The sequence below is a fragment of the Necator americanus genome, chromosome X (assembly GCF_031761385.1).
Source record: "Necator americanus strain Aroian chromosome X, whole genome shotgun sequence".
Classification (NCBI taxonomy): Eukaryota; Metazoa; Nematoda; class Chromadorea; order Rhabditida; family Ancylostomatidae; genus Necator; species Necator americanus.
In genome coordinates, this window is record NC_087376.1 from 772,162 (window position 1) to 914,632 (window position 142,471).

General features: G+C 39.0%; 15 protein-coding genes across 30 annotated transcripts; 4 read left to right on the forward strand and 11 right to left on the reverse strand.

Moving 5' to 3' along the window:
- Window positions 1-371: 371 nt before the first annotated feature.
- On the reverse strand, window positions 372-22,355 carry RB195_021114 (uncharacterized protein; the record flags this gene model as incomplete). 2 transcript variants are annotated; one of them, XM_064207691.1, is made up of 22 exons in its annotated part: window positions 372-531; window positions 989-1,141; window positions 1,197-1,314; window positions 1,373-1,506; window positions 1,565-1,667; window positions 1,845-1,923; window positions 1,994-2,077; window positions 2,146-2,262; window positions 2,364-2,462; window positions 2,528-2,662; window positions 3,331-3,453; window positions 3,510-3,631; window positions 3,691-3,804; window positions 3,862-3,926; window positions 4,002-4,291; window positions 4,508-4,603; window positions 5,116-5,211; window positions 5,322-5,413; window positions 6,941-7,045; window positions 10,557-10,638; window positions 11,567-11,787; window positions 22,289-22,355. In XM_064207691.1, 22 exons carry the CDS (start codon window positions 22,353-22,355, stop codon window positions 372-374), a joined length of 2,655 nt encoding a protein of 884 aa, XP_064063572.1. The 2 variants fall into 2 exon arrangements, with proteins under 2 accessions (XP_064063572.1, XP_064063573.1); XM_064207692.1 differs by lacking the exons at window positions 10,557-10,638; window positions 11,567-11,787; window positions 22,289-22,355 and adding an exon at window positions 8,680-8,689.
- A 2,444-nt stretch (window positions 22,356-24,799) lies between these two features.
- On the forward strand, window positions 24,800-29,469 carry RB195_021115 (uncharacterized protein; the record flags this gene model as incomplete). Its single annotated transcript, XM_064207693.1, has 6 exons — window positions 24,800-24,855; window positions 25,349-25,445; window positions 28,360-28,471; window positions 28,542-28,618; window positions 29,112-29,235; window positions 29,291-29,469. The coding sequence occupies 6 exons, from the start codon at window positions 24,800-24,802 to the stop codon at window positions 29,467-29,469; spliced, it is 645 nt and encodes a 214-aa protein (XP_064063574.1).
- Window positions 29,470-30,989: 1,520 nt separating this feature from the next.
- RB195_021116 (uncharacterized protein) lies at window positions 30,990-36,359 on the reverse strand (the record flags this gene model as incomplete). Of its 2 annotated transcripts, XM_064207694.1 has the most annotated exons (11): window positions 30,990-31,127; window positions 31,406-31,477; window positions 31,536-31,598; window positions 32,013-32,168; window positions 32,251-32,490; window positions 32,706-32,857; window positions 33,321-33,396; window positions 33,975-34,098; window positions 35,806-35,883; window positions 36,050-36,229; window positions 36,286-36,359. In XM_064207694.1, 11 exons carry the CDS (start codon window positions 36,357-36,359, stop codon window positions 30,990-30,992), a joined length of 1,353 nt encoding a protein of 450 aa, XP_064063576.1. The 2 variants fall into 2 exon arrangements, with proteins under 2 accessions (XP_064063576.1, XP_064063575.1); XM_064207695.1 differs by lacking the exons at window positions 33,975-34,098; window positions 35,806-35,883 and adding an exon at window positions 33,825-33,867.
- A 4,184-nt stretch (window positions 36,360-40,543) lies between these two features.
- RB195_021117 (uncharacterized protein) lies at window positions 40,544-43,303 on the forward strand (the record flags this gene model as incomplete). Of its 2 annotated transcripts, none has more annotated exons than XM_064207696.1 (10): window positions 40,544-40,759; window positions 40,864-40,947; window positions 41,059-41,190; window positions 41,246-41,408; window positions 41,474-41,612; window positions 42,167-42,304; window positions 42,369-42,465; window positions 42,545-42,645; window positions 42,702-42,864; window positions 43,211-43,303. In XM_064207696.1, 10 exons carry the CDS (start codon window positions 40,544-40,546, stop codon window positions 43,301-43,303), a joined length of 1,326 nt encoding a protein of 441 aa, XP_064063577.1. The 2 variants fall into 2 exon arrangements, with proteins under 2 accessions (XP_064063577.1, XP_013304892.2); XM_013449438.2 differs by having other exon boundaries at window positions 40,598-40,759.
- An 808-nt stretch (window positions 43,304-44,111) lies between these two features.
- On the reverse strand, window positions 44,112-46,547 carry RB195_021118 (uncharacterized protein; the record flags this gene model as incomplete). Of its 2 annotated transcripts, none has more annotated exons than XM_064207697.1 (2): window positions 44,112-44,933; window positions 46,503-46,547. In XM_064207697.1, the coding sequence occupies 2 exons, from the start codon at window positions 46,545-46,547 to the stop codon at window positions 44,112-44,114; spliced, it is 867 nt and encodes a 288-aa protein (XP_064063578.1). The 2 variants fall into 2 exon arrangements, with proteins under 2 accessions (XP_064063578.1, XP_013304893.2); XM_013449439.2 differs by lacking the exon at window positions 46,503-46,547 and adding an exon at window positions 45,023-45,163.
- A 1,526-nt stretch (window positions 46,548-48,073) lies between these two features.
- Window positions 48,074-58,476, reverse strand: RB195_021119 (uncharacterized protein; the record flags this gene model as incomplete). 3 transcript variants are annotated; one of them, XM_064207699.1, is made up of 12 exons in its annotated part: window positions 48,074-48,141; window positions 48,888-48,964; window positions 49,028-49,149; window positions 49,872-50,061; window positions 50,520-50,608; window positions 51,294-51,392; window positions 51,449-51,568; window positions 51,797-51,868; window positions 53,080-53,118; window positions 55,865-55,905; window positions 57,432-57,435; window positions 58,336-58,476. In XM_064207699.1, 12 exons carry the CDS (start codon window positions 58,474-58,476, stop codon window positions 48,074-48,076), a joined length of 1,062 nt encoding a protein of 353 aa, XP_064063579.1. The 3 variants fall into 3 exon arrangements, with proteins under 3 accessions (XP_064063579.1, XP_064063580.1, XP_013304894.2); XM_064207698.1 differs by lacking the exons at window positions 53,080-53,118; window positions 55,865-55,905; window positions 57,432-57,435; window positions 58,336-58,476 and adding an exon at window positions 52,374-52,403; XM_013449440.2 differs by lacking the exons at window positions 53,080-53,118; window positions 55,865-55,905; window positions 57,432-57,435; window positions 58,336-58,476 and having other exon boundaries at window positions 51,797-51,865.
- A 3,387-nt stretch (window positions 58,477-61,863) lies between these two features.
- RB195_021120 (uncharacterized protein) lies at window positions 61,864-72,791 on the reverse strand (the record flags this gene model as incomplete). Of its 4 annotated transcripts, XM_064207702.1 has the most annotated exons (11): window positions 61,864-61,892; window positions 63,127-63,259; window positions 63,410-63,658; window positions 63,879-63,998; window positions 64,177-64,353; window positions 66,520-66,648; window positions 68,218-68,380; window positions 72,290-72,389; window positions 72,444-72,495; window positions 72,531-72,593; window positions 72,663-72,791. In XM_064207702.1, the coding sequence occupies 11 exons, from the start codon at window positions 72,789-72,791 to the stop codon at window positions 61,864-61,866; spliced, it is 1,344 nt and encodes a 447-aa protein (XP_064063582.1). The 4 variants fall into 4 exon arrangements, with proteins under 4 accessions (XP_064063582.1, XP_064063581.1, XP_064063583.1 ...); XM_064207703.1 differs by lacking the exon at window positions 63,410-63,658; XM_064207700.1 differs by lacking the exons at window positions 72,290-72,389; window positions 72,444-72,495; window positions 72,531-72,593; window positions 72,663-72,791 and having other exon boundaries at window positions 68,218-68,373.
- Window positions 72,792-88,166: 15,375 nt separating this feature from the next.
- On the reverse strand, window positions 88,167-91,191 carry RB195_021121 (uncharacterized protein; the record flags this gene model as incomplete). Of its 2 annotated transcripts, none has more annotated exons than XM_064207704.1 (7): window positions 88,167-88,490; window positions 88,653-88,835; window positions 89,362-89,433; window positions 90,233-90,337; window positions 90,394-90,516; window positions 90,730-90,825; window positions 91,147-91,191. In XM_064207704.1, 7 exons carry the CDS (start codon window positions 91,189-91,191, stop codon window positions 88,167-88,169), a joined length of 948 nt encoding a protein of 315 aa, XP_064063585.1. The 2 variants fall into 2 exon arrangements, with proteins under 2 accessions (XP_064063585.1, XP_064063586.1); XM_064207705.1 differs by lacking the exon at window positions 91,147-91,191 and adding an exon at window positions 90,886-90,945.
- A 2,190-nt stretch (window positions 91,192-93,381) lies between these two features.
- On the reverse strand, window positions 93,382-101,607 carry RB195_021122 (uncharacterized protein; the record flags this gene model as incomplete). Of its 2 annotated transcripts, XM_064207706.1 has the most annotated exons (13): window positions 93,382-93,497; window positions 93,876-93,968; window positions 94,132-94,194; window positions 94,248-94,324; window positions 94,384-94,744; window positions 95,525-95,657; window positions 95,727-95,876; window positions 95,942-96,034; window positions 96,152-96,244; window positions 96,636-96,710; window positions 97,814-97,968; window positions 98,379-98,497; window positions 101,528-101,607. In XM_064207706.1, the coding sequence occupies 13 exons, from the start codon at window positions 101,605-101,607 to the stop codon at window positions 93,382-93,384; spliced, it is 1,608 nt and encodes a 535-aa protein (XP_064063587.1). The 2 variants fall into 2 exon arrangements, with proteins under 2 accessions (XP_064063587.1, XP_064063588.1); XM_064207707.1 differs by lacking the exons at window positions 94,132-94,194; window positions 98,379-98,497; window positions 101,528-101,607 and having other exon boundaries at window positions 97,814-97,954.
- A 3,347-nt stretch (window positions 101,608-104,954) lies between these two features.
- On the reverse strand, window positions 104,955-108,209 carry RB195_021123 (uncharacterized protein; the record flags this gene model as incomplete). The annotated part of the gene is made up of 3 exons (XM_064207708.1): window positions 104,955-105,042; window positions 105,788-105,899; window positions 108,143-108,209. 3 exons carry the CDS (start codon window positions 108,207-108,209, stop codon window positions 104,955-104,957), a joined length of 267 nt encoding a protein of 88 aa, XP_064063589.1.
- Window positions 108,210-111,012: 2,803 nt separating this feature from the next.
- Window positions 111,013-116,636, forward strand: RB195_021124 (uncharacterized protein; the record flags this gene model as incomplete). 3 transcript variants are annotated; one of them, XM_064207711.1, is made up of 11 exons in its annotated part: window positions 111,013-111,111; window positions 111,168-111,264; window positions 111,329-111,442; window positions 112,071-112,168; window positions 112,228-113,134; window positions 113,248-113,340; window positions 113,400-113,546; window positions 116,026-116,074; window positions 116,217-116,307; window positions 116,367-116,425; window positions 116,480-116,636. In XM_064207711.1, 11 exons carry the CDS (start codon window positions 111,013-111,015, stop codon window positions 116,634-116,636), a joined length of 1,911 nt encoding a protein of 636 aa, XP_064063590.1. The 3 variants fall into 3 exon arrangements, with proteins under 3 accessions (XP_064063590.1, XP_064063591.1, XP_064063592.1); XM_064207709.1 differs by lacking the exons at window positions 116,026-116,074; window positions 116,217-116,307; window positions 116,367-116,425; window positions 116,480-116,636 and adding an exon at window positions 113,824-113,948 and having other exon boundaries at window positions 111,320-111,442; XM_064207710.1 differs by lacking the exons at window positions 111,013-111,111; window positions 111,168-111,264; window positions 111,329-111,442; ... (3 more) ...; window positions 113,400-113,546; window positions 116,026-116,074 and adding an exon at window positions 115,107-115,138.
- A 1,194-nt stretch (window positions 116,637-117,830) lies between these two features.
- RB195_021125 (uncharacterized protein) lies at window positions 117,831-124,792 on the reverse strand (the record flags this gene model as incomplete). Its single annotated transcript, XM_064207712.1, has 26 exons — window positions 117,831-117,935; window positions 117,992-118,099; window positions 118,161-118,338; window positions 118,399-118,785; window positions 119,307-119,429; window positions 119,484-119,569; window positions 119,638-119,746; window positions 119,809-119,948; window positions 120,352-120,499; window positions 120,553-120,629; window positions 121,091-121,194; window positions 121,263-121,434; window positions 121,704-121,785; window positions 121,851-121,997; window positions 122,057-122,142; window positions 122,206-122,329; window positions 122,392-122,468; window positions 122,549-122,642; window positions 122,706-122,761; window positions 123,153-123,249; window positions 123,402-123,497; window positions 123,553-123,657; window positions 123,856-123,961; window positions 124,052-124,163; window positions 124,232-124,326; window positions 124,741-124,792. The coding sequence occupies 26 exons, from the start codon at window positions 124,790-124,792 to the stop codon at window positions 117,831-117,833; spliced, it is 3,066 nt and encodes a 1,021-aa protein (XP_064063593.1).
- Window positions 124,793-125,251: 459 nt separating this feature from the next.
- Window positions 125,252-129,527, reverse strand: RB195_021126 (uncharacterized protein; the record flags this gene model as incomplete). 2 transcript variants are annotated; one of them, XM_064207713.1, is made up of 8 exons in its annotated part: window positions 125,252-125,425; window positions 125,658-125,708; window positions 125,780-125,875; window positions 125,930-126,105; window positions 126,702-126,835; window positions 126,916-127,125; window positions 127,196-127,224; window positions 129,369-129,527. In XM_064207713.1, the coding sequence occupies 8 exons, from the start codon at window positions 129,525-129,527 to the stop codon at window positions 125,252-125,254; spliced, it is 1,029 nt and encodes a 342-aa protein (XP_064063594.1). The 2 variants fall into 2 exon arrangements, with proteins under 2 accessions (XP_064063594.1, XP_013304900.2); XM_013449446.2 differs by lacking the exons at window positions 127,196-127,224; window positions 129,369-129,527 and having other exon boundaries at window positions 126,916-127,124.
- A 1,236-nt stretch (window positions 129,528-130,763) lies between these two features.
- On the forward strand, window positions 130,764-132,539 carry RB195_021127 (uncharacterized protein; the record flags this gene model as incomplete). Its single annotated transcript, XM_064207714.1, has 5 exons — window positions 130,764-130,826; window positions 131,415-131,525; window positions 131,934-132,125; window positions 132,189-132,257; window positions 132,393-132,539. The coding sequence occupies 5 exons, from the start codon at window positions 130,764-130,766 to the stop codon at window positions 132,537-132,539; spliced, it is 582 nt and encodes a 193-aa protein (XP_064063595.1).
- Window positions 132,540-132,806: 267 nt separating this feature from the next.
- On the reverse strand, window positions 132,807-137,306 carry RB195_021128 (uncharacterized protein; the record flags this gene model as incomplete). Of its 2 annotated transcripts, XM_064207715.1 has the most annotated exons (8): window positions 132,807-132,984; window positions 133,046-133,188; window positions 133,490-133,625; window positions 133,737-133,834; window positions 134,963-135,040; window positions 135,110-135,212; window positions 135,271-135,419; window positions 137,217-137,306. In XM_064207715.1, 8 exons carry the CDS (start codon window positions 137,304-137,306, stop codon window positions 132,807-132,809), a joined length of 975 nt encoding a protein of 324 aa, XP_064063596.1. The 2 variants fall into 2 exon arrangements, with proteins under 2 accessions (XP_064063596.1, XP_064063597.1); XM_064207716.1 differs by lacking the exon at window positions 137,217-137,306 and having other exon boundaries at window positions 135,271-135,359.
- Window positions 137,307-142,471: the final 5,165 nt, after the last annotated feature.

The window sequence follows — 142,471 nt, forward strand, 5'->3', positions numbered from 1 at the left end:
TAGAAGCTACGGGTCATCTGAGAGCTTTCTTTGACACCACAATAATGAGCATATTTAAGGGGATTTAAGCAGAAAACAATTACGACATGATACAAACCCCGTAATTATTGAGAATGTAAAAGTCATTGAGTATAATTCTCGAACATTTTACACATTTCTAGCAATAAGTACGCTATGTACAATAGAAAATGAGGCATCTTTTTGCATATAGGCATTGAGAAAAGTGCACAGTAAAGTACAGGACATAGTAACAAAAAAAAGGTCATGACAAGTGAGGATTGCGAGAGGAAGTAGATCGAATATATCCGATAGTAAAGTAGCGGAAGATCATGGAACAGGTTTCTACACAACTTCAAAGATCATTCACCGACCTATTCATGCAAAAGTCGCTCGACATCTGTTGTGTCCAGTTCGCGGGTTATTGTCAGCGCTTGGCACGCCACATCGCCGACCGCACCCAACCGTTCCATCAAATGTCGGTAGTCAGCCGCGGAAAGTACACCATCATTACCATCCAAAGAGTATAAGAACCTGCAACTGATGAAGTATGACGGACGATTAGACCCATTCTCATCTTTCATTCCAGATAGATGAGCGCGCGGAGATAATTTGAAAATAAATAGAAGCTAATGAATGGATCTGGTAAAATGCCTATATATCACACATGATTTTCCACGTATAGGGTTCAATCAAGTTAAGAACTGCAACCAACTCCGTAGGTAAACTCGTCTTTCTGTACGGCACCTTTATCTGTTTGTTGAGTTGATCTTGTGTTAGAAAGTCTGTTTCGGGGTCAGCGTACTTTTCCACGAGCTGTTGAGAAAAGGGAGAGTTTTGATGAGAAAAATAAGTTGTATTTTTGAAAGATTTCAAAAAAAAAAAAAGATGTTCATCCTGAGAGTTAAATGGAAAACAACATCCCCTTAAAAATACCTCCAACTTGCCGTAATTTTGGATGGGAGCTTGAAACAATAAAGAGAAATCTTACCGTTGAAGTAAAGAGCTATAGAAGGAAAACTGTCGCGATACGCCTTCTTTGTTTTGTATTCCAACTGATTCTGCGTCAAAGACTGTCAACAATCCAAGAATTAAGATGACACTTTCGTTGCTGCGTAGCTCATCCTTGAACGACGAATAGTACCTTAAAAAAACATAAGTGTTTCATCTGATATAGGAGTAGTGAGGTATTTCACTACCTTATACAGTGAGGTAAAACCTCAGACAATCGAGGATCAAGAGGTTGACCAATCAGACGTGGATCATTTGGAATGTACGAGATTGCACCATGAATGACCATGAATGGTACACATGATCCTGAACACATTAGTTTTGATACTTATAGTAATATCTGTAAAGACAGGATACAAGTCACTTCTTATTAAAATGCACTGATCCTGGATGCAGAATAGGCTGAAACATGGTAATCTCCGGAGCATACGTACGAAACGTCTAATACTACCCTCAGCAAAGTTCACAAGATGAGGATTGAATTCATCAGGTCGAGACCTAAAAATGTGTAGACCGTAAATGGAAGACGAAGAATCTTCTATGTCGTGAAACTCACGGATCGATACATCCCTCGTAGGATTTGTACACAAGATTGGCTGCTAACACATCATTTACAGTCACATGGTCGGATGGAGTGAGTGCATTTAAATTTGTTGGCGCTGGAAATACCAGATATACAGAGGTTAAAAAATGGGCACAATAGTAATCCTTCTGAAAATTTGAATGGAACTTGACAATGAAATGTTGATAATCGCAATTAGAGATAAAAACCTTTCTTTAAACGTCTTCTTAAGATAATAACATAGCAGCTTCAAATTCTGTGAGGGGCCAAATACCTGGAACAGGGTTAATCCTTGTATCAACCGTTCCCGAGTTGAGGTAGAACGAGTCCCTTCGACCACTGGGTCGTTCATCCTGAACACCAAGAAAACACAAATTTTTATGAAAATGTCGGAATAAACACGGAAGACCACAACTACTCTACCACGACAGCGCGAAGATCCACCGTAGGTGCACAAGCATTAAGCCATTGAACACTGGATTCATCTGATGGTAGCAATCCGTTCATCTGAAGCAATCTACTCATTAGTAAGATCGTCACAACCGCCCGTAAATGAAAGCTCTCAAAGAACCGACATGGAAATCCTCGGCGCTTTCCAGCTTTGCTTCATCCTTATTCTCTGTATTAACAGTAGTAGCGGCAGTACTAGTTGAAGCAGTATTGTTCCCCGCGGCTAAGAGGTCTTTCGTTACCTGAAAAATCTATTGGTGAACGGAGGATGCTAATATATCAATAACTCGTTCATAATTTTGGAATAAAAAAAAAGAAAAAGGAGCAGCACATTGACGCTTACCTCATCGACTATCACGCATCCGGGAGGATACCGACCACAGGTACACTGACAAGTGCAATTAACTCTTGGAGGATTGTTCTCGATGAGTTTCACGAGGACCTACACCAAATACAGTAAGTAAAGAGGATACACAAAAGGAAATCATAAAAACGAATAAAAATAACCTCTCTAGGAATTGTAACCATATCCGTCATTGGTGTGATGGGATTTGCTATAGGATTGGTGATCGAGCTCGCCATTGGATTGAGTGATGGAGTCAAAAGCAGCGATGTAGCTGGAGCAGGAGTAAGGATAGGTGGCTGAAAATACCTTATTTTTAGGTGGCAATCTTCATACACGCTTAAGTTCGTGAATATATCCTCAACAGTACGTAGATCTGTATTTAAAAACAACACTGAGTTCGTAAATATTTAATCTTTTTATTCACATAATTATTACTATTAGGATATGCTGCGTAATTTTTTTTACCGTCCTTTGTAATGACCTTCCTTTAGTTCTGCTCTTTCATCTATCCTCTCTCTTAGTTTTCTCAATGGAAACTGTGATCTTTGCACAGAGAAAAAAGGAAGGGAATAAAATTATAATGAATGACCAGCCCCACTGAAAATGGCCTTCTATGTATTTAACCCCATAAACGGACTACCACGAGTATTAGGGTAATGATGTTAATATTCGTGGTCTACACCCGAGCCTTATTTTTCTAGAGAAATTCCAAGATCGTCAATGTCGTGGTATGTTGTCTTCAAAATTCAACGAGCGGACCCTTCACACACATTTGACACGAAGATGATATGCTACTACAACCTTGTTTAAGTCATTTAAAGATGATTCCTTGTTCTAATACGAGAAAGAACGGAGAACTCTGTGAATATTTTGATGGAATAATATAAAGATGTGAATAGAAGTAAGTGAAAGCAAAGTAAAAGAATAAAATAAACTTGTTCACTGGTAACTTCAAAACATCTACTTGATTCAATGCTGGGGCAATTGGAGTAGGAATCGGAGCAGGAATAGGTGCAGGCACGGGTGCCGCAACAGGAGCAGCATTTACGATGTGAGCAGCCACTTGTTGAGCAACAGCAGCAGCTATCTCAAGCAAATTGATTATAAATGAAAGCACATATTAAGAGAAGAGGATAGAATTACTTGGTGCTGGTTGATAGCTGCTTGGACCTGAACTTGAGCAGCGGCGGCAGCTAATTGAGCTTGAGCCATTAGAGTCGGATCAACGGAATTCACTGCGTTACTTTGTGGCATAACAAGTAAACCTAGAAATACCAGAAATTCTCCTATGCAAAAGGAGGAGGAAATAGCGCCTGAGATCTACTTGGCTCTACAGCTGGTGGAATAAAACCACTGCTGCTCATTGTAGTAGCCGGATCAACATCCATGGTAGGAGCTGCGGTAGTGGTTGAACTCACGTCAGCCAACGACTGGGCAACTAAGGATGCAGATTACGGCATAATCGGATCAAACGGAGTACGAGTCCTTAATCTACCTGCAGTCGATCCAGCTTCCAACAATGGAGGAACCACTATCGGTACATTTGCGTGTTCTTGGGTCCTGAACAAAAGAAAAATGAATGATGGTTCACCGATATAAAGAAATTTGAGAAATAAAAATACAGTCTGAACTTACATATGAATGTTATACATATCCTCTGAGGGTCTTACCACTGATGCGGGGATCTCGTCAGATTTCATGTCAGCTTTCATGGTCTCAGATTGAAGCTGGATGTCTTGCATGTGATTTGGCACGCGTTGTCTCATTCGTTCCGCAACATCTGCATCATTCTGGGTGTCTTCATCATCAACTACATCGTTACGGGCCATAGCATCAGCCAAACGGCGTTCGCGATTTTCTTCAACACGCTGCTTTTTTTCTAATCGAGCCTCGTCTGACATGATCCATTCTTTCTTCATTCCAACCTAAAAGAAACACTTTGGCTGATTCCTCCTAGCAAACGCTACTTTGCGGTATATGCTACAATGATTAGTTAATGCATAAAACTAGCACTGCGGTTTCCATGTCTATCAAAAGCAGCAACACATAATTAAAAAGCGAAAAAATTGGGTTCAACTTCAAAGGAGAAGTTTGGTTAGGTAGACGATGCAGCAGTGAAAGGATAGTCAGCGAAAACTCACATCAAAACACTTCGCCAATCGACATCGCTGGCAAAAACGACGAGATACCACGTTGATTTCGCATTGTTCATTAAAAGGACATCGAATTTCTCTTTCCTAAACGATCAGCAATCGCAAGAAGTTGCGAGTTGAAGGCCTGAGACGTTATAAACAGATGTTGTGCTCAACTAAGACAGGTGAGGACAGGTTCTCTCATTTGTTACATTTCAAGGAATCGAGATTTGTTTACATGGTTCGAAGAGCGCACAGCCGCTACAACACCTTGCTGATTTTATTTACTTATCCATTCACTATGGAGTATGAAACAGCTGGTAACAGAAGCAATAAACTGCACTAAAGCTACAAAGGCTTCTTTAGAGAATAAGAGAGAGAATACCGAAAAATTAAGGCAGATGAGCTCAAATGAGAGGCGATAGAAGAAAAGATAGAAAAAGTACCATACGCAAACATATGCTATGTATGAAAATATGAATTTCCTTAATTTTAATGTAGAGTCGACCCTTGTAGCTTCACTAAAGCATGTTGAAAAAACGGCTGTGTTAAGTTAAGATCAGACTTTATCTTGATTTCCATTATCAATGCAAATGTTCAAAAAAGCAACTGTATACCTTATTAGCGTTTCGACGAAAAAAGGCTTTGCAAGATTCGCAAGTGATTACATTAAAGTTGTAACTGAAGGCTTTATCCCCGCAAACGCGACAAATCTGGAATAGTGTAGTAAAGCTCATACATTACTTAAGCAAATGAAAAAGAAAAGTTGAGAAGAAAAGAAGAATGCAACGCACAAAGTAAACGAGAACACATCTAATTTTACCTTATTTGCAGTTCTCTTTTCGCCACCGCCACCACTCGACGCAGTGTTTGTACGCTTCCGATTCACTGGCTTCTCTGAGTTCGAGTCAAATCCTGAAGCTCAGGATATAGGATTCAAAAAAGAAATTTTTCACAAAAACTTTTAAAGCTGGGGATGGGCAAAATTATCGGATCTGGAGCTTCTAGACCAGTCCGTAGCGGGTGGTCCGCAACTTGCAAGCACCATAATGAAAACGTGTAGCTTAACTTGCTCTTATATCCGGAAATTTAACACATAAGAGCACATTCAGTCATCAGTTCGCAGAATGTTTGCGAGAACACATCCGAGAGAATGGCTACCACGCTCTAACAAAAGGAAGAAGGCTTCCGCTAACACTACATTTAAACAATTTATCAATAGGTTAATACAAAATTCAATTGCACTAGCATGATACATATTCCCACCTTGTGAGGGCACTGCTGGGCCTCAAAGGAGACTGGACACTTCTACCACGATATTTGTGAGTTTCACCCCGTACTCGATCTGTTGTTGGAAGATCCTAATTCAAGTAAATCTACTCGACCACTGCCTTTAAAATAAAATCAAAGACAAAAAGGCGGAAAGTATGCACAAAATAGTATGCATATATGCTACGAAAGAGGAACGAGATGCCAAGCGCACGCTCTTCTACTGTCGTACTGGTATCAGCCAGAAAAGTAGAGAGAGAGAGTTAATTATCCCTCATTCGGACCACGAAACGTCTAACGATACAATGTAATTTGTATTAGATTAATTTGTAATCTCCTCCCTTACGGTATACCATTATAATCGGGGCAGCATCTCAGGAAAAAAAAAACTATAGATTGATACAGACAACGTATATCAAAAACGGCGATGTCAGTCATTAATAAGCGCTTACGTCGCTATCGAAAGTCATTTAAATGGACAAGCGGCCCATTACTGAAAACCTGCTACCCTGCTTAAAAAAGAATTAACGAGATTAGTCTTTCATAGAATTGCTACGCATTAACTATTGCTAAGCTAACGAGTGCACCGTTGATGGTTAAAAATCGTCCTAGCCACTCAAATCTTGCATCTGCCGGTATCGATAAATTGGTACCAGACTTATCTAAGGGGAAAAAGACACTGACCTGATATAGTGCTTGGCAACCACAAGTCACTGTATGACCCACTCACACATTCTTAAACCCGATTCTGAACTGAAGTCGAATGCGTTGACGCACCCCAAGCGGGACGACGGCGGATATTCTATCGTTTTATACACCAGCTATCGCAAACACAGCGTCCCTTCACAGAGATCCATCGGAATCGATGTTGATCGCGCTGATAACTTACTGCTTGCTATCAAATCAATCAACACGGCACAAATGAAGGAAAGACGGAGAACTAGGCGATCTTTAAAGAGTTGATGATTAGGGACAAGACCGGTTCGTCACAATCGGCGCAGCAGCAATACACATTTGCGGTCGACGGCGACGGCGGCCGTGTTGACGGATAGGTTTCCATTTTGTGGGGAATACAAAGAGTCCTCCTATTCGCTTAACGCGACAAGTGTTTTGCAGTATTAAAGCAGTTTTGCGCCGCATGCTTCTAATTGTTATGAAGAAAGTCTACCTTACCTGGAGAATTCGACCGACCAGGAGGAGAAATCCCTAGACCAACAGAAGGCGGAGAATGTGGATTTGTGTCGCTTCCGTTCAGGTACCGTAGCCCCTCCGAGATTCCTGAACAATGCAATAAGACTAAAAAAACTGTTAGATTTGTGGTTTTTTGCTGTTTCCTGTCCACTTGTTTTCCTTTCTTATTTCTTTTAGTAAACGACATATAGAAATCCCACATTCTCGATCACAGTTTCGAAGTCAAAAGAAAAAATAAAATGGTGAAAACGTAGATATAATGGAAGTGAGAGATGAAATTTCAAGCCGAAGGTTACGGGCGTTTACAGCTTCCAGGGTGACGGCTGGTGAAAATTGGGAAATGTTGGTTGCGGAGGGAAGAAAGAGGGAGAAAGAGAGAGGTAAACAGGACAATCACACCATTCCCTGAAATTAAAAAAAAAATCCGTCCCAGGGTCTCAAATGTTCTCAGGTTTTATCTGCGAACTGAGATCTGATTTATAGAAGCACCACTTTTTAACATAAGCGGGTGGATGCAAGCAGACAGATGTAAGTACAGAATTAACAGAAGTACACATACACACAGATAAAATTAAAAATCAAGAACAGTAAATAAATCAAGAAAAAAACAAGGAGGAAAAATATGCTCCTCTGTTAAAGGCAGCTCTCAAAATTTAGCACCAACTGTTGCAGTTAACTTAGCGTTAGCTATACTGAATATCAACAAAAATGTTTCCTAGGAGAAATAATAAGCTCCTCAAAATGAAAAGACTCATCAGCTGAGCCTGAATCTTGTATTCTTAAGCAAAAGAAAGTGAAATGAAAGTAAAAAAAGATTGTTTGACTTTCAGAGTTAACCATGCGTAGGAATCTTCCCGGAAAGCTCATCTGATATCGCAGAGAATACACGTCGGTGCTCACATTCAGCTTTTCTTTTAAACGAGTGGCAGGACAGTGACCAAAGTCAAACGCCAAGGGGCACCAATTTTCAACCAAGCTAAGAACGCAAACCTACAAACGAGAGCAAGAAAGATAATTGAGGGAGGAAGAGCTGCGCACCAAATTTCATAGTCTTCACTAAATGCAGACTACGGTTATAGCAAGATCCAAAAATTCGCCGCTACACGTTCGAATTCTTCCGGGAATGGTGGCACAATAAGGAAGCCCTAGTTATCGACAAATATAAACATGAAACCTTTCAAATTGACACGAAAAATTTGAATAGACATAAATGAGATAAAAAAACAAACCTAAAATATTTCTCAGCACATTAAGAAATTGCGAGGATGTAACAATAAAATAAAATTTAGCAATAAACAACTAAGAAGGGAACTCTTAATCTTATTATGCTTGAATTATACAAAGCAAATGGCTCTAATCAAAATGTTCAAGATGGATATAAATCTAAGCATTAAAATTAACATCTGTTTTGCCTACATAGAAGAGTGTTTGTGCCGTAGTGGGAAACTTATTTAGCAAACTGGATTCATTCTCTACATTTTGATCCAGAATTTCCTGACATATGCTCACAATCCAAAAATAAAAATCTCCATCGGTGACACTAATGAAAGGTTGGTTTGACCTAACAGTACCAGAACGCTCTGCACAAAAATCAATGGTTCAACGGAATACTTTGTGCCATTTCATAGCCAAGCTGCACTTTTAATGGTGCGTTTTAACCAGAAAACAATAGCATTGTTGACAGCAACAAGATTCGAAAACACTAAAACTGTGAAACAAACCGAAGCTCATCTTCTACGTGAGTTCTTCGGAATATGTGATCTCTTTGGGCGTTGGTATCCGTTCTGAGTCGGCCAGCTTGGACGACGACCTCGCTACGTTCACAGACGTGCAAACTCCGGAAACGGTGGTCAGTTGACGTGTAACACGTGACACAGCGTACAAAGCCGTCTTAGCTGAAACAGTGCTTATCAGTATCGGAAAAGAACATCGTACGCACCGAAAACTCATTCAACCGAAACTGAGAGCGCTGACTTCTATCAAACTTTTGATGGAAATTGTTGACCACATCGTGAAAAAAAAAACAGAAGAAAACAGAAAACAAGAAAAAAAAGCAAAAAAGGTGATGAATGTCGAGAGCTAATAACTAGTCGAAAGGGACGTGTTTAAAACGATTGAAAGACAGCAATCTTCATATCAGAATTCGCGTAAGAGAAAAAAAAAACAGATCTCTGTGTAAGAACGAAGAATAAAAAATAACTAATATCGGACAAAGAGCTTTAAAAACTTGGCATACTTACTCTTACTAACAATTTTTGCTGAAGCTGATCCACTTCTAAGTTGGTTTACCGATTTAGAGCCAGTTGGAAATTGTAGTGGTAACGCCTGGTGCAATATTTTCCCCTTTTTAGAACAAGTTTTTCACTGAAGGACATCAAATAAAGATACCAACAAAGTTGATTTCTTAGTAGCTTATCGCTACCTCAAAGACCTTACCGTAGGCATCTAAACCGTTCGTCGCTACCCAGTCAGCATTATTTTACTGAAAACCTGTAGTGAAAGGGTGGTATTCGGCCGGAATCTAGAACTTCTAATTGTTTCTAGGTGAAAACCACTACTCAAAGAAAGTTCCTAAAGAAAAACGCAGAAAACCCAAGAATGAGGATTACGCGTTAACTCCTCTCCTCATTTTTGATCGTGTGAACGAAGAAATAAATCCACTTTAGGAGTACGATGTAGGTACGTGTAATGTCAAACGAATAGGTTGAGACGTATTTGCGTCCTGAAAACTTCCAGCGTGATGTGACACGTTCTCAGTTCCCCGTATGAATAGTGTTTTCATATATGTAAACGGTCAAATGTTTTATAATAATGTTTTGCTAAGAGATTTGTTAAATTCTTAATATTAGGATCATGGTAGCAAAAATCTTCCTCTACAAAGTTCTCCAAAAGGAATTCGTTTGAAATGATCTGTGAGAGTAAGTAATAGGCAGTTGACTGGAATTTTGAAATGATCAAGGAGTTTCTGATCAAATCTACGCTGCGTACGGACGGAAAACGGAGACAAAGGACGCTCCGTGCGTATGTGAGTGTATGTGTGTGTACGTGTGTGTGTTGTTGCACCCATACACCCGTACACCCGTACGACCAATGAGGTCATCACGGGGTCGCTCACATCCATAAGGTTACAATTCGAGCGCAATTCCCAGCATGATTCTTTTTTCTGGAGATATGAAGCTGTCTATTCACGAGTGCAGCTCTAAGTGTCACTCATTCTTAGCCAAAGTAACAATAAGTATATTAGATATAACGGATTAACAGTATAAACTTGAAATGAAGAAACTTTACAGAAAACTTTACAAAGACTAAGGAATAGAAGTAATCCACATCGTTTGAAAGAATGTGAATGCGTGTGAGCACAAAAAAAAAAACAATAAAAGAAATAGTCTGTGCCATAAGTTCACACATTTTACAGTTTTACCGTGAAGACCACATATAACAAGGAATAAAATCGAAAATCTGCTCAATGGAAAAAAAATAATGTTCTCTCAAGAAAACTGGAGTTGAATGAACAGAAATAAAAGCGATAAGCAGAAGTGCTATCCAGAGAAACCACTGGTGAATTTCATTCCAAAATCTCGACTATAATGTGAAATACCTAGAACTGTTCTATACTTCAAGAACGAGTCATCTTCCAAAATGATATTACATGATATAATCGCAATTCGCAAATAAGAAGTCTAAAAACAAGACGAAATCAGGAACCCCCATTCCAATGGCGGTCGTGTTGCCGGGGAGGCGAACCGCGACGCGACCGCATCGCTATCCCAAACAGTCCGATCGGGTTATCACTTGCTTAGGGACAGCGACCTATTCGTGTTGCGTTAACAAGAACGAGAGATCACATGATTTTGCGATGGTGACTCCTAGAGGAGTCAGAGCGTTATTGTACATGTTCCTCCTAGTTTTTCTTGATCATTTGTGTGAACGGTGTTGAGTTTCAGGATGGAGTCCCCATGGAACCCGGTTGCGTTGTGCAGAAAAGGTTGAGTCGACAGCAAATTATATGTGATCGGGGAGTGGGAATAATCCTAGAAATACTGCGCATGTTCGATTGTCCTTGAATATTGGCATGTTGAATACGTAGCTTTTTATTGATTTGCTTGAGCTGTGGCCAGAATCGGTATTGATTGATGGTATAGATATTGATGGTGTAGATTGGTATCCTCAAGATTCTTTGCGTGGTGAGGAGCTGAAATGAGTGCGAAATGTAAATGAATAATAATTAACCGCGTTTGTTTATGGAGATAAATACTCGCTATTTACAGAGATTTGAAGCTCGGAATAAAGATTTTAGCTTAGTGTACATGCAAAATCCAGTAAAGATTCTGTAACCTTGCTAAACAAAAAAAAAAAACGCCTTGCTTTTCAGGTGGTTTGATTTTCAAATACATCTTTTTATTCGATTTTAGAATGAGTACGAGACTTCTAGAATGGTCAAATTTTTAGAGAGATTGGATTTGAAGAATAGTTCTTCTTCTTGAAGAATAGAAGTTCTTCGAATACGTTTTAAGTTCGTATGCATGGGGAATACACGGAAGCCGTGATGTTCGCGTTGCATTCCGTAAATTTACTGGAGTATTCATGAGGATTTTAACGAGTGCTTACGAAATATCCAGGTTTCCCATGCGTAAGATGTGATGCTCCTAGAATCATCCTTTCATCAATTGACCGTTCTATGACCCTGTCCACATTTTCCTCCTGCTTCCGAAGTATCCAGATTTCCGAAGCGTAGGTGAAAACAGGAAGAACGGTGGTGTTGAAAAAGTGAGCACGGAGCCGGATGTTCTTAGTCCTCTTCACTACATCCTTGATCTTCTTGTTCGCCCCTAAAAGCCACTTGTTTACTTCTGCCCAGCTAGGAGGTCAGGTCGTTCATCAAGTTAATTCCCCTTCCTAAATATAGAAACATATTATCCTGAGCCCTGTGTTTTATATGAATAATAGTTATATTCAGTTAATTTTGACATTCTCTCTATTTACTGCTCCATCCATGATATTCCGACTACATTTTGCGTTGTATTGTATATCCTGGATTGTACTAATATTCGGCAGTTCCACAATTGTACATTCACTATTTAGTTTGTTAAACGAGAAGTACGGTTTTTTTTTAAAGAAATGAATTCCTTAAAGATAAGTTTAGTCTGATGAGAATTACGAGAGCTTCACTGAAACAATCGAGAGTAAAAGAGGAACCCAAAAATGTGAACACGATTTTCTGGAAGTTTCCTGAGTGTAAATTCGACTAATTCAGTTCATTTAGTTCTCAGAGCGGTCTTAAGAAATCGCTAAATTATAATTAAACATTATGTGAGCCATTCACTTCAGTAAACGATACCTGAGAATTGTTTAGTTTTTTCAAATTCCAAAATATCTGTTTCATTCTTCAACTGTTCCCTGAACCCGTACGCATGTGCTTTACGGGCGAATATGATACTGCGAGATTCTTTTTTATATCGTTTCTGCTTTTAAATCCGAAGTTTCTGCACATCTAAATAGGATTTTGCTAGACATCCTCTATTTGAAGAGCATCTAACCGCCTTATTGGATTTTTTTTCTCGTATAGGGACGTTAAGAGAAATTTCATGGAATCTCTAAAACAAATGAGATTTTCCATGAATTTCCACGTTGCAGCTTAACCGAAATATCAGTCGAGCTATAAGAACAAAAACCTATTTCTTCTTTTTCCAAAATAACATACGATTTTCAGAGAGTGTTGATGTTTGGTGAACTAGGAAGAAATGTAACATAGACTCCTCTGATAAGTCAACTTTTGAACACATTTTTTCGTTTAGACGTTATTTTCATAGATAATAAATGTAAATTAATTTACTTAGAATTTACTATAATAACTTTCAGCAGCTCGATCCTTTTTTCAATGTATTGTTTTTGTTATCTTCGACATTCCTATGTTTATGCTTAAACATACGCGTATTCCAGTAATTTTACTAATAATGTTTTAATTTTTTTAAGTTTTATTCTTTTTATTTTACAAATTGTTGTCCTTCCTTTGTTTCTCTACTGTTCATCTATACTAAGATTAGATGGGTTTTTCTCGGCTAAATATTCCTGAGATTTCAGGAGAAAAAAAAATCGGTTCACTCGTATATTTTTTGAAGATATGCTAAGCCGGTTTAAGTCGGATCTCTTCCCGTCTTAGTCATTCCCTGTCAACGTCTGCGTTTCCCAACGCATAAATAAGTTCGTTTCTAAATTCAGCGTTGACTTTCCTTGAAAATAAAATGTTAGGTCTAGGAAGTATGCTACCCATTTTTACACGGACAAAACTGGTTCTCTTTGAAAAATTTCGGACTTGATTTATCGCTATTTTTCGAACACAAACCATTACATTAAATCTGATAGTATGAAAATTTTAATTGAAGCTTTAAAGGCTTTTGCCTGCTTGAGTTTAATTTTTGAAAATACAATGAGGATGTTTAATTAACTTTTTAAAATAAATCTTATCTAAAATTATGTGACTTTGATAATTCTGATGATAAAAAAAGAAAAGAATAAGACGTTATCGTCAGACTAGTGGTTCTGGAAGTGAAGCAAGGAAATCAAAAGCTGGGTAGGAGAAAATGAGAGCATATTGAGTGTAGTCTAGGTCGAATTCGGGCTGACACTTCAAAAAAAAAAGAAAAAAAAGGAAGAGAAAACTATATGTCTAATATTATGTTGAACGATATTCCTTTCTATGTTCTAGGCAGTTTTTGTAACTCTCCGCTACCTAACGGTTGCATTCCCTTCAATTATTTTCCTTTTTTTTTGGAAATTTTCCTGTCATTGTTCTTCCTGTCCTTCCATTTTGAATATCTCCATTTCTACGCATTGCCGTATCATACGATTGCAATAGCTCCATGTTACTCTCACTGTTTGTTCCGCTCCATTGTTTTTGTTCGTTTTCACTGAAAGCAAAATTTTTTATGGATGAATTGGCTCGGCAAATGCTTGTTCAATCGAGTATTTCTAGTTTAATGCTGTTTTTTGTTTTGTCAAAAGGAAAAGTAGCAAGATGTGTCAGCTCTATTGCTTCGATCTTCCAATCTTCACATTAATATATATATATATATATATATATATATATATATATATCCATTTGCATACGACATATGTATGTATATAATTTTACATTTATGTATATACATTAGAATATATATATATATATATATATTAAAAAAACAGGTGTATATAGGAAATACTGGGATTGAGATTTGCCGCCCGAAGACTTTATTGTTTTCAGAGCATTAAATAGTTTAACAAAGGAACCATTGGAGCTGAGGTAAATCCACGTTATTAGATTATAAATTGAGTTCATGAACCATTCCACCTCACCAGATCCTCTCAGAATATACCCTTGTAGTGTAGTGGAACTGTGTAGCTTTGCTCATTAAAAGGAATCAGGGTGTACCTCGAATCTCTTTGATTCTTCCATAAATGTGTGAAAACACCTTTCTTCCCGAATTTATCATGCTATGACTGGAGAATGGTTCCCGGACTCATACTACCGTTCGATTTATTCGAAGCGTCACTATTCGTGAAGTGTTGAAGAGTAATTCGTTCCAAATGTAGTTAGTAGGAAATTAATTATTCTCGATTCTGTGTACAAATTTCAGACTACATTTTCTTGTGCTTCCGTTTAAAATTAGCTTTGAATTTGTTCTATTTTTCAAAATTTCCTTTTCGTTGCATTTTTAATATGCTTTCAATAAAAATAATTCAATGAAGGTGGATTTCTTCATAGCTTTGAATCAACATTCAGCAGCGTTTGCTTGAGAAAACGACAATAATTTTTTTTAAATCCAGAATTATGAGGGTTACTCTGAAGTGCAGGAGGAGAACATGAGTTATGTGGAGAGGAAAGAACACCTTGAGGGATAGAGGTGTAGGGTAGCGATGAGTCGTTAACCGAGAGCAATACATAAATGCAAATAAAAGGTTCGTAGAATTTTATTGACTCTGCAATCCATCCTAAAAGTCTTCCAGATATATTTTATATTTAAATATTTTGTACAACCATGTTTGAATCCTTTCAAAAAACAATAGGAATCGAATATTACTAATTAGTTCGAGCAGTACAGGAAAGTTTTCGTTCGAATAGCAGCTTTATACGTTCACATCCCCCGTCATTGTATTTTTCACCGCACTATTTTTCTAAATCGAATGCATTCAGAATCGGCAAACATTTCGCCGACTACAAAACGTTCGGATGTTCGTCATTGCGTTTGTGGATATTTGAATATTTTGTCGCCAGTAAAATGTTTCTTTTTTTTCCTTTTATGAAGCTTTCGTAGCTATCCGATTAGCGTTTTGTGTGAATGCAAAGGTTTTTTTGCTCTTTGGAGCATTCAAGAACGTTGCAATCCTTTTCTTTCCGTTAATTGCATTTTCAAGTAGGTAAATAAATAATTTAAGTGATAGAATAATGAGAGTTCAAAGAAAAAAAAATTGAATTCAGTGCTATAAATTCATTCGTCTGTTCAGCCTAGATTATCATACGTATTTCTTCGAATAAATTGGTAATATGGCGGCAATAGTAATACAAGTATTCCAAGCATTTCTCCCCATACTCCTATTATTTCTTCTTCCAAGGATGTAACTACATCAGGTGCACTTCCGCTGTGATAAGTCGTGGATATCAAATTACTGTCATTCCTGATTGATATCGCGGGGGTGGGCTCTACTTCTGGAGATTGCAGATTTTTAAAGTGTTTTCTTCTAGAAGTTTCTCTTTATTTCTCTTTAAAAATAATCTGCTCAACTCAGATGAATCCATGCTTCCGCCGTCTTCCCCTATTTCAATATCGTCGGAATATCTCTTCTATGTTGTTCGTGTTTTCTTTTTCGCTAGCTTCTAAAACACTTCAAAGCAAAGCACTGCTCTTAGTAGCTTCATAAGAGATCCTAGAAGCTGTGGAAATCGAATAACTTTGCATCTTGCAGAATACGTAAGTGCATTTTACTTTCTTTTATTCCCTACATTCTCTCTTTACTCAAATATGCATTGGAATCAAAAGAATCGTTTCTACTGAGAGAATTAATAAATCACTTTTCTTCAGTTTTTTCCTGCCATTGAATGAATATTTGTCTTCGTTGCATTGTGTTGTTCTTGACCACGTGAAAGTTGCACGTTCATTAGAAGCTGGTATTCAACAATTCTTCGACATCACCTAGAATTTCTCCATATTTCATGGATCAGAACAGCTCGGAGAGGATTACACATTGTGTAGCATATGTGAAAGGGCTAAGTAGCTTGTTTCATATCCGGTTGATGAAAATCGTACATTACTATAAAAGTTAGGCTTTTGTTTCTGTCCCCCGATCGCTTTAAATCGTTTACCCTGAAGAATCATTGAGGTAGCAATAGAGGCAGAAAAATACTGCAGTCGGTTCCTTCTGTATTTTTTTTTCTGAAGAAACAAAATAAACAAATCGTTCATAATTCAAATTTCTTCATTCTGTCCTAAATCTCCCGGTATCACCTTGATATATTAGAAATCTGCGTTGTTTTTTTCTCAAATGAACTTCATTATTATTTTTACATAGAAATTCATTTTAACTGATGAGAATAATTTTTAGAGACTAGAACTCTCGGTAAAATAGAAACCTCCTTGGAAATGTGCTCACAAAGTTTTGTGGTGATCGTTCGGAGAATCCAGGAACCTTTTGTTTGTGTTAAATCATGAAAAATGGAGGGAAAATTTTGAGACTCACGTGTTAATCCTGAAGAATCTGATACGTGAACAGTTGTTACGCTTCTGCAGTATATGTTCCAAGGATCGCAATAGTAATACGAATGGTTTGACTTCCGAATAAGTGCACTCAATAGAGAATGCATTGAATGGGACCCATTAGAGCATGAAAATACGCTGGCTGTAAATCATCGTGTGTACACCAGCATTTTGATTGGTGTTTTTTCGTCGGTCGGTTGGCAATCAGAAACCAGATAACTTATGAACTCAATGTTTTTTGTTGTTTGCTTACATAGGCAGCAGCGCGACATCCAGGACATCTCGCATGGAGCAGGATGATGAAGCGATGTTGAGAGGGGCAGAACGTGGTTGATGATGTCTGACAACAATAACGGTTCATGGCTTCCACATGTCGTTTCATTCAGACTCACAAAAAAAAAGCGAACCCCGTAAGCCCCCAGCACACACGTCGAAAAACAACATAATTGAATTGAGTCCCAGCTGCTTATCCTGTCATTTATCGGATTTGCATCGACACTACTACCAATATATCCCTACCTCTCCATCTCCGGAGTCCAGAAAAACAAGCATCCACCCTTATCACCTGTCTACTCATTTTTCTTATTATTGCCGACGGTAGTTTCTAATTATTAGTGAGGTACTGTGATACATGCAGGATCACCTGCATCCTAAGACAGGAAGTCCGACAAATTTCTGCTCCCGTAATTTGCTTGCAGTTCCATAAACCTGTTTGCACAGCTTATCATCATAAAATATAAAATTCCTCGATTCAGCATTTCATGTACTTTTATTTTATTGTTAGCTGCACTTCTTCTTCTCGTAGACGTTCCTTCATGTCCGAGTAAAACTTTTACGGAAATGTTTTTTTCCTGTGAATCCTCTGGTTCTGAGTAAGGTAGAAATTTCCAGCATCTAAATTGAACTAATCAGTGGCAATGAATTCCTATCAGTTTGTGAAAATGTTCATCATTCCAAAAATTGATTTTCGTAATAAGCCTGTTTTCTTTCCTTAATTATCTCATTTTGTCTCTCTGTTTTCAAAAAAAAAAAATTCTCAAGCGAAAAATAGATCTGAGAATCCGTTGAAAAGAAACATCACAATCTCCTCTATAATTTCCTACCGTTAGAAAATAACAATAAGATTCTTATAAAACTATTAAGCTTTATTTCCACAGTTACTCACACATATTTAGCTTAGTTTCGCATGTTTTTTTTAATCAGGTTTCCTCACACTGTTTATGTAATATTCCCATACTGTTTTAGCTCTAACTCATCACGGTTTTCCGATAAATACAAATTTTTCTCTCCTCAAATTCGTGATACGTAAGAAATTCGTAGCTTTTCGAAAATCCTGCATCAATTATTCTAAATGTAAATTTTTCCCACTTTTGTGATTGGCAGTGTGAATTCATTTTATGTACATTTAGGTTCTTTTTTGTTGCAGCCGATTTTGTTTGAATCAACTCAAACCTTAACAAATAACGTGTATTTCTCGTTCCTTATTCAAAATTCGTCTCTTTTCTCCAAAATTCGCATTTTGGAGCTAAATATTTTGATTTCCTTCTATTGTGTTTAAAACGAGTGTATTTCAATACTTCAGTGAATTATGTAAGCTAAAAAAATACTTTTCTTTAGAGAATCTCTTATTCTGGTACCAGTTTAGTGAACATAATTAGGCCATGATCCTTTACTGCTTCACTGATCCATGCAGCATGACTCAGAGCTGAGATAAATGAGATTTCGGAATGAAATGACTAACAAAAAAAACTTTTGGGTTTTTTTTTGTTAGTCATTTCATTAACATTAACAAAACGATGTTCTGAATGGATTATCTTATTGTTATAATAATAATAATAATTATTATTATTATTAAAAGGTCCAAATCTACTCAAACGTTTTGAGTATTTTGAAAGTGTTGTTACAAGGCACGCAGGTGAAAATCAGTTCTTGCATCACTTTCCGTTCAATTTAGAAAAAAATTTGTTTCATTTAATTGATGGTAAGTAAGTAGTAACGGAGTCAGGTAATAGCTGAAAAATCGTGGTGGGATGTGGTCAGAGTTTGTGACTCAAATCTCCGGACATTTTTTTTTATGCAAAGGGACTTTTTTCCCTCCTTATTCTATTCTCATCCCTTCTTTTTTTAGTTTACTTCATTCTCTCATCTTACCAGCTACATACCTACATTTTTCGCCTGGGTTTTAATGATAACATCTACCAAGGAGCACTTATTTTGAAATATAGGAGATCAGTTCTAAAGGTACAGTAAAATTCTGCGTAAAAAATTAATATTCCAACACTTTTGGGTTTATAACTATTGAACAAAGAAAATTGATGTTAAATTCTTTAGTTTCATAAATACAGACACGTAAGGACAATGTATCTGTTGTTCAGGAATCACTTACGGTAATTCTTAGTTTCTTTACAGAAGTTCTCTAAAGAATCAGATTGATTTTTTCTTCGGGACTATTTTTGTATCCTGGTTGTGAAAGAGATGACGAGGAGGTCTATGGGTGAGTGAATGAGTGGGAGGGAAGTAAGTGAGACTGAATATCCACTCTCCAACTCCGTCTTTTTCAGGTGAAGTTCTAATTCATTCAGAATTTGCGATGTCGGTGAAAAAAAATATGGGAAACTATGATTAGCTGTGAAAACGCTTAATGTTCGTGTTGTCCTGAATGCTCATCCACAACTTCTGCACATTCCAGAAACAGATAAATCGTCGAACGTCCAACTTCCTCGAATCTTTTCTATTCTAACATAGTTATGAAATGGAGTCCTAAAACTTCATACAAGATTTTATGCGGGTTACTGTTATTATTCTGAAGCATGTTCTTATTTTCTGAATAGTTTTTCCAAGCTAATCAGAAAATCCATCGTGAGGATTTTGGTAGACTTTTCAAAGGTTATAGTGGTTATAGACAGTTTTCCTTCTACTTTGAATAGAGTTCAATTTGTAGTAAAAATTCAAAAATTTACTTAATGAAGACCATAAGCGACAATAAGAAATAATTCATTCGTTTAAAATATTATAAAGGTTACTTTTTTGTTTTGATTTTAACAGGTCAAAAATTATTTTAATCCCAATAATAATATGATAATAATAATAATAATAATAATTAATAAGCACATCACGTAAAATAGCTGCATGCCAGTGCGATGTGAACTCTTTTCGAGGACTCTTTTGGCGGAAATTCGTGTTAAATAAATCGAGCGAAATAATCAGTACCTTTGTTTCCTAAGAAAAAAAAATTAAGAGCGAGGAATGAGGACGGACGAAAAAAGGATGAGTTGCAAGAAATCAAATATGTGTAACTAGATGAGTCTAGGAAGGAAATTAGAAAACTTGTGTGGCCATTGATGCGTTATATCTAAGATTTTAATTTAAGATCTTTACATGGATCTTAAACAAATCTTTTCTACGCAATGAATTTGGCCAAGACTTTAACTTGTAATAAATCTAATGGGGAAATTTCCACTTCAGATTTTAATGCTCGTGTTTTGCTCTCTTTTATTGCCGTTGTAGACACTGTTTATCCATCTTTGAGCAGTTTCTGCTCTGAGGGGCGAAACCCAAATGAAGTGTCCTGCAGTTATTTGAAATTTGATTACGGTATCCCATTCTACAGTTCGGCAAAACAACTTTCCCGGAGGGCCCCAACTTGCTTATTTCATTAAGTATTTGTCTGGATGTTGGGTCGGAATGAATCAGTTATCGGTCCTTGACGTAGGTGGTTTCGCACTCACGCGACTGAGTCGACGCAGTCCATAGACTGCCAGCCGGACGGTTATAACAACTGACAATCATCGCTGTGACGAGGCACAGACTGAATTGAGGTATCACCGAAGGAAGAATACATATTTAAGGATACATAAGCCTATTTCAGCACAGTGAGATACTCCGTAGTGGCAACGATGTCCTGCAGACGGAAGACAGCGAATTTCATTGTCCCAGGTGCTCTCAGAAGCGCTTGAAATTTCCGACAATTAAGGAAGATGTAATTCGCCAAGAGATCGGATCAGTTCCATGCAGCAAAAATTATCGCAAAGCGATATAGGGTATCATTTCTCCAACCGCATACGTTTCATTAAACGTTCAACATCGGAATCACAGGTCGCACTTCCCTGTATAATCCATGTTCTTGAATTGATATTGAACTAGCTTTCCACAACGAAATATGAAATCGTTCTCCTATTTTGTTGTTTGTTTAGTGTTTCAAGTATTGAATTTCACTGACAAGTAGTTATTCGCAACCGAGTTTCTCAAAGTGCACATATCCAGAAAATCACGGACGCATTACACATGGTATGCGCTTAGACGTGCCCTTATGACAGCCAAAACTTCTTGTCCTCTACGTTTGCAGCTGCCTCCTCCTTTCGCATTTCGTCAGTCCATAGCCCTCTTTTTTTTTGAGCTGAGCCACTTTTCTCCCAAATCTTAGGATGTCTTCAAATATTGCCAGGAAAGACCGTGCGAGCAAATGTCGCCGCAAATACGTTACTTGCACGTTCAGGATGTCATCATCGAATTCTTTATTCGTAATGTGCGTGATTTACTTTCACTGAGTGAAGAAAATATTCACAGTGTTCATTCCGATGCTCAAAGTCCCATTAATGCTCTCCTTTTTTTGAAATTAAATCAACAGCATATCATTCAAAGCATAAAGGATAGTCATATTTAGTGGAAAATGGAAAAGCGTATCTATATCTTAATTTTTTTGTCTGGAATTGTTTTTTCTATGTAAAGCCGTTCTGTTCAATTGGCCAAATTGAGCAGAAGACATGTATTTCCATCCGCCTTAACACATCGTCATACTATTCGAACTTGTTTTTCTAGGTAAATCCGTACATAATTAATTGTATATTTCCCACCATAAGCTCGTTGTGATGGTGTAGCGATACGTAATAGAATTTATATGCAGCATTGTCATGTGAAAACGATGTATACAGGCTAACTCGCTGCACTTTTTTTGTTGTGATTTTATAAAACATCTCGTTGATGGCAGCTGTTGGAGATGCTACTTCTAATTAAGGTGACAGAGTTCAAGTCAACAAGCTGTACTTTAGCGTCAAAACAACTAGTATTGGCATGTGAGGTTGGAGGGTTTCCGAACACGGTCCGCGGCAAAGACCTAACATCTCTTCACTATGCTTTTTCTTTCAGCACTCGCCTATCTGGACCAGAATTAAAGTGCGGAAGCTCCTACAAATTACTGTTACATATTATAGACAGCTCGTGTAATGATAGGATAGTGCTGCTCACTCGGCCTCCTACATAACAATTGAGTCCAAGGAAAATTACCTAGGCTACATGCCAACTCACGGTTGCTACTTCACTTATTACACACGTTTTTACCGTCACTTCCTGCAAATGGGCGGAGTTTTGCCTGGCCATGTCCAACACAATGCCCAACTATGCAAATCTTTGCACTTCTCGCTAACGTCGCTCCGGTGTGAGCTGTTCTGGAGAGCGCATCTTCAGGATGAGAAGTAAACGATTTCAAGCTAAGCACCAGACGTTCCCCATTTCTTTTCTCCCAAGATTCAGCTATGTTGATTCCAAAACAACGCTCTCGAACAACTTAATTTGAATGCTGTTCTGCTGTTTTATGGCTTACTGGCTCCGTTACTCGATTTTCCTTCCAAATATCCACAGCAATTCCATAGAAGAATAACATTTGTCATGGTTACCTGGTAATATTGTGAATCATGTGGCGAACCTATCAGACTCCACGCTCTTCTACATCTTTTGAAGATTTCTGTTCTCTTTTTTTTTACGACTCACATATCATTGTTGTTCTTTCAATGAGAAAGCTCTTTTCAAATAAGCTCTTTTTACTTGTATCAAAAACATTTTGGAATTTGGTTCTCGAATTGTTTTAAAACCTCTCAATGCACTTTCTTTCCAAAACTTCAATATAAATCTCTTATTCGACTTCCTTTGCGTTTCCAAAATTCTGGTCTTCATTAGTAAAACAAAAATCCTGTACGAATAGTTGGGAAATCGATATCCTAGAAGGTGCAGTATGTTTATTCAAAAAAAAATTATGGAACACCACGGTTGAACGTTGGTTGAGCTGTTTTTGGAAGCTAAACGTATGGTTGCAGCAATGTCTTATGCTAGCCATTTGTCTTCAGAGAGGTTCTGAATTGTTTACCAATTCTACGAAGGACGTCTACTGAAAAAAAAAAACTATCAAGCTCATATTACTTCAAGATAAATATTGCAAATATATCATGCAGTGCGCAAGCACGTAATGTTAATTTCTTTATTTCTTACTTATTTTATTTTGATTATATATTCTGGAGAATATTAGTACGAATGCACTCTCACTATGCTGAAACCACGTCACTACATAAGTGATCTTCTTCTGAGTTTTAATAAATGATCCCCACTGAATGAGGGCTCGAAAATAACACTGTCCTCGTTCGTAATCGTTTCCGTGAGGTCATTTCCGAACAAGGAAATCCTTCAAATGCACACTTTAATAGTTCATTTTTCGAGAAGTAGTCCACATTTCTGAGTAGCGCTCCTTGAAAAACGAAAAATTGAGTAGCGCGATTTTCTCTTGGCGTTTTTGCATCGAACAAAAAAATGTAATGCCAGGTGCAAATAACCGTGAAAGAATACGTTCATCTCACGTGACAGTATACGTGTATGAGAGACAGAAATAGTCCGTGTTTTTATTGGAGATCAACAAAAAATCACTAATTGATATATATTACTGAAGTCTCGCCGTCTGAACCCGATTCCATAGTAACAAGGAGAAAACCTCCCCAGAATTCCTTGTATGAAAATTTATTTTTCGTTTTATCGACTCAAATCTGTTCCTTTTTAAATGTTATGTCAATTGCGCAAATAAATTTCGCACATCCACATCGCATATTCCAGCTACAGTATACGTAATAATGTAAGAGATTTATATGAGAATGAAAAGTGTTCACGGGAGAAACAAACAAAATTGCATCTCAGGTTGTCATATAAAGGTTAATTAAGTACAATAAACTAACAAAACATAATAATTGTTGCAACTACTTCTAGGATACTCTTCCTTTTTTTTTCTGGAATTGAGTCGATGTGCTTTGTGAAGTAAACGGTCATTCATCATCGGGGCTCTGCAAAGATTAGCCAGCATCATTCGTATTCACGGAATCCCAAAGAGATTAGGCTGGGAAAAATTCAAGGAAGTAGCACAAGTATTCTAATGTATGGATGAATTCTTCAGACGAGATTACTGCGAGATAAAAACTAAATTTTCCCATAGCACTCGTAAAGATAGGTATAGGTAAAAGATTTGTACTGTTCAGTGATAACTGCGTGATATACATTAGAATCACTTATCAAAATGTTTTTTTTAGTCAGTCACAGAAGATAAAATAAAAAAACATGAGGAATCAGATTATCCAGATGTAGTGCAGATACAAATTATGCAATAATTTGACATTATGCATGGGTTTAACTACAAATTTCCTTTTTAAATTTATATACCTCTATCTGTTTAGTTCTGTCAAAAAAAATGTTCGAAGAGAATTTTCAAATTTTTCCTATTGCTCTCAAAACCAAGAATTAAACCATTATGCGTAATTTTCGCAATAAAATCTCAGATTCTTATAAAATCTTTATTTGCCAGTTGTATTTAAATTTTTTGTCCTGTTGGTTTTTCAAACTCGACTCCGCAAATGTGTTGGAGAACAGACAGTGGTTTGAAATCAAATTCTGATTTTGCTGGCTGTATCCGGAGATGTGGAACAAATTTATTCCTTCACGGTAGATGGTGTTGTCACAGAAAGGAAGCAGCATGACAAATAGAGAACAAAAGCACACAATTTTCTTTTTTTTTCATCGAATTCATGCCAAAAATCAATCCGTCCCAGTTGTCGAAGTGGGCGGACCCATGGTGTATCTTTAACCGCCGGCATCTTTTTGAGTTCTTTCCATTTTCCTACGAACCTCTACAGAACTCTTTCTTCAATCTTCAGCTATTTTACGTTTTACTCAAATATTTTCAGAGATTTTCATTCTAAAGCGAAAAATGTTTCCGTTCTTGTGCATATATTCTTAACACTGCAAATTTAATCGGATTCTGTTCATCAGGTTTTAATCCACGTGCTATCGATGCCAAAAACTAATGTCTAATACGTCAGCGCAATGCACATTATTACGCCAGTCCGAATCGAGCGATATGTGAGAGTTCAAATTATTTTCAAATTTTAATAATTAATTTCGAATCAGTAAAAGACAAATTTTAACAAATGTGCTAATTCTAGCTGTTTTCAGTAAGTGTGCTTATGCTGAGAAATGTTCGAATGATACAATCTTTGAAAAGAAAAGAAAAGAAAGGAAAAGATAGAAAAGAAAGAAAAGGGTTGGAATGATTGTCAGAACTGAAGAACATATAGAATATTCTAAGATCGTAGAAAATACGACAATGTTATGTGTGACAAACCGTGGATGATCATTGTCGGATTTATCCAAAGACTTCTTTTTCTTCTTAATTCTTGTCCATTACTATGTAAAATTTTTCTAGAGGAGATTAATTTTAGCGCAAAAAAAGAAGCAAAAATCTGCATTACGTTTGTGTTATAGATTTCAAGGTGATAAATACTAAGTCATATAGAGTTTAACATATTTGTAGAGATACATGTAGTATTTAAATTTGATTATATGATTATTTCAGAGAAGCGGTGCCAATTGCTCGTGAATATCTTACCCTACTTTCACAGAACTATGAAAATGGTAGTTACGCATTTTGTGGCGGAAGGATTCATGTTGCGGTTAGTGCCTTGGCTAATTTAATAGGATCTTCTGTTTGAAGTCAACTTTTACATGGTTTCTTCGACAAATTCTGAACTCTACGTATTAGAAAAAATTATTTTAAATTGTACAGTAAAACTAACCGTAGAAATGAAGCTAATCAACATAAAATTGAATAATGAAGTGATAACGCAACCCTACGTTTTGCAATTTTTTTGCATGCGCGCATAATTCTATACGAGAAATGCCAAAAGTCGTAATTTTGTGAACGAAATTGTTCTGGTAATTTAATACAACTTTAATATTTTATATTACATCATTCTAATTATATTTGCCATTTAAGTGCCTGAGAACTTAGCATTTACTACTGGTAGCTGACAAAGACTCGTTTGCACGCGCTTCTTTTTGAAAACGGTGTCCTTGTGAGTTATCTATTGCTTACTTTTCTTGGCTGAGGGAAATGTTTTGGATTTCGCTACCTGAAAAAGCAAACCTTTTCCATGAGATGATTGATTTCCTTGCCATGTACCCCACAGTAAACGTTTTAATTACAACCTCTCTTTCACAGTAGTACAACCTTCTAGCCATATTTTATAATAACATACAGCCAAAGCTATTTCTCATATGCCTATTGTTTTCCCAAGAATGTATGGGAACAAGTTGACAAAAAATTACAAGCAAATCCTCACACTAATTCATATCGTTTATGAAATAATCTCATCAATAATATGATACTGACTATTGAAGGTTAAATAATAGGAAGAAAATGGACAGGGGCAAAAAAATGTGGTTGTAAGGGAATTCAGAGGAAACTTCACAAGGAATACCTAAAATTAGCTAACGTACAAGAGACTTTCCTCGCCCTACTTTATTCCGCTTTCTTCTACTTTTCCCTCTTACATTATCCAGAAAAATAAACTGACTGAAAAGCTGATCAAATTAGCGTTCTAAATGTAACGAATTTTATGTGACTTCTGGAACACTGGAGTTTTTTTTTTTGGGGGGGGGGGGCTTCTCCAAAAAAAAAGTGCGAGAAAATGTGGAAATCCAAGGGAACAAAGAGCTGAGTGAGTAGAGCGATGGTGAGAACTATGCGCCAAGGCGTAAAGGCTGAAATATCCACCCCAGACGAAACGTCCAACTCAGAAAGGAGCAATGTTGAAAAGGAATGAAAAAGCAATTATTAGTGACGACTTATTCGGACGTAAACCTCAGAACTTGTCAAGAACATTCTTTTATTATAAGAACATTACGCTATTTTTAAGCTGTTTCAGATACCTTAGATTATGATTAGATCCTTATCTTTCCATCTTTCCATTCTCAAACTTTCGCCTACAATTTTGTTATGGTTATTTTCATCATTTTTCTATACACGTATCAATAAATATAATAGAAATAAAAAAATAATAAATATATTTCTATATTTATCAATAAATAAACAGCAGTATTTCTAGTAGAACGTAAGGTGATTGTGTTCAATGCTCGAAAAGATTGCACTTCTTGCAGAATTTTGCAAATTCATCCCAGGACAATGGAATGTCACATGAAGTCCTTTCCACTGCGACTTTGCACGAAAAGAATATGAACAAAAGAAAACCGTGAAAATAATGCACTTACGCATTTGAAAGATTTCAAAACAACCCTCTCCGTAAATTTATTCAAAAATTGACCTTTTGCTATGTATGAGTGTAGTACGTTTCCAAGAACTCAATACCAGTTCTAGGGCACATATCTCCTCGAATATTATGTTACTTAGCGAACTCATAATGGAATTGGGTTACTGCAACTAGATTATCCGCATGATTTTGGGGAACTTTCACATCCGAAACAAACAAATGACCATCTACAACTACTTGCTAAATTGACTTGTGAGAAATGTATGACTTTTTTCTCCCATTCAAGAATTCAGTTTTTGGATGAAAGTGACTCAATTGTCATACTAGTTTCTGGAGCTAGATATACCTATTCATAAACTCCCTTTTCAGACAAAATATGATACCATTTTTCTGCCAAAGTAAACGGTGGAATTTTCTCTGAGAATTAGTGTTTCTGGCACACAGACGTCAGGATACGTTTCAGAATTAGCATTAAGCCAGAGGAAGCACCACGAATTCGACAACTAAACGAGATGTTTGCTGACATAAAAAGTCTCCGCGCTTTTTTTCTTCCTGGAATTCAGAAAGCGAGGGTGAAAGTCGCTGATACACGACGAAATTAATCGTAATTGCATCGGAATCGACATTCTTAATGGACAGGAACTTGCACGGCCACAATGTTCGTAATTACACAAAAGTCACCAGAATTAACTTCTCTTGAGGGACAAAATTTTTAGGATGTTTTCACAAGTGAAAGATGAAATGAAACGATAAATAAACATAAATTAAATTATTCATAATTTTCTAATTTCTTGATAAACTACACGTTTTTGAGAACTGGGGAAAATGAAGCAAGTGAGATAATCCACGTGGATTGATTCGTTTGAAGACAAATAGGGATTTTTTTTTGAATTTTAACACGGATTGGCTTGGAAATCCCGTACTTACTTTGTTTTGAAAATGATTCACTCAACTTCTCAGCATTTTTGCTTCATAGCACCATCTGTCAAGTTGGTTGTTCGACCTCGCGCTAGCGAAAGGTTGGAGGGATGGATGAATTGCTTCGATTAAGAGATTTCGAACAAAGAATAGTTCATCGTAACACAAAACATTCAAGGATCAGTACTCAGAAAAGCGCTAATAAAAATAGGACTGCAAATCCAAGTCAATCGCATTTTTCATCTTAGTTAACTTTTTTTATAGGATTTTTTCAACCTTTTTAGAGAGTTAATCTGCCACTGAAGAATATAAAAATTAATGGGTATAAAAGATTGCATAATGTTGTAAATACATCTAGGAAAATACATATTCTAGTGAATTTAACACTCCCCTATTTCAGCTTCTCACCAAGATTATTAGTATTGGTGTAATTCCATTTTATGCATTGATTCTAATGTTTATGATACATTTTGGTAACGCTACTGCAATTATGTTCGCCATCATAATACTAGGTAAGGCAAACTTTTTCTTTTAAATTTCAAATTCACTGATCGCTTCAGTGAACATCGAATTTTCGTTTAGGTTCGGTTGCTGTTACGACCATCTATGGAGCTTTTCGAGGGAGCAAATTGTGTCTGGTGCCTTTCATCTTTTTGCAGGCATGGATTATGAGAATATTTATGAATTAGGCGGAAAATATCATGAGATAAAATTGCTCAAACTGAAATTTTCTACGATGATAATGCCTAAGCTAAATTGTCCCGTGGTTGGTTCTCCATATTGGTTTCCCAATCAGAGACTCATGAATTCAGATATTAGGCTGTTTAAATACCTCACCCAATGAATCTGAGGTGGTACGGATTTCAGGTGGAGTGTCCTAAAAACGGCCTGGAAGATGCGGCGCGTGCACACGGCTGGCGCGCTCCAATTGAACTCGTTGTAGAAAATAGCGCGCCGGAACGCTCGAAGTCGTATCTTCCTTCCCGTTTTTTACCCCCATTAGCAATAAATGCACAAAATCACCTCCCTCTCCATAATCTACGATCCCGTATACGAATACTTGACCTGAAATCCATACCATCCCAGATTCGTGGGGTGACGCCTTTAAGATGGAGATTTTGACACGATTACGATTCTTTTATCTTCGTTTAGGTGGTATTTTTTATTTACGACCTCGTTCTTCTCGGTCTTTTTGCAATTGCGCTATTTCGATCTGAGAAGAGTGCATCACTGGTATACGCTATTTATGTAACAGAGTCAATATCACCTCAAATAGGTATGTTTAAACGTTTCATATACAACTCAACCTCATTTATACATGTATGTTTCAGTTTTACTCGTTACGTCAATAGTTCTGCTATGCGCTATTCCACCAATTTTATGTGTAGCATACGTGGTTTATCTCGATATTCTTTTCATAGCGGAACTTGATCGTAGCTTGGAATTTATGCGTGAGCTCAATGAAAACGCCTCTAATGACGACGCAACACAGAAGTTTACCAATTTCTAGCCATATATTGGTTTCTCTGTGCGAATCTCAGGAATATGTATAATAAATTATTCGTATGCTTGTGCAAGTACAAAAGGTGTGCATTTATATGCTTGTGTATGCGCGGGTGATACAAAAAAGCAAAAGTCCAGTGTAATCAGAAAAAGAAATGAAAGTTTCAGTAAAGTACGGCATAAAACTAGAACAAAAAAAAAACAATAATATATTAAAAAGCCTGGTAGTAACTAGATTCGCGTTATGCGCGACTTCGGGAAGAAAAACCTCATCAGCTCATTTAAAGAACTAGACCTTATCTGTGCCCGATTCAGGACTACCCTCAGCATTACGAGCATTCATGGATAGTAAGGCGAGTACTATGAACATGAAACAAGATTCAGAAAATGAGTATATTCACAAATGACTGAAAATATACGGTAAAATGAGCTAAAAGGAAGATAATATGCCCCGAAAATGAACGTTTGGGAGAATTATCGGAAGAATAAGCTCGAACCATCAGGATGAAGTTCTCAATGTAGATCGCACCTATTTGTACAAGCCAAAAGTTTCACGGCTACGAAAAAAAAAGAAAAGAATATGGTGAGTAAAATAGAAAAACCAAAAAAGTACGGAATTATCAATAAAATTCCGTTGTAAAGGCGCAAACACGCTGTCAGAAAATGCTAGAACGGCAATCACTGCAGCAATCGATTTGTAGAGCAAAATTGAATCCAATATGACCACCGCGCCATGAAACGGTGTACACGTGATCGAATTTCATTCTGAGACTTTATATCGTTCCGAGATTCCTGAAAAGTTTAACACCTTCCCCATCCGTCCAATACCTTGTCTCTCAACAATGCCTATTCCAACACTTGCTATCCATTCCCATCTTAGTTCACCTCCATCAGCTACTCATTTACGTTCTGACGTGTCTACTACCTCACAATTTATGGCGATTTCCTTTTTTTTTATATTTCGAAATTGAAATCAAAACCTTCGTCGAAGTGTTCGAAAATTTTGCCACAAAATCGCCATCTGCAAAGAAGAGTCTCTGGTTGAGTTGAGCGCGGTTAAATCATATTCCTTCACATGAATCCTCGCGAAATGGTCATCGGAGCATCATATGTAGAACAACCGTAATTAAATGTACAGCACCGAATAGATGGTCACAACCACTCAAATTCGAATTTTTTCTGTTGGATTTTCGAAGGTGTCCCCCATACCATGCTTTCAGAATTTATATTCGTTGTGAAGATGTCAGAGATGGATACATTCGAGAGCAAAGTACGATCAAAATGTAGGATCACTTTGTTTAAGCTATATCGACTCGTTTTACTAGAAATCGTATTTATTTACTCGCGAATGAGATCAACTTCAAAGATAAACATTATCTTATCTAATAGAAATGTCCAGAGGAAATGAAAAACAATAAAATAGCGACTTCTAACAACAAACGGAACACGGTAATGATGTCATTACAAAAACAATAAAAACAGCAAAGGTAAAAAATGGAGACGAACATAAATGGCTGTATCTACTAACTAGAGGTAGTTTTTCGATCCGAACCGAGCACTTAGTTCACCAGCCCGTTTTTTCAATTCCTCAGCAGAAGCAGCAGGTTTTCCGCAGTAGCCCATGTCCTGATCCCTATTGAACGGCACTCTTTCTCCAGAATTTGTCTAAATAGATACAACAGTGATATTTCCGCCCATTCAGTTGATTTAATCTCTTAATGAAAACCCATACAAGAGATCTTGTGCATTTGTATAAAAATGTCAAGAGAATAAATGAATGGAAAACGTTGGAAATGTCCTGCGGAGAATAGGGCGACAGAAATAAATACATAAGTATACAGACAAAAATTAGCCATTTTCGGAAGACCTGGAGTCATTTTACATTCTATCAGCAGCCCTTAAAATATACAGCTCGTACTCTACTGATATCAAACTTAACGTACTGTCAGCTTCGTTCCACTGGCCTTTTCACGTTTCTTCATGTGCATTTCAACGAGAGACTCGTGGGGGCTGCTCTGCAAAAGTGAATTAAAATATATTTATATATTTTGAGATTCCCCGATAACATTTCACCTCATGTTCCTGATCGGTGACAGCCTTCTTTTGTTCTTGGTAGCCGCTATGGGGCTCCTTTCCCTGCAAGTAGTCAGCTCTAAGTGAAGGAAGTTCTATCCTTCGAAAGAAATTGTGAATAAGAATAAGAGAATCAGATGGCCATGGGGAGCTTACTTGTATGATGCTATTATACTACTCAAAAACTTGAAAACACACCACCAGAATGATCAAGAGGAAGAAAGAAAATCAAAATATTCGGAGATATTCCGGAGAATTCTGCAATAAACGAAAAAAAGGACTTTGTTATGATAGAACTTCTTATCAACTAAGTGTACACGCAAAACAGTTGGGAGCAGCTGACCAGCCGTATAGCCCACAGAACACTCGTTCTATAATTTCTAGTGTAGACTAAGTGTAATAAGACTTTTACAGAAAGATTGTAATGTATTCAAAATTAATTTCTTAAAGGGATAAGACCTGCTCTAAATATCGAACCTGAGTCATGACACGTTTCGTCTTGGGAGTGTCTTCCCAAGATTCGTCGAGTTCGGAGGTATCCTTTGTTCTCTTGAATGTGCGAGCAGTGAGACCAGCAATGGGACCTTGTTTAGGCATTTTGGTGATCCATTCTTCTCGTACTAGCTTATGTTCCTGAAAGCAAAAAAGAGAGGTCTTTTAAATCATGTGCACAACATCGCCAAGACATTACAACAATGGCAACAGTTGGAATCACCTCAGCGTTCTTTGACTCCAGTTCTAAACGTCTTTTAACGTACTCTAACGCTTGTTCTTCTTTATCCACGTTAGCAACAGGCATGGGACCGATATCGTCGTATTCAGATTGAATTGGGGTAGGCCCAAAGTTTTGATCGTTCCCCAAATCCAGATCAGGTGGCAGCGACGGGCCGATCCAACGTTTGGAGTCATTGCTCTCTGCTGCAGGTGGCAACGCAGGCCCATAACAATCGTCCTCCTGAGGATAAGAACTGTCTAGCACCATTGCTCCACGACTAGAGGACATAAATACACAAGAATGTTGAAAAATGAAGCATATTCCAAAACAGTTGAGGAGGTTATTAATGTCACCGATTGTGAGTCGATAAACTTGAAGGCGAGAAAAAAAGAAAAACGTTGAAAACCAGCTGTACTTCATTTGTATCGAACTGTTTCTTCATCAAATGTTCTTACTTCGGTGTCATCAGTAACAAATCCAGGAGGTAACTCGGGACCAATCGTTCTTCCGGCATCCTTGGGAAGCTCAGGGCCAATAATTCCCTTACCTTCCGTTAAACTTTTATCGCCCAAAGACACGGGTAAAACGGGACCATAAACAGCACAATCTGAAAACGTAATTCGTAACTTGAATGTGTGGCCGCAATAACGGCAAAATGCTCTTTAGAAACATCATTACATTAAACAAAAGTCTCGCAGTTTCTGTCGCCATACTGATTTCAACTGTTAGACATTATCAGGAAAAGATCAGGTATTTCGAAACAAAACAATTTTTCATATGCATAGATGATTTCCAGTGTTACTTTTTCTCATCAATCTTCCTTCCACCGCATGAGAGTCAGATTCTTATTCTTTGAAAAAAAAAAGAAAAAAAAAAGAAGTTGGCCGTTAGATAACCCAGCGTTGGTTGTTCTTTGACTTGGACTCCAATACGTTTAAAATGTTAGAAAAATAAAACATTAAAATAAAAAAATCAAATTGTTTTGCTTTTGCAAACAATGACAGCATACGAAGCAACGGTAAACCAACACTTCCACACTATCTCTACTAGAGTATAAATGTGAAACATACCTACATGATTTCCGTCCTCCGATCCACTCATTAACGGTGTTGTTTCATTATTGGTTGCCATTTCCTCGATGGGTACCTTTAAATAAATTACACTTCAAAATATGGCTCCGTTAGAAATCCCTATCCTATAAGATCAAGTTAATTTTCTTAAACTGAACACACACATACATACAGGAACCAAACGATATGAAACCAGTTTGGAGAAATACTTATAAAATCAATTTAAAGAAATGCTCAGCGAACAGAAAAAACTGAGTTTTTGAAACTTAAAGGCAGCCAAGATTTTTTACACCCACTAAATTTCTTTGATGTTGTAGTTTGCAACAATCGATGCTGCACGGATCTGAACGGGATACGATGTGTGCGTGTTTCGTCCAAGTATGGTCGAATGTATGGGATAAACCAAAAATGCCCATTTTTAAGCACTGACTTTGCTTTCATCCCAAATCTTTCATTCATGAAAGATATGGATGTATTAGCTTAACTGATAAAACAATAACACACCTTAGCAAAAATACGACCAACGGAAGTTCGTTGGACCAGATCCCTTACACATACGTTTTCATATCGTTACCACATTCCTGGTCTGAACTTTGTCGACTCACAAAACTATAATTTAGAATTTACATAATACCAAACGTGTAATCGACTAACTGACAAGAAAAGTTGGTCATCAATATGGAAGGAGATCAGTAAAACCATAATTTCTGATAATGTTGTGTTATCTGCCATGAAAGGACTGCGCCAGACTCTACTGACAATAAGTTTGCCGATTTTTCTTAAATGTTCTGGATTGGACAAGTGTGTTTCGCTTTTTTTTCTTTTTGGTGCACCATTGTGAATAAATAAATAAATGAATGTCCTTCGAGTTTAGAATCATAGCACAGCCAGAAGAGACTTTTCGGTTAAATATCCAAAAAAAAAAGAAATAAAGAAATGGAATAGAATGAAAATGAACACGAAGGATGAGTGCATTGAGATCACAATCGAACAAGCTCCATATCGCGATCTTTCCGGAATTTGATGTACAGGGCGGGCCACTAGGATCCCCCATAAAAATCCGTGTGACTCTGAATTGTGGTACGAAGTGGTGTGCTACGTTATCATTCCCGTCGTCTAAGGTAAGTAATAATCGATATGTTATACATAAAAACCGCTTGAATGTTTTCTATAGGATGATCAGGTGTTGCAGAAGATAAATCACTGATGGCATTGATTTTTTCCCGGCTCATACGAAGAAGACGCCAAAACGATTGCTGGCAACAAAGATCAATGCCAATCTTAGCTACAGCTCATGCAAATCAATCAAAACTACGTATTCAACATGGCATAAGGACTGTAGAACATGGGTACATCTGGAGATGTTTCCATATACTTACTAATCTTATTACAGAAAACTTTTTTCTTTTCAAAATTTGCCTCCGCTGTTTCCGTTACTCGCAATGATTCGGTTTTTCTGCGTAGTTTCATGTACTTTCAGGAGACTTGGTAAGAAAAAGAAACGCAAAATGAAAAACTGGGTCAGGGCGCAGAACGGGACAGTCAGGTTTACGTGGTTAACTGAACTAGAGTGCTAGCAACCCATCGACAGAAGTGGCAGAGGTTAAGCTTGAAAAAAGGAAGACTTAATGGCATCACCCCACGAATCTGAGGTGGTGCAGATTTCAGGTGGAGTATTCGTATACGGGATTGGAGACTATGGAGAGGAAGGTGATTCCGTCCATTTCTTGCTAATTGCCGTAAAAAACTTCCCGGAAGATGCGGCGCCGCACAAGACTGGCGCGCTCCAATCGAACCTCTTGTACAAAATGGTGCGCCAAAACGAATGAAGCCGTATCTTCCGGGCCGTTTTTTACGGCAATTAGCAAGAAATGGACGGAATCACCTTCCTCTCCGTAGTCTCCCATCCCGTATACGAATACTCCACCTGAAATCTGCACCACCTCAGATTCGTGGGGTGATGCCTTCAAGTAGAAGTCGAAACGAACCATAGAAGTTACCTAGGAAGAGAATATTACCAAGGATCAAGAGTAAGAGATCGGGAACAGATAACTTTTGCTTTCCAGGAAAGATAAAAAACAAGGAAGATAGTCCAACATCAACTCCACAATGAAAAATCACTGCAGGAAGGAGAACGATAGTCACACCCCACCAAAGTTCCAAGGATTAGGCGTCAAACGTGCTGTGTTTGTGCAGACTCTACGCATTGCGCAGGCACTTACGACATACAAAATAATATTTTCGGATTTCAACTCCTACTTGTTTTCAGTCTTCCAGTACCGGCCAGGTCAGTTTTCTTTTTTTTTAATTTCTTTCGCTTATGTGTTCACGTTGACTGTATTTTGTATGTTTATGCTGTTCGATTATGTATTCAGTCTTACTGTGTTTTTCCCCGATGTACACTATGTCCTTTAATGCATGCCACTACGTTGAGATATTCTATTCTCAATGTTTTTCTCGTTACCTTTGGCATCGTATGCTGTACCTTCTGTCATCCTTTGTTGTCGCATGTACATAATCATGCGAACCATTGGATGCTCTGGAAGAGACGCCAGCACGAGTGCTATACAAAGTTTATACATTATATGAATACGAATATTTAAATTTCATAGTTCTAAGTCACACCACGAACAATTTTCTTCGCCAAATTTTGATATTTGTACCGTTGGATTACATTTTCATGTACATTCCCATTATAAGTAAGCATACAAATTCTTATGATTCTAAACCTAGAAATAAATTCTAAACCACATGCATCACTTCTGCCCAATTCTGTTCTATCATGAGGACATACGTTGTTGCTGATACATTCGGTATGCATCCAATCCTCGCATGTTGGACACTGAATCCAATAAATCTGATTGTTTGTGCTATTGCTTCGCTGCATCCGATACTTTGCAGCGATATTCCTGAAAATCCCTTTCACCAATCTCTTCAAATTCTACGGTTATGCAGAGTGATTTACCCTATATCTTGTGTTGTAATGAAGTATAGGCGAGTGCGAGGGCCTCCTCTTACTTGTACTCTTATTTTCTTCATATACTCGTCGGACGGTGAGACCACCTCTTAACAGCGAGACTACATACTTTTCAGTAGTCTCAGCGGGGATGGACGTGTTTCATTTCCGAGATGGGTGAGACGGAATTCGACGACTAACCACACTATTACTCCTTTCCGTTACCTAGAATTCGTCTGCTTTTACTAAGATCAATTTGAAGAGCCACTCATTGTTGATGTTATAAAATGTAGTACACATATAGTTAGGTCTAAACGACATGAAGCACGGACAGTTGCGTAAGCGGCTGCGCTCGAAGCGGCGCGGTGTAGCGTAGCGGTTGGGATCGTGTAAGGATTCTCGCTACCGCTACCCATTCATATTACGCCAACCTGATAATATTGCAGATTTTGGAAACAGATTGTTTCTATCACGAACTCGTCTGCGTCCTCGGCATGCTGTTGCGGAGCACACTCAGCGAGCTCACAGTGACTCTACACATGCAGGTTCAGCAGCATCAGAAAGATTCAATGAAAACGAAAATATTTTTAAAAAAGCAAATAAAAAGTTAATAAAAATGTAAACCACAACTATTACTCGGACAAAAGCATCGTGAAAACTACAGACTATCAATGCGACTCATGTTAACGTTTTCTCTGCAGATGGCGTACAAAACAATAGATGGTGGTGAATGTTCGCCACCGTCTTTCGTTCCTGTATCGGCTCAGCCTATTCGTACTGTTGAATGCCGCATCACAGTACTCACAGTTGTAAACCGACTTTCCCGAAGCTGCAACTTCCTGTTCTTTTTCTGTGCCTTGAATTCGGCTATTTGCTCTTGCGAATATTCATGGACATCGACGAGATTTTGTTTTTTGGATTTTTCTTTACCATTTCTTCTTTATATTGCTCTGATTGTACTGTCGTCATACATTCATGACGACACCAGAATCAGAGCAATATATAGTCGGGTCAAAACGACATGAAACACGGACATTTGCGCAAGCGGCTGCGCTCAAAGCGGAGCGATGGAGCGTAGCGGTTGGAATCGTGTAAGGATCCATGCTTCCGCCACACACCTCTGCTGTTCGCCATGGTCCCACCTCGATTCCAACCGCTGTCTCTACCGCACCGCTTCCGAGCGCGGCCGCTTGCGCAACGGTCTGTGTTTCATGTCGTTTTGACCCAACTATAACTTGTATATGAAAGAAAAGCGAAATAGTACTAAAAAAACTGGCTTGGCATTCCTGATGTAGATTGAAGATAAGTTGTTAACTGCTGCTTTAATTTTGCTTTTTTGGTTTCATTAACTGCTAGAGTTCGACTGACTCGGTTAGGAACAACCTCAGATAATGAATCTCTTGTACACTTTCATGGCCCGATGTTGACTTCAGATGACGGGCTGGAAAGGCCTTCGTTCAACACGAGAAGGCATGAGCTGAATCCTGTTTTATTGAAAAATGTCTTAGATCGACAAGAGTCGAGATTTAGAAAAAAAAAACTGACGCGGCTGGTACTGGAAGACTGAAAACACGTAGTACTCGAAATCAGAAAATATTATTTTGTATGTAGTAGGTGTCTGCGAATGTGTGTAATTTGCGCATTCAACATTATACTTGACGCCTAATCTTGGCGGAACTCTGGTGGGGGTGTGACTTTTATACACTTGCCGGAATTTTGGAGGATGCAACGCAGGATTTGGACGCTTTTTCTAATGTATTGCCTGGGACATTTTATTTGGCTTCAGCACATTTATTTGTGTTAGCAAGGGCGATATTTTATTGCTTTTTTTGGTTATAGCAGGATGTATCTTCTTTCTTTTGATGACTTCGATCTGGAAGAGTTATATTTGTTCGGATTCAGTGAACTCAAGTTTGATGTTCGATAGCGCACATCCGTTGGTCAGTTTTGCACATTAAACATGACCGTGGAGGTATGACCCCTCTTTAATCGCTTATTTCCTTAAGAACTCGCTGTCCGAATTGATGTTTTCAAAACCAGAGAAGAAATATAATGGTTGGATAAAATTAAAGTTCGCTTCCTACTTCATCGTCTGGATGGATAGTTTGGGATGACGTTGTGGGTTGATTCTGGTGAAGAGGAGTCTAAGGAGGAGTCTAAAGTTCTGCATCAGATGCAGTTTGTTTGGGGGAATCTGTTCCTTGTACAATGCAATTTTTATGTTTTGTTATCTTTTAAATGACTTTTTCAACTGCACAATAGAATCTCGTTCTATGATCCAATGGAACATTCTTCGTTCCTGTCGTATTTATTCATGAAGGAGGGTACAGACATCGGAGTGATCGATAACGGTGGTCTGTGTAACTGACCTTTTATCTCTCCCTCTTTCTTTCTCTCTGTCTTGAATTCGTACTTGCTGTATTTTGTTGAGGCTGTGCTTTGTTTATTTATTTATCTATTTGTTTGCTTACTTATTTATTGTGTACAGTTGTAGTCACTTCCTTCTCTTCCACTTCGGCAATGAACAGGAATAGTATATAAACAATTCTTTCCTCCTGGAGATTGGAAGCGGATGGCATAGTCAGATCAAAACGACCTGAAGTTCAGCGCAGTTGCGTAAGCGGCTTTGCTCGAAGCGCTGCGAAGGAGCGTAGCGGTTAGGATCTAGTTGAGACCATCACGAACTGTAGTGCTTGGTGCTAGCAGAATTGTCCTCAAACGTTGCAGTCCGAGTGAAGCCAGCGGTGATCGCCTCACGATCCTAACCACCGGTTCGATCGCGCCGTTTACGCAACTACAGCTGTCCTTTTTTACCGGGTTATATTTATTTTTCCAAGTCCATTCACGAATTGTCGTTTAAATTTTTTTCTCGACTCTGTTTCGCCCACAAAGCATGTAGTGAGTTCTCTGAAATGTGCAAATTATTTTGTTCCTACAACATCACCGTTTTATTTTATATTTGCCCGTGTCAGCCTTCGGTACGTTCAGCAGCGATTACATGTCCTCCTACCAGAGGACATGTAATCGCTGCTGCACGTACCGAATCGGCCTGATACATCATATCCTTGGCGATGATTGATGGTGTGCCTCTTTGCATTCCGCTTATCGATGAAACGATCTTCGTTGATTCATCAGGAAAATCAAAATGTTAGAGGAGGCACGTTAAGAACTATGAAACAATCCTCTCCAAAAAAGGGCGAATAACTGTCGTAGCAAGAGAGCTCCAAGGTGTTTGCCTGCCCGCCTTGCAGTGCTGCAACGCCCGTCTCCACCGTGTAAGAAGGCGGGTTGAACGCTAGCGGCAGCGATCAATTAAGACGAATTGTCGCGCAGACGTTTATGCGAAGTGACATAAATGTTTACTTGCAAAGTTAATTGGTTTTCAATCGTGCTTTTCGTGACCGTAAGTGATTTTCCACACAACCACACTAATTTGGAACGATTTTATCAATACGTATCATTGTAGCTGACGAGTGACTGTTAAGGGAGTGCCCTGTAGCGCATCTGTTTTATATCATGAAATTGACGTGATACAGGAACGCCAGAGAACCCGGGGTTCGGGCTGCAGATTACAGAACCCATCGTGGTTTCTCCCATCTTCCCTTGACCGTCGTAAAAAACAACATAGGAACGGGGTTTGTTCCTGTGAGGTACGTTTGAACACATCCCCTTGTACACGCTCCGGTAGTCTCCCTTTCCTGGTAGACGCGGCGCGTGTGTAGGGGTCATGGGTTCCAATTTACGTCTAAAAAAAAAACGTCGCCTTTCACGCCGTTTTTTTTACGATTAGAGGAGGTTGAGAGGAGCCAAACCAGGTTCTGGGCAAAAAGTTGGTTGGGGGAGGGAGGGGCAGGGGAGGGGCACATATTCGCGCTCTTATTCCTGGAAGCTTTAGCTTCCTTTCTTCTCTTAGTAACTTAGCTTATATATCAAAAATCTTCTAGGAGTGATGGTTAGGTCCTAAGGCTCCGTCTGATTTGGTTATTTACTTCCAGAAATAAGAGCGCGACTGAGTGCCCCCTCCCCCTGACTACATTCTACCCAGGTTCTGTAATCTACAATCCGAACTCTACGGGTTTGCGTATTTGCGTAGTACGTCGATTTCGTGATACGCTGCCTTCAAGTTGTCTGCATAACAGGGCTTCTACTCCGCAGCCAACACAAACGTGAGAGTGCTGCCCCAGCCGTGCGTGTTGGCTCTCTGCATCCGTAGTGTCTATTCCTCAACGCAACTTCCAGCACCTGTCATTGTCTTGTCATTGTTAGCATGTCACTGCTGCGATTCGTGTCTTTCCGAAATATCTTCTACTATGTGCAGATTATGGCAGATTACTCGATTGGGGAGAAGATATTAGAAGAACGCCTGTATGACAGCGAAAACAATCGTACTCCAGAGCCTGAGCATGTTATTAATTTGAAGCATGGTGTCGTTCGCGAAGCCTACGAATTATTTTTGACTCATTTTGGTGCTAGTCCAATAAATGTAAGTTCTACAATTTTATGCTTAAATGGTCAAGAATTGTCGAATGTATTTAGTTTCATTTACGATTGCTTGAATTCGAATTTTTCTGCTATTATCAATTACAGGAGTTAAAGGCTGCGGCTGCTCCAGGACGGGTGAATCTTATTGGAGATCATGTTGATTACTGTGATGGAGTTGTTCTACCCATGGTAGGTGAGCGAGCATATTATCTGTTTGGAAATACTGTTGAATCAACTTTGACATACTTTTTATACTTTAGTGTAACTAAGTGCTATGTGTAATATCTATTTATTTTCCAGGCTATTCCCCTGTACACTGTTGTGCTGGGCCGCAAAACGGATGATCAAAGGAGAGGATTCACAAATATCTTCTCATCCCATTTCTCGGATCCTGTTGTCATTCGGCGGCCGTATGATACTATCATCGAAAAGGTTTACAGTTGTCTTTGTATTCCTATGTTTCTTTTGCCCTTTTATCTTTGTTTAGAATGTGAATTGGGGACGGTATATCCAAGGTGTTTTCGCGTTAACGGCATGTGACCTGTGTTTTGATGTTGTTGTTCACTCCAGTATTCCTATCGGATCTGGACTTAGCAGCTCTGCTGCACTCGAGTTAGCTTCATATCACTTCGTTTCCCAATTCTTCCTAGGTAAATAATTGTTTCAGTGTATTTTTGAATAGTGAACATATTAGTCCCGTATTGAATCAGTTTAGAGCCTCTACCCACAGGGGTAAGTAGTGCAGAGCTATGTCGTCGAGTTGAACACGAGTATGCGGGAATGCCTTGTGGAATTATGGATCAGTTTGTTATTGCCTTAGCCGAACATGCTCACGCTCTTCGTATTGATTGCAGGTGGATTCGCTTCTCGTATTGATTATAGATCACTTTTTAAAGTGGTTTTTACTGTATTTCAGTTTAAGACGAGAAGAACAGCGCCAGTTGTTTGCGTTTAGTGTCTTGAATTCAGTAACATTAAAAGAAAGAAGAAAAGTCAGAGAAAGATGAAGTGTTTTGAGCAGTTTCTCTTTGATCTGTAGGCTTTCATCATGCGACTATGCTAGTTAACGCACTCTGCAGCAAGTGTTCCGCGTTGCTCTTTTTGTCGTCCCGGAAGGAATACAGACTTCTGTTTCCTTTACGAAATTCAATACCTTCCGTGTTTTTTTTTACAAGGCTCTACCATTTCAATCCTTACCTTTCTAGATGTTCTAAGTTTTCCCGCCTTTCTCATAATATGATTTTATTGATTAAATTCAATATAGAATTTGAGCATTCTTCTGTCGCATTTCGTCAAGTAATCTGATAGAAGTCATTTGTTAACGGCGCTTTTGAGGTTTTTGACGATGGTGCATGACATTTTCTTTGTTATCAATGTTATCCATGGTAATCGCTAATGTTTATCACAGATCGCTTTCCTACGATTTGATTCCCATGAGCATATCCCACGACGCCCTCTTTCTCATCATTAATAGCGGAGTACATCACATGCACGCCGGTGGTGAGTACAAGAAAAGAAGAGAAGTGGTTGAAGAAGTGCTTCGGATGTGTGTGTTTATTCGAATTCCCATTCGTTCAAGCCATGAATAAGTGACGAATAATGGACTTCAGCCTAAACCTACCTTCGTGGCGTGATGTTACCCACGACCTCCTGCACGAGAAGTCGTCGCTTTTTAATTCTGGTGCGCTTGATTGTGCCCTTCATGTCGTAAGTAAACGTGACTTCCTGACAGTACTCTTTTTTTCGCACGAAAATAGTGAAAGGATTCTGGTAGGGGTCTTTGCAGGTTGATGAGATCGAACGAACGTTTAAGGCTAGCGAGGCACTGCTAGATAATGATATCACTCATTTTGGACGATATATGTGCGAGAGTCACAACTCTCTCAAGTAAGTGTTTCATTTGATAGAAATTTATAGGGACAGGTTTTTTTCTTTCATTCCAGGGACAAATACCGTGTTTCTTGCCCTGAGATTGATGAATTAGTATCACTTACGTTGTCATGCGAAGGTGTATTCGGTTCACGAATGACTGGCGGTGGTTTCGGTGGTTGCACAGTTTCACTTGTGAGGAAGGATAATCTTGACGATGTGAAGAATTACATTAAGGTGAACAGAGATAAAATGAAGAAATATTGTCATTGAAATGGTCTTAGATGTACAAAATATCGGGGTGCTCTGGTACCCCAGTAAAACCGTGTCGAAGTCGGAGATTTCTCAAAACTTTGGGAACCCTTTTCTCTCCTGGGGAACAGAAGAACCGAAAAAAAGTGGTGGAAACGTTCGGCCTTTCCAACATATCTCCGATGAGCGAAAATCCCAAAATGGACGGTTTTATCTCTATCATTTCTTTCTTTCGTCCTTTCTTTGTTTCTTTCCCCCTTTTCTTCCCTAAAAAAAGGAAAAAGAGAATCGCTAATTTTGATGAAAACCAGAGATTCAAAGTATATTTTAGGAGAACTACAGGGGTGGAACGCCGACTTTTTATGAATGTGAGGCAGTGTCCCACGCTTCTGCAGTCGAGCTCGAATTTCTTGCCAAAGTTTAGCAGTCATATCAAGAAGATTCTAATGTTACTGCCGGTTTTGCTCCAAGATAACATACCAGCAAGAAAATAACTGGATTTACTCGAATTTTATTCAGTCTTTTCTACAGGTTCGCAGTGTATTTAAGGAGTACTTAGGTGATGATATGTTATTTGTGAGATACGGTTTAATTTGTAGATTCTCTTTCGAATTGTTGCAATTGTATAGGTAACATTACATTTGTACTAATCGTTAACAACAGTATCGGTATCATAAATTTTATGAATGGGTCACGTGTAAAAGAACTATGAAATAAAACATGTTTACGGTATTTGTGGAAACACCTGTGATCATTTGGAGAATAGGGACAACAATAGTCGCAAGGTCTTTCGTTGTTGTTTCGTGCGATGGGACCTGATTAGCGATAACAGCGTCAACAAAAAGCAATCTTTCGATTCACAGTCCAGTGACAGTTGAAATACTATATCGTAGGTTGTGTACCCTGTGAAAAGATTGGCTTTCCTGTATTATGGAGAAATATTCGATTTTTAAGCTACCGTTCGAATGTCTTCCTCTACGAGAAGTATTGAATGGACCGTTTTTGAAATGAAAGTCAAGTTCAGTACAACATAAACATAATTTCTATGACGTTAGGAACGAAAACCTCTACTGTGAGATTCTGATGTGTGATTGTGGAATATTTGAGGACCAACACTGGTAGCGTTACATTGTTTTCACAATTTCATTTCCATTATTTTGACAATTGACAGATTGTGAGAAGTTAAGTTGATGATTTCAATCGTAAAAGTATGGAATCGATATTTTTAATATTTACAGAGTTTGAAGCCGCTGATAACCATTCCGGGCAGTAGATTCGAAATCAGAAGGGCGGTCAGGACACGGGCAGTATTCTGCATCTTTCCCGGGTCTTCCTTCGAGACCCTCATCGCCAATTGTTCCATCAGGGCCTTGAGGTCCTGGCACACCAGTTGCTCCCGGAGGTCCAATCGGTCCGGATCTTCCATGAGATCCATTAAGTCCATTGGGACCAGGCGGTCCTGGGAGTCCTGCATCACCACTAGGACCTTTCGGCCCGGGCCTACCAACTGGATGCTCTGCATCAAGGCCTTTTACTCCTGGAAGTCCAGGCTCTCCGAGCTTTCCAATAGATCCAGCTGGTCCTTGCTCTCCAGGGCTTCCTGGTGTTCCATCTCGTCCCGGGTTTCCATCAATCCCCTTTGGTCCTGGCAGTCCCCGAGGCCCAGGACGACCCAGCGCCCCGGGTGGCCCAGGCGGTCCACTAGGGCAGTAGAAGCAGCCAATTGTATTTCGTCGAGGTACAATGTCATCGGAGTTAAAACCTGGTTTTCCGTCTAGGCCTGATTGTCCTTCAGGACCTGGTGCACCTGGAACTCCCTTTGGTCCTGGAGGACCGGGTGGGCATTTGCTGTCAACGTTGCAGTTACATCGTGTATCTCCGTTAGCTCCTGGTTGCTGGGCAAAGACAGGAGGTGTGGAAGGAGGGCTACCAGGAGGGACTGAAGGTGGTCCATCGCTGGGAGATTTGCTGGTTGATGCATTTTCATACTGACGGCGGACCCTTCTTGCCGATCCAATACTCATAATGTCTTTCCAAAGGTAATCGGTTGTGACCTGGAACAAGTTTTTTTTTTCTATGAATGGCGAGTAATTCTGCTTATATAGCTTGTGATACATATAATAGTTAATAAAACAAATCCAACCCTGAAATTGCTAAGTTCTCTTTCGAGCTCAATCCAGAAGCCAGCTACGTCAGAATAGATGGAGAACATTGCCACGAGGCACGCACCGAGTGTAACGGCAGACACAGAAGATGCAATTAGGGTAGCTGTTTGGACCTTCATCCTTTTCAGTGCAGTAATAGCAAATTTTCTGGACCAAACTCGAGGGAAAAGAATAAATCAGGAACGCTACGAGGCAAACAACAGTCCTCCTTTATAATGAACAAGTGGGTCAGTCTCGGACTCTAAAGATTCGGTTTTTAGCTATCAGAAATGATGGGTGAGGACAGTGCGCAGAAAGTGAACTCGATTAGTTTGCGATCGAACTGGACAGTCGAAACCGTATCTAGTAGGGGAAGGTGATGAAGACAACGCCTAATGCATCATTTTGATTAGTTACGTGTAGAATCTGTCGTAAAAAAAGTGTGTTCGGAGGAGAAACTTTCAAGGAGGTGCACGTCACTGAAAAGATCCGAAACTCTGTGGTAAAACATGGATTTTATAGCGATACCTCTACAATCAAAGACAACAGAAAATGTTTATGTCCTTTCATCATAAATTTCCTATAGTCGAATAATAGAAAAAGAAGTCCAGAAAGAAGTGAGAAGTCATTTAAATAAGTTTTAAAATAGTAAAAAAAAAATGAATCAAGTAAAGTTCCTCTGAAAGCGAGAAATACACATAAACAAAATATATTTCTGGAAAACACGTAGGAATTGCTGGTTAGAAAGTGGGTAAGAGATAGGAAGGGGCAGGCCCACGTGTAGTTTTTTTTTTGTGAATGCGATTACTGCAAGATATAAATTAAATAATTATTGCAGTGAGAAATTCTTGACTTTCCGCCCAGAACTACACCAACGTCACCCCGAAACAACACAGGAATATACTATCAGGTTCAAATTTTTGATAGACACGCTTACCACACTTCTAAAACACTAAATCCGACTGTTTAAGTGTAATTTGGCGCAATGTGGATGTCTATTCTAGATTTCATAAAAAATACGAAATACCACCACTTATTATTCGATCTGTTGCTGAATGATGGTCAAGCATACTCAGAGCAGTCTCTGATCTAAAAATTCTTAAAATATTAAATTAAAATAATCCATTATCACTCCGAACGGTTAGAGAAATCGATAAAGATCACTTTGTTAGGAATATTCGACTTTCTATGCATTATGAAACCACCATTAACAGATGTTGGCTGATTTTTGATGAGCTGTACACGAGTTTCTTAATCGATTTTATTGACTGGCATTTCGGCGAATCGCTTCATTCAGAGCTTCAAATAGGAGATTCAATCCACAATTCAAGTGATCAAACCTCTTCACAACTACCTTGACAATACCCTAATCCTATTAGTTCGAATGTTCTCTTGTCTTGAAACCTCGGCATATTCTGTCTACGTTTGTAAATGAAGGCAATGTATGAGATTGAGTGCTTGATGTGCAGTGCAACTTACACTATGGAGACCGGTAGGAATGTTGGAGTGAGGATTAATGAACATATGGCAGGAAAACGACGAAAAAGTCTGATAACACCACCAGGAAAGCATAGACATGAGGCCAACAACGGAAAAGATTATGATGTGAAATGCGTTATACTGGCTCACGAAAAAGAAATATCGACAAGGAAGACGTTGAAGGCGTTTTGGATTCTTAAAAGAAACCCTTTAATGAATGATAGGAATAAATGCTGGTCGATAACGAATGAGTTCTTGCCACTTGTACCGCTCTGTGACCTATAACCGCCCGATATTCTGTGTGTAGATCAAATAATCCATATCGCCGCTGGTGATCCACACGCAGCAATACTCATTCGCTGGTACAGTGAGCGACAAGGGTGTGCTACCAGCCGCACCACAGTCATCCGGTGGAACGTTGGACTATTTTCAATGTAGATGGGTTCTGCTTCCACTACTTGAACGATTATCGAAACACTGACCCAGGGTAGTGTGGCACTTGACGGGATGAACGTAGCATTGCTCCAGTCATCCTCTATTTAGACCTCTTTGCCCTATCTGCGAAAAAGCCGAAACGTCAGGCAAATAAAAGGTTCCATCTAAAAACCTCGCAGGCAAACTATTACAAAACATCTAATCCTATTTTTGTTCGTGCGTTCTCCTACGTCTCCTCGATCGTGCCTGAGGTACAACTAAAACATCTTTCACCACCAATGAAATGAAAAACTGTAATGGAAAAAAAAGCTGATGCAACTCTCTTCACATTAATCGTATAATCTTTATGTAACTAGTTCCAAGTTTCCAAAACGTATCGACTTATGATTTAATAGGCGCAACCACTCTTCGGCTTATATTATCAAGCAGTTTTTCATCTACTTCTTCGTAAACAGATAATCGTTCACGCAACAACATATTCTCCCTCTGTAAAATGGAGCTTGAATGTATCAAATGTAAGTGAAAAGTTGAAGTGCACATATGGTCGAATGCAGAATTCCCTAATGCAAACCCGTACTTCAATCGATATTCGCATTCCGTTTTTTTTTGTGCTAAATCCCAATGTTTTTTCATGAACCTAAACCATGAGCGGGGTTTGTTCGTCTCTGAACACTTCCCGGCTATTGATGCAAACTCCAGCTTTTGACCTTTCATTTTTCACCACACGTGTTTTACAACATATCTTGGCCTGAAGTTTGAAAATAAGGCAGTTACGATGAGATCAATTCCATCAATTTTAGCAGAAGAGCACATTGAAGAAGACACATTTAGGACATAGTTTTCCTCTAAGTTTCCTTTAAGAAAAACAAAACTAAAAACCTCAAATAGTGAAAAACAGTAAGTATATGGCGAAATAAAGATTTATCTTCCTTCATTAACAAAAACACTTCTTGACGTAGAATCAAGCATTGAATAGACCCAAATGCAGCAAAAAAGAAATAAATTAGAAAAGAAAGCAAGCACTCAAATATTCACTAAAAACAACCACAGGAATTATAATGATAGAATTATAATCAATAGACCGATTGCATGCCTCTTCGCCAACTACATGACAATGCATGTGTCGACGTTCTTTTTCACCATCGCTTCTTGTAGTCATCAACAGAAACACCGCCGGGGCCATAGGCGATAACTAGTAGTAAACCTGTAAATGAAATAATGTTAGAGGAGGAGAAAACAAACGTTACAGTAATGCAATAGGATACAGGGCTTGCGAACGATTTGTGAAGGTGTGCTGAAACTCGCAATAGGTGGGAATTGAATTGATACCAGAAAATTTTAGCACAAGAACAATAGCGTCAGAGTTTCAGCAACGACTCATTGTTTTAAAGAACATCCACAGGAATTGTATGGAAGTAATTTCATGGTTCAACATGGATGCACACATACACATGGACAAGGTTTTTTGAGCTTTGCATGATTTAGTGGCGATTCGTCTGCTTCTAGTAAGCTGATCGAAGCGGACGTAGACGTGACAGAAGTCGATTACCTCCGCGAGACACAACAAACATGCAGGTATGCGAAGATGATGTATTCAACTTTCACACCTTAATAGGATTTGCCAGGACCACGCATAAAACAGGAACCCCGCTACCAATGTAGGAGTGTAAAAAGAATGTCATGGGAAAGGATCAAGCACGCTGTACATTGTTCAAAATTCCTATGAGGCGACACTATGAACCAGCACTGAATGGTCCTACGAAATAATACAATTACTCTTTTACGATTGTGCACGGAAATAATGGATGGAGAGAGAGAGTAGAAGTCAAAAATACAAGGTTGAAGGTTCCAGGTTTTGGCATGATTAGGTTACGTTCGGATCTGACGCTACTAGAGTCCAAGAATGTTGAATTGCATAATAAAATTACGACAGAGTAAGATTCAGTGTACCTCCGATCACAGACATTGTTTGGAAGAAGTCATACTTCATGAAATCACGATAAAAACGATCAGATGGGACGGTCCACCTGCAAATAAAGAGAGGCAATAGGTACAAAATATCCAGTAGAGAAGTTACGGAGAACACTGACCAGGCGTTCAACCAGAGATTTAGCCCGAACAGCCAGACAACGAGGAACATCGCAGATAACTTTGTCTTGTATCCAACACAAACCAGCATAATCAGAGCGAATCCGACAACAATTTCGACCACCTGGAAAACGAATAGGTAATCCTGAGTGATATATTCTAAAGATTCAGCGCTTCTTTCGCAGGAGACCGCGAGCTACAAAATGTTCCTAATTAGCAACTATAAGTAAAAGAGGTGCAGGCTAGGCAGCCAAGGTAAACGTAGTTGCAATTCGGTTAAAACGACCTGACTTCTGGAACAATTGGGTACTGGGCTGCGACCGCAAAGGAATCCTCGCTAGACCCAATCGGGCTGCCGAGGTCACCGAAAGTACACTTCGAGGACAAACGCTTACGCAGATGCATTCGAAGTCAGACCGTTTGACAGAACTGCATTGCAACCACTGTGAACAACGCTACGACCTTTTTAATTCTAAAAAAAAATACAAAAGGTGAAATGTTGGAGATGAATTACTGCTAGACAAGGTAGAGTGCCAATTTTTACTTAAAACGGTGTACTCTAAAATCATTAACTGAAATTGGATTAACATGGATGTATTGACTTTCTACACCGACCACAGTGATTTCTACGACAACCATATGGGGATCAAATTCATCATCGTTATAAAAATGAGCAGATTACATTTGAATAGTACGTGGTGCAGTGGCAAAAACATATGAATCTCTCTCAGCTCATAGGAAGAAAGTCATCACAAAATAAGGATATATGATAGATGATGAGAAGAAAAGGTGTTCAACACGCACTTCATCATATTCTACAAAATTAAGAAGAAATACACATTTTACCTGCAGAAGGCTCATTTCGAAATGTAGCAAGGATGTGAACATGAAGATCAGGAGCACACGTCCAGCTAGTAACATGTACGATTTCGGTTTGTTTGAGTCACCCATCGTTGGCACTCCAGCAAAAAGTGATGCTTTTTCTTCTTGAGTTTCAGCCAGGAGCAGCACCAATCCTCCACCAACAGCAACATTTCTGGAGAAAATAGTGAGAAATTCTTCTTGAAAAACGCAAGACAAAAATGCGAAAATGTATGTATGGAACGTGAAAAGTGGCGGTGCGGTTCATTTTAAACGTGACCTAATTGACGTAAATGCTCTAAACGCCCATCAAAATGTATTTTCCATCCAGATTACTACTATCTTCTGCGTGATTTCGATCGCTTTTTTATATTTGGAGAAGTTGTAATCTACATTTTGAATAATCATAAATCGAAAGCGCTAATGGTTGCATAATCTCTTTAAATGTTGCGGTAAGAGGAAATCGAGATTCATCAAGAAAATCAAGATCAAGGTCAGATTTTCAAATAAGCTCCGTATCTATTAATTCGATGAGGATTAAGTTATATTTCATTGCTGTTCAATGGATTAGGCATACTAGATCGATGGCTCTGAATGGTTTAGAAAAAAAAGAAAATAATTAATAAAGCCAACCTAGCAAGGAATTTCAGATCCCATAGAATATGGTAAGCAACAGTTTGTAGGAGGACAATAGATCCGAGTACAGCACAGGCAATTGTTACCTTAAAATAGTGGATCACTTCAAAAAAAAAAAAAACTGATAGTGTCAATATCCGAGGTCCTTTGCTCGCGATGCTGGAGCTATTACAATAAGAGGAGCTGAGTATTCATTATTGTGCTTACGGCTGAAGAATACAGAATTGCAAAACGTCCCAGTCACTTAATTCCTGTTAAGGCATCATTACAAAGAGCTATGAATGTACTACCAACCGCTTGTATAACAACAACAATTCTGACTGACAGCTGGAAAAGTAGTGAGGCGTTGTAGGCAGAAAAAGGACGCTTTTGTATAAGTTCGATAAAGTGCTACAGATGAAGCGCGCAGAAAATATCATTTCTCGCCAAGGATCTCCACGAAGATATCGTGGCAGTGCCTTTTGTGTTCAATGGCATTTCGAGGATTGCGGAAAGCATCCCTTATAGTCCTTTATGACAAAATTTACTGAAAAAAATCGAGAAGTTTACGTTCTACAGTATATGTATATATTCGCGTAAAAGCAGTGGTACAGTGCAAAATTTATTCATACAAGCTTCAACAACCTTGTAGTGGGAGTACACCTAGGTAACGGAATTCAACTGCCCAAATGCTTGTAAGAAGAGTAAGGAACGAGTGTCCTACGACGAATCCCATGACCATACGAGCTATTCCAAAGACATTTATAATGGAATAAAGACTAAAAAACCTACTTTCTTCCTTAGCATGATCATGATGACGGGCACGAATTGTCCAAAGAAATTGTAAATCACAAAACAACTCGCAAGGAACCATCCACATGACCAGGATTCCTATAAAAACTGTTGTTGTTAATTATATCAACTATAGGAACAAAGAAATCAGGGACCTGCATAAACTGTCGTTGATCTTCCCATTGGAACCACATCCTAATTCCATCTTCTAAAAATGTGGAAATAAGGCAAAGTCGTGCGACGTGTGGTAGAACATGCCTGGTACGACGAAGCACCTGCAATCGATATTCATGAGCACATGTCATCCATCACAACTCAAGTTGGAAATGTCATAGGCTGTAGAGGATTCAGGATATATTTTACAAGGGGTTTCGGTTAAATGCATATGAGAAAAAGCGCATGAGGAACTAAATACTACCTCTGATCAGAAAAAAAAAAACAAAAAAAAAAGAAACAAAGGAAGGTCATGTCATCCTAGCAAAACAAAAGGAAGAAAAACTTACGTCGTCCGCTAAATCCTCCGCTCCTGCAAACAACTCTCGTTGCGGACCTCCTGCGCGGAACTGATCCATCACCTTAAATATCTCTTTTGTCGAAAGCGTGTCTAATATGATTGAGGAATTAAGGCGTAAAACCTATTGGATAATTAGTGCTAAAGTCAGCAGAGACGTCGCTACTAGAAATGAAATTGATGGTAGTCTGTAACGCTAGAAAAGGGCTACACAACTGAAATAATCCAGAGGTTCGACTTCCGAAGTATGCTTATTTAAATTGAATTGTTATACCCATAAGCTGTACGGAGCACAACAGTCATTAGTAATCCAGGTTCAACTGCCTATAAAAAGATCACGGCTTTGTCGTCCTTTTGGTATCACGTCAACTGTTTCTTTCAAAAAAAATTTCAAAAAAAAAATTGATAAAGGGTGAAGGGACACGAGTTTACTAAAGTACAAAGTAGGCAGAGATCACTTAGAAGTTTGTTTGGTAAGGGTGGAACAGTTCCATATGCGAAAACAAGTTCAACAGATTTCCTATATTGAAGGGAAATAGCTAACGTTCGTAGACATAGAGAAGCCTAACCGTAGAAGATCCTTGGTGAAGAATGTTCATTGGAAGAGTTATGTACCGATCTTCATCTAGCCAAAAGAGAAAAAAAAATGTTATCGAAAGCAGCAAAAGATTGGCGGAAGTAGTGTAACACGTAACGGGATTGTCATAAGTGCACCTGAATGTGTTGAGTATGCACAAAAACAAACACGATCAACTTGGAACAGGTCCAGAGACGGGCACAGGGGCATTAAGGTGATCAGCAAGCAGCAGAAAGCTGCAGGAAGCAATGAGCAGACAAAACCAGCCACCACTTCAAATCCACCTTATCCGATCGATGAACGGGCAATGGTGATCAGTTTCATGAGAACTAGTGAGATGCTAGAGGAAATTACGACGATCCGACAATACATGGCCGGAAAAACCGCGACGCGTCCGCTCGCAAGGTGATGTGTAGCCGTAGAGTCGAATCGGTCCGGACTTCGTCACCTCGGGCAATAATTAGGTACTTATTGGAGAATTTAGTACACATCGTAATAGTACTGTGATGCTAAGATGTGTTGTTGGATACAAAAACTCTGAGAGGAATTCAGTTAGATTTAGATGAGATGCGATCATTGATATTCGTGAGCGTAAGTTTTGGGTATCAATTGAAAGCTCGTGGATGTCGGCTGGAGCTCGGAGGTAGCTCGTGACGGGCTTGATCTGCGGTCAAATTGTTTACACAGTGAGGACGTACCGCCGAGATCGTGGTCAGAATCGCATTGAAATTCGTCCGCTGTGAGTGTCAACAGTGCGCGCTGTGCCTCAATGTACTGTTGCTTCTTTGTACCAGTTATTGAAAGAGTTCTTGTAGACGATATTGATGATCTCATCTATAGGAATTGTAGCATGGAAACCAGCTGCCTCTCCATGCTAAAAACATAAACTCCTTAAGGTTCCGGAGGAAAAACTTGGAAAAACTTTTCTGTGGAGTAAAATATTCGTCATAATAGTCGAAATATTCCTAGAGTGCAACAAAAAATATTACTGTGGACCTTCAAAAAAACACATTACCTTGAATTAGGCGTGTGAGGGTTGTAGTTAAAGAAAAGAAAGAAATGTAAAAGAAATGTTTCTTAAAGTCAGGTCAAAACGACCTGAAACCTGACCTGCTATTGATTAAGCAGTTGCACATAAACAGTGCGGTGAAGGCGTTACTCGTCGTTGCAGTACGATTGGATCTGACGAGGGTCCCACCAATATACGGTCATGAAAAAGTGAGTTAACGCTTACTTTACTATGACGAACTGAAAATTTTTACAGTGGTCCAACCAATTTGTTACGAGTGGTCCCTAGCGGACGTATCCGTTTTGCTTCCAGTGTTTTTCGTTCCTTACGACTATTTTTTTAAAACCAAACATGCCTCAAAATAGAAAAATAGGAAGCTATGAATCCATGATCTCTGAGAGTAGAAACATATGATATATGATATATAGGTTTATAGCTTCATGTTGTGTTTCTTCCTTTCTGTCCCAAAATATGTTTTGGAAGGAATTCGTTTTTTAATACATACGGAATTTTCTCCTTGAATCGCAAACTTTGTTGGACACAGGTGTTCTGTCATGTAGAACAAAATATGTAAGGAAAAGATGAATTGATTGTAGATCGAGACGATCTCATATCGAAGTGCCAACCTCACAGCCGAGGTTTTTGGCGCCTTGCCACTTCTCATGGCATTATACTTACACTTGGTACTTATCCCTCGAACTCTATTTTTAAGGGAATTCCCGAAACTATTTCGGGATGAAGCAGCATTTTCAAGAGTCCTGTCCTAGTAACAACGTAACCTTAGAATTATTGTGGATTTCTCGTTAGAATTAAATTGTACGCTGTTTAATACATATTAGTCTGCTATAAAACAAATAGTAGAAAGACAGCGACGTTTTTGCGGCGTAAAAGTGGACGCAGTTGGTTTTCATCGACATCCAGAACATGAACGTTCAAAGCCATCATGCAACGAAATTGAGGATGTTGGGGTCTTTACACAAATAAATATTTTTAGGTGTGTAGTTCACGGATATGAGCGCGATCACCCTCAATGCCCATAATTTAGATTCTTGAGACACGGCGTGAGAAAAAGCCCTGACGCATCTGATCCCCATGCGAGGCACCAGGTAACGCCCCACCTCTTCGAGAGCAGGTATACGCGTCGCATCAGTCAGGGAGCGGGAAATGCAACGTCAGCAGTCTGTTGGGTGCTTGGTCGCTCGCAAAAGCCGCAGGTACCATGTTCTCGCGGGTGTGACACGTTGCTAGTTGTATCGTAGGTGGATCTGATGCGACAGGACAGTTCCAAGCGCCATTTCTCTGGATGACTAGTAGGAATTGAACGTGATAGCGTCTATACTCATGGACTATGACCCTAACCCTATCTGATCATGGAGAAACTCCAGCATCTTCGGTTTCGTGGTATGCTGCGCGTAAGACACTCGGAGGCTGCTCTGCTGCTGGTTGTCGCTCTCGAAATCACTCGGAGATAGTTGATATATGGGCCCAATGTTTCAACAGAAACTCAGAGGAATATGAAAAGTCGGAGATACCCATGGTGAATATAATTTCAAAGAAATATCATCCTCTTTCTTTAAAAAATTGTTGGAAAGCATATGAATACGGACCAGTGAATATGTGGGGGCCTGAAATTGCGGTTATTATTCGGACGAGTTGTAGTTGACGAAGTTGGCGAAGACTCATGGGACTTATCCTGTATACCTTCATGTCTTTTCATTTCAGACTTTACAAAATCTACGAAGTAAACAAATCGAGAAAGAATCTAGAGATGAAGGAATGCAGGATAAGATGAAGGTGTTTGTTTCCAACTTTTTTTTTGTGTTTTGTGAAAAGATCTACTGTCTATTTATCACATGGTTTAAAAAAATACGAATATATGACGGTAAAACCTACAGGTCGAGTAAATGATGAAAAAAGCGTAGACAATAACTGATTATTTTGAAGAAATCATCGAATTGAGAAAAACTCACTTTCTGATTGCAGAAGCCGTCAAAATGTCAGTCACCGCGTCATTACTAAGTTCGGATACGTTGTTCCGATTGCAAACAAAGATCCCGATATCGGTTCCAGAAATATTAAGATTTGTTCGGATCACAGGATACTAGAATTACAGAACAATCGTTGAAGTCAGAGGTTTTTGCTAGAACCTTCCATGCGCTTATTTTCCTGTGAATTTCAAACCTGTCCACCACCGACTTAATGCATGGTCAGGGTTTCACAGGTTCTGAGAGGATTTTACATGACCTGAAATAAAAGGCGAAAGAGCGTTAGCATTGAGTTTTTAAAAGAAAAATGGAGATGAAGTTTCAGGAAAACTATGGTTATATACGGACATTTTTTGATGGATACTCACAATAAGAAGGATGACAGGCTAAGATTTGACCGGTTCCTCAACTTTCGTTAGGATTTTGTGTAGCGCTTCCTGCTTGCATCGATTGATTTGACCACACGGGTGTGGCGCCGAAACGACGCACCGGCCGAACACTTTCCCGCTCTTTGACGAATGTTTCGTGATCTACACGAGAATGAAACCAGTTCATGGAAAAATGTTAGGGGAACTGTTGTTGTGGTCAAAAAAGTAAAGGTGTTATAAAATTAAAATGAAACATCTTCCATCGCATAATTTCTGGGAGAAAAATCACATCATATCTTAGTTACACTTCCTGAGACTTGCTTACCGGATCCTAGAATAGAAGAATTCCTATTTCTGAAATACCTCCTCCAAAATATGTGTAGAGGACCCCACAGAGTGACGAAGGGTGGTTAAAGGGTGACAGTAGGAATAAATGTTGCTTTTATATGCTCGGATGTATGTATGTCGTTGCTTGCGAACAATTGACCGAATGGATCTGGTGGATCTGGTTTGGAAGCTTCGATTTATAGTCGTGATCTATAGTTATTTGTGTACTTATACAATCTAAAGCATTTACTTGCACTTACTTATTACATTTACTTGTACAATTTATTTGTGTAGTTGTACAATTCTAAGTCTAGGAAGTACTGAAAGAGTTTGATGTGAGGAAAAGTCTACCAAATCTATTAGAAAGACATGAAATTCACTAGAATCGTTTGAGGATGGTCCCTGAATGATGCGGTTGAGGTTCCTGTTTACTGATGTGGTCGTTCGGCTCAGTTTAAACTTCCTTTAACTCTTTAAGTCTAAGCAATACACAATTTTCATCTGTAGAGGATTTCAAACCGGGCACAAAAAATGTGTTGGTTTTCACTCTTAGGGAGTTAAAGATTGTTCCAATAAAACTATTAAGAAAGATGGAATTCACGAGAATGGTCCCTGAATAGTAATGCTGTTGAGAGCTTCTCATTTACTGATGCGGTCGTCCCGGTCAGTTTAAACTCACTCAAACTAGCCCATACACCATTTTCATCGGCAAAGAATTTCAAAACCGGGCACAAAAAATGTGTCGGTTTTGACTCATAGAGAGTGTTCCAACAAAACTATTAGGAGAGATGAAATTCAGGAAAATCGCCCGAGAATGGTCCCTGAATACTGATGCGGTCACGGGGTTCTCATTTACTGATGCGGTCGCGGCGGGTCAGTTTAAACTCGAACCGCTACTATCTATTTGACAAAGAGGTTCTGCCAAACGTCGTCTTCATTTCCGTCTTAGCCGCAACCCAATCCATTGTCAACACACAACGCACATTCACGCTAACATGTGCGACCTACCCCCTATTGCAGCTCATTTAACGCTCTCATTAACAAACACAACAACCCCTGTTCACCATCGCTCGAATATTGCTGCCTATCATCTCATCTTCGAGATAAATAGAGGAAGGAAGGAAGCAACGATGTCTGAATGCCGGCGATAAACGTAAACATAGCTTGGAACGAAATATTGACCGATATACAACATGTAAAGTGCATGTTTATGAACACATCACTCTCATTGGTACAACGATCAAGATTATCCACTACGATACACCACTCTCCATTGAACAGATCTGCCTGCTATGCATTGTGAATTTTGACCAACTTGCTCATTTTATTGGGAGGGGAAAAAAAATCAAAGACACTCTCACCGTGCTAAAATTGTTCACCGACGTCTTTTGCCTCTTTTTGTGTATGGTCGAAGAATTTCAGTTACATCAATTTATTGGAATAGGAGTGTTGTGAAACGATTCGAATCCTGACAAATGAGAATTTAGAAAAAGTCATTTGAACGTGTATGAAAACAAGGTTGTCATCAAGAAGAACAATGACATAAGACAAATACAGGATTACATCGAATTCCAAACAGTTACTGTAAAATGCCATTTCAACATTGGAACTTTTAGTGCAGAACAGTTCTGGTGGTGTTCAGTCGATCGTTTTCGCGTTCACAAATCGATTGATGTCCATGTATAAGAGTAAGGAACAACTTGAAACGAGTTATGAAAAAGGAAAGACGAAAAAACTTAGGATAGACCTTTTTTTCGTCTTCTTTCAAAGAAATACCGGTTTTACACACAACTACTTCTGATAAGCGAATAGTAGGGAAAACAAAACAACAACAAGAATCCACGTACTACATGGAGGGCTTTCGAGTCCTCAAGATTATCCTCAGGATTCGTGACAGATCTTGTCTAGCATTTTTAAGGAAATTTATGAATTTTTCATACCCTCATTTTGTTTTCTGTATTCGATTATTATTGCACTCCTTGAAGAAATAAGAGCTTTCAAATAAACCTTCTGTGAAATCGTTTTGCATTAGGTTCTTATGAATTCTTCTGCTTTTTGGATGAGGTATGGAATGAAGTTTCCTGTTTGAAAACAAAATGTTTAAGAAAAATGACCATGACGAGTTTATTTTATTCCTCTATTGAACCTCCTCGTGAGGAGTTACACCTGGGCCGTCGAATAGGTAATCTGTGAGTTCCGTCCTTCCAGTGATTGGTGGAAGTCTGGAAAATAACTGTTCGCCATTCGATGACTTCGAAATCTAACCCATACACCGTTCTCACCTGCAAAGAATTTCAAACCGAACTCAAAAAATTTGTCGGCTTTTACTCGTAAAGCGTTAAACATTGTTCCAATAAAACCATGGATTAGAGGTTTTAGACGGAGCCAGATGATTGCGGCGCTCATTTTCCTGACATTTTCCTCATTTCCAATATAGCAGTGAAGGTATGAGTGTCCTTTCTCTCGATATGTCAACTACCTTAGCTAGGCCAATTTCTACCAGCCTATTTATTCAGGATCCCATTGTTGGACTCCTGGATGAGTTCCTCAGTTAATGCCGAGTTTGACAATTCCAGAATGATTCCAGTATCCTGAGAGCTCATACAACCACGTTTTAGTCAAACTTTTGTTTAACTGTTGTGTATGAAATAACAAAGTCCCCAGTTTTGGCTCTAACATCGCATTAATCTTTCTTTAATCTAAACCTTAAGCCAACAAAACATTTTATCACTGCTCGTAACTCGGCTTTTTCCATCCTTCCCTGGAAAACAAAACAATTTGAGAGCTTTTCTGAAACCTCACGGAATAGAAACCTTCGAAGTCGTTCTTTATCACGGTAGGGTAGGCCTGGACTTCTCAGCTATCCCTCCTATACGGTAATCAGCCATGGTTTTGATCAGATCCAGGACACTTTCGAAAGGGTAAACGTCACATGTATGAGCCCCTTTTTGAAATCTAATAAATCTTCCCTCCAATACAAATAAATACTGTACTTCCATTCAGAGGCCTAGAGTATGACATCAGCGTTCCAATTCTTGTTTATTTCTTTCCACTCTGTTTTCCGGATGATATTCTGGCGGCAGATCAGAATTAATCGAATGGAGAATTTATTTGGCGTTGATGTGCTGTTGCTTCTGATGTTCACGTGGCATTGTGGTCCTCACTGGAATCGCTGGTCTCGCCATCCTGACGAGAACATCCCCACATTGACATGCTACACAGAGCGAGGCGGTTCGATAGTGGTTTGTGATCGGATGTGTGGAGGCTGGATTTCCGCAGATTGCCCGCATAGAAACAGTTCCCAAAGGCAACGAAATCCAGAAAGAGGTATGTTCACGTGAAAAGAGTAACTACAAATCAAGGTTGCCAATTAGAAATAGTCCTAATCAAGTTTTTAAATCAATTAAAAACTACGTTTCAACATGCCAAGATTCAAAGACAGTCGAACATGGGCAGCAGTCCTAATTAAGTTTTTCGAAACATACATAAAACAGATACCTATTGGGGTTTTGCTTTACAAATTGTAATGTAAAGTTAATACTTGTAATCGGTCTCTTTACAGCTATTTGTGCCAGCAATTATGAGTAGATGCGTAAGTTATGGAAGTATGTTTTTGTTTCCGGAATGGTCAACATCAACCTCTTGTGGACTTTGTTGCAATTTCAACAAGACTAACAAAACAATTGGAAATGTTATGATTTTGTGCCTCAAACGGCAAAAAGGTTTTGACATCGAGTTCCGCGATGGTTTTTCTTATTATCTTGTAGTTTAAATTGCATTTTCGGATAATCTAACCCTTCGTACAGGAAACAACCAACCTTTGTAATATTAATCAAAATTCTCTATTTGATAACAGTGAACTGTGATCCCAACACGTTGCAACTTCTCAGCCCCTTCCTATAACCCATTAAAATATATTTATATGGGGATATTATGCCTAAGACAGACTTGTTTTCGACGCACATTTCAAAAATAGTGGGGAGAAAGTCGAATTTCTGGAGTATGATAATAAATCCCGAGGGATTTATTTGTGGTATCAGATTCCAACTGCAGGCTTCTTGACAAATTTGTAGTTGTAAGTAAATATTACTTAGCAATGGCGTTGAACAACAGAAAAAAAAACCTCGGAATTCGGTTTATGACATCCAATTTGATCATTGTACAAAGATCCTAACAGTTATCGAACTCTATATTCGCTGTATGCTTTAAAGAAAAAAATAAGAATGTACAAAATACTATCATTCAGGGAATCTTCTGCCTTTATTATTATGAATTGTTATTGCGGCATAAATTGAAAACAATAAATTCGAAGCATAGCATATCTATGAGTCACAATATGGCTTTCGGTCTGCGAAGCACATTCCTTTGTTCCCGAAATTACTAATCTCGGATCACCTTTGATCCATGAAGCTTGTGGAGAGGCACTCAAAATCGTTCACATACGGCCTGCTGAGATTGTTTACTTAGTTGCAATAAAAAAAATCCTCGGTTAAGTAATTTCAATACTAATGCAGTCAATCTTTCAAAAATGATTGACTCGTCTTTTTAGAATCCAGAACAAGACCGAAAAAATGAGAATGGCAGAAGAATTCAGAGGAATTTCTTTTCTTGTACAATAATTGCTTTTATTTAAAAAAATAAAGCGTTACCATAACATTACGAGTATATGGGAGCTTGTAGCAATCAGTTAGACAACTGAATTCGTGGTTCCACAACGATCTATGGAGTGCTTATCGCATAGTATTTGTTCGCAAGGTATTCTCGTACATGGTTTGAGACAAAATCTCCTACTTTTGATTCCTTCATTTTCCTGTTAAACCAATCCTCCGTATAGTTGGCTCGGTGTTCAGCCGAGTAAGCGCGACGCGTCTGTCGCGTTCACTTCCTTTCATTCTTTGACGTATAAGCTTTTCTTTCCTCTGCTTTGTGCTAATTAGAGGCACATCGCCTTGGAAGATTCAACACTTTCGGGATCGGGCATAGTTTCAATGGCAACAACTGTATACCTCTGACTTCTCTCTTGAACTTTTTTTTGTCAAAGTAGAATTTTATTAGTAATATCGATAACCTAAAACACAGTGAATCATATAGGCTAAATAAAAGAAAAAAAAAAACATAGCGTTCGGAACAAACGTCATAAACTACAACAATTCATCTTCATATCAAAATGAAGTGATGAGTACATGGAGGAACATGAAAGATGTCTAGCAGTTCCTTACTTATCACGTGAAACAGAACAACATTCAAATTTCGTTGCAAGAAATCGTCAGGATACTCGACAATAAAAAAAAAGAATAACTCGAAACGCTCATACGTCATCGTGTAAGGACAGATATTTTGACAAAAAGAAATCGAGGATCTACTTTCGTTTCTCAAACACTATAAAAATCAAATAGGGTGAATGGGGTGTTATAGTTCCCTTACCCGGTGCGGTAATAGTTAGCGCGGATGCACTTTACGGAGACAGGAAACGTAAAATAAGAAGAAATGAAAAATAAAAAATAAAAATAAGTAAAAAAAAAACTTAGCAAGCCGTCACGGACAGCAAAGCCACGGACGTAGGCCAAGCCCCACGGCGCCCGACTAGAAAACCCGTGCGAGACGAGCACCGACCGAACGAGATCATCCATCAAAGCGTGATACGAGGCTCCGCGGCAAGAGGGGAGCGCGAGCTATTTGGGACGAGAACAAGCCGATAGCGGTTTTATACATTGGCTACATCAAGCAAATCACCGTTGAGGATCACAGAGTACGGCGGAAGACGGGCCACGGACCAACGACCAGTCGGGTGGTCTAGTAGCGAGGTGGCAGTGGCCCACTGACTGAAACTCAATGAACTTTAATAAGCGTTAGGAAGAGAAGCACAGATGTGTGTGTGTGTATGTGTGTGTGTATGTGTGTGGGTGGGTGTGCGTCGGCCACATTGCACTCAATTATCCGACAGTTCGGATCGGTTAAGAAGCACTTTGTCCAGATATAGTATTATGTGCCGTAATAGCAGGGTCGCATCGTTCACATGGGCGCGAAACGAAGCCTTTTTTAAACTTAAAATAATGTTACTCGGCTTATGATCAGAACAGAACGTGCTACACTAATAGGAACGACAGAAGTGAGAGGAGAAGAGAGAGGATCGGGGATGCTAACTGATTTTTCTTATGTGGAATATGAAGATTTACCTTGTTTGCAGTTAAAAAGAGAAATTATGTCAAAATGACCTAACTCCTAGTGCATTATGGTGCAAGATTCCAGCCCAAGACATGGAGTAACGTAAACGCAACCGCTTACGCCATATTTCAGCACAAGACAAGTTATTTTGGCCGGGCTATATTCAACAGAGTTTTGTTTTTAACAGTTCCCAACAAAATGGTGTTATAGTCGGCCGTTTATAATTTTTAAGTACTCAGTCAACTGAAGAAAAGCTCAAGAACCATGGTTTCTATTTTTGTCCTATTAGAATCTCGAATCAGTAATTAACGAATGGAATTCCCCACAAATACACAAGGATATTCCTTTTCAGAGAGTTGTGAACATGAACTTTTAGTGGAAATTGGCAACAAAAATCTACCCAATGCTCATTCGATTTCTATGAAATCAGTTTGTATTACAACTAAAAATTCTACCTTCAGTAATTCACGAATTCGATCTATGAGTAACGTTCTGTGAGAACGTCCCTGTCATTAATGCACATAATGCTGTTATATCTGGTTGCTTGGTTGCGCGTGCAGAACAGGTTAGCGCAGTGCGACCGACTACATAAAACATGACTACTCAAATTTTACGTAGATTAATTGATAAGTCTAATTTTTTTCAGAATCAGATCGCTTCGATGTTCGTCATTAGTAAGTATGCACTGGAGCAACATAAATAAAATGTGCAAACGTACTATGACCCACCCGAATGAACAAAAAGAATCCCTTCAGACAACTGAACTGAATTTTTGAAAGAACCGACCGAAAATTGGAGTAGTCATGTCTTAGATAGGCTTGTGTGGGTGTCATAGCATCACAACCTCTTGAGCCTCACAGCACCGATGTTCGTCTGCTGCACTACACTTACATGACACGGCGGGTACATAACCCTGAAGACCCGGTAGCACGTAGGGACTGAACTGTTGAGCTGGTTGTGGATTCGCAGAGTACACAACCGCTCCATTCTTGTCAACGGCTGGACGTTTGCAAGGGACACCGGCCTAAACGTACAGCAGCTTAGAGAGTCATGAAGAGGGTATCGTGCACACTGGAGCTCATGCCACAACACGCCACTGCGTTAGGGTACAACTAAACCAAATGGAAAGCACGCCACGTAATGACGTAGCGGCCTAAAAAGAAGGAAAGAATACCGCAGCGGAAACGGCAGCAGCCAGATTGAGGAAGTGCGCCTGCTGCTGATCGGCGGCTAGCGATTCTTCATCCAGAGGCCTCTTGCGGCTGGCAGCGGTGGCAGCGGAAACGGCGAGCGGTAGCTGGAGAGCAGCGGCCGACGGAGCAGCAGCCAGTGCGACGCCAGCGGCAGCGGCTTGCGCAAGCTGCGCAGGAGCTGCAAGCAGGCCGCCGCCGCCCCCGTGCAGCAGCGCAGCCGCCTGCAGTTGCTGAACAGAGCTGTCAGCCATAAGCCATGCACACACTGCTGCTGACACGCGAACAGTTAGAAACCAATAGTGACAAATGGCGAAAGGGCGTTAGCCGGTGAAAACACCACCAAGACGCGAGTGATCGAGAACGAGCTGTTAACATAGTCAACTACACGGCAGAATCGTGCAAACGGGCTACCGCGCGGGACGAAACTGAAGCAACGACTAGTGGCGATACCTGCGAGACAGCGGCCTGGTAGGGATCGGCTTGCAGGACTGGAGAGTAAACCAGACCCTGATAGTAGGGGTAAGGCAGCGTGGGCATCATGTTGGCGGCGGCCACCGCCTGTTGTTGCTGCTGAAAGAATAAACAGAGATATGACAGAACGCTACAAAACGGTTAACGTAGCGGCACAATGCATGCAGGAACTGAATTTCGGAGAGTCATCGCACTCCTCTCTACTCAGCGGGGAAAACGAAACCGTGAATGAACACTAGGCACAAGTCGTACGCACGAAACCTGGGCAGCAACTTACCATAATCTGTGCAATTGGGTTCACCGCTATCGGCTGTCCGGTTGCTGTCTGATTCAACTGTGCTGATATGAGATTTTTCAGTGCCAAATTATTTCTGCCATTGATCAGTAGTTGGTCCTTTATGTGTTGTGGAGGATGCAGATACTTGCATTTCGGATTCTCCCGCGTACATCGACCCTGAAATAAAACGTTGTAGAATATCTATCTGATAAAATTCAAAATTTTGCAATTCCTCCAACCGTATGTAAATTCAATCCGTGAAAGTTCTTTTCCAAAGAGAGCGTTTATAGGGGAGATTAAGCCAGGACGTAGTCAAGTCTAGTCAGTACTACACTGAGCTATTAGTTCTTCTGAACAGCCATGAAAATTATCTTCACACCCATCAATAAACAAATTTGTACTGTCGTTGTGGAACGAGCGCACTGACCCGTTTGCGATACGAATCTTAGGGATAAGCCCGATGAGACAACGGCTAATGTCTGGTATGATGGATTTGAATGCTTCTGGGGTTATCTTTCAATCTTGGCAAGACCCATTGTGCTGCTCATCAACTAAACTAACAATACCTTAGATTTTGTCCATAAAAGAAGCGAGTCAGGATCGGTAGGAGAGCTGTATGAACACATAAACGTAGACATAGCACCCCTACTTACATTTTTTAAATGAAAAAAACTGTAAATGTAAACTTTAGTGAATATGTGTACGCGTTGCGGTTTTCGCGTCGATCGCAACAATCAATTACAAATGCGTTTTTCGTTCTAACGTCTCGCGCGCTGTTCACGACGTTGCTCAATCGATTCGATTTTCAAGTAATTGTTCCTCTTTGTTAAAATGAAGAAAAAAAAACATAAAAGTCAATCGTAGTATGGTTGCTAGTCACAATTTCTGGACCTCATAAAATCCAAGTGGTGCAAATTTCAATAGAGATCCGAACAAATGTGCTGCCGGCGGTCACCTTCGTAACGGCGATGTTATGCGATTTTCTTGGGGTGGGCTAAAATTTAATATAATTTAATCTAGTCAATTAATGCCAACTTAGCTGCTAGCGTACGACAGTGACAGACAACGACAGTCTATCAATTAATATCTACAGCTACTCTATGTATATGCAAAACTGCATAAAAAAATTTACAGAGTAAACTTGATAGAAAAACAAAGAAATAGTTTGATAATGCTAAGAAAAGAGAAACAGGGACAATCGTAACAAATTTCATTGAGATTTTCGACCCAACTGGTCGAGAACACGTGCAGGTCCCGGGGACAAAAGTTCCATTGAGAAGCTAGCTTCTATTAATGATAACTGGGTAGAATTCAATTACAAAGTTTTGTTTCCCTCTTACAGTTTGTTTCACTGGGACCTAACCAAATTGCGGTTTTCGTGAGAACAGAACACCGTCGCTGAGCGTGAGTCTGACCACAATTCCGATGATATTAGCACGAAAGGACCCCGGCCAGCGAGTCTTTTCTGTGCCGTGTTGTCTCCATTTGCAACTCCCCGGGGATCATTGCAGGCAGATGGCTCCCCTTCGTCTTCTCTATCGATAAACCCAGTTCCTCCCGCGTCATCAGTGGGGGGAGCAAACTGTCGGACTGCGTGATCGAGCCACGTTCTGAGTTCAACGTCTTGAAACGGAGGGTTTGCGGGCTTCAGTGAATAATTACTGCGCTTGTCTTACTGTATCTAACAGGAGTAGAGGAGGGAGCCGAGACTCGGTACCAGTGGAGCTGAGTGTGGAGTTCGTCCCACTGGCGCTCATCCCACTCCGACTGGCGCTTTGTGAAAATGAGCCTGGCGCTTGGCATTTCGATTCTGAAACGAAGGGCGCGAGGCCAGCTGGCAACAGCCATCAATACGACATTAAACAATGCAAAGAATAAAGGATCGCATGCCGGGCCGCCATATCTCTCCGCTCGCTTTCCCCCTAATGCTAGTCGGCCACCACGACAGTAGCCGTCGGCTCAGCTGCTATGCAGCTTACGCTCCTACACGGAATTGTGCGCCTTCTCCGGCAGATTTTCATGAATTACTCGAGAGCAGCGTCCGTCCGCTAACGACACCACTGACACGGTCGGCGGAAAAGCAAGAACGAGGCGAATTGTTCGACAGAACTACTTGCATGCAAATTAGGCGATTACCGAAAATAGAGTGAGGCCACATTTTTTGCAGCTCTGGTGTTTTAGTGGATTTGGTGTGCCGAAATGAATCGGAATCGATTACACAACACACCACCAGCAGCAGACAGACGCGTCGTTTATTTGGGGGCTTCGTTCGGCAAAAGAAAAACCATAAAACGGAGGCTGAGAACATTCGTTAGAAGAGGTAGCGATGTGGATGTGGCTCACCTTTATGCTGTCATAGCATGCCGTTACACGGCCTTGTTGAACATCAACGTGTGGAGGTGGATGTGCGAATTTGCACTCCAAATCGCTTCGAGCGCATTGTCCACGTTGAAATTCGCGACAGACTTCCACCTAAAAGTAGTTTTTTTCTTAGAGGAAAAAAAAAAATAAAATCCTTCAATCTCCCCAATACTATCTACATCATTTTGAGATCTGCTATCTGAGATATAGTTGCCAACTGGTTTACTTAATGAACAGAACAAAAATTCAATAGATCTACATGACAATGCAGGAATTATGGATATTCTTTGACGTTCAAATCCCAGCAATACATAGCCACTCGTCGAGTGCGGACATATGTCCGTGATGCCATAAACACAGCGAATAAACATGTTACTGGTGCCTCTCTGTGTCGTTAGACGATGGAAAAATGCGGGAACGATGTGCAACATGTCATCAACCCTTTACAAGCGCTTCCACAAGTACAGTTTATGCGTGTGGGTTGTTAAACAATTCGATTCAAATTAGCCAAAAAAAAGAATATTCAAGAAATATACTAACATAACTGTATAAAGTTGTTACTGTTACCGGCTGAGAATCATTTAGATGTTAGTAAGCAATTCAGCTTCTTGCCACCATTGCACCTACGAAGTACCGAGAAATTTTTTTCCCTGAATCAAGCGTCACTTTATTCTTGACACAAGATTTACTTTTGAAGGTATCAATTCAAGGCATTTAGATGTTAATAAAATCTTTCACCAAAAAAAGCGAAGATGCATGGAACAAAGCACATTTCTTCAGAATGACAATAATACAGACGCCGTGCTAACGTTCACGTTCAAAATGAGCACTCCTCTGTGAACGTTCCGTTCCAAAAAGTGTTCACGAATAACGATATATCGGTTCATAAGTTTGCTTTGTTTGCTTTTTTTTCACTGGAAGTGGGCGGCCGCTTTATCGGATTAATAACCATAATCATCTAGAAAAATTCCAGAAACGTTCACATGTATTTAATCTCTGCTGTGTGCTTCGAAAAAAAGCAGCCAGTTTAGCGAGTCAGAGAAAAATGTTGAGGTGATAGAAAGATGTTTTAATGTGATTGGTAATATATTTGAATGGAGAGCAGCAACTGAGGAATTAGCGCCTGTCAGGTTCATGCGGCGCGGATATCTTTTTCAGGAACATTTGTGAGCTCAGTTCAAAATACGATCACAAATCCCAATGAGATAGTTTTGCGCTCTCAAAATTTTTGAAGATCTCCCCGATAAAATTTAACAATTTTTTTTACAATTCGTTCTCGTACAGTTTCGGTTTTGTCACTTTCTACAGCGTTTCTACAAATCCGTGTGGTGCTTTAATTGTAGTTTCAGGATCAATGTTCATAAGGATTACGGGATTTTGGGGAGCGTGCGGTTTTTTCTACAGCCATACTCTACTACAGTTAACATTTCGAACTGTATTGGACTGAGAAATTTCATTTTATCTAGAATTTCGAAGCAATAAGGAGACGGGAAATCATTACGGATGTTCTTTTGTTTGAAGGGTGAAAGTGAAGATTTTGTAGAGCAACCAGATACTATATGCTCTTTAGGGATGTTTATTAGACAAATTGTTACACTATCACATTATAAGCCACACTTAAGCAGAGTAGTACTGTGTATAGATGAGTACGTGATTATGCTCGATACAGCGGTTTTCTACCTGAAGCCAGCGGCTATCCTTGACGTTGAGCAATTGCGTGACGATAGCTGAGTTTGGTGCCGAGACATTTCCGGGGATCGTTCCCGGAGCTAGAGCGCCCGACTGAGCCACCACAGCACCAGCTCCGGCGGCGGTGTTACTGTTCTCGTCGAACATGAAGCCTCTGCAATGGGCATAAGCGAACAACGTTAGGTAGCATTTAGCAGCATAAAGCTATAATCTTCTGGAACGTGGCACGAGAAATCGAATCGTGTTTTTAGCACTTCAATGCCGATTCGTGAACGAGCGAAAAACGATTATTTATGCCTGCACTATTCATCCGTATAAAGGAATGGAAGAAAGTGGAACAAAGCTAACAGGTACAGGCACATGGGTTAGTGCTGATAACGTGAGTCGATGCAAGGAAAGAGGTAAATATGTATAACAGGGCGCAAACGGACGCATTTCAAAGGGTGAACAAGGCGACTCTAAAACGGCGGTGGCCGTCTGTGATGTGCTGCGCTAGGAAACCGGTTGCACCAACGACAGCGAAAACACATGCGCGATACATAGATAGCGTAACGTAAAAAAAGTCAATTGCACGCTTCACTACCGAAGGCATGAGGCAGTCAGAGGGCAGTTAGGGTGTCAGTTACGAAAGAAGAAATGATGTGGTGGCGAGAACGATGACACGAAAACAACCATCAGCATCTCTAATACAATAACCACCCACACGGAGCGCCTGTGAAACGCCAACGTTTCCCAGTTGAAACGCGAAAGGCACCAGCAAACACACGAACACTAACGCAATGCTCATTCTACTGTATAAGGGAGAAAGAGTGACGGTGTGGAAAGGGGGGAGGGAGCCTACGACTAGTTTGCATAGTCACATTTATCGCATCGCGCGCGTCGGCAAACTTCTGTATAATCGCGCCGCGAACACACACACATATACACTGAAAAGAGAACTGTGTGTGTGCAGAGATGTACCGAAAAGTTACGATGAAGCCGGACACCATACACGCCTCAACGCCGTGGTCACTCGACCCCTGAGGCAGCTTGCATGCACTTGGACCACGCCCACCTACAGTAGGACAATGACAAGTAGGTATTGATCGGGGCCAAGAAAGCGGGTGGACTACCAGCGCGCCTATTACACCAATCGCAAAAATAAATCAAGCTGCGATATGCAAAGAATAGATGTGACAATAAGGATTGCGACCAGTTAAAATGGGACCCAGCGAAAAACAGGAAAAAAGTCCAGTGATAATATGTTCAACGCATACCAACGATGATTTATAAGGCTCCTACATCCAAATATAGTATTAATTGAAATTTTTTTTGCAATTTCAAGAATCCCGCAGATATTTGAATTCTACTGAAAATCATCAATTTTTTTCTGGAAAAGCTGTAAGCAGAAAGAGCAAGTCAAAGTCTAAGTTGAAGAATTGAGAAGATGCAAGGTGGTTTGCCCCTTACGTACGCAGAACGTTCTTGTTATGTATGGATAGCAAATGAGTTCTTTGCATTCCTTCCATTTTTTTCTTTTTTTCACTGCACGGATATAAAACTGCGAAGCACAATACGATCACAGTGACATACTAGATGTGTGTGGAAACTCCGCATTACCATTGAATTCAGTCTCAGCACAGGATACAGTAACAAATATGTGCGTACAATAATATTAACATGAATAGTTCAGAAAACTGACTTGCGATTTGAAGCAGTAATATAAGGAAAATCCACCATTCGAGTACATTGTGACAATCTAATCGAATCGAAGAAGGTCTGAGGAAACGGATGATTGTATTTTGGCTGTTTGTGGACGGCGGCGATAAACGTCGCACCTCACAAGTACCTCCTTCACCACATCGGTCAAACATACGCACTCACACGCACTCACATACACCTTCTCTACGCTCTCATATTCGCGATTGCGTTGCGTCGAAACCGCTCGGACATAATACGTGAAGCGAGTGCACATGCATGGTGCGAGCGAAAACCAGAGCCTGAATGCCGACGGCTGCGGGCTGTCGCACTGGGAGTGCGGGCGGAGTCATCATCATCGTCGAAGCACCCACCGCACCGTCCCAAATACCAGCCGACCAACACCGTCGAAAATGTTAGATTCGTAACGAATCACAATGGAAACATGAACACGAATTTGCACGTTCATCATCGTTCTGTCGTTTGTCAACACTCACATTCTGGTTAAGAAAGGAAGGAAGAGAGAAGGAAAGAAAGAGGGAAGGAAAGAAGGGAAGGAAGAGAGAAAGATGGGTAGATAGACACACACACACACACAACAAAAGCATACGGTAAGTGAAGCAGTGGGTGCGTCCTGAGGAAAAAAAACTATCGGGCTATTCCAGCGAATAGATCGAACAGAACACCTCTCTTGTGCGAGTTTATTTTGGCGCAGATAATCTGCACAAGTGAATAGATTTTAGAAAATAAGTGCCAATGTGGTTGTAAAAGTGCGTGGGCTAGGTTCAACGACTTGTGACGCTCAGCAAATGAATCAATTGCGAACGATAAAAGAAAGCAGTAAGCTCGGTGCATTTCAAAAAAGACGTCAAAACACCCGTACACGTTTAACAGAGGAGGAGTGATAGATTGGCGATGCGTCCCGTGTGTTCCTGCACGCATCACGAAATTCTGCACTCAACCCAGAAAAACATTTTGTAGAAACACGGACGAAGGAGCTGGTTTCTATCCACACAAAGAGACTACTGAATCCAGATGTGGGATTCTAGACGTGGATTTCACATGTGTTTTCGAAGACGCAAGCAACTAATTCTCTGTTACCTGTTACTGTTTTGAGATGATATGTCAAGAATCCCAACGTTTTCCTGAACCCCTCCCATTTGCTACTCCCGAAAAGTCCCCTTATAGTCCAGAGAAAAAGAAGAAATGGTGTTATCATAGAGTTTCACAATTCATCAATTGCGTAAACCAATGAATGGATGTGTTCAGGAAATATCAACGCAGAAATTACCAACTTTACTGCATTATATCTATAGTTGGAGTGAAAACTCCTAAACAGAAGGCGATGTTTTTGAATTTATGTGGGAATGTATGAAAGTGTATCTGTGCATGATTTGTTACGTTCATTTCATTTCTGAATTAATTAGGAATTATTATTGGAAATAATTACTTCGACCAGGAAATAATCCATAAGCGTCTTCATTGAATAAACAAAAGAAACTATTGACATAGTATTTGCAAAAAATGTTTCGTTTTTGGATCCCCGAAGGAAAGCGATAGAGCAAAAAAAAAACAGTAGAAATTGTATAATTGCGGGCAGTTTTACTGAGATGAATATGGAAATTTACTGAATTTTGTCCGAAGAAACACGGAATATGTTCACAGCATTCAGGGGGTAGGAGAATAAGCAGAACAGCTGATGATTGAGGTGATTCTGGATACCCCAGCTAAAGTGGCCACATAGGTTGCCGCCGGCTGGTCGGACGGGTGATAAGCGACGGCTGTTGCGAGATCGAGCGAATTCTACGAGAGAGTTGTATTGTGACAAGCACAACAATCACTGCGCTTCGAGATGACCACAGAATCAGCTGTGCAGAGACGTTCTCGGACATCGAGACCGCCACACGGCGATCGGTGATGACGGGCCGAAACTCCGAGCGTGAAATAAGCACTGAACGTCGTCACGCTTGGGACACGATGCCGATCCGGTTCAGTAATTGTGCGCTGATGACGTGTCTCTGACTAGTTGACTCCAGAAACAGACAGACACTCACGCAAACGTGCACACCCATACTAGCACACAAGTCACGGGACACAACCCCGAAAACTCTGCCACCATGAAGATTGTGAGTACAGATTCGCCGGACAGATCCAATACGGGACACATCCAGGCGAGCACGAACACATTTGCGATCAACACTCCCTCCCCACTCCCTCCCCCCCTCCCTTCCACCCGAAATGTTGCGACAGCATCCTCAACGACTACAATACACTCAAATATGTATGCGCAATGCTCAACACGCAATGCGAAACAGAAATAGGAGGGACGAGTAGAGTGCTAACGAATAGCGAATGAAACCTTTCCGGAACAACGCCATCAGGATACCGAGCGCTTTGATGCGATGCTGGTGGCGGTGTTGGTGGAAAGGCGATTGCGTGTATCGATCGACCATCGGAACTCAGATGATACGCACGAAAGCGGGCGACTGCAAAAGGATAACGATTTCGCATTTGTTGGTCGCAAGTGGAATAATCCCTACGTGGTCGTGATATCCACCAGCGAAAGAAGCATCCAGCGGTTGACCGTAAACGCTTTAAACCGACGCTATCGAAATCCGCGAGGATACCGGAGGAGAGTGTGGAACAACACGTTCACCATCATCAACAACACCAGGATAATCAGTCTTATACTAATATGGAAGCACAACTGACAGAAATAATTTCAGCAGCAGAAAATAGGTGACACTGATTGTGAATACCTCAGGATAATCCATGATATCTTTTCGAAGGCCATGGTTTGCATGAAGAATGAGACACCTGAGCGAAATATTTGAAAGTTCAAATCTTTGTTTTTGAGAAACGAAGCCGGAGAGGTCCAATTTAGCCATAATTCATAACATTCCTCATTCGAAGTTTGTTTAAAAAAAATGCCGGAAAATGAGAGGTTGATAGCATCGGTACAAGGATCAACGGAACCTTTTCACTACGTAGGTATTCCCATTAATTTCTTTTCAAATTATCTAAAACATCAATGTTTTCCACCTTATCTCTTAATTTCAATACCTTTCCCACTAAGGTAAAAGGAATTGATATACTGTGAAAAGTTTATGCCAGACGAAGCGGAAACACGTCACTAAGAAACGAAAACAAAACAAACAAAGTGACTAAAAGCATCTTCTTCAGCTTTTGTCTTCTATATAGTGTGATCTTTCAGAAGTTATAGCGACAGTGTTGCTAAACTCTGATCCGTTCCGAGCGTAGCCGGATACCGTAACCTAATCCGATGATTGACCCTAGACCCGGATATATACGTGTGAAACACATTATAAAAGTTGGAGGGAAAACACACGATCAATCTGTGGAATGAAAAGCTTTCCTGGGACGAGAATAACCATCAGGATTACTTTAAAAATACTTACAAATACACAACTAAAACGAGTGGGCGGAAGTGACGGAATAAGGGTAGCAAAGTTGATTTTCAGCTCAGTTCTGATGTTCTAGTGTGGAATGTGATTTCGATTTGTATCCAGTGGCAATATGAAGATCTGTACTTGGGAATTAACTTGGAGTAAAAAGAACTACACGATGTGTTGTGAGGTATGTATCGTGATCACATCACTAACGCAGAACGAAGCAGCCAACTGGTGCACTTCACCAGCGGTACAAAAAAAGCTCATCAGAAACAAAGCATAGTGCACATAGAACCAGTATCAGCACAATGAGGAATTTGAGGAGAAGTCGACATTCTGTTGCCGAGGTGGTGACGATTTCCTGGAAGGCATCAGCGATCGTCACCAGCACGTGCCAGTTACATAACGGCGAGAAGTTCTACACGTGGACGAGAACGTTCCAGGTATTCACCACAACAATATGGAAGAACAACCAGCTTGACTGGGTACGAGCCGATGGAAGGACAGAAGGGCGGAGTGGAGTGCGGCTGGCTGGTGCGGTTCGGGGCTCGGATTAGACCGGGCGCAATCAATCGTATGCAAAACTGTGCGCGACCTTCAACGGCGACGTCCAAACATGCCAGACGTAAATGAGTGAAGAATAAAGTGTACAGAAAGGCGTTGCGACTTTGATACAGATTTCTTTATGTTCTTCGCTTGGAGAAGGAGAATGAATCGACCTCTGCATGCACTTTCCCGCTTTTTCCTCCAAAAATACCATACCAACAGTCGCGGCGACAGAATAGAGAAAGTACCGCGCATTCCGCATAAAAATCCACGTAAATGCCAGAGATTGATATCTTCCACAACAAGAGATGAAAGCGAAATCTCTAGTAAACATCGCAAAATCTCCGCTGGAGAAGGGAATTCCAAGAATTTCTGAATGTGAAAGACCTCAAGCATTTTCCGTACCAATAAAAGCAAATAATATGCTTTTCTCAGCAGAATTAATATCTCATTTTTGAGCGCGACAGTGCTTGAGGTGGAACTGTGACTCGACGTGGGGGTCGTTGTCATTTTTTCAGTATTGGTGTGTTTAATATCCCATCGGTGTTAGCCATGGAGCACCATTTTATCCTTTTTTGTCAACTCCATCTAATCTGTAATGGTTTTCTCAAAAGACTTCAGAATAACCTTCACTTGAAGAGAAAATCAAGCGGTATGCTTGAAGCCTGTGTATCTGTCATAGGCTAGGCAGAAATGTTTTTTTTTCGAACGTATTTTTTTCTTCCAACTCCCCCTTCGCTCCCTTTTCCTCTTTGATGTCTTGATTAAAGAAACCTTAAAAAAAAACCGACTTCTGTTGTTTCGGACAGCCCAAGTTTTGTTAAGGCATCCTAAACCGCCTTTGTTCTTACTCGTACTCCTTTTCAAGCTCTCCACTAATAAGTAAAATAGTGTGCAATCTGAAGTGGTCGCAAAAGTTGTGTTATACGCACATGAAGGATACGCAGTGTACACCAGCGCAGAACAACGCAAAAACCGAATAAATTACATCAGAAACACGTCCAGTTGCTGTCTGTTGAAAGTGTAAACCCCAAACTTTACAGAATAGTATCGAGGATTCGATATTCAGGAAGGAGGGAGAGTGCCACGTAATCAGCTCTGTTCTATATCGCTGCGTAATCGGCGTCTGCGGAATGTTCCACCAAGTCAGTGATTAGTCGTCCGTGAGTCGGTGTGTTCTCTGGGGTTGATTTGCGGATTGACATGTTTCGGTGTAGCGGCGGCGAGCCGTGCGGTAAATTTAATATGTGAGACAAACAATGTTACATTCATGTCACACACCAAAGGAAATTGCTCTGAGGACGGCCTATCGTAGCGGGACCTGGGCGAGGAAGGGAGCAGCCGGCATGATCGAGGACGGAGTGGAATGTGGAGGTTTACGAAAAGGATTAGAAGAAGAACTGTGAGCTTAAGGGCCAAGTCATGAGTCGTCATGCGACGCGGCCCCACGCTTCTCTGACTCACCTAAACGCACAGCCAAACGTGGGTGAGATAAGCGGATGCGGATTTCTCTGACGCAAACAATGTCGGATGACCTCTAACTGATATTCTGTGTCCGATGCTATATGCTTGGCAAGAGAAGCGTTCCCAACAGTGATCTATACTCTGTTAAGCTTATAACTTTTTCTAGGATATCAAATTACATGACGCCCCGTTTTATTGTTGACCGTCCAACAAAAAATGATTTAGTTTTTGCAGCGCAAATTTTCATGTTTCGGATTTAGTTTCGAATGAAATGGGTGTACGTCAGGAGTGAAAAGATGCAGGCTTACCGCATTATTCTTAAAGCCTCTGTTCTCATTTTGCTAGTGGCTGAGGAAAAAAAACCGTTATTCTGCAACAGCTTGAAACTTCCCGTTGTTCTCTCTACATACATTGACACACTACCCAGAAATTAGCGCTAAACGGTCTCCGGAATCGATAGCGGCGCTTCCGCTGCTGAAATAATAGACTTCGTCATTAGCAACAATTGAGACGTCGCGAAGGCGATTTAAGTGTCACCGCCACCCCAACCGACCAGTCAGGGACTACTGTAGCATTGAAAGGGATGGGTGGGGAGAAAAATGAGTCAACCAGGCACCGATGCCACTCACACACTCATGGAAGGCGGTGAGGATGCATTTTTCCCTTATTCAACAACATTCCGCTGGAAAAAAAAAGCGCTAGAAGCGAGTGGCAACAAAGGACGAAATAGTCACTTCCAATGACGTCTATTTCCAAGGGAACGTCCGCCCGACGGCTGCGGCGACGAAACGGTTGGATCAACGGAAACTGGAGAAAGGAGGACAGAATGCGAAAAAATTGACTCACGGAAAGAGTGCGTGGATACTAGCCTCACAGATGCTAAATACAACTAAAATTATACTGTTTGCTTGTTTCTTTTTGACAATTTTTGTCTTCATTAGTGAAATTAAGCAGCAGCGACTATGTCGCTCAAAACATTCACTAAACACCAAAGTTGTCCATTGACCTGAACCAAAGAAACTTGTATCTCGTGGATGTACCAGTGATGCAAGATGAATAACTTTTTGCTGGCTTTTCCACGTAGAAACCGAAGTTCATCCAAAAAATTTCTTACGAGTGTACAATAAATGGCTATAAGATTTTTAAAATCTTCCGGAACAGATGATAGGTTGCGGCAAAAAAGTGAATATTCCGAAATTGGTAATCTAGTAACCTACTGCTACGTTTCACGGATAGTAAATACGTGTCCTAATATGTTTCGTAACTCCATCAACTTCAGCTACCTTCAAAAACAACTAAATTCAAACTAGTTGAATTTGGTACGTGTAGAAAAACAAAAATGAGGAAGATGATCTAACTGAAGAATACTAAGCCCTACTGTGCAAGGAACCCTTTGACAAATAGCGCTTTGGTCGATTTATGCACGTCTGAATCAGTGAAAAACGATGAACGACGGCTTCCCTGGAAAAAAGAAGAAAGGGCGACTTCACTTAAGAAAACGTGAGAAATGTTGTGAATTTCGGTTCCACTACAAGTAAATGAAAATTTATTATTCCCATTATAATGGGATTTGAGTGATAGCGCATAGAGATGCGCTGCACTGTCCAGGGTAGGGGATGTCACACAGAGCGGGATCGTGTTTGATCCAGAACCATCTGGAATAATATCATCATCTCCATTAACGAGGGATCGCGATGAGGTTTGATCCTAGATTTTTGGAATAGAAAAATGACCATGATTTGTTTCTAGGGCAAAGCTATGGCGGCTAGAGGAAAAACATGAAACAGCCGCTAGCACTTGTGCATAACAATATCGCTATCAGTTGGAATTTGCTTAAGTAGAGCAAACACGGGCAGTGCTAGCAGAGGACCGACCATAACTGGTTGGTTGTTCAGTAAAGCAGTAGTATAGTCGAGAATAAATGTGTGGGGATCAATAGCAGACCTGAGTTCTTGCGAGGTAATGTCTTACGAGCGCGCAGTTTGGCATGATTTGTGGTTCCGACGTGGCGACGGGGGAGAGCGCAAAATAACCAGCACCAGCATCATTCCCCTATTTCATAGCCAGTTGCTACACTTTCGCTATGCTAAGAATTCCGAGAATCCAGGAAATCTTTTGAACTTTATTGCTTTCAATAATGTCACTTAAGAATCGAAAAATGACCATTCGATTTCCAGAATGGAGAGCCATTGTCGCCGCTAAAAGAGCCGGTAATTGATCTCATGATCGATGAGTGCTTGCATGTCAACCGAAATTACTGAGCGGTTATTCATTTGTAACATTGGTACATATGTATAGATGCATAAATCACAGTAATTCGCGCATTTTCCAGCGGGTTATTTGTCGTCCATCGGCTCGCACTATGTTTGCATGTGTTATTAAGGTAGCTCCTGGGCTTGTGCTCAATGAGGTCGACACTGTCACATGTGACTTCACTACTAACCATAAATATCTGAAATTGCTCTTGAACTTTGACAAAATTTTGTGCTTCAAGCTTTTGTGTATTTTTCAAATTATTCAAAATCAGAACGCTCAAAAAAAAAACCCAATTAAGGAATAGCAACAGGAAAGGTGTCAGATGAAAAGTACGAGTGTCAGACTCATGTTTACTTCTAAGTTTGGTATTTAAATTGACAAAGGAGTGCCGTCAAAGAGAAAAATATTGTTGGGTATGTTGAAATATCCAAACAAACAAAGTGCAGAAAAAGTAAAGCTGACTTGTGCAGTAGAAACATTTAGAGACTACATGTTAGTTATGTCCTGAACTATTCTTTGCATGTCCACAAAGAATTCATCAACGGAATAGGGGGCGAGCGAACTTGCTGGAATATTGTGAAAGATGCATCAACGAAAAAACTTTCTAAGGAAATGGCGAGGAAAACTAGCGCTACGACATATTACTAGAAAACAAACTTTTGTAGGATCACTGCAATATTATAATTGTTCAGAGCGTCCAAATAGTCGACACTATCACCTTCCATATTATCTAATGGATCATCTTAAACTATTAATAAATTTCCTAAAAAACTCTTCCTTGAAACTGTATGACATTTGAAAAACTGATTATCACTGAAGTTGTAGTCACGATGACATTTCTACGTTTCTAGGATAGCGACCGTGCTACAATGTAAACAAAGCCAGTCTTCTCCTGCTCTCAAACCGTTACAAAGCAAATTTTTATTCCCTCTTCGTCCAATGGAACAAGAAACGCAGGATGGGGGACTTCAGAAGCAGCTTAGCTAGCTAGTTATGAGCAGAGTTACGGACAGTGCAGTCCAGGATTATCGTTGGAAACAGGAAGTGATTGTGATATATTATAATATTTTGAAGTGCAGTAGGTGCTAAAATTTGAATGTATGTGTGTATAAGCGAGGGAAAAGGCAATTCAATCCTATTACCGACGTCTTAATGGGCGAACGTCATTATGGCTCTTCGAATGGGCGATTGACACTCGCAAAAAAAAAATGCACAGCTAATTTAAATACGTTAATATATGAAAACAGCGCCGGTCATATTATCGGTAATGTTTATCCTCACAGAATCCTCACATAATAAAAATTCTATTTTTATCTAGTATACTTTGTTGTGGCAAGAAGATTGTAGCGTAGTAGATCACATCGATCATCGCGTGATCGATAGTTTGACCACTTCAATATCAGTCAAACTTTTTGGATCCCTCTGGCGTTTACGAATTGTTGAGGGACTCGTTAGAGGATGAAGATATTAGTTTGAAATTCTGGTTGGTCCCATTATTTTTCACATTATATGGGATATCATGGAATCTATACGATACTGAATTGAAGTCGAACGTTGTTCCTCTGGAGAATCGATTGACGCCAAGCACCTTATCTTTTTTCACCCTGCATCATGTCTTGTGAACTGAGTTTCCGAGACAGCAAACTCGTGTTATATATTGTTGCCGAAAAAGCTCAGCAACGACCAAAACCGACCTCTCATTCATATTTGGATAGCATTTTGTGTACACATAAATCACATTCGAACGATATGAATTGTCGCATGGTGCGAGACGAGAAGGCGCAGCACACCACGAAAATTGACGATGCCTGGATCTCTCCGCGAAACGATAGGATTGGGGGTGTAGATCATGAATATGAGCGTGTTCACATTCAATTCCCTCTTAATTACTTGAAAACGAGGTGTCAAGGGAATTTTCTTTCGAGCCACCTAAAAATATGCCACGTATGCGAGCGAGCGGACAATCAATGGACTGCGGACGCTGTCTCTCCCGCTCGCCAACAGACGCATGCGTGCGCTCGAACGCACGATGCGTTCGTCGATGCTTCGTAGCAAAATTCGATCGACATGGACGTTTCCCACGCCATTTATCAATACAGTTAGAAGGAGAGGGGATTTAGGGTGGTTGCGGGTATACTCGTATAGACTCCTAACCGTATCTGTTCGTGGAGGGGAGTTCCGGGGACGTACATATGTATGTTGCATATGCTGACAATTCTCATATTTAAGCACGGAATTCAAATAATAAAGATAAAGAAAGAATGGGTACACCCATTGCAACGTCGAAAGTTAATAGGGAGCTATTACTAGCCGTTCCCATCACTTTATTTCATTATTTTACTAATTGTTGAGCTAAAACGACCGTATTTCACAATATGCTTCTTGTGTTGATGAGTTCACTTTCGAAGTCGAATTGAAAGTTATCAGAATATTTTTGCTTCGTTTCTGGTTATTTAAACAACATGATTTGGCCTCACATGGCTGAGAAGTCAATGTTAATTGCAAATTAGCACGTAACGTCCGTAGTTATCTCTTTTTTTTCGATGATGTACTTCTCCACAGTTCGTGCTTTTTTCTAGACTCTATCTCTGCTTCTTGGTACTTTTTCTTACTACTTTTATGTGAGGTGTTTATGGCTTCACAAAGTGAAAAGAACAGAAGGAAATTCCTTTGATTGACTGATATGATCTGATAAAAACTTTAGTTCCACTGTATTGATTTCTTTTTAGCTATCATCTATTGAAATTAAGAATATGACTCGATAGACAGCTATGTTATGATTCAGAAATTAAATAGACGAAAGACGACTCATTTATTGGTTCTTTTCAACTTGGTAGTATTTGACCAAAGTAGCAGTCTTCATACTATATAAACCATCATTACCCAGGCTACCTCAATGGGGAGATGTTGCCCAAACTGAGTTAGTCGGTTGTGGATGCTTTAAAAAAATTAAAAACCAAATGAAATCATGAGTGGAGGTTTTGGAGCTATCTGTTTCGAACAACAATTAATCTCTGGAAGAATGTGGACCTGATGCAGGTTGTACAATGCTACTTACTTACGAACATTTTATTTTCGCAATTCAATCACTTTAATTCATTTCTGGCCGCTGTTACCATTCTCAGATCGTCTTCACAAATATTTTTACGTAACGATAGGAGTTTGCTACGAGGATTTTGATGATGTTGAGGGGAGGATATTCGTCGATATGAGGTCAAATAACCCGAAACACTCGGTGTGTAGAGTATCAGCGACTTATCCGGCGCTAACCACGCGCGCGGCTCTCATAAGCGTCCAGCCAGCAATTAGACTGTAATGACAGGCGAGAAGTGGCGGCATTCAACCGCCCACGTAATAAAAACGACGTCTACGCCCACTTGACGTTGGCACTGCAAAACGAAACGAATGAGGTCGTTTTCGAGTGTTCACTTCTTAGCGATATTGAAAGCATAACATACTGCTGTAGGACGACAACTGTTTCTTTACTACCCCTCTGGCATCGCCATTCATAGCAGCAAGTATCAGGATTTTACCGCTACCTTACCACAACCTACAGCTATGACTACGATAGAGCATCGATCGCGTAGGACATTTATGGAATACAAATTTGGTCTTAATAGAAGGAAAAGAGTAGCGACGGGAGCAGTTCGTCCGGCGACATCGTTGTTGCAATTAAACGCGGGCGTAATCATGTCTTCCTGGGGGAATAGTTTATGTCCGGTAATTCGGTTAGCCATAATCAGGCTGGCTCGTTATTCCGGGCTTGGACATGGATAGTCCGCACATGCACACATATGTGACCATCTGCCGTTATTTATCTCGCAAAGGGTGTGACACACTGACACAAACATAACAACATCGTCCTTCTCCTCACCACAATTTCTCTATTGTTTCGATTAGAGAGCTAACGAGATCAAGGCGCAGATCCATGACTATCAATGCATGCATGCAATGCATCGGATAAAACATTGCCAGGCCTCGTTACCAGATGCTGGATTTCTTACCATAGTGGGTGGGACCAAAGCATTAACGAAGCGACAGCAGTGGCAGAAAGTTGAGAACAGCCAACAAGACATTAACAGACAGACAAAGCATTAACAAGCATATCTTTTCGAGAAGAATTCAGGGACTGGCTGATTCGTCCATGTTTTCTTTATATATACACATATAGTGCATTTGAAGCTGGACAGGATTATACGCTTATCACAATACGACACTTACTTATCAGACTAAAATGCTTGCACAGAGACAGCTAGCACCTAAAACCTCTTTTTGTTCACACAAACATTATTTCCCCTTTTTTAAGGTCCTAAGATTTCTCGCCTCGATTCGCCGTAGTTCCTATTACTTGTAACTGCTTCCATCCAAAAAAAGCGAGGGGAACGTTGATTCTTAGTGAATGATGAGAGACATTTTGAATTCACTCCTTAAAAATACAGTAGCTATGCGAACCATGATAAAAAGCTGATGGGCAAAGCCTCAAAAGGGCACTTCAATCTCATTTAGTTCTTTGCGTATCCTCCAAAACAGGCTACATCCTCATTTCGTAATCGGAACGGAAACCTTTATAGGCCCCTCTTATAGAGAGCATTATATCTTTCGTTTGTTCTCACCACTGGATGTGCGTGCAGGAACGGGCAGAGATTTTTTTTTTCAAAAAAGTTAGTTGCGAGCGCCGAGTTGTTAGTCGTCACTGTGTCACCTGTTAGTTGTTCAGAGCCGGAGGAGAATGACTCTTTTAGAAACATTGTGACAAAAGCCAGAAAAAGCAACAAATTCCAACATGTAGTTCGGGGAAATGGAGAAATCTATGAATTAAGGTATCACCCCAGTTAAATGATTTGCTCGCAGATTACAGTTACATTACAATCACAATCTTCTCACCGAGTCTTTATTTATTGACTCGGATCATTTCGTAGCGCGTGAGATTATTCTCCGAGACAAATCAATGAAGTACCCACATCACCTACAGATACGTCTTCTTGTTCACGAAAGATGATTATCGATTCCGTTGGGACACGCAGACGTCAATGACACTATGTGACGTCTGCGTTCTGTCACATTTCAGCACTTGAGGGAACGTCGATTTAAAGGTTCTTCACTGTCAAAAGCGGGCCTTCAATATTAAACACTAGAGGTTAACTCTGGAGTTACACATATAGTCAACCACATGGTGAGGTAACCTCATCATAGCATGCGATTTCACACTCGGCAATGTCACTGGGGTATGATAGCGGGGAATTGGCGAAACAAAAAAGCAAAAACAAAAAGCTTTCAGTGAGGATGCAGGGAGGACAAAATCGAAAGCGTCGTGCTTTTCAGTGTTAGAACAGAGAAGAGCATAAGGACCGATCTTGAAATGGTTATGATCGTCGTCGACGTCCCACGTTATGTTCTTAACATAACGTGGGACGTACTCTTTTCGACAGTCCGGGGAGTTCAGGATATTCACTCACCATTTTATACTTGGCAAAAAAAAAAAAAAACCAGAAAGAAACATTTTAAAACATTGCGAAAGAATTAGTGTTGAACTTGCAAAACGTGTTGTCTGACAGGTGTAAAGGAAAAAAAAACTGCGAACTGTGCAGAAATATGAGAGGAATCCAAAGAGTGAAAAACATTAAAACACACACAGTATTCGTGGACATTAAGGAACGTTTGTATGTGGGGTGATAGCGACTGATGGCGCTGGACGAAAAGCGCAATACTGCTGTGATGAACTTTATTTTGTAAACAAGTCATCATCCTGAAATGTCGACATCATTTTGATTGACAGAAGAATATTTTACACAAAAATAAGAGCGGCGAATGATTTGTATGATATCATGTAAGTTCGCTTTTTGTAGATGGTCATGAATAATTTTTCAAATCACGCTGAACTAGCGGTTTGTAAGAACGATCAGTATCGAATTTACCGATTTTGTTATGAGGGTTCATCAGGCCAACCACTTCCACCTGATCTGATTTTTTGTGCTTCTGGATCCAGTAATCACTGGATATAAGTAGTAATGCCTTTCTGCTCCCGTAAAATTGTTTTTGGTGAGTTTCCAAAGAGAGAGCGACAATTTGGATCAACTCCGTGCATTGCAAATACCACTACTAGATTCATTATGGATGTGAAGAAGACGCCGAATACGAATTAGTGGAATGCTATTCTCCAAGAAATAGTGTCTGAATTGTTAGAGGAACACTTCTAACGGTAGATCCTAGAAATAGAGATCTTACATAAATAAACGTTTTCGAGCACGGTTATTCCAGCATAGAATTCATGAAACTGTTAAAAATGAAAGTAAAAGTGATTATTGGTTCAAATGAAACAAAAAGAAGGACAATAGACAAGGAAATAAGGTACGACATCTGGCTAGTTCAACTGTAATATATTATTTTAGATGAGTACTGTAACTTGGAAGTTCCACGAGCATTTACAACTCCACAACAATTGTACATATTCGTACCAGGGAAATTTATAAGAAAAATTCTCCTCACTGGCAATTTTCACTTTTCATAATCTCCCTTCCGTTACGTATCAGGAGAGTATACGATCAAAAGTGTTATTCTTAAAGATTGCTTCGTATATCGATTTTTCAAAAATCTTTTTTAATACAAGATTCGTGCTTATCAATCCAGCATTGAAGGGCACACTTTGGTAATTAGTACTGGTCACTGGTTTTCTGGAATAGGCGTAAATGCAGCTATCGTTTCCTTCATTGCAAGTACAACAGGCGGTTCGAGTTTGAGGAAGATGCAACATTTGCTCTTTCGAAAGAACTGCACAAAAAAAAACAACGAATTCGAAAAACAGATGATGGAGCGAAAGGAATTAAAAACTAAGCTCGTCGAGTGTTGTACACTGTTAAATTTTCTATTTCAAAAGATCCCAAAATCTTGAAAGTAATTTAAAATATGCGTTCATGTCTAGAAGTGATTAGCGGAACGATTTCATGAAAGAACTTATCCATGACGAATATTCCCTTCGCATGTCTGATGTAAGCTTCTGATTGTACGAAATTAACAAGAAAAGCAGCAACTTTAACGAGAAAAATTGTTTAGCGGCTCAGTAAATTGAAGGGGTAGTCTATTTTGCATATCCACGAACTCCTCATCCGACGTTCGGAAGTTTTTCCCCAAAGCACTATTCCCATAAGTTATCCCGTGAGCTTACCATTGGAAGAATTATGGGGTTAGGATTAGAATATAAGTTGCAAGGTCTGCTACATTTGGACCACGTAGAAATCAAATAGTGGCTTTTTTTTTTGCTCTCATATTTTCTTCTTTCCCTAAATTTTCTAGTCTTACAATTTCCTTATCGGCCAGTTCATATTCTCGGGGTTCTTTTTTATTTCTGAATGTGTGACAATATATTTTCATTTCCTAAGTTTTTGGCCTCACTGAGCAATTAAAATTTCACAAAATACCTCAAAACAATAGAACGCATGCCCACACAAAAATGTATGTTGATTCTATGAGGTGATGCGTGGGCTAAAACTGTGAACAAACAATCCGTTAAGGTATTACTGTGGAATGAGTGAATTGTTGACATGGGACCGCTGTAAACTTTCTTTATGGGCTTGTTATGTGGAGGTGTCTATTTTTTGGGAAGGAAATTCCACTCTTGGTCACATCCAGAGATTATGTGGATTAAGAAGAAAAGTCAGAGAAAGAATACCAATAAGTGAAAGGGTGAATCATTAAAGAATTTCAAACGTATTTACAATCTGTCACATGTGGCATGATGTTTGAGTCATTAAGCAAACAACTGATGAAAGAGAAAATTGCTTACTAGAAAAAAAATGCACTTCGAAATTCTTTCAGGTGCCAGCATGCATAAAGCTACCGTAACGCTAGTCTTAATTGGTGCGATGGGAGGATGTGAGTGAAATCGGATTACAAAGCCGCGTGAGGTGGCCAATAATAAGCGCTTAAGCAAGTACCTGTGGAAATCATAATAATCTAATCCAAGAGGAGAATTCCCGTGCGGAAAAGAACGAAATTATTGGAAGAAACTTTGCTAAACAATGTTGAAATGTTGCAAAAAATGTCTTTCTTCTTCTTCCCATTGGTGGCCTTTTTTCAATTTAAATAACTAGGTGATTCTTTTAGTTATCCCTTGTGTTAAAAGAATTACCTATTTATTTGAAACAAATTCACTGCGTACCCAAGAAGAAAGTCACTGCCGACAAGACTATATTATATATTTCGTAAAATGGGATTCGTTTTGCATAAAATGTGGATTCGCTCCCATCCTCATTCATTACTTAGTCTTTCAAAGCATCAGCCTGCAAATATAAAGAGTCAGAGAAAAGCTTAGCAAAATTAAAGTCAAATGAGCAATAAAAAGTTGGGAAAATGAAGAATATAGAAGGTAATAAAATTACGTACAAGATGAATTCTCAAGGAAACAAGCAAAGAGGACGTTTGTTGTAATAGTGCCAATAAGAAGTGAAACCTGATCTTTTGTCTGAGAGCTGTAAATTATAAAAAAACGGCTGATTTTGAAAATACGTGGAAGCAGGGAACGTAAAATGGAGAGTTGTCGAGCTCAGAGTGGATATTGTAGAAATGTAAGTTATCGAGTTATGCACAAAGCTACAGATTCCTCGTTGAAACTTAGAGAAAGTTCTTTTAAAAGCACTGATAGTGGCCGAATGTATTAGATTGAGATTGGATGGAAAATGTCTTTAAAATTTTGCGTTACGTAATTCAGAAAGTATTTGCTCAGCAAATTAAAAAAAGAAGATTCTAAAGCAGTGACGGTTTAAAATGTTCAAGAGCGAATACTAGATAGTCGATTCCAGAATACACTAAGGAACGCCGATTATGAAAACAAATGAATTATAATAACAGTGCTGATTGCTGAAAATCTTGTCAATACCGTTGTTATCTGCTCGGTTTCAGGATGGGAAGTCATTGATTACAGATAAGGTGCTTGAGTCTTTTGGTGATAAGCAGCCTTAGAGGTCATCTGTACGATTAAATGTTAATGTGGATTCTTGTAGTCTTGAACCACGTAGGACACGATTATAAGTCGATATTGAACAATTCATCTCATTTATTGGCTTCAAATTTTGTTTAAAAAACATGTTAACTGATTGTGCGAGTTTCCTGAAGCACTGTACAGTCTCGTATCCAGGAGGCATTAAAACAACGATACGTATATCCACATGTGTAAGCTAATAAACCTCAATGGATGCAACCCAAAATTGATGTACTTTGCCTTTTAAAGTGTCATTTTAACAACAGAAAGGTCTTAATCCAGATGCTTCAGCAACGCAACGAAATGGACGTTTGAAAGCCAAAATTCCTCTGCGTGCTGTCTCCTATGAGCTGCTGTATCAAGGGAAAACCCTTTCAATCGGTTGCATTTCTATCGACTGATCGAACGAAATCATTAAATCGATATATGTCTACCTCCCTGAAGCTCCATATCCTCTATTTGCTAAATAAAATTTATCGGTGAGTTGAACTCGGAAGAACCTAAGCGGTTATCCTGTGATGTAGTGTGACGTATTCAGCCGGTAATCCCACAGTCCACTGCTAGATGAAGTTGTCATCAAAATTGCCAGGACGTTGGGAATTGTTTACATAATGGGATCCTTGAATGCCACTAAAGAGGTTTAAGGTTGTTTTTTTTTTACCGTATTCTATTGCAAAAGAATGACCTAGACAATAACGAGAGACTCGTGAGGGAGCGCTTCTTACCTCGGTAGGTCCTCATAGTCCGCTGATAACGCAGACAATATCGTCTAAAGAGAAAGTTCCACACTAAATCCGATATCTCTCGAGAAGACTTAGCCACAAGAAACTGTATCCTGGATTGATTTTGATGACTTGAGGAAAAGGAGCACTTGAGGATAGGATCACATGTCAGTGATCTATATCCTGTGATCTAATTTTTGACCGGTTCATCAATAAATGAAGGGTTAACGGCCGCAGTTGCTTATGTTGATGCCATCCATATGGCACGGGGATTGTACTTGTACGCTTCCAACATGCCGTGGATTACTATCGCCTTCCCATTGGAGTCTCAAGGTGAGGCTAATAGTAAGACAGTATTCCAAACGTATAGAGAGAATAAGGCCTGTCTTTCATAGGTTTGACAGCAAAAAGTCCTAGAAGTCTTAGAAATGTTAGAAAATTGATTGTTTACGATGAGTGGTTTTTTTTAGTTATTGCCAACTTCATGATTAGTACAAATGTATAAAACTCAGCATTGGATTCGTCTTCTTCTCCTTCGAATGTGCAGTTTCCTATATGACTATGAAGTATTGAGAGAACGCTTGGAGATGATGCAACAGAGAGAGTGACGGATCCTTTGTGCCAGTATTGTTTCTAGGAATCGATGAATCTCTTTTGTAATAAAATTGCAGATAAAACCATAAGTTACAAAAATACTGTGGAAAGTGTATCGACCAGGAGCATTTGTAGCAAACAATAGTCACAGATAGCTTTATTCAACAGAAATTCGATAGTAGATAGCTTTATTCAATAGAAATTTCTATTGAGTCTAACAGTCACAACACACAACCTCCAGCAATTTTGAGAAGATACAGCTACAGATCTTCGATTTAAAAATTCTAAAAGTACGATTCATAATTGAGTTACTTCTGCAAACTCGCCTTTTCGAACGCCTTTCTGAGGATCTTCAATATTTTGGGTGTAGAGGAAAGCTTGCGATGGTTTGCGTGTCTTTTTCTGTTGACTTGATGGATCTTCAACTGTTGATCCAGAAGAGATGGATAACACACTTTGTAGAGATTCGCTTCTAGTTATTTCTTCAATTTCCGCTGGCTTGTCCAGCTTTATTATCACATGTGGATCGTCCTTCGTCTCGTGCAGCAAATTCGCTACAAGACGTTCTAATTCGTCCAGACGAAGATTTAGAAATCCGAACTGGCTGTAGAGATCTTGTTGCTGAAATTAGCTGAAGATCATCATGCACATTTACCACTTACTGTACATCTCTCCTGGAAATGACAGTATCTCGATAACATACAGGAATACCAGCGCCATAAAAAACAATCCTATATCACGACGCACCATATATTTTTTTAGGATAAATCCATTAACACTCACCTTAATCCTGAATTTTTCCAACTCTTCTGTCTGATCAAGAGTCTTTTCAACTATGTCACTTTTAAGTTTTTCCATAAAATTGGCCATTCCATCTTCCAGCTCTACTTTGCTTTTCAATTGTTCTTTTTGAAGAGAATCAAGCCTCGAGCCGATTTCCTGTTGTCCATGGAGGAGAATTTGTAGCTGGAATTTCCAATTTTCTAAGAAATCTAAGAATCCATTGCCTACTGAAAAGATAGTATCATTGGAAACGTCGTGTCTTAGTTGGTGACAAATTTTCTTTCTTCCTTGGTTCCAAGCTTTCTTACTCAATTTTTTAAAACATAATTTAATCCTAAATTACTTACTCTTATCTTCTTAGCTCTTTTTTGCTTCCGTATTCTCTTTCAAGAAAATAGGCGAAAAGCGAGCAGTAACTGATTGTGAAGAAATTCAAACCAAAGGCTAAATCAAAGAGCAATAGCGAAATGGCGAAATGACGAAAAATTTCAGTCCGAAAGTCGTCATCAGTTTTGTGCACGACATGTTCAAAGAAGTCTTCCGGCCATCTAAACCTTGAAAAAAGTTGGTCTGGATAATTTGTGAGGCTAGTAGTCCTATAACGTGCGAATAATGTATGTGATCTTTAGAGTTCTCGTGATTTGTTTGCATTCTGCGCGAGCAGTCGGATCCTGGGTTTCTCGGGATCTGATAGATACTGTACACTTACCCCCTCTTTAATAGCTGAAATGGTCTCATCTTCTGCTGATTGGGAAGAACGTTGTTGCGGTGCAGGAATCACCTATGAAAAAATATCTCTTTTAATAGGGCTTCTTTAGCTGCTTAACTAAACACTTTGTTATTATCCTGAATTTACTTGCAACTGTTTAGCATTTGTTCCTTTTCATTGTTTTAGCGCCCATATCTAGTTAATTCGTAAAAAGAAAAGATTAATTCGAAAAAGATTTGTTGCTAACATCAGCTCGTCGACCTCACTCATGGATTTTTTATACATATACTTTCGTAGAATACAAATGACTATACTAGTTATTTTTTGATAAAAACAAATGCCAATTCATAGTTAGCGCTTAATGTCTTCCGGATGACTGCGATGCGCTCCGTAACGGTAAAGAGAAAGGGGAATGTGAGCTATAGAGTGAAAAACTGCGATGTAGCAGAGTCATCGCTGTCACCAAACATTCGGTACATACCGTATGAGCTTGGAAAAGTACGAACTGTAGGAAATAGTACTAATGAAATAGAATTTAGAACACCTTTCTACTTTTATTAAAGGTTTCTATCTTATCTTTTCATGACCAACTGCCGCAATTATCTTGTGACATGCCTACGCTTAATTATGCCCGTGAGCAGTTACCTCACAATGTTTGTGGATCGTAAATCAAGACCCAGGAATTTCTGTTCCATATAACACTAATTTGTGACCACAGAAAGTTAGATAATACAAAATGATCTGAGATCTGGTATTTAGAGTGACCAGGTACTGCCCTTGGCTCAAACCATGCTGAATGTCGCTAAGTTATAAGCAATCCATACCAGATTACTGGAAAGTACATCGCAATAAGAAAGATTTTTGCACATACATGTGTTTTCTCCCGGATATTTTCCACATTCTTTTCCATTATCGACTTATCTTGTTCAACTCTTTCAATGAACGTTTTGTAGTCCTGACCGAGTGCTTCATCATCCTAAAAAAACAGAATCATAGATAGCTATCTAGAAAAAATTAACGTTGCACTAATACCTCTTCATAGCCGAAAACGTCACCATCAGGGTTCTTCCTTTTTTGTGGATTATGCTGCGAGCTCGTTTTTGTTCTTTTGCCATAAGTTCCTTGAGAACTGAGAGGCGGTCCTTCCACAAAATCCTTCATTAAAAGACTATTTTGCATTTTTATATAGTGTACACTTTCATTTCCAATTACAGGAGTACTCCTCTACTGCAGTGAGAGGCAGCAGTACAGCGAAACATATTATTCAAAAAAAAAAGACTATGATATCTTCGCTCGCTTTTTGCTTTTTTTATACTGCAAATTCCACTCATTATCATCTATTTACTATTATATTATTGATCCACCCACCACAGGAATAAGCCGAATAAGTCTTCGCTGCTCCTGCTTGACGCTCGGAGAACCGTTTCTTCGTAATACTCGTACCAGTTTATCACCATCCTTAACCTAAACTAATAAACGTAAATGTCGTCTCGTACAATGCGTGGATATTCCGAGCACCATCACCTTTACGAAGCTACGTTTTGTGTAGAGTTGTTTATGAGGTGTGTTGGCGTAAAAAGACATTGCCGGAGAGGATGCGTCGCGCGGTGGCGATGTTTTCTCCAGAAGCACCCACGCAAACTTTGCTTTGCCTTTTTGTCATTCGCTTAGTCACATCTTTGTCTTTGTCGTACATTCGCTACAAGTTCGATAAATTCGATTCATCATGAAATGGCAGAAAAGTAAAGTTACGAAAACAGATGAGGGTGAAAAGGGTAGGGTTACCTGGACGCGTGCTGTCGAGTCAACCACTAGATAAACCACAGCCATAATCTTTCCAAAAAAAAAAGAAACGAGTAACAGACCAGCTTAGAACGTAGCACCTGGCCAGGCTCGAGCTCTCCTGCTATATCCTTCTTGAATATTCTATATGAAAAAACATTTTATAAGGACTTACTTCGTAACTGTTAAAATTAATGCTACATCTTCGCACAGTGATCACTTCAGAGTTATCAGAAATTACTATTTTTGTTGCAAAGAAAACATCTATCAAAGGAATTTGGGCAAGTATTCCTACAAAATCCAAGGAGCTGACCGGATGAATGTGCGACTAAGCATGTATGAGTAGCAGCTACTACTCATGCATCCCTCTTCCTGTCCTTTTTTACATGCAAAATTTTATGTTTAAATAGGAAGTACGCCCGCTGCACTCGCTCATGTTCACCTGGAAAGGGTAATCAACGTCGTTCGTTCTACACGTCTATGTGTGCACCTTCGAGAAGTGAAAAAGATGTGCAGCCTAGTTTTTCTTACTTTTCTTATTTAATCGGTGGGCTGGTATTAATCGTCTGGCGTGAATGCCCGCATCGTCGTCGAAGCGTGTCGTCCTTGAACACAGCTCTGCACAACCTTCTCGATCAGCAACAAGAGCTTGCACAGAATCCAAAAATTCGTCACCGTTCCATATCCATAATGATTGACTAGTGCACTTCAGATCGACAATGTCCGGTGCATGGAGTTCAACGCTGTGGAAAGGAGAAATGTTACCGAAAATTCCACGCCACCCTCAAGGCATTTGACCTATTTGGGTTGGGCTTTGGAAATGTGCTGGAGAACAGCCCTATTTTACAATATCTGGATAACTTCCGCCTTGTAGCTGTGTAAGTTATACAGCTCGTACATTCCAATATTCAAATACCTGATTACTTTTGCATAAGTAGGGGACCGCAGGATATTGCAGTTAGACTTATATACGTGAACACTTGCAGCCGAGTAACAATGAGAAACTATTAAAATTTTTCACGTGAATGCGTATCGACACAACTGTACCACTTTTTTGAAATATCTAAAAGTTGGCATGCAAAAAAAAAGTTGTAGACATTGAAATTCTTTAATTTTGTATTTTACAATGTCCAATACTGTCAAATATTGTGAAATAAGTGTCCTAATGATTGCGTGCAAACTGTATTTTCCAAATTCTGCTTTTCCAGAATTATACGATTAACGCCAGTCAATAGATCAAATGTATTATCTGTGCTCCCGTTGCTTATCGATTTGCTCGAGCGGGCACCAGTGATACTTCCTTTTGTCCCGATCGAGTCCCCCAATGGCTTCTTTTCTCGCGAGGGACTCGAAGAGCATCGTAGTTTTCTTTAAAGGACCTCGTAAAAAGATCTGACCATCGGGTCTGCGGTCTTCCTGCGATGCGTGATAGTCAATAGATAGTATTTATCGTTTGTATTCAGATTTTAGTTGACAGCTCTGTCGGCAAAGTGGATCTCATCCAGTGATCAGCACAAAACAACAGTACAAAACATGGAAATTGTAGTCGTATTTGTCTCGCGTGTTAGAGCATTTAAGCGTGTTTGCTCTATTAACTTTTTCGGAGCACATCCACCTGGATGCTGCCGGAAAAGCGCTAAAAGTCTGTTTTAAATTTGTCTCCTACCAAAATCGTAATTCCTCTCTGTATTCATATTCTATAGGGTCCTGGAACTGGCGATGTTGGGTCTCTGCACCAAAAGAAAGGTTGGGAGAGTAGATCACGAGTATGAACAGTTTATTAGGATAATTAGGAGGAATTGGGCGTCGTCACGCCCATACTCGTAATCTGTCTTTTGGTGGAGAGATCTCAACATTGTCAATTTCGTGGTGTGCTTCATTTAAGTTGTATAATGAACAGTAATAGATAATTAAATAAATGAAATAAATAATGCCGCATCTACTCTGATACCAAGTTAATCGAATTTTATTTATATTCTCGCTGCAGTCAACAGCATGAAGTCATCAAACACTTGTAACTCTGTTAACCCCCAGAATAATAGCCGTCAAAAATTTATTGTTCATCGCAAAAATTCATAGAATATGCAAATTGAAAAGGTGGACTAGCATTTCAAGTTAGAAAAGAACGCACAGAAACATAGAGACAATTGAAAACGAGTTGTCTTATAGAGTCAGCGAAGTAAAGAAATCATTCGTACAAACTACGAATGCGTTCTTCTGTTTATTTGCATCAGAGCTTCATCCGAATGTTTTTCGAAGTATTTGAACGCTACGCATGCTTTCCGAGCGAGATTCTGGACGATCGTGATTTCTCAATATGCCTGTGGAAGATGCTGGAGATTCGACGCGATATCCTGAAAAAATCGAGGGAATTTTTCGGGGTAGCAAAATAGAAATGGCTTTATTCAAACCTAGGATCCTAGAAAAACTTAAGACGTACGCCTCTGTTCTTACTCATTTTTTCTAACACGAAACACCACAAAATGTCTTGTCAATCAAAATTAAAAAGATGCAATTCTAAGCCGAGTATAGAAAATCCATTGTGAAGATTTATACAAATGAAACGTGCAGAGATTGTTTCTAACGTGCGTATAAGTGAATTTCTAATCGACAGAGGTTACACGCATTTGATCGATACTTAGGAAAAAGGCGCGGAAGTTTATGTGGGATTCGAAAACATTACAGCTTTGTACAAATCGTTGCAATGGATTATTTCATATAATAGTTCGTACCGTTTCTACTGTCCGATCGAAATCTTTCTGAAGAAAACTCCCGACTCGCTTCTCTTCTGTGTGACTCTTCAGTATAGGTAGAATCTTGGGCTCCTGAATTTCCAATTCTTCCAATTTCTAGGATTTCTCTTCTACAAAACTAGATAAGATTAGGAGCAGTTGTTGTTTTTGTGCAGTGCATGGGAAATAGAAAGTGAAATAGTTTTAGCTGTGCAGCATTCATTAAACCAAATGTGAGGGAATTTTCACACAACACCTCTTTCAAAATGTTTTCTTATCGAGTCAAATACTTCACGGCCAGGTGAACGCTGTTCAAGCTCTACAATTTCATTAAATAAGATTCAACAAAACGTGAAGCATTAGTATGAGTACCTCGAGTCTCAAAACTGGCTCTTCTCGGATGCGTATAGGATCGGGGAGGCGATACTTCTCTCGTGTGCGATTCATATCTAAAAACACTCGAAAAAAGATGAATCAGATTTTTTTAAAAACGGCCTAAGCGGCTTACCTGTACTTTGAAGTAGAAGAGTAATCGCTGGCATGTGGGCTCACGCGAACTTCATCTCGAAGTCGATCGCGATCTCGACTGTCATCTCGTCTCACGTAGATCTCACGTTCGCGGTCTCGTTCGCGATCTCTATCACGGTCGCGTTCACGTTCGCGTTCGCGCTCGCGTTCGCGTTCACGCTCACGTTCACGTTCGCGTTCACGTTCACGTTCACGTTCGCGTTCGCGTTCACGCTCTCGCTCTCGCTCACGTTCTCGGCTATCATCACGCGATATATATACATCACGAGCGCGACTGTCGCTTGTGTCAACACGAAGTGGAACGTCAGTGGTGCGTGGTGAATGAGATTCACGCGATTCACCTGTAACGTGAAAAGTTCATAGCTTTCTACAGTATACATTCTCAAGGATTCAAAAACATGAAAGTGATGGTTGTACTTCAAAATTTTAATTCATTTTTAAGTGCAGGAATTCTAATTCAATTTGAATATGGACAAGGTTATTTTTAGTGGCTAAAATTTCTTAAACAAAAGCACAGAAGTCAGCGTCTAGTAGCCTCAGCCAAGAAAAAGAAACAGTGTGATTCTAATAAACGGTCATCATCATTGTGCTGATTGACTGATCGATTGATTTCGTGTAGTGGGGCACTGACCATTTGTGGTGTCTTCGAGATCTGCGACCAGTCAAAACAAAACGTTTATCTTGAAAATTGTCAAAGTCGTGCTGACTTATTGACGATTTTTGTCAACGTTTGATTTTTCCTGTTGATGTTTTATTCCCTGAGGCATTTGAATTTCTGAGGATTTCTTGGAAGGCAAAAAATTAAGGCGTTCTTTAGGGTTTTTGTCAAACTGGTCAAACAGTAGATCATATTGCTCTCTTGTGTTCATAATTGCTGTAGTGGTGAGATTTTTTTTGTTTCAATGTATCATCTCTATGTTATTTCCCATTTGAATCAACAACAAATGTGATGTTGAGCTATTATGTTAGAGTAAGGAGCCACAATTACCAATTAGTAATTGTTCGTTAGATGATTGATCGTCATTGTTTAAAACCAAAAACTTTATTCGCATGATTAAATAGAGCAGATGAGCGTTAGCGGTTGGACTCATGCAGTTCTAGCTATCTGTATCCGGACTCACTTGCGTAGGAGGACTCGTGGATTCGGTGCGACGAGGAAGAATGCGATCGTTGAGCAGCACCTTCGATGGGAATTACACGGTCTCTACCTGTCACCGACGCGTATCGCCGTGGTGCTTCAACCGTCAGACGACCCTAAAGTCATTTGATTCTCTTTGACTGACTAATTACGTCCCTAAAGAGGTCCCAAATCACAACACGAACCCTAGAATCGATGTTACTCGAAATGCGAGCATGATCAACATCATGTGGCATTTGGTACTTTCGCACAAAGTACATCTTCGTGAAGTTGTCACGATCACGAACGTCTTCGTGACGCCCCTCGATCATCAATGTGTCGTCCTGCGTTTTCACCTAAAATGTTCGGCTGAGCGACTTTCTAACTAGTTGTCGAATCGCGTTAGAGGTCTTTTTCCTACCTGAATCTCTTCGGGTTTAAATTGATAGCAATCCACTTCTACTGCAAACCTTCGTTCGTCGTTTATGATGTTTGAATGCACATCAATGCCTTCCTGGAAAATTTCTGTTCAAAAGAAATATTGAGGATTGAAAAAAGGGATTTCGCCAAGGATGGTTACTTCAGAGTGAAGCCATGCTTTATGAGAGTTAAGAGGGATTTAAGAATGAACCTTGAAGATCGGCTCAGCCCATCGTGGATAAATGTCCAACCAGAATGGATCACTTCTCCAGTTCCGATCAAGGCGATCCAAGTGAGAAGTGAACTGAAACAGTATGATATTATTGTGCTATTTTTCTATTGTGCTGTTGTTTGCCTGTGGTTCGTAATAACTCAAAAACTACGCATAGCATATGAGGCTAGCACTCCTAAATAGTAGTGAAACCCACATCAGGCGAAAACCAGTTCGTAAATCGAAATCGAGCAATGCCACGGACTATTGTCATTGCCATATTTGCACAACACATGCGATTATTGAAGAGAAAATCGAATATTGACAAAAATGTAACTCCTAACAACGTGAACGTGCATTGGAAATGGTTGCACTTAGAAAAATGTAATTTCGCATTCCAGCTGACCACTTTATTTTGCCTCCTCTCGTTTTCAGAAAATAAGCAAAGTTTTTTTTTTCAAAAGAGATTTTCTTATAAACCTACTCTCGGCATCACTGCGTCCATTCGGGGCCAATCCGACGGCCAGTCGCGCCACCAGTGGTCAGTATCACGCCAGAACTGTAAGACAGTGGATTTCAGGAAAGGAGTGCATTAGACGAGAAAACCACCAGCAAAACAAGGAAAAAGCAACAGTAAAAGGGGACAGGATTTTATTTTGCTTTTACGTAGCCCTGAATACTAAATTACGCTAACAACTAATGTGGTTGCGAAAATGAGGTGACCGTTGATAGACGGTGAGGTATGAGGAGTGACATTGACAGTGGACCGGATCATAATGGGCTGGCTGCGCAGAGGCAAGGCAAGTCCAACCAACACTGAAACGGTCAATACGAATAGAAGGTATAGTGAACTGCAATTAATGAGAAGAGTCTCGCATAAATCTATGGATGAGAAGCAATTGTCCAGAAATGAAGAAAGGCAGAAATTTTGCTGCAGTAAGAAGAAGCGATGTTCTGATGTTCCACCAGTTGACGTAACAACTGTTACGAACTATAGACTAGAAATGCTTATCTAGAACTAGGGTCTATAAGAAAATACACGGAACGCAATAGCAATCCTCAATTACTCGCTTCCGATATTATAGTCTGCTATAGAGAAAAAAAAAAGTAAATTATCTACATATTATGACTGAAATTCGGTAGAAGAGGATAAATTCTACCGATTAATCGATGCGATCGCTGTTGGCTTCATATTTTAACTCGTATTCTACATTGAAAAAAATCAACTCATTCTTAAAATCAGAAAAGCCGCTCCCATTAGTGATTTGCGAGAGATTCTGAAAGGTTTTCAAAGGAATTTTGCATTACTAGCGGAAAATGAATGACGGACAGAGATGTTTTTTTTTTATACAGGAAGCATGTGTGAAAAGATGTTGAATAAAGTAAATAAATTAGAAAGAGGCATCCTTACGGTGCGACAAGACATGTTCGACAAGCTGGTTTTTATTAGTTGCGGTCACCTCATGTTGATGTACAGCCACTAAGTCTTGAGGATAGTCAGCTAAGCGAAATGCGAAGAGTAAGCGCTGAAGGCACAGATGCGAGTCATTTCTGTGTCCTGAAGCAGAGACTGACTGCGCGAGGAGTGCCATCTCTGGCGAGAGTGTGGGGATTGAGGAAGATGGACGTGTGCGTGAATAGTTGTAGGTGTCTCACACTCACCCTGTTCATGAGGTCTCTCGGGCGAGGCCAGTCGGCAGGCCAATCCTTCCAATCATCGAACCAATCCTCTCTAGCCCACCACGAATCGCGATGTCGCATTGCGACGTCGTCGAACCAATTGCGACGCATCGTCACAGCCATTCTGACAGTATCTTCTGGAATGTTCCTGTATATTTCGTTAGTGCAACCGACGATTAGCCTGACGCGTACATGTAACATGGAAGGAACGATTATGAACCACGAAACTTAGGCTGCTGAATGCCGCGGCGATTGTAAAGCAGTATATGTATGTTGAAAACAACGAATGAATAGTGGCAGTGTGAATGGGTTATTCGGACCTCGAATTCAACCGTCTCCACCCGTTCACCTCTGTTGCAACGAAAGGCTTTCTCGAAGTGTTGTCGGAAGGTCGACGTGAAAGGAAAACAACACATTCAAAACAAAGAAAAACAGGAAATTCCTAGGATTTGTGGTAAGAACCTTGATAATTTCACAAACAGAACTATCATCGAAAAAAAATGTTATGAACATGACTCAGATTGTTTTGATGTTTTTACAATGTTACCGTCCTCCTTTACGCAAAGCAATGAGTGGGCGAAGATCGCCTCCGCGGCAAATTCACCTGACGGTATGTCAACTGGTTTTCCCGAGACGCTCGAATCGGGCAGTTGCGATGGAAGGATCCTAGAGAGGTGTTGAATGCAGTAAATGTGCGTTTGTGCTCCGCACACAGCCATGAACGAGGAAAACGATGTGGTGTTTGCCGCTCGACTCCATGCACACACAAACGCACCATTCCCTAGCAGCATGGATGTTAAACACAACTCCGCCCGCCAGGAATGGTTTCACTTCAACTGTGACGTGCCATTGCACATGTTCTCAAATGTTACACTCGTACAAAACTGTGCACAGAGGGACGCGCTTGCGCTCCAGACGTACACTCAACATTTTTGGGACGATTGTTTGGTGATGTGATGGTTAACGAAACACTTTTTAATCCTATAAGTTAATCTGTAAGAGGAGATTTACTGGACAGTCTGCTTAGTGAATCATCGTCCTCGTTTTTTTTTTCGGATGAAAGCGAAAAGGCAATATTGCATATGCATTCAAAAATTTTCAGTCGCAAATTCTTGTAGATGAGACTTCGGACGATGAGTATTTTGGTGCTTATGAGGTTTTCGGAGGGACGCAGATGCAGCTAATAAAGAAAATTCACATTATTTTCTATCTCCACCATCACTGGGCTCGAAAAAAAAACCCGTCGTCTGCATCTCCTCTGTTCTGTTATTAGTCAGTTAAGTATGTATCTACATACCGGTAGAGGACATAAACTTTTATTCTTCAGAGTTCGGATGTCGTGACAAGTGAATGCATATAAACTTAAGTAAGACTTAAAGTTCTGTGTAACCATGGAAGAAATTAATTTCCGCTTCAACAACAATTATGTTTCTACCCTTTGATCCCACCGAATTCAGAACAACCAACAATTTGAGAATAATTTCAGAAATTCCCCTAAGTCTAAGAAATTTCGCAATATGAACAAAAAAAGATAGAAGCATTTCCTTTCCATTTTGCACTGCCCTTAGGGGATTACGTATTCGTCGAAAGAAATGCATGCAATTTACTTTAGGATACCTACTGCCGCTTAGGCTGTATGAAAAGAGTGCATTTGAATGTAAAAGATTTGGTTCATGAATACTAATCTCTTCATCTCCGTTACTTCGAAATAATTCAACTCATATAAAAAGCTTTTAGAAGAATAAAAAATAAATAAAAAATACGCTGTGTGAATACGAATGTTTTTTTTTTACTTTTCGTTCGTCGATATTCAACAATAATGAAACAATCGCTAGTGACGGATGTGGAAATGTTATGAAAACTCCAGAGACTGTGAGCACTATTGTTGCTGTTAGCGTACAAAAAGGGCGAAAATTTGTAATCGATTCGAACACAACGCTACTAGTTTCTTTTTTTTTTCTAAATAATGTCCTATAATGGTTATTGTCCACTATATTCACACTTTATTATTCGAGCAGTTTTTTCTCGCTCAAAATCTATGAACGACGTGCAAACGGGAGTCAAAACGACAACGGTGAATGTGAAATATGCGTTAAACTGGTTGTAAATAACAGTAAAGGTGGAAAAATCGATGGAACCACACTGAAATGATAACCTCCACCACGAGGTGGTAAAACTTGATCTTTATGTGGTGCGTGTTCGGTCTTTTATACTGAACGAAGGGGTGGGGTTGGGCGGCACCCAAATGTTGAATCACCATTACATCGAGTAATTGTTGCTCTCGCAAAGACTACGCAATTACTGGAGATGTATACATGAGTAAAACAGAATGAGTAATCGGTAGTTATGGATAGCCGTTGGCGTGATGTCGAAACATTTCGACAAAAATAATCGTCACAAAAATTAGATCCGGTCAACACATTAACACATCACTATCCCGACAAATGTGACACACCCTACTTCCCTAATGTGGACCTAAATCAATGTTTATCACATTATCGGGAGTATCACCAGTTTTATTTTCCCACGCCTTTGAAGAAAAAGATGAGAAAGGTGTCACAAAACTACGGTTTTTACGAACAGCGTAGAAAAACACAAATTTTCCACGAAATTTATGCTTTGTATTGAAAAAATCTTTCACGTAGCTCCAAGAAGAACATCACAACAACACTATCTTCAACTACTTTATGATTAATTTCCTCAAAAAAAAACCTCAACAGTCGTGATTTTTTAGGAAATCGTAGATGTACTCTTTTGATCTGTGGATTACGTGGAGGAAGTAATAACGCGTTCAAAGGCAAATCTAAATAGTATCTAGGATGCAGGGAATGGAAATGCCATCTTTCTTGCATTTTTCAAACTATGGAATAAATCAGGGTCGGAAAATCCGATTTGCAAGTAAATAATAAGGTTGGGACTGGAATGGCTTCATTATGGACCTTCTCTATATTTTCTCTCTGATAAAATAAAAATAACAAAGAAAAAAATGAACATGGATATATCAACAAACGTAATTAGAGGTGACTTAGAAGCTTATCAAAAATCAATACATAAACCTATAAGATTTCATGAATGCAGACCCAGGACAGTCCATGTATTATTACTCATTTAACCATAACAGTATTGTTCAGTTACTGGATCTAAGACAATGTGACAGAAAATACATATATTACTAAGTGTATTCCATTGTGATGACTAGGATTCTGATCGCAGTGCACAGTATTGTTATTAACTTAAAATATTCCGACTTATGCTGTTTTATAGAAATATTCTACTCTTGTTCTAAAATTTTTAACTACTTCTGTACCCTTTATAAGTACGTGTCAAGTTCTAGGTTGCTTGATTGTGGATTTGGAAAAAATGTAATCAATAGTGTAATTCACAGTCCACCTTCATTAGATTGAGATCGCTCGATGGTTTCCCTGGAACGATGGAAACATCTAAAAACCTATTGACATCCTTAGACTAACGTGCTGTAATTGTGCCTTTTCACCACATTTAAATGCAATAAGCATTGACGATGTCAGGAAATCTCAGTAGGATGCATTGAATTTCTGAAATGAATTTCTTTTCGAAATTTGAACATTTTTGAAATATTGAATACTTACATGTCTGAAATTTTACTGAAATTTGCTTCGGAAAAGGTTCTGTTCCTTTTTTTGGAGATTGATTTTGCTCTAAGTAAGCGACACTTACCGAATTTTATCTGAAACTGTCATACCGGAGAGATCCAGTACGGATTTCTGTATGCACGTGCTTGCACGGGTACAACGCATGTGCCACTTGCACTATCTTAACGGAACAGCCGGCACCCTACATGGAATCACTATGAATGATGAAAAGTGAGAAAACTCCAGGAAGCAGGGATGAGCAGGCATTGTGGTCGCATTGTTTTATACTCTGTCCACCGAACCGGGTTAGCGCTGCAAGGATTTTCCCATTTTGCGCGGTTGACTCAAGAGTGTTACGCTTCCTGAAGTAGGAAATGTGTACAGGTGCCTCTGGATAGGGGCTTAGAATCCAGGAACAGTATGGAAGTTTGTTCTTAAGAAAGCCTTGGATTTCTCTTGGAAATGGAAAAATCAACATTTTAGGTGCAAAGTGCATTGTTTGTCAGTTTCCAGAGTCAACGATTCACCTCATGCGTATTTTGAAGCAATTAACAGGTTCCGAATCTGCAAATCGTCAGACCATTTAAGGCCTATTTGTGCTTGAATGTTGCCGTCATTTTATGGCGAGCTTTCACCATAATTGGCGATGAGCTGGTCTTCTGTGAGGTCAATCGTCGAATTGCTAAGTTTGCTGCTCTTATGAGGATCCCCTGTAAGTTTAATCCAATCCAAAATCCTCAAAACTGGAGATAAAGAGGTCTCTCCGGCCGTTTTCTGATCTACCTTCCATTTGTCACAAGTTCGGTGACAAAATAGATTACATAACTAAATCGTTGGTAATTCTTTTATGTATTTGCAAAATCTTGACAGAACTAATATGTCTCATCACTTCCTGAAAATTTATCTGTAGGAATACTTGAAACGATGGTCGTAGACATGATTTCCTATTTTCACTCATGGGATTTTCAGAAATGAGATAAAGAACTGTGCATAAATCCTGTATGTGCTCATCACCTATCCAAGAAAAAACTCAGCTACATTTTTAGAGCGCAACTTTTTCCACCGCTAGTCATTGACTCTTTGTAATCGTTCAATCAAGTAAAAAGAAATCGAAACGGTAGGATATTAAGAGAGGAAAAAGCCCAGTATCCTCCTTCAGAGCCCTTCCTTCCTTTGCAAAGAGGTAAACCGTTTGCTTCTCATTCTCATCCATCAGTGAGACGGGAAAATCCGAGATAAATGAAGAGAATATTTAGGAGAGTATCGCCGCTTCTTCTCTTTATTCTTATTTAAAAACAGGTATACGGATTCTTTCAATGGTGAAGGGAATTCATCGTAACCTTTGTGCCTATTTCTTCCAAATTTCTATACCTTGTTAAGATAATCTTAAGAGATTACTTTAAGAGGCACTATGGAACCGATCCATGATCTCAATCCTCCGCCATTTCATTATAAATTATTCTTGCTGAGATGTTCTTCAGCTCATTTTTTGGTTATCCGCAGGGGATCTTCTTAATACCCCCCTGATATTTATAGCTGTAGTTTCATTATGAGCCTGAGTCAGCACATTTTTCTTTTATGGGAGGAGGAGGAACATGCGCTTACCAGTTGGCTTCTTTCAGTTGAATGGGGACGCGAGACATCAACGTTATCGACAATTTCGACATAAAGGCAGAAAGGGCACGGCATTTTTACGGCACAGTCGCATGCGCAGAACATTTGAATTGGTCGCATGACTCATCCGTCCGTCACTCAATCCCCCCTCACTCACTAGACGTAGGTGGTACTGAAACAACGTGACAAACTAGCACCTCTTACCTCCTACATCCATAGAACACCTTGAAAATGATTCTATTCTTCGAAAATTCAGCCGCGATAGAGCGGAGCAACTTTGCGGAAGTCGTTTCCTTGTTTAAGCAATGTAAGAGGAACTGCGAGAGTCCAACAATGATTTCATACGAAGTGATTCAGTATAAATCATTTGCGCATCAAACAATACTGCTATTATGCTTATATAAGAGTTTCATATTCAGAAACGAAACTGTTTCGTTAGTGGCACAGCCGTTAACGTTTTAGTGCGTTAGCAAATAGGAAGGGAAGTTGTGAGACGGTAATTGTCCACAAATTCCGCTTCCTGTCATCTTAATCGATCGCATCTTGCCATATTCAGAGTGACATTTTGTGTTTTGTAGACAGTCACAGTGATATAAGAATATTTTCACCTCAATTTACCTTGTTGTCGATGAGTTTAGGCAACAAAAACTGGATCACTAATGGTTAATCCTTAATATAATCATCAACTAATATATGGCTCTTAAGCTCTTAATTCTTAGTAAACGTTCCTTAAACGTTTATTCCGAATTATTTAATAGGATTTGCCATAGTGTTGAAAACCTTCACTATATCGACATCCATTTGCAGCGCCTTCCTTGTTCATACCTTTTCCACCGAACCATTTCAGTTTTTTATTTCTTTTCCGCAATTTTGCGAAATTGGCCTCTATTTTTGGATGTTTACACGTCCCCACTTATGTTATGGGAACGTTTTTTTTTTTTCGTTCCCGGTGCAGCTGCTGGATATTTTGATATGGATAATTGTAAGTTGCAGGAACCATATTACACTGGCACGGTTACGGTTTCGTGACTTTCGATGCTCTCTGGTTTTATCACACCCTCAGTCAGTAATGTTAGTGTGAATCTGTCATATGGAGAAATACATGGCACCAAATAATCACGTTCCAGTCGTGAAAGTTCCAAATCGTGAACGTGCGCTACCAATTCAAGAGCAGGTAAAAGTCTATAACACGAACAACCAAGTTTATACCGAAGTCCTGGAACGGAACCCTAGACATATTTTCCAGGTTTTTTCTTCATCTGTACAACTTGTACATCGGAACAGGAAACTTTTGTGATAACTAATGTCTTCTGTGGTCAAAGTACAACAATAAACTATAATACTTCTTCTCTTCTAATTATTTTGAACTGTGGCAGAGAAGTTATAGCGTAATTTCATCTAACAACACAACTGTAACAAAATAAATTACAACAAAACAACTTAAATTACCGAAGGAATTTATACCTAGGATTTCTGACGAGCGCATAGTAGAAAGTTGTGTATCTTTCGGATTTCATATTGTTTGGAATAATATCATAGATGCTGGCATGGATGCTATATCCATGAGAAATATATAAATGGGTATTGCAGTTTACTGCTGGTATCGAAAAATCGAATCGAAAAAAATCGAAGAATAACGCATAAGTCACTGAAGCAGTCCACGTTTACGAAGATAAGAGCTCATATCTAATAATCAATATTTGATCTACCAATTATGACACTTTCGCTATAGTTTCACTACGTTCATTTCTTTGTTTAAGGACATTTTCTGCTGACACATATAGCGACGGGTCCTTGTGATATGTATTACGAACCTAGTATCAAGCGCTAAGGTAAACGCAAAGCCAGGAAGAATTTCACGGTTTCGGAAGGTTCTGTAGATCACGTCATTACAACAGTTAGCTATATCGATCATCGGGAATGTTCATCATAGCAACGTTGTCGACTTCGATTCCTTGATCTACCCCGTGATCTTTGCTATTCTTCCTAAAATTCCTCGATGGAGTCTGGACTTTTCTTCATTTTTATATTTCTCACCAGCTGTACTACAATAATTTCAAAGCATCGATTTCTTGGATATCCCATATTCTAACCGCATTAGTGTGTCCCATAAAAACTGAGATTATGTGGATTTTTTGTGCCCGTGAACGTCATGAGTTAATTTAACAACCCTTTCTCCTCTACCAATAAATCAACACCTACACAATGTATAACTTTGTTTCTAGCCTACGCTTTAAACTAAACGAAATAGCGTTCCGGAAATGTGTTATACCATTGCGACCTCTTAGTCAGCATCTATTTCCAGAAAATTCTCCCGATGGATTACATTGCGAAGTTTGCACTACACTTTTTGTATGATTGACTGCTCTGGTTTCGTCAAGTGTTCTCGCGCAACTAAAGGAGCTTTTGCTCAAATATGGATTGATCGGAGCAAACAGTGTTCGCGAGTAGAATTCAATGATTGAAAGATTTTGTAATAACGGCCAGCCTACTAGCTGTGTTTCCGCAAAATGTTATTTATCAATCTTAAAGGGGGCCGGATGTCATTGTGGATGGCAAGATTGATTCGCACCTCTTTACCATTGTGGAAAACAAGTAATGTTCTAAAATAACCACCAAGTTGTAAAAGAATAGCTAATCGAAGAAGAATGGAAATATTTCCTACAAATGCAAAAATGGATTGAAATTATGCATTGTCTCACAATTACATTTTATTGAACTGTGCACAAACCTGCCAGATGCTGAGTCCGGCTGCCGAGAGCATGGAAACGACCACCCACATCGATAATCGGCTGCCAGAGTCGAAGAAATGTGGGGAAAGAAAGAAAGATATGTGGACAGTCCTTTACACAAATATAAAATGAACAATTCATGAGATCCTTCCTTTCAAACCAATGAGATTCTTCAAGTTAGGAGGAGTGTGCGTAAAGAAATTCATAATAATGCATCGATAAATGTATTCATAAGAATTAACCAAAATTAATGTATTTTACTGCTAAATTCAGAGTTCACAGACCTATAGAAGAATAAAAAAAAACTGATTATACCTGTCTTTTAATCTTTCGGTAGTCTTCCATAGTACAATTGGGAACCAACGAAATTTCCATAATTGTCTATTTTTCTGCTCGTCATCAATGCTCGAGCGTATTCCATGGTTCATCACAATAAATTGTTGTATGTAAGAACGATTATTTTAGAAACAACGCTTTAGCGTTTGGAACGGTGAAATATATTGAATCTTCTGAATACGTAGGTCCTAATAGCCTATAGGAAATGTTGCAAATTTTTCATGCAAATCCAAATTTGAGCAATTTAAAAAATTGGGTCACTGAGAGAATGACGTGCGAACATAGCTACCATGATGAAAAGCATGAAAGAAACAAAAAAAAAATGGACGAAACATTCCAAAATTATTCGTAGAATGCATATCGTCAGTAGCAAAACATCGCTTCTTTCCACTGCTAAGCTTTTCAAAAGCAAGACTTTGTAGTCTTTTATAAGTGCAATACTCATTATGACCACCACCTATTTCTGGAAAACTCCAGAATGCAAGAAATGTGGTAAACTTTTTACTCACCGCTGTTATCCCATGACTTTTAACAAATAGTAGCGGGATCGGAACTTGATAAAAAGTGCATGAATAGAGATGTGATGTGAGTCTTGTGACAGATTTGGGGTGAAAGTGACAATCTCAAAGCCAAGCCCATTCTAAGGATTCGTGGCTCTCTGGAATAAAATTACAGTGTTACCCAGTTTCGGAAGAACCTACAATGTGGAGTAATTTGTGAACAATCCAGCTTGTTTTTGATGGTTTCGGATCTTAACGTAGTTATTGTGTTCAAAAAGCAAAGAATCATCAGGAATGGAGAAATTATTGGCGCCCACTCGATCAGTTCGATGAACATTGGGGGTTAAGGTGATGAGGCGATGGATAAATATTTTACGGATAACATTTCCGTTCACTTGTAATAGAAATTCTCTTCGAAATTGAAGATGGGTTGAGGAGACTTCATATCTTTCACAATTATATCAGTTCAATACCAAATCTCATCAGTTAGATCAATGCTGATCAATTAGATCAGTGATAATGGTCCTTTTCAACACTTCAAACCCTCAAATCGATTACTTCTTCCAACACGTAACTTTTAAAAGAAATGCCTGGCATCAATGTTCGTAAAATTCTAATACTGGTTGACGAAAAATACCAGATTACTGTAAGCACCTAGTATATAATTTTAAGATCGGTAATTTGACCAGCAAAATAGAAACTCTTATAGTTAGTACTTACCTCGTTTCTATGTGTGTAATGATGTTCAAGGAGCAAACAAACAAACAAACGAACAAACAAAATTTAGCTTCTAATAAGATTTTTTCTTTTCACAAAGAATTTCGCCAATGAAATTGTTTGGGATGGAAAGGTTACACTCGTATACAGTGAACGATTCAGTTAAGGTACAAGATGTTGAAGGTCGATTCAATATTCCACACATGGTTCGAGCTTTTCTCAAAGGGTCTTACGGTACCAGAGATAAGTTAATCAAAGGAAATTCAAACAAAACTCATCTGATCATGGACGAAAAAAAAAACGCCGCCTGGGACACCAGGCACATGCACGTCCTATCATACATCATACACCTACAAAATAACGGTGTAGATCATGATGGATATCCGTTATCACCACTGTATACCTGACCGTGACACCTAACCATCATAAAAGTCCTGAGAAAATCCTGGAAGATACAGTTTTTGAGCAATATATGAGAGAACATATTCGGTCAAAATTCGAAGGAGCAAAAACAGGCTTAAAAGTGCATTCGCATCCAACATCAACAGAAATATATCATATACGCGATTTTTTGATACCATCTAGTCAGGAAGTCACCATTGTTGATTTGGTTATGTTCTTATTCATCGTGTTAAATTTGTAGATAATTTCTGTTGGGACTTTAGGAATGGATTTTTGATCATCCATAAACTGCTGGATTTTATCTACAGGCAGAGATAAATCAAAGAAAATGATAGGATTCCAAAAACAATCACAGCTCTGCCATTTCTTCGTGATCTCGAAAATCGTTCAAACCTCTACCATTCTCCGTACGACAAGTCCAAGTGTCCAAGTTATCAATCACGGACTGATCTATACCTTGAGCCATGTATGAGGCTGAATGATCCTGGCGAATGACTGCACGATAAAATATCTTGTAATGGTTGTTCTAATATATGAAATTTAGACTTACACTGGTATATGTTTCGTTCAATGCCTTCAACCCCGTTGATTTGCCCTCGGCAAGAAAATACATAGTTGGTCGGCTTTTACCAACTTTATGGACTCCACGAAGTCAGAAAAAATCACCTTACCGCTCATTTGAGCAGAATTTGTATGATAACAATCACTTTTCCCTCTAATAGTCTCCAAAACCTCACTGGCTCTCCCTCTGGAACTTTAATGGTTTTAAAATGCTTCTTCTTCGGCAGTACCCAACTGTTGCACTTTCTTACTTATTTACCTCATCTCTCAACTTATATGGAAGCGTGAGCTATGTAGTTTTACTATAAACTTCAATATTTTAATTCTTACATTTTATCTCTTGCCGGCTGAATACGACCACCTTTTCGATGTTTCGGTGTTGGCTAAGGGCCACATAATTCACCAAGGACTAAATCTTTCACTTTCATGAGGGAACCGCTATGTTCCCTCATGTTAACAGAAAGTGCTTAATTCCATGAATTGTTTAATTTTAATTAGAATCAAAATTCTAATTAATTGATACCAATCTCTAGGAACGATTATTAGGGTGATTTTTTTAAAGTTCATTAACTAATTCATTCTTTTGATTTCATTTTTGTTGTCTGCTTCCATAACGTGTCTTTCAAAGAAGCCACTTCAAAAGAAAATCCTGGTTACCCATAACCAGAACTACATCTTTGATCTCATCTCTGATTCAGTTGCAAAAAAATCGCAAACCTTTGCAAATATATAAGATTGCAGCAAAAATGGAGATTATTTCTATGAGCATAAAGAAAACATCTACAGTGTTATGATGTACGTTCAACACTGTTCAGTAATGTGGCGCTATTTCTGGGAATTCTCTTATGCCGAACAAAATTCTAACCCCAATATGAACTTTTCAGGCAGTTTTGTGAAATCGTAGGAATTGAGAAATCTGGAAACTGCATTCATAAACTTTGGCACATAATTTAAAACATGAAATGTGTTTTTCTTTGAACAGAACAACGTTAAAGATTCTAAAAAAGAATTATAAATTCTGAATATGAAAAATAAACGTGGGTCAGTGGAAAATCTTAGAATTACAGAAGGTAATTGCCTTAAATTATGCAAACTCGCAGGAAGTGAACGCCATTCGAATCTTCTCTAATTTGAAAATCTCACAGGATTTCGGCGCTGGGACGGTTTTAAGGAGGTCACATAAGCTACGTAGACGTGTGAGCTGCATGTAATTATTGTTGAATTTTGCCGCAAATGCGAGCATGTGGCGAATAGGACTTTCAGAAGATCCGCTGTATTTCTAATAAGAACACCTCGTGCGATAAATCACTCAATCTTTAGAAAGAAACACAAGCCCCATTTATGAGGCAAGTGTCTCGTGGGAGGGCTAGAACGAGAAGCCGACAAGGGGGGTTTTGCCGCCCGTCCACGAAGGGATTTCCGAAGAGCGACCGTCTGGTTTCGCACTGTCCTCCACTACTTGTTCGTCGAGTGCTGTCCTCTGGCTCCTTAAAAGCGCATTTTGACTGTGCCACCTCCACTTCCGAAATCCTGATTCCGGTCACTTGACTTGGCTTTTGTGGTTAGTTAACACGTCTATTTAATCATAGGCAGTCGAGGTATAAAGCATCTGATCTTGCACCCACCACTGTATAGGAGTTTGTGGTCTGCTATCAGCTCGGTAGCCAGCATTCAGTGCCTTTCAAAATTATCCGAACGTCTTTATGACAACCTATTTTTACATAAATGGTCGGTCATGAAATCGTTGTTTATTTTTATCATCGCGCAGAAAATTACTCATTCATTTGGTTGCAAATATAGTGACTGTCATTTAAAATAATCATAAAATTACTCTCAAAATTTTAAATTTGCCGACTTCCTTCTTTGAAAAATTTTGCAAGCTTTCGTTGTTTTCGGTTTTCGACAACTTCACGGTTCCAGACTTTCGACGATTCTTTGAAGTATAAACTTTTAGAAATTTCTTTTATTTCTAAAAGCGAATATTCAAATACTGGTGTCGAACAAGAAAACAAAAAAAAAAAACGCCAAATAAATGCGCTACTGTAAGCATTGTTGTGAAATCATCAGGACGTTAAATATTATTTACTTTGTGCCCTCAAAAAGAGTTGCGTGCGCTCCAGAATACGCTTCAAAGAAGCTTAAACGCGTGTACATAAGCAAACAGATCTCTTCAGTTCTTTTGTCTCACAGTTTCTGGTACACTGGTTTCAATTTCTCCAGTTAAACTCACTCAGAAAATACGGACGATATCCGTGATTTGAGATGAACGAAGATTTTCTGAAAAGATATATTTATTGTGGTTTCATCTTCAGTTTCCGAGCTCGACCTATTCATAACAGCAATGCCAACGAATGCACAATTGACAGGCCTAGTAACCCAATTTTGCTACGCAGTTGGTTATTGTTACGTGTTCTCAATGTCACCGCTCCAGATAGTCTCCTATTTTCGAATTATTTCTCCATCTTCGCACCTCCCCAAAGGAGATCTTCCACCTTTTCAAATCAGTAAACTACAAATTGAACTTCGAAACAAAGCATTTATTCGAATACACACTCGCAATCTACAGCGATGTGATTAAGTCCAGTTTTGATGATATAAGTGGTCAATCCTGACTCTTGAATCCTCGACGAACACTTCAGTTCGTTAGGCTGTCATTCGGAACGCCTATCTTGACCGTGGCGACATTCTTCTATATCCAAATGTTACAGATGCTCTTCATATTTCTACTGGTATTCGTCCATACTGCTGCTCCAGTCAGCGTTACTCGCGATTTTTCAACCACCGAAAGAGCACCTTTCTCTGCTCAGGTACGGTTCTTCAACGTAGAACTGCATTCAACAATAGCAATAACTTATAACTATAGGCAGGCATATTTTCCGATGAAGAAATAGGTCCGATGTTTTCTATGGCACCAGACACCGATTTCGAGGAAGCTCTATCGGCTATGAAGTCAACACGAGGTGAACTCATAGTAACTAATTATTATTGATATTAGTTCGCAGTACATTTTCTCAGGTTTCTCAGGTGGTTCGTCGATTCTTCCTGAAGCAAAACCACCAGGCTTTGAGCCTCAGCCACCAGGTGTTGAAGAAACTCCTGAGTACAGGGAAATGATGAGGAATGGAGCTTATGCGGAATGTTAGTCGTTAAATAATTCCTCGGAGCTAGTTCGTAGATTTCAAAGTTAAACAGCGGGCATTAAAGTAAGAGCACTTAATGGCATCACCCCACGAATCTGAGGTGGTCTAGATTTCACGTGGAGTATTCGTATACGGGATCATAGATTAAGGAGAGGGGGGTGATTCCGTCCATTTATTCCTAATTGCCATAGAAAACGGCCCGGAAGATACGGCCTCGAGCGTTCCGGCGCACTATTTTCTACAATGAGTTCGATTGGAGCGCGCCAGCCTTGCGCACGCACAGCATCTTTTGGGCAGTTTTTTACAGCAATTAGGAAGAAATGGACGGAATCACCCCCTCTCCATAATCTACGACCCGAATACTCCACCTGAAATCCGTACCACCTCGGATTCGTGGGGTGATGCCTTTAAATATTCATTTCCTATCAATAGGTTAAAACGAATTTTTTTCTTCTTGGGAAATATTTTTCTGTTCATGAATAAAATGTCCTCTTTTGAAGAAGTTCGATGATTAAATCACAAATTATTTCTGAGGGGGTATGGGCCTTCCTTTTCAAATGTTACAAGAGCACTTGAAGCGTATAGCGTTTTGTCCTTGAAAAAATGCGATGAACAAGTTTTTCCAGCGAATACTCCAGCCAAAATAGACTATCCGGCAACAGCCACGGTTTCTTACGAAGGACTTCCACTAAATGACAACGCTATTGAATCATTCACTAGCAAGGTATACAGCAATCAAGATGTCTTTTTCTTCCTACATATTTAAACGAAGTGACATTACAGGATGTCACTACGGAGCAGGAAGAGTCGTCCGGGGAACAGAAATTGACAACAATCGCTTCACACGTAGATGTTGAGTTTTCATCACTCGATTCGGATGGGTCTGGACAAATCGAATTAAACAGAGGCGTTGAGAAAGTATCGGGTGAAGTCGGGCAGTACTCCTCCTACGAAAGCCCAAAAACACTTTCTGAAGTTACTCCTTACGGTCAACAACAAACATTAACTGTACCAGCATATGGTGATCCCTCCTATGACGGCTACGGTCAATCGGCCGTCTCACAATCAATCTCAACGTCACCTGATACTCCTTACGATTTAGTTCCGTGGAGTACGACCACATCGGATTCAGAAAATGACGGATTTACTCATAACGAAGCGCTGACGAACGTATTGCACGACACAGTGCCGCAAACCACCGTACTGCCCGACACTGGATATGAAGGAGGAGGGCAGAGCGCTCCTCCTCCAGAAGCGAGAACTAGCGTAGGAGCGCAATCCACAGATAGTTCTACGATGCAAAGTTACGATGGAGTAGCTCAGGTATCCAACTACGACGTAGTACCCTCGTCTAGTTATGACGAAGCAGCACAACATATTACTTCATATGATCTACCATTTGCATCCGCAGGCGAAAATTCTATGAGTACCAATTCCATCCCTTCAACTGAGATCCAAAAGGGTCAGGAACAGCAAAATGTTTTCCACGATGCTGTCAAAGAGAAATCAAATAATGGTCAAACAGTTCTGAACGCACCTGTTGCGAAGGAAACCTTCGGAACAAAAGAAGCAGGGAAACTAGAGAAGTACATGGAAGACGTGGATAAGAGATCAACCAAAACCTCGGGGAAAGCAGCTGTAATCGGCCCGCCAGCTGATCGTGCACCTCCTCGACGGGGAGCGGTTGAAGGTACCTGCTCATTAACTGGAGCACATATGCACAAAGATTTCTGAACCTCTATATTGCCATTGCATCAACATTAACTAAAGCAAAACACGCCTTCTTTAATCCAGAAATTTCAGGTTGTCCCGAACCAGTACTGTGTGCGAAGAACTGCTTCGTGTACATCAACGAGAATGGATGTCAGGACTGTCAATGCTTATGGCAAGCACTCGGTCTGTCTCTCTCTCTCTCTCTCTGGTTGTACGTTATATGAATAATTCTCTGAATTAAGCTTGCGATAATGATAACGATTGTCCGGAAGAGGTCCAGTACTGTGATCTCGGAAAGTGCAACTGTAGGCCAGGCCAGCGACAAGACATGGCACGTTCAGGATTCTGCGAACCAGATCCCAAATTTAAAGGAACTTTTCCACAAGAAGGTAAGTATTCCCGCTCGTTTCAGTTGACTGAATGGAACTGCGGGCAGAATTCAATCCTCTCATACTTTTTGAAATAGCCAGGAGCTTTAGGTCTAGGACTAAGCTCAAAGAATTAAGCAAGCTGAAAAATGAGCGAAGAAAGATCCCTGCACTTGAAAGAAAACAATTTTCAAGTATTTTAACGCAATCGTTTTCGCAGTTCATCAAATCCACTTCTGTTTTTTCGATCCTTGCACTTGTCTAGGCTCAATTAGAGAAATAACCACATACTTTTCAGATATTGGACAATTCGCAAAGAGAACAAAACGTGCCGCAACGAGCCAGCTCGATAGTTTGAACAAACATGCGCACCTGGAAGTTCCCACAGATACAAGAACGATTCTTCCAAGGGTATTCCAATGAGATTCATATCTGAACAAATATCGCAATTTAGTATTCTAATATGGAGTATTATATTTGTAAATATTGTAGTATATATTTCCGTGAATACATATTTTTATGAAAAATTTCGTGATTTTCTCTACTACACTACATCTAGGCTATAACAAATACGATTCAACACGACGATCCAATTTTGCCCACAATGATCATTTCAAGGAGCATGAAATCCGCAGGTAAATGGATAACAAAGACTCAGAATGAGCACAAATTAAATTAAAAACAGTAAACGATACTTTCCAAGGAAATTATATCAGTGGGTTATTGAGATGGATCACAGAGAATATGTATGTGCAAAGAACTATTTGTGTTTATATCACTAAATATTAAGAAAATTGAAATCAGGGTTATTTATTACTCTCCAGCAATAGCAGCAAAATAAGCAAGCTGGAGGAGCATCCTATCAGGAATATTGATTATTTGAGAGAAATAGGTTTTCAAAAAATTCATTTTCTCAGTTCTGATTTTCCGTCATGTCATGTCGCTTTTCCATCAAACACACAGACAAACATACTGTAAGGCAGTGCAGAGCAAATGCATCCTGTAAATAATGTGAACGGTCATTACACTTTTTTACTTTCCGTTGATTATCACTCTCCTATTTACTACTCATTAGATAGTAAGGCCACTCTTGATTCAGTATCCAATTTCTGATGGTACTGGTAGTATTAACCACGTTGACGTGTTCATCACATAAAACATAGTAGTCTCTAACATCAATTTTTTTAAAATAACATCCATACGAAGCTGGATCTACGTGGTTTTATTCCTCGGACTCGGAAAAAAAAATTACAAAAATACATCTATAGGGACATGAATTGAATGTGAAACGCGCAATCAGCGATATTCGCCATTGACACGTGCGAGTATCGATGCACCGCTGTGACCTACCCGTCCGAAATTTGACCCCCATTTTAGCAGTAGAGGGCTAAGTTGCATAAGACTTAGAGGAGTAAATTGTTGTTATTTACGCAATTTGATGTAGTGCATGATTCATGGCGCTAAATCCTAGTTTTTTTTTTTTTTTTTTTTTGGGGGGGGGGGGGGGGGGCACTCAATGGCGAATTAAATAATCAAATCAATCGGTGCCCTAAGGGCTAAGCGTTAGACATTAGAGGATCTATGACATGTAAACTAAAGTTACTAAGAGTTAAGTAAGTTAGTCGGGAAATAAGGGTGCCACTGAGTGCCTCTCCCTCCTTCCTCCGAACTACATTTTCCCCGATTTCTTTTAATAAACAACAAATTCGATCACTTTTTTTGAGCGTGACTACTACGCTAAGAGATATGAACGCGATGTTGGATTTTATGTTATTTATCCAAAAAAAAAGCGTTTAACAGAATTTCTTCGACATTACAATAAGATAACGTTTGCAAAATCTGAACATGAAGTAACCAAGAATAAATAGCATAGTTAGTAGGGACAAATTAAGAAAAGAAACAATAAAGATGCTAAGAATAAACAAAACCATGGAGTATGTCATTATTCGTTTTGTTCGATGCATTGTTCGCGCCATTTTATGCTATATTTAGAGCACAGAAACGCTCAGATCAATAGAAACAAAACAAAAAACAAAGAAGAAAAAAACTCCGCCATTCAGCACTCTTCTGACTCAATATTCCCATTTTACCTGGTTCTTCGTTAATTTCAAACCGTTTGACTGACCTAGGTTCCACATGTTTTGACTCATACTCAATTCGACTCGATTTGTAGCGAATTCATTGCATAAACCAGATTTCAAACCCTAGATAGGGTCACACCAATTCATAAAGTAAAGGATAGCAAATGGACGGCTTGAGAAGACCAATGTTTAGATTTGGGATTTTATCCAGAACCATTTCTTTCACACTGACGTGCGCAACATACAGTCAGAGACCTACCAGACTAGTGTCCTTACTTTACTCAGTTTTGGATTCATACTTATTGAACACTAGCTTGTTTCAAATATTGCCTTATTTAGAGATATAAACTTTTCTTGAAGAATTTCGAAAAAAACGTATAAATTGCACAACGATAATTCCTATCATCATCAAATTTCAGGATCAATCCAACCTCCAGCTCCACCACCACGTACTGGTGAAGTTTCAAGGTGAATCATATGAATAAATATTTCAAATGAATGTTTTAAGCGAACCTTGCCACGTCTGGAACTTCAGAGTTCCGAGGTTTTGTTAACGCACATCACTATATTTTCTTCAGATGTGATATTCCAAGAGTGTGTCGAATTTCAGGACATTGATAGATCGCAGTATCGTCAGTACTTTCCCGTATCTACCGCCTCTCGAACCTCTTCCTAAACTCATTGGGACCTCTTTGTTGAATGTGATCTTCTTTCACTGTTTTCCAAATTGATAAGTCGAAATTGACTTGTTTATTTTCAGAAACCCACAGCTTCCGAAAAAATAAACGACACAACAAATACTGATGAATGGATTAGGAGGTTAATTAAAATTAAACACGTTTACTGCTATTTAATTACATCTTTTGAATCCAGGAAATCGATACGATTGGTGGAATTCCCGATTTCGGCCAGATTTCTTGCTGCTCGATCGAAAGGTATCTCTGTACTTCCACCACTACCATTAGGAGTCCATCCAACAAAAGAAGAACTTAGACGTCATAATGAGTTCAAAAAGAACACCAAGCAATAGGAAAACAAATATTGCTCATTTAAAGGGAAAATAGTGTAGGAAATTAATTAATATTATTTATTTATTTATCGACTGCAATAAATACTAACTCGTAGTTGCAGTATTATCTTCCTCTACTCGAGATCTTTTACAAAAAAAAGGCATTATTAGTTGAAAAAAATCCAGAAGAGTACTTATTAGTTCAAAGGAATCCAGAAGAGTACTATCTTGTTATGATATTTACTGATAGGATCTCAACTGCTATCACAACTACATGTGGCATTAGATCTACCAAAGATCAGTGCTATCCGAAAAACGTAAGTACGTGGACGAAGAGAACAGGATCAGTGGAGTGGTGAGGAGTTTTGGAGAATCTGGACAATAGTGTGTTAAAAGTCGACACAGCGAACAAATTCTACATATGATCTCAGTTCGATTTATTTGATCTGAATAATTCGTTTTCAAAAATGTTTTTTTTTTTCTGAAATAAGGGGATCTTCTTAAGTGAACACTCCCTAAATTAAGCATAACCTTTGCAGGTTTTAATGAACAGGAGCTTACGAATTGTTTAGAGGATCTATTAGATCTAGATTTATTTAGAAGATCGAATTCTGTGCCCTTAATCCATGAAAATATCTAATTTTTTATTTCTTTCTCCGATAGGTATATACACGGCAACGATTAGTAGAAATGATCCTTCCCGAAGATCAAACAAGCCTTATGGACAGCAAATAAAGAAAAGAATTAAATTAAATTGAACTTATTAATAGCATTTTAACCAATCTACTAGTAATATGAACAGTAAATATAGTGTATTTCATGGTAGTGAACGCTAAACTGGAACAATTTGAATCATAAAACAAGAATTGGCTTAAAATGAGCGAGTAAATGAGTTAAAGGATGGAAACAGCACCACCTAAACCGAATGTACAAGATTACCGTTTAAAAGTACACCGATATGAGATTGGATGCCACAAAAGTGAGCATCCACAAAGATGGAAATCAATAAGTCAAGGTCAGAACTTCATAGATCTACTCTAAAATAAGAGTTAACAAAACTTCTTTCAAACGAAAGAAAAAAAAACAGCCAAATTGATATGAATAAACTATCTTCGCACTGATATCATAGGCTCAAAGCTCAAATTCAAAATCAATAAACCAGAATTCAGAGATCACATTTTTAAGTTCGTGCACGTCAAAATCACATCAAGATTTTCATATGTACTCATTTCTAAGATGCCACTCTCTTTTGAGATGGTCAAAATTACATAACTTCCTTAGAATAGCGCGTAATTTTGGCATTTCATCCTTGAACTCATCCTGAAACACTTCACATGTGAGTGTGAACCGAAAATACAAAGGGGTTGAATGCTAACCTTGAAATTTTCGAAGATCATTTCTGTGTACGCTTTTCCTCCACAGTTCACAAGAAAATCACGAATTTTTTCAGCCATAGCTACGTATTTGTCCTTGACGACCACCTCCTAGAATTAATTTAATGTAATTACGCGAAAATCGAAGTGATTTCGGAGTATTCCCACAAACCGATGCTCTTCCCTCATTCGCTTTGCGTTTTCTGGCATGGATTGCCGCGAAAAGACTGTCGCCAAGTTTCTCGCCACTAAAGGGCACATGTTCAACGGTGGAGGTGGAGGTTGACAGCACAGTCCCGCTTGATGGCGGGAATTTCGCGCGAAATTCTCGAACAAATGATCTGTTGGACCTGGAACGAATCCATATGAGGCTATATCCACACCAATCCTATGAGAGTGCAGATAGCCACCTTTTACCAAGTGCCTTGGCAGCATTATTAGCCACAGCGGCTGCTTCCTTCTCGATAAGATACTCGGACGGTTTCTCAGCAACTAAATCGTCGTGTTCGATGGCACAACGAACACCGGCTGACTTCAGTAAGCAGCTAAGTACAAAATCTTCATTGCTTTTATCTTCCGCTGATTTTTCGGCACTCGATTTACGATCACTTTCCGTTCTTGACATCTCCTTAGTTTTTCTGCGAGTAGTTTCATCCCTGGAACCCAGATCGGAAGTAGATGCTTCGACAACACTGACACTGTTTCGATTTTGGTGCTTCTCATCACATCGCTTAGATGAGTTTTCTGTAGTCGACGTGCTAGCTTCTCCTTCTTTGGACGTAGTACTGCACAAATTTCTGGAAATCAGCATTTAGGACTATCTAGAGAAACCAATTAAACATCTATAAAGATTTAGTTTGGAAATGAAGTAACTGCAAAACGCTGCAACTATGAAGTCGCCAAATTTCGAGAAAAGTATCAGCATTACAACAAGAACTAAAAGGTATCGAAAACGAGAGAATTCATCCGTAACCCATAATTTCACCAAAAAAATGTACAAAACCCTGTCTGATGCAAAAAAAAAAACAACAGAACGACACTTGGAGATTTTGGCAGTTGCTTAACTTTCAATCCTCGGGTTTGCGCTTACAGACCCACTACCTCCTGCGCAATCTCAGGGGATTTCACTATTACCTAAACAAACTACACATCTCTATTCATTTTAATGCTCTGTAGTGGAACGCTGAAAAAATTTCAAGTGAACTTCATCAAATCTCCATCCTTGCGCATGTGGAAATGTGTGCTTTTCTGGCAGAAACTGTCGAAATTTGAGGTCGTAGTGAAATAAAAAAATGATGAGATTATTTGACTCAGGGACCTTGCTAAACGTCTTGCCCGCTCGCGAAGCTCGGCTTTCTTTTGATCACTCAGTGAGGGAAGGGTTTCGTCCTTGCTATCTTCTTCTACAGTTTTGCCCGTCTTTTTGGACTTCTTGTGTTTCCTTAACGAATTACGTTCGGATTTTTTTATAGGAGGTGGTGAATGTGTGACCTACTTTCGGTTGTCGTCAAAAAAGTTGCCCTTACGAATTTCGCTGGTCTCCGATGCGAATAAAGTACCAGTTTCTGTTAGAGCATCCTTCTGAAAACAAGCTACCATGAAAAAGACTTTTCACAAGAAAAAAACTAGGCTTATTCAACAAAACACACCTGTACGTCAGAAAGAGAGAACAAATCATGTAGATCGTTAGTCTTGAAGAACTGACGCTGTTTCGGATCCTTTAAAATTCGATTAGCTAGGAACTGCTTGAAAATTTGCCTGAATATTATATGGTTACTTTTTTTAAAAGAAAATTAAAAAGTGACAGAACACGAATTCACCTATGATAAACCTTCTCTTCTATGGTACCCGCGCAAAGTAACCTATAAACAGTTACAGCACGTTCCTGCCCGATCCTCCATGATCGCTCTTTAGCTTGAGTATCGGTTGAGGGATTCCAGTCAGGATCAAAGATCACCACCTGGAATAAAATCCCTCGAATTAGACTGGAGGCCGAGTGATGGTAGGTTGAAAAAAGAAGTTGGATCATTCTACAAAAGATTTGCAACAAAATATCACTGCGGTTGGATGGCAGGAAAAATAACTTTACAAAATTCTTCTTTCACTTCTCTTATTTTTCTCGAGAGTATAAATTTGGATTCTAACTGGCCCCATTCACAACCTAATCCATCCCCGTAAAACTAATTTTCTAAAGCAAAAATGGGTAAAAATGGCACTTTCAAGCGTTACTGTTTGATGATGTGACGAATAAAAAAAATGAAGTCAAAACAGATATATTGCCAGACAGTTGGACATAGGGTGAAACAGAGTAGTCACACTCCTAAAATATGCATAAAAAGAGTAATCACTCAAAACCAAAGTACCTTATTAGCCGCCGTTAAATTAATTCCCAGTCCTCCAACACGTGTTGTGAGCAGGAAAATGAAAATATTCGGGTCCTCGTTGAACATTTGGACTCTTGTTTGGCGACTTCCAATATTTGTATTTCCATCCATACGGAGATAAGTGAACCTTGAAGGACATACATTTTTTTTATGGTCACAAAAGAGAAATCCAAAACATACCCATCATTCTGCAGCCTCTTCTCAAGGATATCGAGCATTTCACGGCTTTGACTGAACACAAGCGCCTTTTCACCTCCCTGTTAATAGGTTGTACAGAATCTCATCAGAACATGTGCACCAGAATAAAAGTTCGACTTCCAAATAAACACTACAATCCTGTGATTGTGTTAACTTTCGTTTTCCCTTTGAATCTTGATATGGTTAAAAGGAATAATAAAAAAAGAGCAATTAAAGAAAGCACGGCAGTCCGAAAAAAAAAGATGCAAAAAGAGGGTGTAAATAACTCTGAAACGCTTGAAAAAAATATGAGAGTGACTGAAACAGTCCTCCATAACATAGATTCCTGAGAGAACTATTGAGTGCACTATCAATTATCACTGCCCAAGTTTTCATGAATAGTAATGATTATTTTGGAAGCTCCAATGGAAACATGAGGACAGGTAAATATTGAAATGGAAGGAAAAAAATCTGAATAACACCACAAAATGTTCCATTCTAGAACTAATTCATAATGATATCAATGACCCACATATCTCACCTGTTCCTTCCAAATCGTCAGCAACTGTAGCAGAACACGCATCTTCCCACTGCGTTCGGGATGACCAAAAGCCTTAGTAGGATCTTCAATCTCATCAAAATCACCTTCAATAATAGGTCAGGATGGAGATTTCAATCAATAGAAAAAAATATTTTCGAAGTAGTCCACTCACCATGACGATTGGGTCCTCCACTAACCAAATCGGGATGATTACACAGTTTTCGCAGCAACGTGAGACCTACGAAGGGATCTAGTCTTCCTTTGAAAATATTTCGACATTCGCGTGAGCTGAGGTAGTCTAAATATAATCGGCGTTGTTCGGAGGACAGCTCACAAAACAATACCTGAAAAATATGTGCTTATTATTTAAAACAAGCATGAAATAAACAAATAGACAAGACGGTATTCGGAGAATGTAGGGAACTGAGCACAAAACTCCTCACGAAGGTATTGGAAGTTCTACCTTCATAAGATTCCCAAGTAATTCGTCTAATTTGTGCACCATATGACTCTCACTATCGATTATCGTTATTTTCGTTCAGTGTAAGTACTATACCTAGGAGTCAGGAAAGGAAGGAGGATTCCAAAAAAAAATAAGAATAAGGTGTCATACTTTTTCGTTCTTCTCTGGGAGGTCTAGTGATTTTTTCACATCCTTCTTTAAACGGCGGAGAATATATGGACTGATGGCATCTCTAAAATGTTGCTCTTAATTTTAAAGAAAGCAGGAGAATAAAGAAATATTTTAGTCTAACCTAACCTAAGTACGACAGCACATTTATAAGCCGTGGCAAGTTGTTGCTTCGTAGCGTTCGCATAACCTCCTTGAGTAATCGGAATTGCAAACCTCTCAGTAAAAGTGTCCAAACTGTTCAATTTTCCACAATATACGAAATCCATTAGAGACCTAAATGAAAGTACGAAATAGAGCAGAATGTGATGTAACGAGTAAACGTCAGGAAATACCAGATTTCGGGTAGGGAGTTCTGCAAAGGTGTTCCACTAAGGATCAGACGACAAGGAGTATGCAACTGTTTGACAGTTTGTGAAATCTGATCAGTGAAATACTTGAGATTCGCACATTTTTAGAGGCAGAATTAAATAGCTGAGGATACCTGAGCTTTTGCATTTCGAATCTTATGACCTTCGTCTAAAATGACATAATGCCATGAAATCGGCAGCAGTAACTTGCTATGCTTTTGAAACGTTGAGTATGTGGTCACCAGGATAGATCCTCCTCTAGATATATTAAGTTACATTAAAGTTGTCTCAAAAACGGCGAAACCAACAACTTAACCGACCTTCTATTGATAGCCATTTTGTTGAGAAGAGCGCGTTTGCTTCCTTTGAAAGTACCGGAACTGTGGAAGACAGCCACCTATAAGGACAGGTGACAAGATAAACCATTCATAAATTCAAATATTATCAAGAAAGAGAAGTTTTGTGTTCTGAACGAACCCTACAACGTGGCATCCAATGATGGATCTCATTCACCCATTGTCGTAGTAACGTAGAAGGGCAGATAACCAAGCATGGTCCAAGTCCTTTGAAACTGCAATATCTTGGTAATTCAATGGATTGGAAATTGTGTAGCCATAGGAAAAACTATACACACTTCATGTAGTTATCCTGATTTTGTGATTCGTCCAGTGCTCGAAGGAATGCGATAACCTTGAAGAATAAGGTAATAAACAAGTATCGTATACTACTAGATATCAGTTCGAAGTATGTGAGGATAAAGATTTCGTCCTTTTCAGAGCGTACTCAAATAGAATTACGAAGGAACAGTAGTTATCTCATTCTTAATCAAGGTGCGCTAGAACCTGGGTTGCAAAGCTTCATCGAGCCTAGGAAGACAATGAAGAAAACAAAAATTTTATAGGATCAGTAAACATGTCAATAATTCCATGAGAAAAATCACCTATACCCTGCGACTTCTCGCAAAGCGTCTGATTACAAAGCTTAATCCAAAGCGGAGGAAGTTAAAAAGTGGACTTACACACAGACAAAGGAAGTCACAAACCTCACCAAGTTACTCTACAAAAAATAGTTAAATAACTACCTGTATAGTCTTCCCAAGACCCATCTCATCGGCCAGGATGCCACCAACATATTGTTCATGCAAGCCTGCCAGCCATACGACACCTTTCTTTTGATACCTGAATGTAAAAAAGAATTTTAGTAAATCTTGCATACACATGAAAGAAACGTAATAGAGACAAGTTGGTAGTTGCAACAGTATCCTTCATTTCATAATTTGAACTTGTATTTTGAAAAAAAGAGAACGTGCCCGGAACAGTTTATAGCTTACTTATACAGGCGATCCCAAACTTGTCGAGAGATCCTGAGAGATTCTGTCAACTCCTTGTAATTACTGTCATCATCATTCTCAGACGAAACTGTTGTCCTTAAAGCGGTTCACCCAATCCATGCAACGAAATCAGCATCATAATAGCACGAACCTTAGGCGTTCTTCAAAATCGGCATCGTTGCTATCCTCCACAAAAACTTTCAGGATTCGCTTCGGTTTCGAAAGATTTTGGCGCCTTTCGCGAATGGGAGCATCACTGAAAACCTGCCGACTGTTTGTATTCGAATACAATAGTCACTTCTTTTGGTTATTAGGTGAAATGGAAGCAAAACAAAATAACTATAAGGTAAATGGTAGAAAACTTGGATGTAAACTTCAAGAGAGACATTGCTGAAGTAGTCTCAGAAAATTCAGGACAATTTTTTTTAAAATTCAGATGAGAGTAACTGCTCACTCAGCATCACCCATCTCGGTATAGGATTCTTCCGACATTGTTTCGCACTCACTGTCCACAGGAACATACTCCTCATCACTAATCCGTCCACTAACGGTGGAACTTCCTAAGGAAAATCACACATAGACGGAATAAAAGCATCATCATATATCATAAGTAACAGTTCGTTTAAAATCTAACAAAGCAGAAGCATTACCGGAGTTCGAAGGACTAGTGGCACAGTGAGATTTCTCAGATGAGTCCACTCGAGAGAAAAGATCGAAATCAGGACGCGAATCTCCGCGTTCACCAAGAATATTTTGTAAAATCTGTAAAAAAAAAAGCAGAGGAGTGAACAAAACGCCAAAGGTCAGATCTGTAGATCAATGACACATACATTTTTCTCAACTACGTCCAGATCTCGTGTGGAAACGCCAGGAATGTTTAGTTCATCAATTGAAGGTTTATTTGTCTCCATAGTTAGGTCTGGATCTGAAGAAATGAAAGTTCTCACTCTATTGGAAATAAGAAGAATGATATACGTTTCCACTTGTCAGACGCTTTTTACAGTTACGAGAAGTGTTGGGTTTTTTATTGTTGTTTTCTCCACAGCTATCAAGTAATAGCAGCTCTTTCACTTAGACAACGTCAATCACGTGCAGAACGTTCAAGTTCATGTATTTGGTCCTTCCAAGAGTGGACCCGCAGACCTCGAGTTCCTAACTATTCTTTTCCTTCGACAATGCTCGAGCCATCAGATCAGAGGCTTACGAGTCTCCAAGAGTACTCGTCCGGTTTTTGCCATAATGTTCCTCACCCAAAAGTCCAACTTCCGCAAATACTCCAAAATGAGGAAACATCGTTTGTTTGCCCGAAAATTACTATGTCATTAATCAAGAAAATAACCTGTAGATTTACTAGGATCCGACGGTTGAGGAGCATCACAACCTGTATCCATGACCAGGCTTTGCTATAACACCCTAAAAATGATTGTACCCAATGGAGTGTCTGGTTACTTGAAATATATGATATTTTTATTGCTATAACAATATCTCTACAATAAGGAACACTAGAAACATCTTTTGTTTATTGATAAACATCGAATGTGAGAATGATAACAAGAATCTGATTAGAGCGCAAACTATGACAACAACATTCAACTGTTAGCGTCTGATATCATAGCAAGAACTTGATCATAAACTAAACGTTGCTGATAAATCGTGTTTAAATCAACAAAATTCTAGCGCGCACACACACACACACGGTATCTTTGAGAATGAGAAGGAAAAAAGAAAGAAAGAAAATAGAATTCATTAATGAAGCAAGGTTAGAAGGATTAAAAACATAAATACAGTGCATTAGATTGAGCATTTCATCACAGAACCGTATGACCTAGATCTCTAAGGAAAATTAAGTATCAGTTTTCTTTCTTAGCCAATTTTTCGCGTAATTCTTTGTTTAGCTGCTCATGCTTGGCCATCATGAGGTTGCGACAATGATCGCTAAGATCATCAACACTGTGAAATCCTGACGGATCGATGGGCGGTAGAATTTCCGCAATACATTCGCCACTGTCCAGTCTCCTCTCGGCCTTAAATTTACTCGCATGTGTGAGTTTTGATAATAGTGAATGTATAACAGCAAATAAGAGCTTATCACTTCGCTACCATATCCTAAGAAATTCGAAATCGGAGTAGTGAGAAAAGCAATGGAATCGTGCAGTGCACGACCCAAGAATCCGCAGAAAAAACCTTCGAAATACCACAAAAGAAGCTCAACTGTATAGAAATTCTGGAATAAATAGCGATGAAAAAAGAACTTACAGCATCATAGAAGAACTTGTGCGAAGAGAAGACGCAGCACACTACTGGGATCTGAAAGATCAACAAATCCTTAGAAAGGGTATCTCATGGTTGTACTGTGAATCCTCAACTGAAAGCGGTACCTTAGCTTCCACCGCAAGAATGAATGCACCCTTTTTGAAGGGTAGCATGGTTTTCCCGGGATTTCGAGTTCCTTCAGGATAGATCCAAATTTTTCGCTGGAACTCACGAATGTCAAAGTAAAAATGGAAGTTTTGAAATGAATAACAAACCTGATATTCGCTAATAGCTGCTAAAGTCGTGTCAACAGTTTTGTGTGCTTTTTCTTTACTGAATCGATTGATAAAGACCGCATTACACATATACGCGCAGAGGTTGAATCCTGGTAGGAACTTGAGACTGCTTTTTAGCATCACAGCGCAGTTTTTGGGCCAACAATAAGACATTCCTGAACAAAATGGAATCACTTTCGTTTGCTAACTAGTGGCAACATCAGGATTTTGCAATGCTCTTGGGCGCATAATTAGCTAATACTTCTTAAAGAGATTCCGGGCTAAACTTAAGGGTGGTGGTGGAGAATGCTTCGTGATTTAAAAAGAAATATTAAAATTAAGCAATCATTGTGAAGGGAAACCACGCTAAATCTACTGAAGAAAGTCAAGGAACCTAAGATGGAAGGAGAAAGACTGTACAAGTAAACAGTGTTTGTAGTCCAATAAAAGAACAACTGTATTTATGAAGAAGAAACAGATGAGCTTTAGCAAAGTTAATTATCAACAATTTAATAGTTTTTCTAATCCTGGATATTTCTGATGGAAAAGACGCAATAAATGAATAATTAGAATAGAATAGAATTATCGAGGAAAACAAACTGAATTCGACTATACAACACCAAAATGGAACATAAAACGCAACTTAATTGATTTGACTTATTGAAAAAAAAATTCGCCGAAGTTCACATAATACAGTATTGCATCCATAATTCATATCCACAAAATTGCACCGACTCCAAGAAATTAGAAGAATAAAAGAAGTGGAACATACCAAGCACATCCAGAGCGCTTTGATGGTTTGCAATGATGATGAACGGCTTGTCGCTATCTATATTCTGCTTGTTCCTTACAGTAAAACGAATTCGTAGAAAGGAGCAAAACCATTGAAAAATTGCAAACATCCGACTGAAAGAAAAAGATTCCGATCCTTCAAAAGAAAAGACAGTCAAGAAATGCAGGAAATAGGAATGCTAACGAGAACTTACAAATGATTGTTTGTAGTTCTTCCATATGGTATGCTTACGAGTCCTCCAATAGTCCCAGCAAAGATGAGAAACCAGAAATACAAAAATACTTTCAAGTAGAATCGAACCCGTGATGAGAACAGCACGAATAGGAACAGAAGCCCACATATTCCAATCGTAGACAACAAATAGCACCAACAACAGGAACGTTCACCATCCTCAGCATTCATCCTGAATTCATCAACCGAACCTCGAGATCCGTCAAAAGAAATGAGAAAAAATCTACTGAAATAAGACCAACCATAAACTCGTACAAAATTTGCGCGAAATCTGTTACAAGTACTGTGAAGTGGGTTTGCGGCATAATTCACACGAGTTAGTTGTAACAAGAAATTTCGATTCGAGCACGTTATCACGAATTGACTGAGAACCGTATGATATAAATCTATAATTTTTTCAAGCTCCTGGACCAATATTTCGTAACTGCTGCTTTTGATTTCTAAGAGACTTGTAAACGGTAAGTGAACTTTTTTAAGAGTTGGACGAATGCTAGGTTACTTTTATGTTTTTGATTTGTTGTTAAAGTCATCAGAGCATAGGTCAACTATTTTTAATATGAGTAGAAAACGAGGAAGTGAGTGAGAGGAGCGATGAAAGAAAGCGCGTAAAGGGGATTTTTGATTAAAAAAAAACAGTTTTAGACTTCCATACGATCATTCGTACGGATGTAAAGAGCTGCATCGAGTAAACCGATTCCTTTAGGGTTCTTGATCTCTGGATTGGATCTGAGCCTTAACAGCAGCGTATGACGATTTTTTCCATTGATTTTGGGGTCCATCCTTGAGTAATTTAATTAACTGATATTGAATTTCACTCGTATTGAATTTGTCTATGACTTAATTTGTAGTGAACATGACGTTGTAATGCTTTTTCTATCTTTTTCTAGGAGAAGACAAGGAAAGGTTGTTGTCCATCAGTAATTCTTGTCAGATTTAAACGAGTTCAGTTTTTAAAGGCCCAGTAAGTTAGTGAAGTATCCAAATATTTGTCCAGCATTCAAACGCTATCCGTAAAATATCAGATATCTGAATTCTTCGCATTGTTCGACGTCTCGTGGATTCCAACACATCAATTAAACTCTTGAAAATGATGTTTCATGGATCATAACGGTAGTGTGTAGTATTTGAAAAGTGTATTTTAGGTATAAAATGAATTAAATTTCAGTAGATCACACTTTTTCTCCACTTTTCCATTTTTTTTCTCGATTCTTCTATATGTAGTATAGTACTGTAGTATAGTAGTATGTAGTATAGTAGTAGTATAGTAGGACCGGATTCTCTTATCAATTCGCTTCTACACTGTGTTTTCTTTACATTAATACTTAAATTAAACTTTTAGATTACTAGCTGATAAAATTGCAGAGTTTCATTACTCCAAAGGATGTTTAAATGATTCTTTCGAACAAATTAAGAACTGGCGCACTAGCTAAAATCCTAATTCCCTCATTTTTGGCATTATCACACCTTCTCACTAGTCAAAAATTAAATTTGATCATATAATTTTCCTCAAAGTTTTCCGAGATTTCTAATTTCTCTTCGAAACAATAATTTATTTGTACACTGTAAAACTCTAGGTCACTTTGAAGTGGTGAATCTCTTGATCAATCCAGAAAAATGAGAGAAGCCTTTTGTATATAAAGTACCTTAAATGTAGCTCCAATGTCACGCTAAATTTAACAAGGCTCCTGATTTTGTTGCTAACATGAAGGCACGTTTCCTGTTTGAAGGGGTTGATCTTGAAATTTCTGACATATCTATCCTAAATATTTCTCCTTCTTTTGTAAATTTTGATTTTTTTCCCTAATAAGCTCATTTATCCTGTTTATACATGAGTTAGATCTACGGTAACTGTTATTCGAACACTAAATGACGTTTTCATCCTTCCATTGACATCTTTGGTAGCATATCTTTCATGGTCAACACCTGGAAAATAAAAACAGGATTTTCCTTGAACTCATCATTCCTGGCCTTTCAGCCGGTTATTGTCACAACAATGGGAAATGGCAGATAATGACGATATTGACTTGTCTTATCTATGCTTCCGTACCAACCATTGAGAAACACCGCTTTTCATTCGCAAATTCCACAACACCACAACAGAATGCGTTTTCTCAGTTGATAAGCTTTCATTGTTGTTTTCTTCGCTTCCTTTGCTCTCTTATTTCTCGACATTCTGCGTCCGACACTCTACTATACGTTCCGATAAAGTGGCACGGTTTTACTGTTCTTCTTAAGAAATATACTTAGTTAATTTCGAAGATCGCTCGTATATGTTTGATTTGGAAATTCGCAATCCATCACGCAGGAGAGTAAAATGGATCTACCCTATCGTCGCCTAGATAGCCGCACTCGAGAGGTGCAGTTGCCGGGACTTATGTTTGCTCGAGTGACCGCGACGCGTACGCAGAAACTCACATACATCCTTCGCTCAACATCCCTTTCTTCCGTCCACAGCTTTGCTGCAGTCGAACTCGGATCGCGGTTGTCCGACCGAGCAAAAATAACGCCAGAACGATTCGATAGTGGATAAAACAGGATTCGAAATTTGGCCAAGCTTGGAAAAGAGCAGTTCATCAATGGATATCCACAACTTTGCAGTCAATAGACCTACAACATCATGATCCGTTCACATCTAGTGATTTTCAGGCACCTAGGGTTTCCCGCAACGAAAGTAGACGATATGGGAGATTAGGCATTGTAAGGCGCCTATTTTCCTATTTTCTTTTATTTTTATATTGCCATAGGTCTGCGCGCAGGTGAAAAGAGCTACATTGGGGATTAACGGGGACTAGAAAAGCGAGTGTTTATAGTTTTCCGTGTTTTTTTTTCTCGATGTAGATGCTAACGGTTGTCGAAGTTTTGTGTGAGACGCGATTGTAGCGGAAGATTTCTCGATCGACCCACATCATAGCATCTTGTAGTGGAACAAAAAAAAAATGAAACGAAAGGAATCGATTTGCCTCCGATTCTCACTCATTCGCTATTCACAACGATGACACAGTGCGGTTTGTTCATCGGTATTTTGATGAATTTTTAATCCTAAATTGATCGACGATTTGCTATGTATTCTTTGAGATTAACTACATCCCACTTTTATTACTTCTGGCAGCGTCAACACAAAAATAACAACCACTTCACGAATTAAACATCAAACTTTTTTTCCTTTCTCCGATTTTTGATCTACCCAAACAGCTCAGAAAGAAATTCGTCTATTATTTTTGTGAAGGAAAAAAAACTAGTTCGTAATTTCTCGTATGATCAGTGTAGTTCGAGAAAAATACAGTACCCTGCAAGAAGTGTCTTTGAAGATATAATCTCGAAGCCGTTCTTTCATCTTGTATCCATTCTATCCCTATCCTTCACAAGTGTAAAACGAGGAGAAAACTAAATTACTACAGTAGACAGATACAATATTCAGAATACGGTTGCTACAAACGTATTTGATGCTTTCGTACTAGTAACCGTTCTTATCTACTAACGTCACTAATCTAATGTTACTAATGTTATTAGTGTCATCAAAAAGTCAATTCAAAGTAGAATAAGAACATTCATTTATTCAGTTATTCGAATCATTATATATGGCATACAATAAGAAAACAAACATCCTAACATTTCTATAATGCCTACCCATCCGCACACAAAAATCACAATATTTTCTGCTTTTAATCCTGAACGTCGTCCTCCGATTCAGAACTGAAAGCAGATTCGTTTTTTTTTCGTTTGTTTGCCGGAATTTTACCCTCACCATTCTTTGCTTTTATTATGAACAAAGAGATCGATTGTATTGTATTGTGTATTCATTTCTACAGGATGCCGATTCGTGGATGCAACGAATGCTCGGAGCGAGCAACATGGATATGTTGGTTAGATGAGGTATATTCTTGTTGTTCTCGACTGTTGGGATGATGAATCGTTTTTTTTTCTGGAGCTATGATGAGTTACTCTTTAAAAAAAGGAGATCAGATAATACAAAAACATGAATAGGGGAATATCGATAGACGTCTCAGCTCCTTTACTTTTCCGGAAGCGTACTTTTAGCATTTTTCTCCTGTTAAATCGCATATTTCTCCGTTTTGGCGGTGACGTTGTAGCTCTACTCTTTTTTTGTTTTCTTCTTTCTTTCTTACGTCAGTATACCGTAGGATGTGGGAGTTTCCTCGCATGTACGTCTAGCAGAAAACTTCTTCGCATTGCTCATGGTTTTTTTTAGGAAAAATGAATGAAATTCTCTCGACTTATTGGCTACTTCCGTACTTTCTGCTCCATTTTCTGATTTTTTGAAACAATTAGCTGTCATTTTTGATTTTCTTAATGGAACAACGAATTGGCAGAATTTAACGCTGTTATCTTAGCACGTCACTTTCTTTCTGAAAGGTTCACCATCACATGCAACTACATATGTTCTATGTTTGTAAATATATAGCATCTGGGATTTTTCTTAACAATGTAGTAATCTTGCAGGATCTCGTATTGTGCGAGAAATGTTATGCAAAACTCGTAAATCCAGAATTTATGGAACCACGGCGACCTTTCATCTACGATACAGGACCACCGCTGAGCAGTAGTATAGAAGTTCTCATCATTTCCTTTTTTATGTCGGTTTTTATAGAAAAAATTAGAAAATTTAATTAGTTAGGAAGCAAATATTCGCCAACATCAAATCCTACCTCTTTTTCAGATTTTTTTTCCACAAAGGGTAGAGGTGGAATGAACGGAGGAAAAAAGGGAGGGAGAGAGAAGTGTGCAGAAAGGCGATGTAGAAGGGGTCAACCAAAACATTCATCCTTCAAAACATTCATCTCATATCAGACAGTGGTTGGGACTATTGGAAAGTCATTATAGAAACCACATCCATAAAAATTCAGTCGTCCATGAATCTTAAACGCTTTCGAATTGAAGTCGAGCGGATTACCATATCCCAAGAGGATTCATTAAGATGAATACTAATCACTCCATCCTTTTTTCTTGAAAAAAATTCAGGAAAGCGTAAGATTTCTGGAACATGCCTACGAGTGTCAAAGCCCGGAATGCGATAACCGCGCATGCCGGCGTATTAAACAAATCCTCGAGCATCGAGGAGGATGTCAATCACCTGATTCATGCAGCATTTGTGAGGGTTTGCACGAATACTGTCGACATCATGTCAATTTTTGCAATCGGAGCAACTGTAAGGTCAGCGATGAATGGATATTCCCTGATTTCTCCTTCATATATAGTTGAAAACAAAAATTACAGATATTATTTTGTGAAGAATTGCGGAAAATCGCTAATCCGCCAAAGGTGGATCGAGAATCACGAATCAAGGTAACGATTACGTACCTTTTTTGTACGAATGATCATTTTTAAAAAGTAATCTCGGATTATTTTACCGTTTTACTCGTCTACCGTACTTAGCGGAAGTTTGACATGATTTCAGCTCGGAAAAGCGTTACATTGCAGACTTATTTTCCTGGATGGCCATGTCAACGGTCCGCAAGGCCAGCCAGTATTCGCATAAATACACGGGTTATATCTTCATTGAGCAGTCCTCGTCTGCAGGGATTAGATCAACCTTCCGAATATCCTTCATCATCTATGAAGAACTGAGGGTGCTAGGAATTATGCTTTACCTAAAAGTACAAAGAGTATTATGAAGATTTATGGATCAGATTATTTGACAGATTTGCTTCATGTTCGATTCACATTCATTATGCTGGCTGTGATCTTTTCTGTTACATATGAGTACTGTATTCTTCACATTTTCATGATAATTTTTCTTGTTTTTATTTTCGAAAATAAATGCGATTATTGTAAAAAATGTCCGAAGATTTACGCGATATTTACCCGTAGAAAGTACAAAAAATAATATCTATGTCATCTATTCTTCCTAGAATGTCCTTGATTATGCTCACGTCGAGACCTCGATTTTTTCCTCAATGGCGGCAACTTATTCTCGAAGCACTCTATCAACTGAGTTTCTGTGAAACGCCAATTTTGTCGGCATCCGAGGAAGTAGGGAAATGGTGTGTAGCTGTGATAAGGGATGAGTTGCCTGAATTTTCATGGTTTTTATAGTGTTTCCTAGTAGATTCCAGAAAAGATTAGACGCTTACCATCCACTCTTTTCGCCTCTTGCACAACTGAATTTTCGATCACGTGAATGACCAATTTGTAGGAGTAGTGCATGGTCAAATCGTAGTTCAAGGTATGATTCATCCGGTACACTGTTATTCAGGATAACCTGGGTAGCTACTGCCTAAATTGTTCTTTTTTGAAGTAAAAATATAATATAAAAATATGTAAGGTAAAAATAAATATAGAGAAATGACTTTGAAGCATCAAAAAGGAGTAAATAACTTAAATACAGTAGTTTTCAACAAGAATTTTTACATATATATTTTATAGTTTAGTTTTATTCTCATTTGAATACGAAGAATTCGAATCCCAAAAAGGCCAAATTTGGTCCCCTTCTCCTATATTTAAAAAAATTGAAGATTTCTCTGCAATTTTACTGATTTGAATAAATGAGTAAATAAACAACAGCGCGTGAAACTCACAATAAGTCTATCGCCTAATTGTTTCCTAGTCTGCCATGGTCCAGCTTCTTTTCTACGAATTCCGAGTCCAAGCTCACCGTCTTCAAACAGTGATTTGCAAACTGTTGACGCCATATTGTCAGATTGTAGAAATGCCCTTTAAATCTTGGATAAATCAGGATCTGATAATGTCCGAGAAATAATAATTACGAAAAATAAAATAATAATAAAACAAAACAACATATCAAGAAGATAACTTCTAACTAACTCATTAACTTTCTGCTCAAATGGTTGGAAAGAAAACACCGGTGACGGTAAAATCGCGGTGTGGATTGTTCGAGAAGTTGGCAAAAGCGTGATGCAAACCTGCAGCAGACAGTTCAGAACAATAATGAGTTAAATTACTTTTGGTACATAAAAAGAATTTAAAAAAATCTACTCGATCTATTTCTGGTGGTAGTGTATTCGAGCCAATAATATGCACAGATGATAGGAGTACTGTATTAAGAACGATTAACGATAGGGCAATTAACAACGAGGAACAGAAGACCGAATAATGGAAGACGTTCGAGAAGTATCTGCAAAGAAAATTCTATTAAAGTAAGAAAAAAAAGCGAAAAAAGAGGAAATTCTTCACTTTTACGAACCTGACAAATGTACGAGAACATTTGTGACGATGATAGAAACTGTGCTTTCGACAGGTGTAATGATATATGCACGGAATACAACAAGTACATATTTGTACTATGTAGCAAATAATCGATAGCAGTAGACATAGAATAAAGTTGGCGGTTTTCTTCGCGTTTTTTATCATCTGAATTTTTCATACGATTGATTGGTTGAGAAAACAGATTCTGTACTTAAAACCGCTACGAAAAAAAAAAACGGCGACTCGGATTTCCCAGGAAAAAAGCGACATTTATCGTCGAAATTAGAAGTTTTATTTTCTCATGAGGTATCATGTATCAACTTCTCAAGTCTCTTTTTAAAATTTTCTTTTAGATATTTTTAGAAAGATATATTCCAGGATAACATCATTTCCTACTTATCATTGCTAATAGAATCCTAGAAGATGCATTAGAGAACATACTTTTTGTTGGTATTTCATCATTTTCAGGATATCTATGTGAACTAAATCAAATTTTTTAGGGCAGTAAGAAATGATAAGATGGAGTAAAATTGGACTGGGTTACATGAATATTTCTACTCGCTCTCAGGAGCAACTCGCCATTTTCTTAGCAACCCTATGGCTTTAAATCGGCATATTTTTACCGTAAGAAAGGTGTTAAATAAAATATTATGTAGTGCAGGATAGAAACTTCGTCAATGATGAAACGAACAAGTTTTTTTTTCGTTATAAGCTTCCCAATACTCATCTAGTACAACTGAACTAACAACTACTCAACTTCATTCAGGAATTCAGGACGCCTAACTCAACCTCTCTCTACAGAAACTTTTTGTAACCCTTCTTTCAAATATTATTTAAGAACCTACAACGCCACATATTGGTAGAGAGCTAAGCAATGATGGAGGTGTCCATTTCGCATATCGTTCATCGTTAGTATCCGGACCCTGAAAATGAGTATCTTTGAGTAGAAAATGACAGTTTCCACAAAAATTGTAGCATTACGTGGAACTCACGGGTAAAGTAGACGTCACAGTTGCTTCCGATCGCCCATATACTACATGTCTAGCCCATCGTACCGACCACATTTCATCGTATTCCTGCAGCCTCGAGGCTTCTCTGAATTCTCAAAAACATGCACATTTACAATGCAGTAATGGAGAATCGTTTAGTTTACCTGTAGTCTGTCGCCCATGCCAAATGTTCCGTTAATTTCGGATATCTTGCGACATTTACAGTTGCTTTCGGCTTCAATGGGCACAGCATTCTTCTATTCATTTTTAAGATACGTAAAGTTGGTCTCATTGAAGCTAGTAATTTATTTACCTGTAGGAAAAATAAAGCATAATAATCCTCCACAAAAGTGAGACAATTGACGATAACGTTGAAAGCAACAAGGACCAAGGGAGCACCTGAATGTATTTGTAGGATATAGAAGGATGATGGTTTTTGGGTGAATAACAAAATTTCGCGAAGGTGCATTGTGAAAAAAAAGCAAGAATCAGTTATGAGTAGAAAGAAAACTTTTGCTTATTCCTCCTGTGTGAATTTCAGGTTATTCAAAAAAGAGAAACGGTCCAGCAGCAAAGTTGACAAAGAAACTAAAGAACTTACGCAGAGAGTTGCTCTTGACTGTAAACGAATTTTTTTTTAGAAACGGCACAAAATATTGTATCTCCTTTCTAATCGCTATTTACATTCACAACAACACTACTGATACTCAATACTAGTCTTTTAAAAAATTGTAATTATACAACATAAAATATATTTAAATTATACAATATCAAATACACTTACGTTTGGTCCAGCACACCGACAAGATGCAATGAAGAAAAAATTCAGAAGTGTGATGGGAGCGTCATGAAGCAGCATAACCAAAAATGCGACACGAAAGTTATTGAAAGCCTAAAGAATCGAATATAAACGTGCGTGCACGTTCGTTTTACGGATTTATAAGCCAATTTCCATAGATTCAATATCTTTTACAACAGGCACATCTGCTACAAATTTTTTCACGCGATTTCTTGAGGAAAAAAAGAGGAGCGAGAGAAAATGTGTTAAAAGATTTCAAATAATTAGAGAAAAACTCTTTAATGGAACTTTATTTTGTATTCTAGAACTCTATGAACTATTGAAGGTAGCACTCGAGAAAATTCTGGTTGTCTTCAAAAATTTTGAAATTTCTGCTAGTCTTAGCATTTGGGTAGTGTCAAAACAACAGTAGATGACTCAAAAATGGCATTTATGTGGAGAAATTGTCGCCAGGATTTCACGATCGCTTTTAATGATCGCCCTGTATCCGACGTGTCCTCACCAATACTAGATTCGAATTTTGACCTACTCAAAAACCAATAGTCCTCGTTGCACACCGCACTCCTACGTTATTTCTCTCGAAAAGGTAAGTTTACAGGATTTTTGCGTTGTTTTTCGCTCAGACACAGTTGGAAATCGCTTTTTCTGGTGGAGATCATTTTTATAAAGCAGTTCTGCTGCAGGAAATTTATTCTTTTCTATTGTAGGGGACTTTTTTTCTCTTGTACACGATTCCGTTCCATTCCTTAGTAGTGTCCTAGAAAAAGTGTTTCCTTTATGGAAAATGTCTCGCGAAATTTTTAATATTTCAAAAGAATTGCTCCGAAACTCCCAGATATTGTTAGTAGTGAGGTCGCGTGATAGTATTCACCAGCTTTCTTTTCAATGTTATTGATAGTGGATTGTGGATCGATCCTCTTTTTTGCCTCCCTTTCTTAAAACTGTGTTGAATATTATGCCAATACTTTCACGAAATAAGCTTTTTCTGTTTTGTGAAAGGGATATGAAGACCAAATATCTGGATAATCTCAAAGTAATTTTTGTGCTGCTGTGTTGCCGTTCCAGAACAATTTCCTAACAAGATCACAGCCGGTCGTTGATCTCACGTGGAGGATCCTGTGGGATGGTCTCCTCCTGTGGTCGAATACGAGCATATTTATTTAGGCTAAGAGTTTTGGTGGACTGCTCTGAGATCTTCGCTCTCGTTGTTTATCTAGACTTATCGTTATCGCATTTATTCAGATTATTCGAAGAATTCCGGAGTTATTATGATGACTAATACGAAAGAGAGGGAAATCCCTCCTCCCTCACCTGTATCCATTCGATAAATGCCTCCCAGATCAATGCGAATCCACTGCGATAAGGCGTAACATCGAGTCGATGCGCGAAAGCATTCTCCATACACAGCACCTTAGAGCATGTAAAATGAAAATAAAAAAAATAAAAATAAAATTCAGAAAAATTTTATAAAAAAAAAGAGTAAAATGCCTCTGACAAAGAGTTATCAGTGAGGAGATTTTAGAATTTCAGAGAAAAATTCTTCCCATAACTCACCAAGAGTAACCAAGTTAACATGGATCCAGCCACGACTGTAACTACTAAGGAAACGACAAGCCAATTCTCGAGCGGAAATGAAGTAACCATACCCTTAAAGAAGGTAATTAAAGGCAAATTAATGAGAAAATTCATTTTATAAAACGATGGCATACAGTGTTTTACTGAGAGAATTTTTTTACTGGATTTGCTTTTCTCACGGTTCTTCTAGATATTAATTCGAAGAGTAATGGTGCTGATAAACCAAGAACAGTGAAAATGTGCTGGTATTTATGGATATCGATTGTTTGGGACTAATTAATAATATTAATATTTAATTCTAATTAAAAGATATCTGAAAGACTGAATTATTTTAATTACATTGTATGTGTGTAGTTCAATTGCTATCAATGAAATGTTCCTTCGGGAAATCCTGAAGGCGTCGTCAAAGTCGTCATCAGATATGTGGACCTCTCTAGTATAGCACTATACAAAACAACGAGAAAAATTTTCCTTAGGATTGGAAAGAGGGGTTCATATTGTAGAGTAACTTAGACTTGTAGCTTAGAGTCTTCCTAGTGAAAATGAGAGAATTTAATTGTTATTCATATTTATTTAAGGAAGAAAAGGAGGACCTAGAATAAAAGCTATGTTTCGGAGAAAAAAACACCTATCAGCAGAATCCTAAATCTGAAAGATATGCTTGAAAAAGTGGAGATAGAACAGTAAATTTATTTGTTACAGTATTATTAGAAAAATACATTGTTCAGACTCCGTGACTAGAGCTAGGAGTTACAGCTGAATGGTGATGGTAGTAGAATTTTGAAATAAAATTCAATAATGTTACTGTAATCCACAAAATTGTCACTTTGATATTTTTTCTTTCTCGAGCAGCACTGGTGCCGTAGGAAATTTTTGCTAACCAATCAATCTTACGCTGTTAAAGGTTTTCCTACGGGGAATCCTAAATATAGGATTTGAAGAAATATAATGAAGGTGAGGAAAAACTTGACCGAATTTTATAGACCGAAATTTCTCCAGCTACACATTCTCCTAATTCTAATACTATTCATCATGCTAGCAAATAATATTTGTTCTGAAGAAATTCTGGAATAAAGCGATACCCCAGGATTTGTTTATTTGGGCTGAAGGATATGAGCAGATTTTGAGGAGAAAAAAAGATGAAAAGAACAAACTTACTCGTAAAGTTGCCCAAACATGGAACCAATCGCACATACAGTTCGATACATATACAATAAAAGAAATCGCATATAAAGTATGCATAGTTCTGCCTAAAATTATTTGACTAAAAGAAATATTTTCTCCGTTTCTAATACCATAAATCACAACCTTTAAGCATCGGTGTACTTGGTGAAGCAGATGCGAATCCAGAAGTATATAAAGTATTAAGTAGTGCCAACACATTTCCAGATTTGATAGTAGGAGTATTTAATAGATCTGCCATGTCTTAAAAATTCAAAATAAAGAAGAAAATATTATTTCAGAAGCTGGTGAGTTATCACGCAGATTTAAGGATCTTAGGTGCATGCATTAGAAATATTGCTCCGAAAAAAGATCCAAGTGATTGTTGACTGCAAAAAATATTTGTCATTTTAGACAGAGTTGTGCGGAAAGGTTCATTCTTTCAAAATATCTCTCCGGTTAGAAAGCAAAATTGGGAAGAATTAGCTCCATGGGTCACACCAGTTCTGGAACACACTTCTACGCCTTTAATAGTGAAGTTGCGTCTTCCTTCACTTTTTTGTATCTCCAGAAAAAGATCACCTACGAAACTTTGCTCGAGGCGATAGATAATGCTGCAAAATCACTGTTCTGCAAAAATGACAAGCACTCTCTTGCGATTACATCCGGGATATGTCGCCGGAACTTCACACAACTATAAAACATCACAAAGAAGAACGATAGAGGGTAAAATTGAAAAGGCGGATTGTTAGAATAATTAGATTAATTATATAGTTATTGGAAGTTAGCTTAAAAATAGCGTTACTTGGAAAATTCCCTGCGGCACGGGATTTTTGATAATAATTTGTACATAATTAGCAATTAGGGTAGATGGTATACTGAATAAGGGGAATTAGATGCAAATGGGAGGCTGTAAATGAAATCACATGTCGTTTGTTGCGAGCGGAGAGACCGACCGCTTCCGTACATTGCGTGACAACAACGAAAATCTCTTAAGCCGTATACTTCTTGGATATTCATTGGTCTAACAAATCGCACGCTATTTTGCTTAGAAAAAACAACTAGAAGAAGAGTACAGAAGAATTTTTCCGAACATCTAAAAGTATTCAGGGAAATCGAAGAAAACTAGCAGCTTTTCCATGTTTGGCATCAAGCGCATCCCCAATGCTGTTTCCGGTGGTGATTGTGCGTAGCGAATGCGGTCTAATTGCTTTCCATCCGTATTCAGGGAACCTCCCAAATGTCTGATTTTCTTTTACAGAACAAAAAATAAAAAGACGAAAATATTCCGTGAACTGCGATCGATCAGGAGAGTTATTGTTAAGAAATGCATTTCTTTGAAACACGTAGAACTCATCGTTAGAGAAGTGATGATGAGCTTAGCTTAGCTTAAGTTGGTCAAATATTGTATCCAGGCCGATGCTGAAACGGAGCTCTCTTCATTTTTATGGAACATCTATTTTGATCGATCTTGGGCGAGTTTATACAACTGAGGAGGAGTTATTTTGCCCAGATTTTCTCTGGGGAAAGCAGCAGCCTGAAAAGAGAAGATCCTCTGCATAAAGGATTCGAAAGTATTTCATTTATTATAATTGAAATAAGTATAAATCAAACGTTCTTTTTTCTTGAAACCAAGACATACTTCTGTCTACATTTTCTAATAGTGTGCCTGTGAGGGTTTATTAGATGGAATCTTTATTTGCCTTACTTTTTTATAAGTATAGTTTTTATGGTTGTTGGGTTTCCATATAGAGCTCTCCCCGAAATTCTATAATTTATTTCAAAAAAAAAACCTGCTAAATCTTCACTTAGTATTCCTCCTCCTTCAGGATACACTTCTAAAAAGTGATTATGATTCATTTTAAATAGTTCTTAATTTGATGCTGGAGATTTTATCCACAAATCCTACATTCGTCTGTTGAATTTGGGTTTCTATCCATTGCCGACATTTCAATATCCCCTCGTATGCCAAATATTTCAGTGTTGATTCCAGAGACAAATTTCCTCAAATTAATAAAATATTCAAATGATGATCGGTGTTCCAATATGGCCGGTGAATTCTTATTTCATGAAAACATGTGATTAATTTATGGATGTCATCGTTGCAAATGCAAATTTCTGCTCTATAAAAAGAATTGGATCAATTCAGTCGGTAACAGGTTGCTAGGTAGCGGTAGCCGTAACAGATAGCACTGTGTTGAGCCAGTTGCTTCTACGCATTTCATATCCACTTTCGTTTAATCTTTATCCAGAAAAAATCGTCCGAAAACATTTTCTGATATATTTTTCAAGCTTTTTTTCGTTAAAAAAAACATAGAAAAAATATAGACTAACTTTAGAAGATAATGTTACTATTTGAGACGATGCTAGTATAGTTTTATGGTTTTATTTGGGGCATTTGTTAGTCGCAGAGGCTCACAATATTGAATAATTTGTCTTTCTAGAGGAATTTTATTGTTTATGCATGTCGTTAGCATGTACTCATATCCATATATCATATGCTGTGCAATATCTATACGACTTTTGTTTATGTCAGTAATTTCTGGCTATCCACGCAATATCCCGTGATAAAATATGCTAATATATTTTATAATCTATAGCACTGCGGCTGGTTAGCTCTCATAGCAGTATTTCTCTTAAGGAAGTCATACTTAAAAACGGGTGCATGCTTCTCGGTTGTTCTTGTTGTGGTTGTTGTTTGACTATGTTTACTAAACAAGGTTTTTTTTTTAAATTGAAAATGAACAATTTGTAAATTTTCAAAAAAAAAAATTAATTTTGTTCAAATTCATTCAGTCTGCTTTCTGACATAAACTATATTATATAAAGTATATAAAAAAATAAACATAAATAAATATTAAACATAAACTATATTATATAAACTATATTATATTATACTGTATACTATACTATATTTTACTACACTACTTTACCATATTATAATATTCACTAAGGGGAACTTTAATAAATCGTTCCTGCTCTTCCTCATTTTTACCTCTGGGGTTGGACGTTTTATAAATTAAGAGAATATTAGACAGGAGAAATAGGAGGATTTAATGTGACAAAATTATGACCTTATGAAAAATAATCACATAAATATAAGCGCTTGTAGCTTTTTTTCGTCTTTTACCTCGGATGGACGGGATCCAGGGCTAGAGGTTACCACATTGTCTGGAAGATCAGCAGCACGAGAGTAAAGCTAACAAAGCCTTTCATCCCTCCGAGTTCAATAAATTAGCACCAAATTTGTCCAGCAGAATAAGTATATTGAGTTGACACTGCGGCTAACCTCCGCAAGTCATTGTAAATGCGGCCTTCGTCTTCCTAAAAAAAATCCTTACAATTCCAAGTTGAGGTCAGAAGATGCAGTTTATGTATTTTTGAGCAAACCTGCTTTTTGACCTACAACTATATTATATTGCAATACAATAATAATATATATAATATATATAATATATAATAATATATAATAATATATAATATAATACATATTACACCACACTATATTATACTATACTACGATTCGGATCCGTTGAGAATTTTCAACAGTAGCAGCATTTGATGACATAAACGCTGTGCAATTTATCCTTTAATCTTTCCACTCGACAAAAATATATGCGGTCAGAACATAGGGAGAGCAGAGCGTTTTTCTGCGCACTATTTATTTATGCATGTATTTTGTCATCATATTAGTGATGCATAGAGGCTCGCATTTCTAATTTCTTTCACTCTATTTTTCAACACTATTTCCAGAAATGTTTTGCCATTTGTTAATAATATGTGGTAGTTCTGCAACGAAGTTTGTGATTATTCTACTTCGAAAATCTTTT